The following is a 143,283-nucleotide window of genomic DNA, read 5'->3' on the forward strand; positions in this document are numbered from 1 at the left end:
TTTCTTCTTCTTGGACAGCTGTAAGGCTTCTCTCTGCTCCCACACAACAGCTTTTCCATTGAAGAGAAACTCAAATTCTTTTTGAAACCATACGTATGAATTAAGCACTTGGTTTGCCAAGCCTATAAAACTGAAATCTGCTATTTCTCTGCTCTTATTTTCTAAACTTATATTATAAACTCAGAGATTAATTGCAGACAATTTTGAGGAAAATATAAATAGAACCCAATTAGAGAGAATAGTTCAGTTTAATTAATTCTGATTTTACCGAAATATTAAGTAATTCATTCTTTAAAAAAAATAGTTAAGAATTAAGAATTAAATATGAACTTAAGTACATTCACACATTCAATTGGTAAACAAATATTCTGAATTAACGAATTGTGAAAAAGAGAGGAAAAGATAGATGATAATAAGCTTTTCTTATTACTTGTTTTTTGTGTGTAAAATACAAGCTCTGTACATGAATATTTAAAGACTAATTTCAATTAGCCGTTAGAACAGATTCCTAAAATATAATTGCATGATTCTTAGCCTATTTACATTCTAATTATAAGCTAATTACCAAACATGGATGCTAGACTTTATTTCTTTCTATTTACAGCCTAAGAAGAATATTCTATGGCTTTCATTCCTTATTTCTCAACACTCCCCTTCAAGTTGGGTTTGAATAAATTTATTAAACCCAAATTGTCGAGTATGTTCATATGGCTGGTCTTGTCGAGTGCCTTTGTAAAAATATCTGCCAATTGCTCTTTGCTTCTAACAAATGGAGTTTCTATTTCCCCAGACTGCACCTTTTCTCTGACAAAGTGACAATCTACCTCTATATGTTTTGTCATCTCGTGAAATACTGGATTGGATGCAATATGTCGCGCAGCTTGATTATCACAATACATTTGCATGGTTCCTGTATGTTCTATTTTCATGTCACCGAGTAATTGTTTGATCCAGATAAGCTCACTTGCAGTGGATGCCATCGCTCGATATTCTGCTTCTGCACTTGATCTAGCAACAACATTCTGCTTTTTACTTTTCCAAGTGACCAAGTTGCCACCTACAAATGTACAAAATCCTGTGGTTGATTTTCTATCGCAACTTCCTGCCCAATCTGCATCAGAAAAGCTAACCACATTGTTAGAATTATTTTTCTTCATCCAAATTCCTTGACCTGGAGTGGCTTTAAGATACCTTAGTATCCTATCAATTGCACTCAAGTGACTAGTTCGCGGAGCATGCATAAATTGGCTTATGACACTAACTGCAAAGGCAATATCAGGTCTGGTTACAGTAAGATAAATTAATTTGTCTACCATCCTTTGATATTGACCTATGTCAGATAATGGCTCACCATCTTCAACTCCCAATTTAATATTTGTCTCCATCGGAGTACTAGCTGGTTTAGCTCCCAATTTACCAGTCTCTTTTAACAGGTCAAGGACATATTTTCTTTGGGACAGAAATAATCCTTTCCTCGAATGGGCTATTTCTATTCCAAGAAAGTATGAAAGTTTTCCAAGGTCTTTAATGTCAAATTCCGTTTTTAAATATTGCTTAACTTTTTTAATTTCCTCATTATTATTTCCGGTTATGATAATGTCATCTACATAAACAAGAATAATAATAGTGGTGTTTTGTGAATGCTTAATGAACATAGATGAATCAGCAGTACCTTTTAAAAAATTAATCTTTAAAAGAGAAAGGCTTAACTTGGCATACCAGGCTCTTGGAGATTGCTTCAGACCGTATATCGCTCTTTTTAATTTACACACCTGTGATGTGTTAGACTCATTTTTATGACCGGGAGGAAGGGTCATGTAGACTTCTTCTTCCAAGTTTCCTTGAAGAAATGCGTTTTTTACATCCATTTGGAACAAATCCCATCCCAAGTTGGTTGCTACTGATAGCAAAATTCTCACAGTATTCATTTTTGCTACCGGTGCAAAAGTCTCTTGGTAGTCGATACCATAAGTTTGAGAAAATCCTTTAGCCACTAATCTAGCTTTGTACCTTTCAATAGTACCGTCACTATTGTACTTGATCTTGTATACCCATTTACAGCCAACAGGTCTTTTGCTCATTGGTAAATTAACAATATCCCATGTGCCATTTTTTTCTAAGGCTTCAAGTTCTTCTTCCATAGCCTTACGCCAAGTTGGGCTTTGGTTGGCTTCACTAAAGTTGGTCGGTTCCATTTGGTGTGTGACCGCACTCAAGTAAGCACGATATTCGGAAGATACCATATCATATGAAATGAAATCTTGAATTGGATACATTACCTGTTGAGATACATAATCCCTTAATTTTGCCGGAGGACGCGTTTGTCGAGTGGATTTTCTTGTCAAGATATTCTCTTCATGAGTTGGTTCTTCACTTCTCAAGGCAATTTCTTCTTGAGTGAGTTCTGCACTTGATTCATTTCTCACTTGTTCTCCCCCTGAAGGAATTGCACTTATTTCGCCGGCTAGCTCTCCATCCGTATGCCCAACCTGTTCTTGATTTGTCTCTTCAGGAAACATGAAATTTTGAGACAATATGATAGGTTGACCTTGTGCATTTCCTTGTTCACTTATTTGATAATATGGTTCATTTTCAAAAAATGACACATCTCGTGAAATATAAAGTTTATGATTTCTTGGGTCATAACATTTATATCCCTTTTTTTGGGATGAATATCCTAAAAATATGGTTTTAACAGCATTTTTATCAAATTTGTCATGTCTTTTTACGTGTACGAAACATGTACAACCAAAAACTCTAATGTGATCGAGGTCTATTTTTCTATTCTTAAGGATTTCTAAAGGACTCATGTTTTTAAGAATGACACTAGGTAATCTATTTATGAGATAAGCAGCAGTTAACACAGCATCAGACCAATAAAATTTAGGAACATTAGTTTGAAAAAGAAGAGATCTAGTGACTTCAAGTAAATGCCGATTTTTTCTTTCTGAAACTCCGTTTTGTTCGGGGGTATTAATACAAGTGGTCTGGTGTAAAATTCCTTTTTGTTTAAAAAATTCTATGAAATTTTTATTTACGAATTCTGTTCCGTTATCGGACCTAAAAATTTTAACTTTTGCATTATATTGATTTTCAATAAAATTATAAAAATCTTGAAATTTTGAAAAAACTTCATTTTTTCCAGTTAAGAGGTAAACCCAAGTAGTACGAGAAAAATCATCAATAAACGTGACAAAATATTTAAAATGATTATAAGAATCAACAGGGGCTGGACCCCAAACATCAGAATGAATTAAATCAAAACATTTTTCTGATTTATTTGAAGATAAAGGAAATGGTAATCTAGTTTGTTTCGAAAACTTACAAACATCACAATTTTTTGAATCTGAATTATAACAAAAAAGTTTACTCAAAATTTGATCAGATGGATGACCAAATCTCCAATGCAATAATTTATCACAGTCTACTGAATTTAACGACAAATGACATTTATTTGTGTTTTCATCGAGGTAATAAATACCATTTTGTAAACATCCTTCACCAATCTTCTTCCCTGATTCTCGATCCTGAAAGGTCACTTTTTTCGGTGAGAATATAACATTGCAATTTAATTCTTGGGTTATTTTACTTATTGACAATAAATTTGAATTAAACTCCGGCAAATATAAAATATTTTTTACATCTTTTGTAAAAAAATTTGTTGTACCAAAACCATGAATTTGAACTTTGTCTCCATTTGCAACAATTACATGTTGAGACTCTTTATTTGGTGTAATATTGGTTAATTTAGTTTTGTTCCACGTCATGTGGTCCGTCGCACCAGAATCAATTATCCATCTATTTGCATTTTGGCACATATTTGCAAACTTAAGACTACTAGTAAGAGAGGTTTTAGAGTGTACAAAACCTGGAGCCTGTTGCTGCTGCAACAGATTGTTAAGTTGAGATAGTAGGTGGTTCAGCTGCACATTCTGAGCCACAGAAGATCCAGAGGAGTCAGAATTGGCGATTGATTGAGTCGAAGCATCTCTGATCCCTTCACCTGTCTCCGCAACCTTAGTAAAACCCCCAAATTTCTTCTCTCTTTTTTCGCCACCCCATCTACCTCCTCTATCACTTTTTTCTTTAATCGGTCGGAGATGAGGATGGAGGAACCAACATCCGTCACGGCTGTGCCCTGTTTTCTTGCAGTGTTCGCACCGCTCGGTGCTCGAAGCTCCTTTCCATTTTGCCGTGTCATGGAACTTAGAGTTTGAGTTTGAATATTGTGCCTTAAAAGCATGGTTCTCTTGGTTCTCTGACTGCCGAGGGTTCATCAAGATCCGCCTAGATTGCTCTTGCTCAATTCTTGCCACTACATCATCAAAACTCGGCATCTCGACTGATGCCAAGACTTGAGACCTGATTGATTCATAGCTTGGATCAAGAGCTCCCAAGTACGTAAAAATTAAATCTTGCTCGGATCTCTTTTGGGTTTCAATTGGGTCTGTTGTTGGTGGGAGATATACATTAAGTTCTTCCCATTTTGACATGATTTCAGTCACCAATTCATTATTACTTTGAGTACTCTGTTTAATTTGGGCAAGCTCTTGTTTAAGGCTAAAAATATGAGCAAAGTTTTTTTGTTGACCGTACCTTCTTTTTGCTTTGTCCCAAATCTCCTTTGATGTGTTGGAGTACATGAGTACATTTGAAATTTGAGGTTCCATTGTGCTGAGAAGCCATGTCATGATCATTTGATCTGTGGTCTCCCATTCTTCCACCTTTGTATTATCTTCCGCTTTGGGTTTGTCTTTGGCTCCGGTGACGAACCCGAGCTTTCCTTTGCCACCTAGACCGATCGATACTGATCTAGACCAGGGGATGTAATTTCTGTTGCCATTGAGTATTATGGTTGTGAGTTTAGTGTGGTCTGATTGAGACATGGTGATTTCTTGCTTGATAAAATTTCTGGGTTTTTTTTTTCTGGTTGCAGTTCTTTGTTATCTGCAATTCTTTTGTTGATGCGAAATTTTTTGAGTCAGTATTTTTCCTGCTTTGATACCATGTGAAAAAGAGAGGAAAAGATAGATGATAATAAGCTTTTCTTATTACTTGTTTTTTGTGTGTAAAATACAAGCTCTGTACATGAATATTTAAAGACTAATTTCAATTAGCCGTTAGAACAGATTCCTAAAATATAATTGCATGATTCTTAGCCTATTTACATTCTAATTATAAGCTAATTACCAAACATGGATGCTAGACTTTATTTCTTTCTATTTACAGCCTAAGAAGAATATTCTATGGCTTTCATTCCTTATTTCTCAACACGAATTATTCATAAATTAAAATTCACATTCAAAAACAAAATTTAGAATGCATTAGCAATTGTATTTATAAGCAACCTAAAATAAGAGATTCTGGATTATACTACTAGTACTGTATAATATTTGAATTGTCCAACAACTTAAATACATGCAACAAATTTTTAATTACCATTAAATTTGAATTTGTCCTCCGCCATGTTCCCTCCTCAGACTTCCTTACTTCTGCCGCCATACCACAAATGCCCAAGTTGATAATTTTGGCTTGCATGTAAAATCTTCCAAGAAGAAAAGTTCAAGAGTATCAAAAACTAAAGATACCCATTTACATATTTCATTAAAGCATAGTGCTGTGATTCAAGAAGAGAAACGCCAAGTATGAGAATGGCGGGGGAAGAGCAAGAGATTAAGAAAGAAAATGTAAAGAACCATTGCTTCTCTCAAAAAGCTGCCACTACCGGCATTCACGGCGTTTTAGATTGACAAGTCCATGCGGCAATTGTTTGAACATCAGGTGGTTGTCGGCGACGGTTGTTCTGGAGATGCACCAGATTTGAAGAAGAAATTGTTGAAGGCAGCAATGAATTTATGTTTTTATATGTGAGATTGTTAAGATAAGATGAAAGATAAAATTAGATTAGAATTCCGTGGGAGGGCGAACTAAAAGTTTTATTATGCAGAAGTTGGTGGTTTTTATTATTCATGATCAGAAAAAGGAAAGAAGAAGAAGCAGCAGAGAAGAAGTAGAGGAAAAGATGAGGTGGCATGTTTATTTGGCATGAAAATAATGATGTGGACTGAATTCTTATATTTATTATTCTCACTGATAAAACGTGAAACGCACGCGTTAACAGAAGTTAACAGAAGGACATCGAATTGATAGATATCCAAAGTGAAGGGATTTAATGAAAGAGTTTTTTAGTATAGGGACTTTATGTGCAAAAAGTGTAAAGTGCAGGGACACGACTATGGATTAAGCCGAGATTATATTTTAAATTTCATGTTATGTAATATAAATTTATGGTTATATGGAATAAATTTTTGTTATTTCTGCATTTTTTTGTGTTTGGTTGTATTTCTGTGTTTTTTTATTCTGCAGTTCGATTTATTGATGATGGTTGATTGCTGAAATATTATAATATTACAGTGTTGTTGATTTTATGTTGATTTTGTATTGATAATCAGTTGGTATTTCCTTAATTTTAACATTGAAAAAATTTATTCTAAAAAAACATTAGCAAATTAGATAATTTTGTGCGTGAAATAAACTAAAAAAAATAAAATTTAAATGAGATTAGATAAGCATATGTTAGCATTATCATGTTGACATCATGTTGATTTCTTGTTGATATTTTATCGATTGTCACAATTTTTCAAAAATTTATATTTGATTTTATTCCTTATGTTGATTCGTTGTTGATTTTTTGTTGACATTATGTTGATATGAACTTTCTTTGATTTTCAATTTTACGTTGACATGTTGTTGATATACTGTTGATAACATATTGATTTTTCAACCATTGAAAGAAAAATAAAGTTAGTCTTAAATTGAAGTATTAATGAACTATTGATATGTTTTTGATAATATGTTGATTGTTTTTAACTTAAATCAATCAATGTTCTCATTTTACAGACATCTTGACTAAATTGGCATTAATTGTTGATTCGTTGTTGATTTATTGTTGACATTATGTTGATAAGTATTTCAACTTTTTTTGATTTCAATTTTATGTTGACATGTTGTTGATATACTGTTGATAACATGTTGATTTTTCAATCATTAAAAGAAAAGTAAAGTTAGTCTTAAATTGCTGTATTGATGAGCTGTTGACATGTTTTTGATAATATGTTGATTGTTTTTGGCCTAAATCAATCGATGTTCTCATTTTACAAACATCTTGACTAAATTAGCATTAATTGTTGATATCATGTTACATTATGTTGATAACTTGTTAATATGATAGTAGTAATTTTACTAAAGAACAACAAAGGTACAAAATGTTTAAAATAAATGAATCAGATAATGATATTAGCAGAGTAAGTAATCAAAACAATATGAAAAAAAACAACAATAATTCAAATGAAAAAATAAAATTAGTCTTATATATAAAAATAAAAATATACTAAACAGTTCACAAATTAAAGAAATCTATTTCAAAAAATATTTTTTCCTCAATTCTCTTTGCAGCTGCCCAGTTTCTTCAAAATCACTTGTATAATTATTTTGCGTTCCACCTCTCACACCTAACTAAATTTCGACAAATACGGTTATGATACAGTTTCATTTCATCCAACGAAGGTTTATTTCACAGACAATATTATCTTATTTGTCAATGTTGAAATAAAAAGAATCAGTAGATATCAACATAATATCAACATAAAGTCAACATAAAATCAACAACACTGTAACATTACAATAATTCAGCAATCAATCATCATCAACAAATCGTTCTGCAGAATAAAAAAAAACGCAGAAATACAACAAAACACAAAAAAATGCAGAAATAACAGAATTTTATTATATAAAATCACAAAATTATTCTATATAACATGAAATAAGTATTAGATTCTTTAAAGATACTCTTTTATACATGTTTAATGGTGAATAAACAGTAAAAGATAAATAAATTACAGATCTGAAAATAAAAAAAAAGAACAAAAAATTTCAGATCTAAAATTAAAAAGATAAAAAAAAGACGAAGCGGCGAGACAAAGGCGAAACGATGGAGGCGAAACGGCGGAGGCACAACAGCGGAGGCGGAACGGCAGAAGCGAAGGAGTAGAAATCGTGAATTTTTTTTTCACAACTCAAAAGAATAACAGAGAACTTACTGTTATATAAATAAGAACGGTTGAGATAATGATGAAATAGAGATGAAAATGAGAGAAGCAAGAGAAGTCGTGCAGTAATGGAGATAACGCACAGCAAAATCGTGGAGAAGAGAAGCGAAAATGGCGGAGAAGAATGAAAAAACCGCCAATTGAGAAGGAAAATAAAAAAACAGTAAAAAAAAAATAAATTCAAAAGAAAAGGTTAGGTTTCATAAGATTGATGGTGTAAAAAGTAAAGATATGGATTGAGCCGTATAAAAGTAAAATCTAGGCCAAATCCTGTATTTTATATAAAAAGCCCTTAAAAAAATGCAAAATGTAGCCCATTAAATTATTCGGTTAACTTGAATAAACCTATAACAATATAAAAAATAATTATTGAAAATAAAAAATAAAAATAATATTTGATAAATTGGTTAATCAAAATTTTAACGTTACCAAATGAAAAAAAGATTATAACCAACCAAATTAACCATACATTTTTAACATAATTAATTAAAATAGATCGGCTAATTCGGTAAGTTTGATTTAACCAATTAAGTGTGCACCTCTAATACTTACACCACAATATACCCAATTTAATTACGAATTTTTTCTGATTGCAATAGATGTCTTGAATGAGAATGAATGTCTTCAAATTAGCATAACAGATGAAGAAGAAAATGAGAAAATTAATGACATAGTTCATAGGACTTACTGCAAAGAACTAATAAATCAAATAGATGCACATCAAAACATCGTGGTGTCGGTTGTAAAAATAAGATTGTCGTTTTGCAAATTAAGGCTGCACATGAAAAACAAATTGAATGATATGAACAAGTCAGTTTGATGTTTCAGCCAGAAAAATTGTCGTTTTACAAATTATGTTTTTTTCTTTTCAATTTAACTTGGGAAGGTTTATCTAGTAGACAATTTAAGGCTTCTCATTGTTGCATTATTGATGTCAATTTGCATTTTTTTTCTTTATTTGACCAATTTTGAGTAATTTAAATGGAATGTTTCTTGGAATGATTTATTTATTTAGTTATGTATGAAGCTCAGGTCATAATCATCATCAACAATAATACAAATCGTTAATCGTACTTTCGCCCCAAAAATTATTAAAATTATTGAGACAAAGACCACTCAAAACATGTTTGACATTGAAGCAGACAAAGTATTTTTTTATTAACAAAATTTTCGAGCAATAGCTATTGCAGGAGTTTCCAACTATTTTTCCTTTGATCAAATGGTTAATTAACCATTTGATTCTCATTAAATAACCAGTTCAGTTCAGTGCTGAACTGGTTAATTCCTATGTACAAATAAAACTCATCAATTTTTTATAATATTGCATTGTCAAAATTTATTTATTTTTTATTTTGTTTTGATTCAAGTTGATTACTTGTTCTATTAATTTTGTATTTTAGATATTTTGAAGAAAAAAAAAATAATTCTATGGTTATCTTAATTAATATATTAAAAGAAGCTAAACACGGCAATAATTGTTATACAGTGGTAGATAGATTAATATTTTTAGAGACAAATTTGAATTTGACATTTGAAAAACTAATTAAAGAAATGTCTTCTGTACAAAGGCAAATGGCAATCATATTTGAAAAAAAAATGATATCCAAAAAGAAGAAAGTTGACAACTTGCCTTTGCTTTCTCTTAGATGACAATTATCTTGCTGTTATTTTATTTATTTATTTATTATAATAATGGTAAATGAAATGTTAGAATATCAACAATTAAAATAATTTCTATCGTTAGAAATAAAATATCATATAAATTTGGCATTATGCTGAAGCAGGTTTCATCTGGTTAGGGCACCATAATTTTTGTGAACATTGAAGATCCACAAAGCTTCCTTAATTACGTCTACGCGTTGTTTAACAATTACGTGTAATATTAAAATAGACTTGAAAAAATTCAAAATATAATATTCAAGCTTACAGCTTAAAAAACATTTTTTCTAGTTTACAAATCTATTCTATATATTTCTTATTCATTTAAAATGTATATTTATTATAAAGAATATCAGAGTGTGTATGAAAAATAAAAACTTAAATAATAATTTGTCTCCTCGACTTATAAGTAATGAATAATTTATACATAGATTGATTTTATGGGAAAATTAACCATGAAATTGATAATGATTGTTAATTAATCTCATTATGGCAAATTAATTTATAAATTGAGGAGACAAATTTTCAATTGAAAAAATAATTAGCTTATAAATAAAGGGGTGATAGGTGTAGATTTACACCTATTCCGCAAGTTTAATTATAGCATAGTATAGCGACTATGTATGTTTTTCAAGTCACATTATGCTCATTTTCATGTCGAAGTGTTTCAAATGTGAATCAAGAAAAAACGAAAAAAAAGCGGAGTTTGAAGCTGAAGCGGCCAAAGAAATGCATGTCTCAATCGACCGAGACAAACTGTATCTCGATCGAGATTTGGCCTGGGTCAAGAAGGAAACATTTTGCCTAAACTTATTTCGAAAGAAACAAACATGTTTTTGACAGAAACACCTTATTAATAAAGACTCGTAAATAGAAGTTGAAATGGTGTATGCGGATAAATTCTTAGTTTATTTTTATTGGTTGCTTCAATTAGACTTGTCATTTGATGTAAATGTCTTTGAACTATAAAAAAATCCCTTTCATTTCTATTTTAGGATTAGCACTCACTTTGAGAGATATTGTAGCCTCCATTATATTCCCAGATTTTATTCTTTTTACTCTTAGTTTAATAGTTTTTATTTTGGATTCAAGTTATTAATTATTAGTAAAAGATTACTATTTCTTTCATTAATTATTGTTCTCCATTATCTCTTTAATGTTTTGGATCTCCATTTATTATTACAAACTAACAATTCTCTACATTATATTACTCTTTATTCTTGCTTAGTTGTTGATGTCATGTTGGTTGTTAGCAGCTAAACCTCATTGATTTATTGGTTGCTAATGAATGCATGTTTAGCTGATTAATTAACTAGAGTTAGTGTATTGGTTAGAGCTAATTGTAATTGTTTTGTTTAATGTCTAGGTTGTAACCTTTGTTTGTAGTTTAGTTAATTAACGAGAGCTAGTCGATTAGACGGATCGTGACAATCACAAACCTAGGACCTAATCACGTTAGGACAGATTAAAAAATATGTGGTATTTAAATTTGCTCGTTAATTGCGTTTAATTGAATGTGAGAGCGACTTAGATTTCGACTAATCAAAGTGCGATTTTCTTAACCCTAAACTCGAAAGAGCGGACATTAAGATCTTAGGATAACTTGACCCGAACCGATTTCAATACAGAAATTTCGCTCACTTAGAATTCTTTCGGCATTTGTTAGTGACCCCTAAACCTTTTTCATCCTTATCGGAAATTTGTGTTTGTTAATCATTTGCTACTAGTGATTGTTTTAGTTTGCTAATTACTTATTTAATAGTTGAATTGCTTAATTGTTTAATTCTTAATCCGTAATTGATTAATCAAAATTCAAATATTTATTTGCTAATTTCAAAATTAATTTTCATTGTCATTAAATCCTTCTCATCTATGTGGGTTCGATACCAGACTTTAGTCCACTCTATTACGCGTTGCGATACTGCGGTAAATGACCAACAAGGAGGTAAATTATCAAAATAAATTGATTATAATCACCAAATTTATTATTCACAAAGTTAATTTATATGTTAATTGCGCATTGTTTATAAATTGAAAGGATAAATTACTACTTAAGTTTAAGTCGAAAAATAAATTCATTTAACTATCATGTACTTTCAACTATTAAAACAGAGTTACACAAATTTTTTAAGTGAAATGAAGTTCTATCATATTCAATTTCTGTAAACAAATTAATAAAATCAATTAAATATTAAAAATAAATAATATTAATTCTTTTGATATATTAAAATAAGAAAAACTATTAATTTTCAAATATTTATTAGAAAAAAATAAAAATTAATTTATGATTCTGAAATATTTTTAAAATAAGTAATATTAAATATATATTAGTATTTATTTATTTTAATAAATAATACTAATGTTTTCATGTGATTCTACTATATATAAGTCAATTGTTAGAAACAAGACCGACTTCAGTAGAAATGAGGCTTTAGACTATTTTTTCCTAGTATTTTTATAAAAATATCTATATTTTTGTTAAACCGTTTAAAAAATTACATTCGTTTTATTTATTTTTTTCAAAAAAATGCGCTCTTTTTAAATGTTGTTACGAATATATGGTTTTGGTAGATTACCGGTCGATTTTTAGTAAATCGTGGGTAGATTTTTGGTACATGTTTACAGAATTTTAATAGATTGTTTCTTTTTTGCAAAATTAATAATTAAACAGTATATTTCTGCCAAAGAATTATAAAACATACTTTTATAAAATAAAACGTATTCAATGTAATTTCTTTTCTTATATTAGAATGATAAATAGGGAGAGATTGGATCTTAAAACTTAGAAATTGGACTTCTTTCACTATAAATTCATTTTTATAGAGCCTTTTTTATGTCAATAGTTTTACATGACAATTTATGTCAAAAAAATCAAAACCCACTTGATAGTTAAATAAAGTTAATCCTACGTATTCCTTCATGAAAACAATAATACAAATTTTTTTGTAATATTAGACTCAAACCAGACTGATGATATTAAGGACATATAAATCTTAAGAGAACGAAAATGGAAAAAAAAGTGAGTTTATGCTGATTAGAGGTAGATTATTTATAATTAGAAAGAGGGGAACAATTGTTACCTAATAAAATCAAATTACTACAAACAAAACATATACTAATACTTACTATAATTTTAATTATAAAGACAGCTCAGCTGTATGTGTACTCTGTGCTTCATTACAAACTGAGTGCATTCACAGTCATACTGATCATATGTGTTCTTTTCTTTTTAAGTTTATTTCTATTACTATAACATATTTTAAATCTACTTTTTCTTTTATCTCTTTCTCTTTTATTTTTTTGTTCTTGCTTTTGATACCATAGGTTATCTATTTATAATGTTGATTTAGTTATAAAATATTTTTAATTAATATTCATTGTATTATGTAATCATACTTATGTTTAAAAGAATTAAATATCATAGTGGTCCATTGCCAAAGGTTATCAATCACGTCACTTTAATTTAAAGTCGATAGTAGTTAATTGAATTAAATGAAAATTAAACCATTATAACTTTAACCTATTTTACAAATATACTACTCTCTCTGTTCCAATAGAGTAGTCCATTTTACCTTTATCACACAGTTTAAGAAAAGCAATTATTGTTTATGAAATTTGTAAAATTTTCCTTATTTTTCTTGTCATACCCCTATTTAATATAAGGTCCACTTGCAATTTACTTTTAATTTATTCATCAGTGGATTTTAAATGAGGATAATATAAAAAAATTGAATGTAAAATTTAGTTACTTTTTAAAAATGGACAAAAGTTTTGGGACAAAAATATTTCTCAAAATGGACAACTCTATTAGGATAGAGGGAGTACAAATTCTAAAAATATCAAACACAAAATATAAAATTTCTACAATCTGAAATGTCAAACAACTTTTTGATAAAAAGCCTGAATAATATTACGGTATTCCAGCTATCTTTTTTTAATAAAAAAATTGAAGTCTTTTCGAAATAGGAGTAATGTTAAAATATCACCAACTTTACACGTTTTTTTAATTTAATCACGTTTTTTAAAACATATCATAAACATACACAACTTTCAGTTTTTCCAAATCCATACACAGTACTGAGCTGACACTCATTTATTGATATAATTTGTTGAGGTGGATGTCATTTTCAACCAATAAATGAGTGTCGCATCAACACCATTTATGGATTTGAAGAATAATGAAAGTTGGTGTAATATGACAAATTTTAAAAAACGTGATTAAATTGAAAAAACGTGTAAAATTGGTAAATTCTTATGACATTAACGCTTCGAAATATAAAATAATTAATAATTTATGTTTGACATTAAAATGTAAAAATCAAGCTATAATTATAAAATTAGTTAAAATTAATGGTATATTTTATATTTAACTTTAAATTTAGTATTACAAAAGATTTGTAGCTTTCTTTAGCAAATAGTGGAAATGATTGCGTTTGAAGACTCTTGTGCTGTGCAAGGCATTATTTAACTAAGACAAACCATATAAATCGGGCAAAAGTGTACGCTCCCTCTATTCTTTTAATACTTATCCATTTAATTAAAGTTATACTATATATCAAAAAAATGTCATTAATTTTAATTTTTTAAAATTATAAATATAAATACTATTATAAATATATTAATTAATAAATTTGTAAATTATTAGTCATTTATTTAAAAAAACTGAAAAATTAATAAAATAATAATTTTAAAAATCTAAATAGACAAGTAAATAGAGATAAATGAATGTCACTAAATGGACAAGAAAAAAAAAATACAGGGAGAATATAATTTTTTTAGTGATGAGAGAATTTTCGGCAAAATCCGACCATTTTTTTAGTGCTGAACTCAACTATCAAGGTAAATTTTCGGAGAGACTAGTTTCGATAGTACACCATTCGGATTTTCCACTTAATATAAGTATTAATAACTCATCCGCAAATGCTTATAACAAATCCCACTTTATAGATGTAAATTTCGAACCTATGACCATTCTTTATCTCAAATTTATTGTTCACTTTGAAACTAACTAATACAAAAATTTATTGTTCGCACTTGAAAAATACTAACACAATCCCTGAACTTGAAACCAACTAACACAATCCGTGAAGGGAAAATTAAGTATAAGTTAAAAAAATATTAAGATTATCTGGCAATGATGTTCATTATTCATACAGTGATATTCTTCGGTAAAGTAATTACTTATCTAAAAGATATAATTTTTGAGACTTCGAAAATTTAAAGAAAAAAAGTGAAATTTGATTTAATATATAGTTGAAAAGCATGCACGTACTTAAGTGCTCACAACAAAAAGAGATGGCATGGAATTTTATTTCTAAATGGTACTCCCGGCCAAATAATTTCTCTTTAATGATGATGATTTTCTTTTGATGCATATGTTAAGTGCAACATTAAAAAATTTAAGCATTAGAGAATAAATTACTGTAAATACAAAAAGGTCATGATTAAAATTTGAAAGAAATTTCAACAAGGATTTAGATTAAATTGAGAATGGATGAAATTCAATAATATAATATATACTAATAGCCCGCACGAGTTTGGTCTAGTGGTCTAAGTCTCAGCCATCTGGGCGCCAAAGGTTGTGGGTTCGAACCCCGGCTATGCCCTTTCTTAATATGGAGTGGTTGAGGTTGGGTTGCTAGCCATTATAACCCGGATTTACCAGGTATGTGGGCTTGCGGGCGGTCCACATCCCGGGGTTTGACAATGATATTGAGTTTCGGCTCAGTAGAGTGAGTCCTCGTCACCAAAAAAAAAAAAATATATACTAATATTTAATAATATAACTACATTTATATGATATGTTATATATATTAGTTTCGCATTACGTGCTATGCACGTGACTCGTAATGTAACTCGTCAATGAACATTAGTAAATTTATTATAATTATATCAATTTTTTATTTATAATTAATATTAAATTAGTTAAGAATTTTTGAAAAAGTAAACATAATATATTCGGTTACTAAATTTCTTTCCATACTGAATTTATTCTTCTTTTTGTTTTATAATAATCATAATTAAATAATTAATTTTATTTTATTAATAATATCTTTAAAAATAATAAGATAGAAATTTAAATAATATTATATTAATAATATTTTAATTTTGTAGTTCAATCAAACAAAAAGATAGGTATTCCTACTAATTAGGAAACAATTTAGTTATTTTTTACATACTAAAAATTAAATTGGAGATAATTTAGCTACCTATTCTAATTAGGACTTTAATTATAATAGTGATTAATCAAATAAACCTATTCTAATTAGGACTTTAATTACAATAATAATTAATTAAATAACTAATTAGTTAATGACTATAAAACCTTTATTTAGTAGTAAACTAAAAAGGATTATTCAGTAAATTTGCCTGTCCCCCCCCCAATCCGTGCTTTTATATATAGTATAGATATAGATAGATTTAGTAATACTATATAATTTTGTTCTTTAACCAAGGCTATATGAATTTTTATGGTTTTTTTTATGAGGTGTCAATTGATGTAGAGATGTGTATAAACTTTTTTAAGTGACACTTCAGTAATTTTTAAAGGCGTTAATAATTTTTTGGACGGAAAGAGTTTACAGGTCAGACACATAGAGTATTTGTTGTAAGGGAATTTTAAAGTCAGAGGCCGTATTTATATTAAGATTCAAAAGCAGTCACAAAACCTCAAGTTATGTGTGCCTGACATGTAGACCCTCCGTTTGTTTATTTGTTCATTTAATCAAAATTATATACATAAAAAAATGTTATTTTCTCTTAAATTTTCAATATAAATACTGATATAGTTTTACTAGTTAATAAATACTTTGCAAGACTAAATTATAAAAATATTTATTAGGAATGAATAAATTTGAAAGATTATAGTTAAAATATCTTGAAATTTAAATGGACCAATAATTATAGACAATTATATTTGGCTAAATGGACAAATAAAAAATACGGAAAAAGTTAAAAAAAAGATTAAATATTATTTTTGTGATTTTTAACAGGAAACATAAAATACATATACTTGTATAAAAATTTGTACTCTCTATCGCAACCTAATTGGATCAAACATATTGTTTAAGATAATTAATCAATAAACATAACATATTTTTTTTCTATTTTTTTACTATATTAAATATTTTATATTAGAAGACATATTAATTGAAAATGATGAAAGATTTTAAGAAATATGTAAGTAAAAATTATCGATTAAAATATAACATTTAAACATGTAATATTATTTTTATAAATTAGGATATAGGAAGTATAAAGATAATATATAAAAAAATCAAGATGCGTACAATAGCGGAACTAGAATGGAGTGAAATGAGACGGTTGTCTGAGAGATTATTAGGTAGACTCAGTCTACCACGTCATCCGTGGACTAATCTATCAGATTATGACACGTCATTAAAATAGTGACACTATCGTAATTTGTTTATTATTTTTTTATATTTTTATATAGTAATATTACGATAGTGCCATTATTTTAATGACGTGTTATAATGTGATAAGTTTAGTTCATAAATAACATAGTGGACTGAGTCTAGCTGATAATTTCTCGGGTTGTCCTACTATGATTTCAAAATGCTCTAATTACTGATGACAGTCGCATAATTATATTAAAGATGATTATATATTTCGGTGAAAAAACTTTATTCCACTTGAACAAATTTGTTTGATTAGACTACTAGGCTGTACATAATTTATATAAATATGAGAATACTTTTTATAGAATTAATTAGTTTTATAAGTTTTATCACTCTAGCTATATTCCAATAATCTAAACTCAATCCAACGTTTAAAGGTAAAGATAGTTTAAACTAAGCATAACGATGCCGCCATTGTAATCCATAAACGTAAGAAATTAGTTAATTAACTAAAAGAAAAAAATAGTAAATATTTTTTTATTTATCTGTAAATAAACAATTAATTAGATGCAAGTAAAGAGAAGAAACAAAAGAGGCGGCGGCAAGTGATGGTGGTAACCAAATCTTCATCAAATTGTGCTCTCATCTCTCTCTCTATATATATATTAATTCCTAAATCACAGCCAATATTATCTTCATCTCTTAATTTCACGCATCGTCACCTTTTTTCATTTCCAGGTTTTATTTCTCTTCTTCTTCTTTCACTTTATTATTTTTCTTTTTCTCATTTTCCTTTATTAAAATCAAGAATTTTATGTATCCTTCATCTCTTGTTCGTAGTCGAATTATGCGGTAGAAATCAATTAATTTATTTTATATTCATTTTAAAGAGAATAAAGTTTTAATTTTATTATCTGTGGAGTTTTAAATTCAGAAATTTAAAGTTCTAAGAAAGTATCGATTAGATCATTGAACAGTTTTCTGTCTGTTCAGTGTACATGTTATATATTCAGCTTTATTCTATTTGTTATTGTTCAAAACTTCAAATCAAATTCTATTATCTTTTTACTTTAATTATTCAAATATTACCGATGAGGCCTAACTTAAATAGAATAAACATTGGATAGTGTTATGCTACGTTGTAGATTCAATTTCTCTGACAAACGCTTTTCTTTTTTCAATTATCAAAAAGAGAAAATTATTTAAATACTATCACTATTTTAAATATATGGATTAATTTTTAAAATAAAAGTAAATTTAAACATTTAATTCTAATATTAGCTGTTTTTTTATTGAAAGCTGTAATATCTATCTATAAGATGGAGTAGTAGTAATTTAAAATAGAAGTAATTTGATTGCGACTCTGTACATGTTAATTTATAACTCATTAATGGTAGGTTTTTGTTTTGCTTACGTGGGTATATAAGCTGTTGCGGATAATGTCTAAGTAATAAAAGTAATTTTTTGTGGTTGCATGTGTTCTCATGCATAAATATTCAAAATAAAAAACAAGAATTGGAAAAAGAGAAATGGTTTATTTTCATTCCTATTCTCTTCATGTTCAACACGTATCCTATGTGGAGACTTGTAGAACCATTGATCGATCACTATATTTTTTTTGGCATTTTTTTAATATAATATCTTGTTCATTTTATTGTTATTACTACTACTATTATAATGTACACTTCTATCTAATATAGTAGGAGTATTTAATAATGAAAATGATATCAGTCAGCATTAACTATAGGGCTAAATGCTACTACTACTTTTACAAATTGGATCATTATTATTGAGTTGGCAGCAATAATAGTTTTTGGATTTTAATATAGATCCCGAGTAGGTGGGATTTAAGCTTTCTTTCTTGACTACTTGTTGTTTTAAATTATCTTTATAAATAAATATAATTTAATATTTATATAATTTTACTAAGCTATTCATATTATTACTAATATTTTTATATTTAGCTAGTTTTTTTAGTCACTATATTATTTATTGATAAGAATAAAGTATAAAAAAATAATAACATAAAATACTCTTTTAATATTTCAAAATGATAAATATTATGGTATGGAGTTTTTTTTAAAGCGATTAATATTATGAATTCTAGGAGTATAATAATATTATGTAAATATGTGAATTAATTTGGCAAAAAAAAAAACAAACATTTGTAGCAATCAGTACTACCACTCAATTTTAGTTTTAAACTCTATATTTTATTTTTCAATATTACGATCTTAAACTTTCGTTTTGATATTGAATAGGCTAATTCTGTTAAGGACATTACAGATTCAAATAGCATTTTACTAGTCAAGTTTGTTGGGGTTTTCATGCTAGATATGGGGGACATAAATATTAATGCCAAAACAGAATTCTGAATAAAAAGCTCACATGGTTTCCAAAGATCATATAAGGACATTACATTATATATTGACTCATTGAGTAATAATTTTTTACCATTAAATATCAACAAATGCATTTGTTCTAATTTAACTAAAGATTTCAAGTTTAAATTCTTATACGTTATAATTTAGGAGTATTTGGCAAAACAAATTTTAACGTTTCATTTTTATGGCGATTTAGTTTCAACGTTTAAAACATTGCAAAATAAATTTCAACTTTTTTTTTATTTTTGCAATTTGTAGCCCCAATTAGTTTATCAGCAGTTTTGTCTTTTTTTTTAAACTACAAAGTGCAAAAACACGAAATGTTTAAATTTTATTTGATTTTTTTTAAAAATGTTGGGATTTAATAATGCTAATACATATATCTTATATGGCTTACAAAAGTAGAAAAGGTTGGGATTTGTTTCGTAATATTTTCAACGTGAAATTAAATCGCTACAAAAATAAACGTTAGGATTTATTTTACAAATACTCCTATTACTTATAAGAGTAGATTAATAAAATTGAAAAACATCTTATATATAAAGAATAAAGAAAAACAAGTCCATCGTTTTGTCCATATTAATTACTATTATTTTTAGTCTGACTTGGATAAACTTAAAAAAGATAAATATAAATATTAATTAAAGACATCACTACATATTGACACTGTTTATTTTAAAGTGATAAATATTAAAAACCAAAAGATTTCTCAAAGACGATAAATGTTATGGATCGGAGGAAATAGCATGTATTGAATATGCAATAATGCAGCTTTGATTAAGAAAGACAAAGGAGAAGAGTTCCAAATTGTTACACTCTAATTCAATGCTGACAACTAATAGTACCTTCTTGGTTCTTTCCTCTCCCATAATTTATGGAGTTGTCATTTTTATTTTCTAAATTTCTTAAAACGAATAGTAACATTTTTAGAATTTAGTAGGACTTATAATCTGATTCTGTTTTGTCTTTGTCGATGCTCTTTCCAGGATTTTCCTCTCTTCTTTTAATTAAAGACATCACTACATATTGACACTGTTTCAAGTTTATAGCAACCAACAAGAAACTGATTTGCAACCAACAACAAATCAATTTGAAACCAACAAGAAACCAATTTGAAACAAACAAGAAAAAAAGAAAAGAAAAAGAAGATGGGGTTTTTGACACTGTTTGAAGTGGCAGTGATGCCAAATCTTCAAATTTTATTAATCAGTGGATTAGGAGCTTTCATGTCTACTGATTACTGTAATCTTCTTGGTCCTGATGCAAGAAAATCCTTGAACAAGGTTCCTTACTTTTATTTATTCTTCTACTTTTCTAATTATTGTAAAATTTTATGTGTAATTGAAACTTGAAAATTAATTCTGACAATGCAGATCGTTTTCATAATATTTATACCTTCTCTCATGTTTGCTAGTCTGGCCAAAACGGTGACACTTCAAGACATTATTTCATGGTACGTTTTGATTTTGCCATTTACTGCATTCAATTTAAACTTAAAGTTACGGCTTAATGTTTTCCATTTTTGTCCATTTCAACCAAATTTTTCAATCTTGTACATAAAATGTTTTGAAGTACAAATTTTATTGGTTTTTTTTAATTACTACTACTCTATGAGTTGAAGAAATATATTTAAATTCTCTTCAAGTGAACCCCACATTAATAGAGTATAGTGTTTTTTTTAAATTGATGGGGGAAATAATAATTCGAACCTAAATTCAGAGGATTATAGCAATTATCCATAAGTTATTTCAGTTATAAACAAATACATTCAATTAAATCAATTGATCACGCGAGCAAAGCCGGGATTATTAATTGATTTAATTGAATATACTTGACTTAATTAAATAAAGTATTTCAGACTATGGTATAATTTATAAAATTTAAAAGTTTAAGTTAGCATTGATAAATGGGGTAAATATTTAAAATTAGGTGTAAACATATAATGAATGGTGGTAGATAATTTTGTTCAGGTGGTTTATGCCTGTGAATGTAGGCTTAACCTTCTTAATTGGGGGCATTCTTGGATGGATTCTGGTTAAACTACTCAAACCTGAGCCTTATCTAGAAGGCCTTGTCATTGCTACATGTTCATCAGGTATTTATTAAATGGAGAGCAAAGCTTAGGGTACTTAATTTTGCGGTCACTGTAATTTGCATTTATTTCAAATTAGTAATCGAACTTTAATTCATTTCAATCTGATCATATTATGGATTTGTTTGAAATCAGGAAACTTAGGAAACCTTCTTCTAATAGTGGTGCCTGCAATCTGTAATGAGAAAGGCAGTCCATTCGGTGATCGTGAAACTTGCAAGTCCGTTGGACTCTCCTATGCTTCTTTCTCCATGGCGGTACGTAATGCAATGTTTCTTGATTCTTGAATTAGAATAGAACATTCTTGATTCTTGAATCGAAATACATAAATCATTATTGATTCTTGAATTGAAAATGCGATGCAGCTTGGTGGTTTCTACATCTGGACTTATACTTACCACTTAATACGAACTTCAGCTACCAAATTCAAAGCAGAACAAGAATATGCCTCAAAACCACCCAACAACGATTTAGAAGCTACACTTCAGACTTGCCTTCTAAAAGACGAAGATGTTGCAGTATTTCCGACATCAACCAAATCTGTCGATGATCAAGAAACTCTACCTGTAACAATCCTCTGCACAACTCTGCATGTTGAAAATAAAAATCAAGATCCATAAACAATAATATAAAAGATGTTTCTTTGTTTCAGATTATATCACATCTCAGCAACGGGAAAGAGGTATTATCATCATCGCCATGCAGTAAATTCATAGGAATTCTTGGTCAGTTTGTGAAGGAGCTCTTGTCACCTCCAACTATAGCTTCCGTAAGTTTCTTTATATTCTTTTATGGCCTAATGTCTTAAAAAACCCCGACCTTTTAGCCCCTTTTCAATCATACCCTGACGTTGCAAATTTGTCAATTTTACCCTATTTTTCATTTTTGTGTTTCAATTGTACCCTGAAAAATTAAATTAACGTCTTTTGCGTTTGGAAATTTGTTTAAAACATTCTACATGTCTCGCATATATTAATTGTATATTTTTAAAATTTATTTAAATTTAGTTAAATTAATTAAGAATTTAAATTAGTGTTAATTTTATTATGGTTTTTAGTTAGTTTTTAAAAATAAAGGACTTATTTGTACTTTTTTGAATAAAAAAGAATTTAATTCCATGTTTAGACTTAATTAATTGAATGATTTCATCATTTAAGTAAAAAAAAATAACAAAAATTAAAATATTAGGGTGCAATTGAAAACGGAAAATTCAAAAGTGGGTAAAATTGACAAATTTTCAACGTCGGGGTAGAATTGAAAAAAAGTTTAAAGGTGAGGGGTTTTTGAGTGATTAGGCCTTCTTTTATTGATCGGTAATAGGATATTTCATTCTAACATATACTTTGATCTTGTGTCAGATTCTGGGATTCATGTTTGGAGCAATTACATTCCTGAGAAACCTGATAATTGGGAGTGGTGCACCCTTCAGAGTGATTCAAGATTCAATCAAATTACTCGGGTAAATATTATCATTTTTATATCTCTTCAATTCCTCACTTTAAGTTCATTCACTACTGAAAAACTGTTAATTTTTTTCTCTGTAGAGATGGAACAATTCCTTGCATGACACTCATACTTGGAGGCAACCTCATTCAAGGTAACAAGCAATAATCTTATAAATGTTGGTGAACAAATACAAATAGAAAATGTAATAAAATGTTATTGCGTAACTAAACAGGCTTACGTTCGTCGAGAATAAAGGCATGGATAATCGTCGGGGTGGTTCTTGTTCGATTCGTGGTACTCCCTGCAATCGGTATTTGGCTTGTTAAAGCAGCAGCAACTCTCGGGTTCCTTCCTTCAGATCCTCTCTACCATTTTGTGCTGATGGTTCAATACACTCTGCCCCCTGCCATGACTATCGGTTAGTTTTCTCACATTTTAATTTTAAAGAATAAACTGACTGAGAGATGATATAATGATAATGATAATGATAATTGTAAATGTAGGTACCATGACCCAGCTGTTTGATGTGGGTCAAGAAGAGTGTTCGGTTCTCTTGCTGTGGACGTATTTGGTAGCAGCCGTAGCAGTAACTTTCTGGTCAACAATTTACATGAGCATTTTGTCCTAAACAATACACATTCACCTGAAATCCCTATTAATTCTTTGTATTTCATTTTTGGATTTGCACAGAATAGAAAATAGGTAGCTGGCTTATTATTGTTGTGGTAATCTTATTAGTATAAGTGAAGCTAATATCTTGAAAATATTAAAATTATAAGCACAAAATACTATTGTTAGAATTAATATTGTGTATTATTAGGCCTATTTATTTCTTCTTTTTTCTCCTGCTCCGAGTAGGGTGCGTTTTTTTTTTTGCCTCTTACTGTAAGTAGGATGCATTTATTATGGGTTAATCTACATAAATCCTGTAAAAGTGCTAGTGTTATGTTTTTAATTCATTATTTTAATTTTGGCAGAAATCCCCCAAAAAATAGAAAGTTTTTTTAAAAATCTCTCATAACCCAAAATAGACTAATGAATAATTTGACCATTATGACCGACAATAGATGTATTTGGCAAAACAGAAAACACTGAAAAAACACAATACACGTGATTTTTGCACAAAATTCTATCATCTTCAACCTCCAAACAATTCAGCAATTTGACAGTAAAAATTATTCTAATTAAATTTCGTAAACGGTTTGGTCCCTCAATTTTAATTTTATTACACGATTTGATACCTCACTTTTAAACGATATGATACCCCAGTTTTAGTTTTATTAAACGATTTAGTCCCTTAAAGTAACGAAAGGATATTTTAGTTAACGGAATTAAAACTGAGGGACTATTAAGTAGAGTTTTGAAATAAGACGGACCATATTATTAATTATGGTATACCCTAAAGAGCTCAACATAGTTTGCTATATAATTTAGGCTAATCCTCTGAAAAAACCCCCACCTTTTAGCCCCAATTCGTTTGCACCCTCACCTTGCAAAATCTTCAATTTTGCCCAAATTTCCACCTTTTGTCTTTCAATTGCACCTCGAAGTATTAAATTGACCTTTTTTCAATGGAAAAAAATACAAATCAATACTTTCACTTTTAACCCATATTCGAAATAGTCCTCAAATGTTAAAATTTCAACAATAAAACCATCTTCCCTAAAAAATATTTGAAAAATTATTAAATTCCACAACCACATTTATTCAACCTTACCGTTTTAGTTCCGTAAAATTAATTTTAAATTTTTTTAAAAAAAATTAATAAAAAAAATTAATAAAAATTGGATTGTTCTTCAAAGATGAACAACCCAGATCTGGGCTGTTTTGAACCAGATCTGGGCGTTCTTCTTTGAAGAACAACCCAGGGCTGTTCTTCAAGGAGAAGAACAGCTCTGGCTGTTCTTTAAAGAGAAGAACAGCCGCAGCTGTTCTTCAAAGAGAAGAACAGCAGCGGCTGTTCTTCTTCAAGAGAAGAACAGCAGCGGCTGTTCTTCTTCAAAGAAGAACAGCAGCGGCTGTTCTTCTCAAGGAAGAACAGCAGCGGCTGTTCTTCCTTGAGAAGAACAGCCACCGCCGGAAAAAAAATCCGGCGGTTGCTTGGGGCGTTTTTTTTTTAATTTTTAAAAATATTTTGATTCGGTTTAAAATTGGAAGATATAAATTTTTTTAATATTAAAAAATAATTAAATTAATTTTGCGGAGTAAAGGCGATGTGATATGGTTGGTTTTAAAATTAATTTTGTATTTAAAAAAGTAATTTTTAATAATATTTTTAATTGATTTATATTTAATTTGAAATTTATTAACTTTTGAAAATTTAGTGAAGATGGTTGTTTTGTTCGAATTTTAACATTATGGACTATTTTGAATATGGACTAAAATATAAAGTATTGACTTGAATTTTTTTTTGTGAAAAGAGGTCAATTTAGTACTTAAAGGGTGCAATTGAAAGACGAAAGGTGGAAATTTGGGCAAAATTGAAGATTTTACAAGGTGAGGGTGCAAACGAATTGGGGCTAAAAGGTGAGGGTTTTTTCAGAGGTTAAGCCTATAATTTATCAACTTCTGCCTTTTTTAAACAAATAGGAGAAAAATAAATTTTGATCAAATTTCTTTTGAAAAAATATATTAATATTTTAAAAATATTATAATATTATAAATTTTCTTCTTTTAATAATTAGGAGGAATTGAATCCACAATCTCACCAGTTACTAGTCAATGCTTATACCATTTGAAATACAACTCGTTGGTTATAAAAATATTTATAATTATATAGAATGTATTATATTTATTCTAATTTAGTTGTTCATTTTTTTAATTTTTTCCCATAAACACTTGCTAATTTTTAACTAATAGTTATCTTTAAAGTTAATTTTTTAATATTATTATTAGTTAAAATATTCTAACGAGCTAGTATTTATTGCTATTTGTTAAACTATATAAAAAATAAAAAGTAGTGACTATACTAAATAGAAGTATAATAGAAGCAAGGTTTTTTTATAGAAAAATCTCACTATATTAGTTATGTTGTTTTTAAAAGGCCTAATACCTTAAAAAAATCTAATCTTAGAATCCCTTTTCGATCCTACCTTGACGTTGAGAACTTGTCAATTTTATCCTATTTCGCATTTTATCGTTTCAATTACCCTAAAATATTAAATTGACGTCTTTATCATTTGAAAAAAAAAATCAAAAACGTTCTCCATGTATAGCATATATTAATTGTGCATGTTTAAAATTTATTTAGATTTAGTTAAATTAATCAAGAATTTAAATTAGTTTTAATTTGAATATGTTTTTTAGTTTGTTTTTTAAAATAAAGAAATTATTTGTACTTTTTTGAATGGAAATGAATTTTATTTTATTTTTAAACATGGTTAATTGAATGATTTCATCATTTAATTAAAAAAAATTGACAAAAATTAAAAACTTGAAATACATTTAAAACGATAAAATCCAAAATAAGGTAAAATTGACAAATTTTCAATATCAAGATGAGATCGAAAAGGGATTACAAGGTTGGATTTTTTTTAAGGCGTTAAGCCTTTTTAAAACTGTATGATAATAAGAGAATATTTATTTTTAATTTAAAATTTTATTTTTTTTATTTGTACCTATTTATTTGGTTATTAGTTTATTTATTTTAGTTAGAATATTGATTTTCTATTTTATTTATATACAATGATGACATGTTAAAATTTATTTTTTTTAAATTATTTAAAAGTTTATTTGACTAAATAGATAAAAGAACCGTATATATTAAAATAATCATTAATTGGCCCGCTTAAAAGTTTATATCTAGGTCCGTTACTGATTTAAAAGAGAAGTAAAATGGTTGAATTTAGGAAAATAAAAAAAATGGTTGAAAAGGCTATATAAATAATTGATTTTAAAAAAGGCTATATAAATAATTAAAAAAGTGAAGAAATTGGAAAAAAAATGAAGGAGAAAATAAATATTTATATTTTTTTAAAAATTTAGTAGTACGTATTTATAAAACGAAATCAAGTTAGAAACTATTTATGCAAAAAGTAGAGAGATTATATTTAAAATATTTTTTTTAAATATATTTACATCTTTTTCTGTCGATTTTTTGAAATTTTTCTTTTTATTCTTATGTAATATATAATATCGAAAATACCTTATTATATATTAAGACTTTATTTTATTTTAGGTCATTTGATTTTCATAGCGGTCACTTTTTTTTCTCTTCACACAAATTCTTTCGTTCTCTCTACCTTTTTTTCCTATTAAATTTCTTTCTTTCTCTCTCTATTAAACTTTTTTTTTCGATCGTCGCTTTCTTCCATCTCTCTGTCACGCGTCTTTCGATGAATTTTCCGTCGTGATTTTTTCGCCGTCGCATTTTTCATTGGATTTCTCGTCGTGATTTTTTCAATGATTTTCTCGTCGCCGCGTTTCTTTCGATGAATCTCCCGACGTCACTTTTAGATTTGTTTTTAAATTTTTTAGGCTTTTTATGATAATTTAAATTTTTTATAAATAGATTATTATAGATCTGTTATTTTTATGTATATAAAATTCTTTTATTGTTCATATAATTATTTTTCCCTTCTCTTATTTATAGACTTGTTCTTTTATTTTGATGCTACTGGTTTTATCAATAACGAATTATTTTATGGTGTATTTGCAGTGTTTTAATAGTATATCTATATTATAGTTTATTTTTGGTGTATATATAGTGTATTTCTGATGGATTTATGTTATAGTATAATTTTGATATTTTAATTTCTGATGTAATTTTGGTGTTTTTCTGGTTTATCTGTGGTGTTTTCATTAAAAATCACACTAAAACACCTAAATTACACTATTTAAGCTCCAAAATACCCAAATTACACCATTTAAACAATAAAAAACACCAAAATCCACCAAAATTATATCATTTAAACAACAAAAACATTATAATTATACCAAAATACAACATTTAAACAGTAAAAAACACTTAAAGTACACCATTCAAACAATAAAAGAATATTATAATGACACCATGAATGCACAATTTAAACGGTATAAAAACACCAAAAAAATAAAAAAAAACTATAAAAAGATTATAGATCATAAAATGTGAAAAGGATTTTTTGAAATTAAAAAACTAAAAAATATATTTTTAATAAAAAAGCTATTTTTGATAATATTTTAAGATAATGTAAACTTAAAAATAAAACAGAAAATCGTATAATGTAGGAAATCTCTTCAAAAATAAAACTAGTCCATAATTATGGAATTATTTTTTAAATTTACAAACAAAGTCTAATTTTTGCTATAATTTAATTATATTAACATTGTTTTTTATGAATACAGTTAGTAGTTAGTGGTCATACTTTTTAAATTTTTAAAATAGTTTTAAACAATTAACTCTATTGAAATTTAAATCTGAAATCTCAAAAATACACTTCAACTATTTGATTTATGCCTCACTGTAATTTTTTCATTTATCTGTATGTAAAAAACAAATTAGATGTAAATAGAGAGAAGAAAGAAAAGAGACGGCGGCAAGTGACGGTGTTAGGCTGGTAGCGTAATCAGCATCAAATATTGTTGTATATACAATTTAAGTAATTTAAGTTAATAAAAATGAAAACGAAAATATCTATATACAGAGTAGTAGTTTAAAAATATAAATAATTTTCTTGCCACTCTGTAAAGAATAATTATACAACGCAACGGTAGTGCCACGTCATTCGTGCAACAAACCAATGAGGCGTTAGGCACGTGCAAATGTTTAATGATAAAAGAATAAAAAATAAATAAAAATTCCCTATCGTAAATATTTATTGGCTTGTTGTAAAAATAACGTGACATATCCGTTGTGTGAGATAAACACTCGTATGTAAATGTTAACTTATATGGTATGTTTTTGACTTTTTGTTTTGTTTACGTGGGTATATAAGTTGTTATGGATATTCTCTCAATAAAAACATTTTTTTCTGGTTGCATGAGTTTCATGCGAAACTGGTTTATTCTTTATATATCATTTTATGTTCAACACGTATCCTATGTGGAGACTTGTATAATCCTTGATTTTACAATTTGATGGTGAAATCGAAATGAGCTAAAAGGTGATATATTTTTAAAATATTAAACTTATATATAAAATAAAATAAAAATATTTTATATATTAATATTGCTTTACGTGTTTCACATGTGTTACTTGTTAAATAATAATTATTGTACTTATTATGTGTTAATATAATTATATTTATATTTAATTAATAATTATTTAAGTACAAAATATCAAACAATAATTGAAATATGAGTCAATTAGAAACAATTGAAAATATAAATATAAAATAATAATTTATTATTTTAATTAAATATTTAAAATAATCTACTTTAGTTAACTGAAGATATCGTTCATGAATGAGTACCTGATTGAACATGTCGCACTATTCACTAGCACGTCTATCTCTATAGTCCATGCATATACATGTCACACTAGAAACTAGCCCGTCTATGCAACTCATTTTTTGGACTATGCCTGATTTAAATAAATTAGTGCTTAAGTTATTTCATGATTATAGAAGTCTTTAGGTTGAACTAATCGATAAGTTATTTTTTTTCTGTGTTAAATAATTTTATTTTAGATTATAACTACTAAATAAATTTATAAATTTGGTCAAATATCATAAGCCATGTGTATATCGCACATAATTAATAGCACATAAAATATATTACTATAATTTAATTAATTTAATTAATATAATAATTATAATAATTATAAATAAATATTATTAACGTTATGTTTAATTAATAATCATTTCTATAATTATAAATTGTATGTAAGTATAAAATATCAAATAATTATTAAAATATTAATTATTAGGAATCTTTTATCGTATTTATATAGAATATGAATAAAAATATCAAATAGTAATTAGAAATAGTTTATCTTTATTACAATTTTAGATGATTAAATAATAATTAAAATAATAATTATTAAATTTTTAAAGTAGTATATTTTAATTACTATTCTACACAATTAACTTAACATAGTATTATAAGTAGTTTATTTTATTTAGTATTCTAACTCTAATAATTATCTTAATAGTCTTTTAATTAATAATTATAATTATAAAGTAAAAAAGGACATTAAATAAATGTTCTCTCGTCCGTACTTTTATATATAGTATAGTGTAGATATAAATAGATAGATAGATAAAAAGTAAAGGAAAACACGTATGTCGTTCTGTTCATATTAATAACTATTTTAAATATGACTAGTCTTTTTAGTCTCATAAATTATTTATTAATAAAAACAAATTTGAAAAAAACAGCAATAAATTATTATAAAATGGTAAGTATTAGTATGAACCGAAATGCATCGTTACATTATATATTGACACTGAGTTTATAGCAACGAACAAGAAACCAATTTGCAACCAACAAGAAGAAGAAGATGGGGTTCTTGACACTGTTTGAAGTGGCAGTTATGCCAAATCTACAAATTCTGTTAATCAGTGGATTAGGAGCTTTCATGTCTACCGATTACTGTAATCTTCTTGGTCTTGATGCAAGAAAATCCTTGAACAAGGTTCCTAATTACTTTTATTTATTTTTTTAATTAATATAAATTTTTGTATCTAATTGATACTTGAAGATTATTAATTCTGACAATGCAGATCGTTTTCATAATATTTATACCTTCTCTCATGTTTTCTAGTCTGGCCAAAACGGTGACACTTCAAGACATTATTTCATGGTACGTTAAATGCCTTTTGATTTCGCCATTTACTGCATTGAACTTAAACTTAAACTTAAACTTATGGCTTAATGTTTTCCATTTTTGTCAATTTCAACCAAATTTTACAATTTTCTATATAACATGTTTTGAAGTGCAAATTTAATTGGGTTTTTTTTAATTATTTACTACTCCTACTACCCTATGAGTTGAAAAACTATGTTCTCCCTGAATTTTGAAAATCTATTATTTCCTTTAATATTTAAATTTTCTTCAAGTGAACCCCATATGAATAGAATATATTGATTTTTTAAAATTAAGGGAGGAAATAATAATTTGAACTTAAATTCAAAGGATTATAGTAATTATCTATATGTTATTTCAGTTATAAACAAGTACATTCAATTAAATCAATTGATCACGTAAGTGAAGTCGGGATTATTAATTGATTCAATTGGGAAAACTTGACTATAATTAAATAAAATATTTTAGAATATGGTATATATAATTTATAAATTTAAAAGTTTAAGTTAGCATTGATAAAAGGGGTAAATATTTAAAATAAGGTGTAAACATATAATGAATGGTGGTAGATAATTTTGTTCAGGTGGTTTATGCCTGTGAATATAGGTTTAACCTTCTTAATTGGGGGCATTCTTGGATGGATTCTTGTTAAACTACTCAAACCTAAGCCTTATCTGGAAGGCCTTGTCATTGCTACATGTTCATCAGGTATTTATTAAATGGAGAGGAAAGCTTGGGGTAATTAATTTTCCGGTCACTGTAATTTGCGTTTATTTCAAATTAGTCATCGAACTTTAATTCATTTCAATTTGATTATTAAATTATAATTTTAGTAATAGTGGATGGTTTTTAAGTGATTTTTAGCATATATGGTAGTCATTTTTTATTATTATTTATGCTAAATTGATGCCTTATATTCTATGCACACACGTTATCAACCAAAAATCAAATTGATATATTTTTCGACAATGACTAAAAGTTCTTCTTGTTGAAAAAGAATTATAATTTAGTCAGCAAAATTAAAGTAAGGTAACCAAAATAAAGACAAATAAAGACCAAATTAATTACCAACAAAGTTTTTTTTTTGATGACGAGTACACATTCCTCTAACCAAAATCTAAAATTACAGTCAACTCCGGTATGCGAACCGCCGCAAACCCATATATATCTGAAGCCAAGTCAACTCCAACCATTCCATTATTTTAGAAAGAGCGTAACCGGAGTTTGAGCCCGCGACCATAGCGCCTAGATGACTGAGGCTTAGATCACTAGACTAAACCCGTACGGAGCGGGTGTTTTTCATTAGTGAAAAGCTGATCATATTGTGGATTTGTTTAAAATCAGGAAACTTAGGAAATCTTCTTCTGATTGTGGTGCCTGCAATCTGTAATGAGAAAGGCAGTCCATTCGGTGATCGTGAAACTTGCAAATCCGTTGGACTCTCCTATGCTTCTTACTCCATGGCGGTAATTCTTGAATTAGAAACACACAAATCATTCTTGATTCTTGAATTCAAATGCATATGTAATTATAATATTGAATCTTGAATTGAAAATGTGATGCAGCTTGGCGGTTTCTACCTCTGGACTTATACTTACCACCTGATACGAACTTCAGCTGCCAAATTCAAAGCAGAGGAAGAAGAAGATGCCTCAAAACCACCCAACCGCGATTTAGAAACTTTCCTTCTAAAAGACGAAGTTGTTGCAGTATTTCCAACGTCAACCAAATCTGTAGAAACTCTACCTGTAACCGTCCTCAGCACAACCTGCATATATGCTGAAAATAGAAATCAAGATCCATAAACAATAATGTAAAACATGTTTCTTTGTTTCAGATTGTTTCCCAAGAGGAATCATCTTCATCATCATGGAATAAATTGATAGGAGTTCTTGGCCAGCTCGTGAAGGAGCTCTTGTCACCTCCAACTATAGCTTCAGTGAGTTTCTTTATATACAAGTATCCGTGAGATTAATACTCTGGTCTCGTGTCCATTTTTTCCAGCATTTTTAAAGTTCGTGTTGTAATTACAAAATATGCTAAAATTCATGATTTAATTTGCATTTAACATATAGTTAAATGAAATGCCTCTAACAAAAGTAGCCTCACTTTGATCTTGTGTCAGATTTTGGGATTCATGTTTGGAGCAATTACATTCCTGAGAAACCTAATAATTGGGAGTGATGCACCCTTGAGAGTGATCCAAGATTCAATCAAATTACTTGGGTATCATTTTTATATCTCTTCAATTGCTCCGTTTACGTTCACTCACTAATGGAATCTTTTTTCTATCCCGTAGAGATGGAACAATTCCTTGCATGACACTCATACTTGGAGGCAACCTCATTCAAGGTAATATTCCTGCGGAACAAATACAATTACAAAATTCAATCAATCTTATTGTGGAATTAAACAGGTTTACGATCGTCGAGAATAAAGGCATGGATCATTGTTGGGGTGGTTCTTGTTCGATTCGTGATGCTCCCTGCAATCGGTATTTGGCTTGTTAAAGCTGCAGCAACTCTTGGTTTCCTTCCTCCAGATCCTCTCTACCATTTTGTGCTGATGGTTCAATACACTCTGCCACCTGCCATGACTATTGGTGAGAAATTATTACTTTTCTCAAATTTCTAATTTTAAAGAATAAACTTATTGAATGAAGAACTAATGATATTTGAATTGTAGGTACCATGACCCAGCTGTTTGATGTGGGTCAAGAAGAGTGCTCAGTTCTCTCGCTGTGGACATATTTGGTAGCAGCCATAGCAGTAACTTTCTGGTCAACAATCTACATGTCCATTCTGTCCTGAACAATACACATGAACATCCCTATTAGCAGGGATCCAAAGATTCTAGTTCTTTGTATTTTATTTTTCGGGATCCTTTATTTTTAGTGGCTAAGCAAAGAATAGAAATTACAGGGTAGCTTGCTATCATGTTTTTTTTGTTGTAGTAATGATCCTGCATCGTCGTTCGGTTACACAGTGAGATGAAATTTTCTCCCAACTCTTGTTTATCTGATTAAAAAATTGTTAACATCCGAGAGCAACATTACATTACAAGCAGAAAAACATTACGCTAAACACTCAGAAAATACACAACAAAACAAAACTAATTTTAACCTGAAAAATAGATCATAAATAATTATGCAACAAAAATTTGACTCCCCCTAGCAATGGTTCAAACTGGCTGCCAACCGATTCAAAGGAGCGCAAGCTGGAGTTTTGGTCTATTGGGCTGCGGTTCGACAACCTCCAAGTGAATTCTTACTGATTGCAAAATACCATAAGAAAGGCTACCATCCATCTTGTTGATCTTCTGCTGCTGCTCATCCACAAACCATTCTCCACCCCCTTTCTCACCCCTAGGCATCAAGTATACCGGTCCTTCAATACCATACCTGTCGAATACAATATGTCAGTCCCGTGTACATTGCATATAAACATCTCCAATGCTTTTAACATGTATCTAAATTTTAATAAAATATCTCCATTCCATAAAGTGAATACAAATGAAACACATATATGTACATGTAAGTTTGAATGATATTAACATATACATACTTGGGCACAAACACTATAAAACCATTGGATCTTATCTTCACTATTCTGGCCTCTGTGTCTGTGGGTCTACAGGTACAAAGGGCAAAAGAAAAATAAATTTAGATAAACAAGTGAATTTGTGCAGTAAGAAGATATAGATCACCATATTTACCGTTTTCTGAAGTATATGAGAGTATGAAGCTCCACAGAGCCTCTACTTGCCATCTGGGCATTCCTATGCCGGTAATTTAAATCTGAAGAAAATTCCAACCACCAAAACCAAAATTTTAAATATATTATTAAACATAAGCATTTAAAATAGAAAATATCAAGATTTAGCAATTGCTGCAGCAAATACAGTTCTGAATAAATTATTGGCGAATTAATAAAATGGACAGTAAATTTAATATTATAAATATTAAAACAGTGCGGGTGAAATCAAAATACTGAATAAAGCACATGAACAATAGAAGTGAGAATCAATAGCTAAAGTAACTACGAAATCAGATATATATATTAACAGCAAGTCTGCAATAGTTCGTCGCTTACTGTCAGCAATGCTAGTTAGTTGGGGCCTGTCGCTAAATATTGAAGGAAGTTTATATATTCCTAAAGATGCAGCAAGCAACCTGTGGACAATGACATCTGCAAGCCAAGAAAGCTCCAAACTGAGATTTCCAGTATATCTTTACCGTGTGTTTCAACAATACAGAAACTTCTTACTAACCAGCATATCTCCTAATTGGTGAAGTAAAATGAGTATATAAAGGTGCTGCCAGACCATAATGATGAAACTCTGGGGGGCTGAGATCCCCACTACAAAAATAAACTGCCTGGACACAGTAAAAACACAGATTAGAAACTCTTCGTATTAAGTACTTTTGAAGCTTTTTAATCAAGTAAAATTACCTGTGACATGCATCTTGTTGCCATTATACGGATCAACTTGTTGAAGTACGGGTCATCACTCTGGCAACAATTAGATTTTGCATGAAAATAAAGTAAGAAGCCAAATGCACTATAGTAAATGAGACCACATAACAAACAATACAATATTCTCTTGGAAAACCTAAGTGATCCCTAAAAACATAAAAGCTGGACAAACGATCAAAATCTTAAACAAGACAAGACCCTATAGATGGGCAAAATTCAACAAGCATAATATACATCATGCAGAAGTCTTCCTTACTTCAGTAAATATTAACAAAACAAGTGCATCAATCAAGCCCTAATTGACAAAAAAAGGACCAAATGTTAAAGCCTTACCACAGCACTGTCAAGTGAATCAGCAAGCGCTTTTGACGATGAGACATCCAAGCTCAGACCAACAGAAGCAGCTGTTCGCAGCAGGGGTTCTAACATATCTTTAGTTGGAGAAGGATGACGTCTGCAGACAGAATTAACCTCAGGACTTCAGCTTTAGCAATTGAAACTAATCATGAACAGCGAATTTTCATATTTTATTAAATTTGGAGGGAGAAACTTCAAATGAAGAAACAGTTTGTTGCAGTCAAACAACTTTAGAACAAATAACGAATTTCTCCTATAATTATAAGGTGCTCCAAAGCTAAATAATGAATTACTATACAACAGAAAAAGAACAAGAGACCTTCCAGGATAGCACGACAAAAGCAGTATCTCAATCCTGAATACTGTACTTTTGGGAGACAAAATGTATCAGGAAAAGAGAAAATCCAATAATTATGCTATAGAAATAGGATTCATTCACACATGCACATGCACAACACAAGAATAACGAAAACCCCTTAATCTTCTCTAAGAATCAAACCTAAATCATATGTTTGGTACCATGATAAATGAATACAAAGAAAAACTATTTTAGCATAGCAATTCCAGAATGAACCAAAAAGCAATGGTGCAACTTTTTCTCCACCATGGCACCATACATCCAGAGAGAAACCAAATCGCACAGTTCTTCTCCAGCAGAATTGTCTCATAAAGAATTATTTGCGCTTTCTTCTCCAGCAATATTGGCTCATTAAGCATTATTTCTCACATTAACAGAACAAAACCTAACCAGCCAAGTAATAATTCAAACAGCCATTGTCTAGTGTAAATAATGCATCGACTAGGGCCAGTAAGAAGGTGAGTAATCCTTTGATTTCATAAAAAGACATTTCAAGCTTCTTGTTCATCATAGAAGGAGGAAGTAAAATCCAAAGAAAAAAGATATTGTAAAAAAATAATAATACATCGCTCAACCTTAATAGTGAACACCCTGAAAATTGTTTAAGGATTTGTTCAGCTACTGAAACATTAGCAGCGAGCATGAACTCTTCAACCATTTGATTTGCGTCCCGAATCTGATACATACCTAAAGAAAGAATTCATACATTACGCCTTCAATTTTACATGATAAAAGAGAGAAAATCTTAAAACATAAAACAAAAAAATTTCTCTACAAAGACGAAGAGAAAATGCAAAAGGGAATGGAAAATAAAGATAAAAAAAGTTCTCTGAAAGGTGATCCTTAGCATTCGGCCTTTCTAAACCCAAGAGTATGCTTATCAGGAAAACAATATAAAGGATTATATTTTCTTCAAAAGGAGCTTATTTGCAGAAAATCAGGTAGAAATGTACAGAAAAAGTACATTTTTACTACCATCATAGAATAAAACACTAACTTCTTATAGCACTGCAACAGACACAGAAGCCACAACAGCACACACAAAGTATTAATATCTATCATTTTCCTTCTCAAAAACCTTTGAAATGCTTTTCTTGCAAGAGATTATTAATAGTGTGTGTAGATGTATACACTTTTAATTGTAGCATTGCATAGCTAGCATCAGATAAATTGAACTCAAACTCAAAAGTTTTACCAAAGCAAGCCCGGAGAAAGCAAATGGAATGACAAGTACTTTGCTTCTTTGCGCTTAGATTTAATTAAGGAATTAAATTCAGAGATTCATGAGCAAATGCATCTGTCTCGAAAAAGAAAATCCTCAAACCAAAATGTTTCTCTGCCTGAGCATTGTACATTTTAATGCTTAGTTCAGTTGCACAAGGAAAATAGATACATTACAATTCATGATTAAGGCAATAGGAAGCTTCGATACTCTAAATATTTACTAATATACTGATCAAGTAAACAGCACAGATATATCCACAGAAGAAATAAAGTCAAATTTAAAACTTGTGGATTATCATATATTGACTTTGTTCAAATTAAGAGACGAGATATATTTCTATTTGGAAACATACCAATATCAAGAGGGTCGTGAGTCTCCGTGTCTATTTGAAACTTAACTTCAGCTGAAGCAAGAGTAAGAGCTCCTCTCTCAATTCTTCTCTGCCTCATTATCTGCATATTCATACAAAAGCAAGCTTATCAAAGCAATGCATACTGCATGATCTAAATTAGTTGCACTTTCATCAATGGAGAGAATAAATGGATCAAAAGCAACACCTTGGCCAAAGAATTCATATTTCTTAAATCCATCGTTACTGGATCCATCAATCGACTGAAAATAGCCAAATAATAATTAGAACCATTACCCAAGTTAAGAAAAGAGGGAGGAAAGAAGAAAAACAAACTTTCAAAAAGGAAATTTTAAAAAGTGCATATAATGCTGATGCAACAAACTCCACTAGCTTTATAGAATGTACAATAGGAAGAGAGGCATGACATGATTTCAAAAGTTTACTTAGATTGCAAAATTAAAAATTCAGCATTTTCTTTTTCACAAAACAAAATGAGGCATCAAAGGCTAACTACAGGCAGGTTTTTTACAAGTGTGAGGCTTGACCAAACCAGTAAAGGTTGACCATTAACTTCTTGCTTAACTTATCAAATTCAAACTTACAGTTCATAAACATTCTCCCTGGAGGCAGGGTTTAAATATGGATTCTATAACACCATATTTGATTTTCAAACCATTAGGCTGAATCGTAACTAATTCTACCACAGCTTATCCAGCAGTACCTCATCTAATGACATCCAATTAAAGTTTCATTCATCTCAAAATAAACTTCTCCGAGGCCCAATAAGCCATTCAACCATACTCCTAAAGCGCAAAGGGCCTCAAATAGCCCGAGGCGCTAGGCGCAAAAAAAGCGCACGCCCGAGTGAATCTAGGCGCATATACATAAAAAAGTTAAATACCTATTATAGATATATAAAAGCTTGCTCAGATGACATGATTCTTTGTCCATGACCTTGATTCTTATTTTAATGTGATAAAAAACAAGATCATCGATCAAGATAGAGGAGTCTTGAGCATAATAGTTTTTAAGTGCAATATTTTTATATTTGTAAGGCTTCTGTTTTCATTAATTGTTTTATTTATATTTGATTTTTTAAAAGCTCAAAGTCCAAAGCCCAAAACTTTAACAAATACAAAAAAATAGGGTTTCCAACAATGTCTCTTTCCTGGAAAAAGCGCACTTCATGCCTTAAGCGCACCCGAATCGCACCCAGGCGCACCACCCTCGCCTAGCGCTTTTCTAGCGCCTAGGCACGCCTGAGGCGCGCTTTCGATAACTATGCATTCAACTAGTCCAAATCACAGGCTCCAAATAAAACCTTTATAGATTTTTGACTAGGTGCTCTATTTCTGCTTATAACTGTAGTTACATCTTTCAATTTAAAGAAATTAAACATAAGGACATCTATTTCCGGATAAAGGAACCAAGTTATAGTATAACATTCCATACAATCAGCTATAATTGATGTGAATGTACCTATCGTCCATTCTTGCCTGAGCTTCAATGTAAGACAATGCTGCGCATGATTTGATGACACTTTTAGTGTATCTTGAGGAAATAATCTCTGCCTCAGGGGTCATTTCCTGCAATATGGCTTGATCATAAAAAAGAATCCATACTACACCTTTAGTTTATATTTACATGCGCCAGGATATGTAAGCATGCATGTGCAAGGATCTCACAGGTCACATGTCTATACTACATAGTAGAGCACAGAATAATACGAAAACAGAGACTTGTTCAGAAAATCCCTATTCTATGAGTGCTTGTGCATATGTTTTTTTTTTGTATGCACACAAGAGAAAGAGAGTGATTAAGTGGACCATAGTTGTTAAAGCGCTAGGCGCACCTAAAGCGCAAAGGGCCTCAAATAGCCCGAGGCGCTAGGCGCAAAAAAAGCGCACGCCCGAGTGAATCTAGGCGCATATACGTAAAAAAGTTAAATACCTATTATAGATATATAAAAGCTTGCTCAGATGACATGATTCTTTGTCCATGACCTTGATTCTTATTTTAATGTGATAAAAAACAAGATCATCGATCAAGATAGAGGAGTCTTGAGCATAATAGTTTTTAAGTGCAATATTTTTATATTTGTAAGGCTTCTGTTTTCATTAATTGTTTTATTTATATTTGATTTTTTAAAAGCTCAAAGTCCAAAGCCCAAAACTTTAACAAATACAAAAAAATAGGGTTTCCAACAATGTCTCTTGCCTGGAAAAAGCGCACTTCATGCCTTAAGCGCACCCAGGCGCACCACCCTCGCCTAGCGCTTTTCTAGCGCCTAGGCACGCCTGAGGCGCGCTTTTGATAACTATGAAGTGGACAAAGAAACCTAAGTAACAATTCTATAGTCAGCCAGCCAGTAGAATTTTTTGATTATGATTAACCTCAGTGGATAAAAGTTCAGGACCAAAACTCAGACTTCTTTCTACGTGCCAGAAAAATGCAAAAAGTGGAATGATGAAAAAGCATCATATTCATATAAAATATTTAAAAATATTCATTTGCACACTTTATCTTCCATTTAGTTACTCTTTCGTTAAGGAAATAAACAACTACTGCTCAATGGAATTGCTTCAGCAGATGCCTCAAAATGGTTGAAAATTGTTCCACATACCCAAATGACGGAAAACGCCAGCCTCTCAACATCAGCACGAAGAGAACATACATCTGCAAATTAAAACATTTAGCTAAATAATACTCAGTATCCAAAACAAAAATATCCCATCTGCTAAAAGATGGAGCTATGTATATAGATTGCCCAAATGAGAGGGGAAGGGAAAAGAACCTTCAGTTAGGGGTTTTGGAAGCATGTCAATACGACGCTCAACAAGATATACAGAGGTGCCTCTTTGGGTAGCCTCATCATCAAGTGGTGTGCCAGGGTGGACAAAGTTTGTTACATCAGCAATGTCTAATTAAATGTCACTTAAGGAAAAAAATCTCTTTGGCAATTATGACAAGTGAAAAGGCTGGCACTCTATTTAACTAATGGGTTAAGCCATCCAGCAAACATGACCTTATGCAATACGAACAGAAGATAGAATTGATAAAACGAGAACCCCACGCACATGGACACACTAGCTAGTTATATTGTTTATTTTTTAGACACGGTCACTCTGATCCCGTTTCAAGTGTCTAAAGCTGAATATAGTTGACATGTAGAGGATACGAACGCCAACTTCAAAATTTCCGTGTGGAAGTAATGTACAATGTAAGGCGTCATCAATATCCTTGCATCCTGCAAATTCCATGATCGTAACAGATGTCCAGTTTATTAACGTCACCTATGATGACTCCATAGTATGTAGGAGCAAAGAGAATAATTTATGACTGAATCGTGAACCTGGTGGGTCAACACTAAAGACACGCAAATGCCGCAAGTCTTCCCTGATAGGATTGGCCAAATCTTCGGCAGAAACTGACCATGGTAATGGGGGCAAGCACGCCAAAACTTGAGCAGAAAATGGTCTTGCATCTATGTCATTCTCTATCAAGACCACCTGTAGCATTAAGAAAGATAACGTGACTCAGGAACTGCAGTCACAACTTACAAGTCCTGTGGACAGTGGCAGTATAAGTACTAAATTCTCTATGTTCTCAAACATAAGCGGACGATCACTACGAACCTCGGTTTCAGTATCTCTATCACCAATATCTCCTATACTTCGTACATAATGACCAGAAGGATACCGTGATTGACGGTCCCAAGAATCAACAGCCACTATAATTCTTTTGTTAACAAGGTTTTGGAGCTGTCGTGTTTGAATTCGAATTTTAGGAAATCTTCGATCTTTGGAGACAAATAAAGCATAGACAAGGCCACCACTTCCAGCAGGCATCGGCATTGGCTCCAAAGATCCGCAATAGCTGCACATAATTACACGAAATCATCAAAAATATACATTACTTTTGCAAAACTTATACAGCAAAACAGATTATGAATGACTTTTCATATGTACAAAAGAAGACAAAACTCTACAAGACTGCAGCATATCAAATTATGAGTGGTTTTCTGTATGCATATAACTTATAAGAATATCAAACAACAATACACAGAAAATGGTGATCTAGAAGCACAACCTTTATGAGAACTCCATAAAGATAAAAGAACAATAGACTCAGCATAATTAACACAAGCAAAGAGCCACCACGATATCATCATCACAGGTCTTGATTAGTGAAGCAACTAAGGAACTACAGTCCTATCCAGTTGTAAGAAATAGTTGTTGGTTTTCCTTCCCAGTTTTCTTTTCTATGTTACACTTGAAAACTTGTCCAATTTCCAACTTATGATATCCCCATAGTTGTATGTTTTACTAAACATTTTTTCATGATGAAGTGAACACTGTTCAATTATTATTGACAAAGCATTCAAAAAGAAAAGAGATGCTATTTCACAACAAATTTATATATAGAAAAAAAATTATTTTAAGTTAGAATTATCAATGAAGTTACACAAACTCCCAGAATTTTACTTTACAGACGGAAAATCCAGCAAGCCTAACATTTTATTTTTGAAAAAAAAAAACTTACATGCATAAAAGAGGCTATGTTACAGCAGAGGTTCAATAAAATTAAGGACCTAAATGGAAAAAAAGGAAGAACTAGGGTGTGCGACTCTTGTGCTGAAGGGAAATGTAGACAATCATCAGAATTTAGAAACAGTTTGCTAATCAATTGTTAGCTACAGTAATTGATAGCAGATCTGCTTTTCCAATTATATTGAATCAGTCGTCTGAAAAACAAGCCCAGCATTCCACAGCACATTACTACTAAGTGTGATTTTTCCTAGCATAAACTAGCAATACATCACAAGTACGCTCAACAGCACTTACGAATGCCAATTACGCTTTATGATGCCAACAACACGTCCAGATGGACGAGTGGAAGTAGGATTTGTATCATTAGCAGAAATTGATACTGGATCTGCTGTTCTAGGAGCATCATCCGCACTGTTTGGAACTAGACGAACTTCTTCGTCATCATCATCTACAAAAGGAAAAAAAAACTTGTCAAAAGATAACAAAGATGACATGCAATGATAAATTTAGATACATCTAGTCGCAAGTCAAACAAAACTTAAGAATTTTTTGCATTTAAATCAAACTTTTGGGATAAATAATATGTTGCATTCAGAAGAGTAAGTTTCACAAACATAACCAGCTCCCATCAAGCCCAAACCCACAGCATATATGCTTATAAAGGAAAAAAAGAATGTTTTAGTTAAAATACCTTCATCAGCTATAGAGATAGATCCATCTTCACGCCATTTATCTTGAGGAAGAAGTTCTATTGCCACTATATCACCATCAAAAGCCCTATTCATACTTTCACGGCCATAAATGACAATTTCATCACCGATGCTCTCACTTCCGACATATGCTTCAAATGGATTATAACGATTAACACGAAGTTTTCCTTGATGATAAATTCTGCTGGTCAAACCAGCAGTGATCTCTGACATGGGTTTATGCTAAAATAGAACACAAAGTAAGCGATTTCATATCACCAATTCTATAAATGACATATGCATGTACATGTCAGGATACTACCTCTGGGTAAACGACCTTCCTTTTCGAAGGTCTTAAATCTTCAGCATCCTCCATGACTGAATCTTCAGAAGCAGGCTGTGCAAGCAGGTCAAGCAAAGCTGGCTGGCCTAGTGATTTAACATAAGATTCAACTGGAAAAAAAATGGAGAAGTGAGCTCTATGCAGCAAAGTTGTTCCATCAGATTATCACAATAATGATGAGTATTAGTAGAATCTTTCAGAAATCAAAAGTAGTCTACATACTTGTCTCGGCAAAAACACCCTCTTCAGTTGCCTTCCTCTTATTTTCCCTATCATTGGTGATAAGTAAAGCTTTTACGGCATCACCAAGATGAGTCTGATACCATTTGGTAGCAACCCTAATAGCTAAATCACACAATTATCACACATCAAGATTTGAAATTCAAGCATAAAAGCTCTGAAAGTATCACAGAGTAGATAACAGGAAATCATCATTATTGGACTAAAAACAACAAACCTCTATCATTTCGATCATTAGGGCTTTCTCCGGTCATGGTCTGAACATATGTATCCCTACATTGTATATGATGAATATATTATTTCTTAAGTTATTCTTGTATAACAATATAACAATAATAAAATCATGATACAGAAAAGAGTAATTAACTAACTAACCTGTGAAATTCATTGGAAAATACAAAGAATTTGCGAGCAGGATTGCTACAGAGGGCACGAATTCGATTATAAACAGAAGTATTCTTATTCTTAACCTCTTGTAAAACAATTGATAACACAACCACGTCATTAATAGCAGGATTTTCAAGCAAGTCAATCTGAAAGACAATAAAAAGTTCAAGTACTTAGCTAAAAAAAACAAATACATAACAATAATAATAATCAAATTGAAAATAAAAGTAAATAGAAAAAGAAAAGGACCTGATTAAGAACGACATTAGTGTCGAGAACAAGAATTGTTGAGGAAGTAATGTCGAAGCGAGCAGATGAAGTATCGCATATTTTACAAAATGAAGCTCCACAATAAATATCGTCTCGCAAATAAACTTCTCTCACAAGCTAATACCACACCAAAATTAATTAAACATTCTTCTTTTGAAGAAAAACAAAATTGAATAAATTAGGGTTTAATAGAAAGAAACCTTTTGAACTTTGCCGCCTCTTGTTTTTTTACTGAATGTTTTGCTGTGCAACATTTTGCCTCCTTTTCTGAGTGTTTCTGCGACTGTAAGTCTATATCAGTGGTTCATATAAACTATACTTTCGGTGGATATAAAATAAACTCACTTTGTACTACGGTGGCTGATGGAAGAGCTGCCGGCGGAGGCGGCGGAGGATTGTTATTGCCTTTTTGTTTAACTCACTGACAATCTAATCAAGGTTTAACTTTTCGGGACAGTGTTTGTGTTTTATTTCTGAGTTCTTTAATTCGCCTTTTTCTTTATTTCATCTTTTATTTTTATTTTTTTGTCAAAATGATTTAAATGATGATTTTTTTATTTGAGACATAAATAGTAACAAATTATCCGTACTGCCACGTTAAATTCTTCAGAATTGACAATTTATACATATATAAAGATAATTTTGCAAGTTAAGACAGTATTATTTTAGTATATTTTGTATTGTTTAAAATTTAACAATTTTGGATTTATATTTTTTATTACGATAAAAATATATTTCTATAGTAAAGAATAGATTATTTTTTAAAAATTATCATACTTTTTCAACCAAGCACAAGACTAAAAAATACATTGGACAAAAATCAAAAAAATATAATATTAAGATAATGTAGACAAAAAAAAAATTACTTCCTCCATCTTTTTGTCTATTTAACCAAATTATACATATTAAATTTAATAAATTTCAATTAAAATAATAAAAAACCATTAATTCGTCGGTTCATTCCATTATATGTAATTGACCTAGCCTACTACAACGTATTTATCAAATGCATGATTTATCAAAGGCTTTATAGTGTGTTGGATGTAAAAGAATTAACTAATCACGTATCTTAATTAAAATTTAAAAAACTATAATCGTAAATTGTTATTTATAGATTTTGATGGGGGAAAGGAAAATAATTCAACGAGGCAAAATAAGTCTAAAGCTTATCAGACGTAATAAAAAGTGTAGGAACTAAAGTGTTCTTAAGCTGAATTTCATACATTTCAGAGACATTTTTCCTATTGCCAAGTGAAAACATAAATTAAAAAAAGAACTCAATTTTTTTTGATATTTTAAACTATTTTGTTTTGAACTAAGAAAATTGGGAAGCTTCCTTTAAAACTTGGCTTGCTAAAAGAAACCCGATCCTAAAATTGCAGTTTCAGAGGAAGCTTCGAATCTCCAATTAATTCAACTCCTGAATTCCCTGTATTCAAAACCCTATTTTATGTTTGTCAATCAAATCAATAAAATGAAGCGCTAAATTATTATCAGCCAAAAAAATCAATCTTTTTCTGAATCCAATTTCAATTCTCTTCAAATGAAAATCCATTCACTTGGTGTTTTATTATGCTTGATATTATTATTACCACCATTAGTTATCGGCTCGGATCGATTCGGCTCCGACAGTACCCAACTGATTTCGGCTTCTACTTCGGCTTCTCAGTTGGTTGATTCCAGAGCTCCTTCTCGAGCCGGAGCCCGCTCTCTCAAATCACTCTCATCGTAATTATACTAATTTTATGTTTTTTTATTGTACCCAATTCATGAACTCTATTAGTTTTATCGAACTTTGTACTTCAGTCTGTTATGGCTTGTGGGAATTGTTTTTATGGCATGAGGGAATTTGTTTTTGAAAATTTTATGTTCTTTGTTCTGCAGAAATTTTGGCTAATTACTGTGTTTTGTAATCCAATTTCTCATATTGCTGACTTGTTTTTTCTATGTTTAATGTCGAAATGTAAGGCGTATGATTATTGTTATGACATATTATATTGTTGTGAACCTGCCTTAGTGGTAGCTTATCTTGTGAAATTGATCTTGCATTTTTGTGAATTGGTTTCTGAATTTTTGTTGTTCCTGTTTTATAATTTCTCCTGCTTTGGTTGTTTTAAAACTTTTATGAGCTTGTTTGAAGGTCTAAAGATGCGAGAATTCAGTACAATTGTATTTTATCACTCAATTGATCTTTGAGTCTGGAAATTACATAGGTTTAGGTATCAGTCTTTCAATTTAAACAACAGATATAAAAAGTGGTATGAAAGCATGGCACAGTTTTGCACTACTACAATTAAATTGAACTTTTGTGCTTCATTTGTTCTGAACAAGGTCTATGCTTACACGGATATCTATTATGTAAATGTATCTCTGCTTTATGCAGACCCTTGGAAGATTCTACTGAATTAGTTGCCCTCCTAAATGGGACTATTTATTTGGAAGACGCAAATTCTGGGAGAGTGTTCTGGTCATTTTCATCTGGAGCACCAATATACTCATCATATCAAGCTCCTTTTGATCAGGATAACGGCAATGAAAATGATTTTGGAGCAAGTACTGGATTCTTTGTAGACTACGGAGATGATTGGCAGCTGTATGTGCATGGAAAACACTCTAGTGGAATGGTATGAATGAGAAGATCATCAAAATATTGAACGTTTTTCTTATGATTGGCTATGTTTTTTTCTATTCTATAATTATCGCACAGTCGGGTTTCTGCTTCATTTTGACATTTATATGTTCCCTATGAATGCTTGGGTGCATCTTAACTGTTGATTCACTGTTGTGCTAATAGAAACTTTCAATGAATATCGAAGAATTCATCAAAATTACACCGCATGTATCAGAAGATGGAGCTGTCATACTTGGATCTAAGACAACTACTGTTTTTGTTGTTGAGGCTAAGACTGGAAAACTTGTACAAACTTATAACTCATTTGATTCTCCATCTACATTGAAACGAGATGAAGAAAGTTATGCATTGTTGAAGGAGAATAAAAAAAATGGGGATTTGATAATTTCCGAATCGGCAAGTGCTGCTCAACTCATGTATATCACAAGGAAAGATTATACATTGCAAACCTTTGGTCCAAATTCAGACAAAATATCATGGAATATGAAAGTGGCAATGATTGGGGCTGCTTCTATTTGTCGAGATGTTGAGAGTCGAAGTGATTATAATATGCCTTTGTCTTGTCAATCTAGATGGATGGTAGTTCGAAGGCAGCATAAGTCACAATCTGCTGATGAAAAACTTCCATTACCTGATTCAGATCCGGTGCTTCCATCACAGCCTAGAGTTGACAAATTGTTAGAGGACCAGCACGAGGGAAGGAGGCTTTCAGAGTTTGCTGCAGATCCTGTGCTTCCTTTGCAGCCCAAAGTTGATGAATTCCCAAATTCTCACACCACTGATAACAGTGAAGGAATCTTTGACCTGTCTACTGATTCTGGGGCAGTTGATGCAAGAGTGGCTTTTGATGATGGGTTAAACATCCTCATCAAGAGATCAACAGCATTTTCCTTCATGTTCTTTATTGTCGTCTTTCTGTTGGGATTTATTTTCTACCCCAATGATCAAGTGGGTAAAGATAAACTTTGTTCTGAGGGACTCTCTAGTGTTAGTAGTTCAAAAGCATCATCTTCCAAAAGAAAGAAAAACAGGAAATCCAGCAAGAAGAATGGCATTGTTGAGACGAAAGATGCAGTTGCGCTCTTGGAAAATGGGGATGGATATGCTCATAGTGATGGTGATGAAAAAATGTTGTTGGACCTCAATAAACATGTTGATAATAGCATTGATGGACATAGAATTGGTAAGTTGTTTGTATCAAATACCGAAATTGCAAAGGGAAGTAACGGTACCATTGTTCTTGAAGGAATATATGAAGGTCGACCAGTTGCTGTGAAACGCCTTGTTCAATCTCATCATGAGGCGGCTTTCAAAGAAATTCAGAATCTTATTGCATCAGACAGGCATCCAAATATAGTTCGATGGCATGGCGTGGAGTATGATAAAGATTTTGTCTATGTTTCCTTAGAGCGTTGCACATGCAGCTTAGATGATTTGATTCAGATATTTTCTGATTTCTCGCTAAACCAAGTTTACAGTGAGGACCAAGCTACTAGAGTCGCAATTGAATATAAAGTTCGGTTAGATAAGGTGAAGGGTATAATGCAGGATATAAATTTATGGAAGTCCAATGGTCGTCCATCACCTCTGATGTTAGTATTGATGAGGTAAAATAAATGTCTTCCTAACCGATTAGCACTTTATGCTAGTTCTAATGTGTGTTATTTTTTTGTTCCTCTTATCTTCTATTGGATCTTTCTTATTTTTCTGTTATCAGATATTGGCGGCATTTGGTCGTATAAGTAAAGATGATGTGTGTAATTTCTTGAAGTTGGATTAAATAAACTGATTAAACTGTGCATGTTGATCAACCTATTTGATTTATGGAAGTTAGTTTGCGTCTCTAGGCATGTGTTTTCTGTAAATGCTAATAATTTTCTTTGCTCAGTAGATTTCAATTGTTGTAAAAGCGAAGGCAATTCTTTATTGATTTTTATTTCAGTGATCATATTTATTGTTTAATCTTTGTAATGTTAAGAATGGTCATGTTGTATTTTGTGTTTGAATTTACATGTTTTTTTCATGGAAAAAGTGATTGTAGAGCCATAATATGCTATGGCTAATTACTGAGTGGCTCTTTGAAACTTATGTTGGAGACATCAAGTATAATTTGTTCTTTTATGTTTTCCGGACCTCTGTAACATTTGGAGTGTGTCAAGCATCTTCTTGATTTTATTTCTTGTTGAATCTGTAATACAGGAATATAGTATGTGGGCTTGTGCATCTGCATGAATTGGGTATAATTCACCGAGACTTGAAACCTCAAAATGTATTAATACTTAAGGATAGATTTTTATGTGCAAAGCTTTCTGATATGGGAATCAGCAAGCGCCTCCTTGGGGATATGTCTTCCTTGGGTTATCATGCTACTGGTAATCAACTCGTTAATTTATCAGTAATTAATTTCCTTAGTTTTTTTTGTTATTACATGATATATATTGTGGCCAGTGGATAGCAGCATAATGCTAACTGCCACTAAATAATTTTGTCCGGATATGTATTTGTTAATTTAATGTGCAGGTTGTGGCAGTTCTGGTTGGCAATCCCCTGAACAGCTTCTTCATGGACGTCAAACACGTGCAGTTGATTTATTTAGTTTAGGCTGTGTCCTCTTTTTCTGCATAACTGGTGGCCGGCATCCATTTGGGGAGCGTCTTGAACGGGATATCAATATTGTCAAAAACAAAAAGGACCTTTTTCTGATTGAGTATTTTCCAGAAGCTGAAGATCTTATATCCCGCCTACTAAACCATGACCCCAATTTGAGGTAAAACGCCTAGTATGTTTTCGGTTTTTCACTGTATCGGTGTTTGTAGCATTAACAAAATATTGCAGCTAGGCACTAGCTTGCAATTGGGAAAAAATATTATGCTGACTTATGGTTCTTTAGGCGTACTTGCTGGTAATGTTTTAGTTGTTGTTGTTAGGCCAAAATCACTGGATGTGCTGCACCACCCAATATTTTGGAATTCTGAGATGAGATTGTCGTTTCTTCGTGACACGAGTGACCGTGTGGAACTGGAAGATAGGGAGTCCAGTTCCGATCTCTTGAAAGCATTAGAGAATATTGCACCAACCGCACTTGGTGGTAAATGGGATGAAAGGATGGAACCTGCATTTATAGCTAATATTGGCCATTACAGGCGCTACAAGTATGACAGTGTTCGAGATTTGTTGCGAGTCTTGCGAAACAAGTTGAACCATTATCGAGAACTTCCTAAAGAAATTCAGGTTTGTTTCTTTTTCTTTGCTCAAGTTAACTCAAGTTTATGGAATTTCATGATGCAAGTTTATATCTGATTAGCTCCCAGCAGCACATTGGATTTGTAATTATCCTTTATAGTGTCTTCTTTTTTGGCAATTACTTCAATCTTAAGCTATATATGTATAGTTGACTTGTGTTTAATTTTGGTGCATTCTTTAGGAGCTTGTCGGACCAGTTCCGGAAGGATATGATAGCTATTATACGAGTCGATTTCCTAAGCTGTTGATTGAAGTGTATAAAGTTGTATCAAGATTCTGTAGGGAAGAGGATTGCTTTCACAAGTATTTCAATGGCATTGTTGTTTAAATACCTCACCCCTTCGTGTAAATATGTAAATAGAGTTGTAATCTGATAGTGTATCATACTCCATTTAATAATCAAACTAAATTGTTATTCGGAGATTAATTTCTATACTTCATTGGTACTGTAAATATCATTATTTAAAGATGAAAGGACATGCATTCTCTTGGAAGAACTGGAACCATCCGTTTGTCGTCTCTTGGAGTGATGCCTCGGTTCCTCTTCTTTTTCATCAGCAAATGAAAGAAATGTCTGAAGACGAGCAGAAGTTGTGACTCGAGCAGAAGACGATAGTTCCTCAGGATTATGCCTGCTAAACTGCCACGTCATCTTTAAAAAATATGCGAAAAGGGCAAGCAAGCAAGCTAACCCACATATCAGAAAGAGCCCCTGAAAGCTTCTCAGTTGAAGCTTGTCTACTTCTAACTTTGTACTCGTTGAACTGCAGGCACTTCGCGTAAGCCATTTGTCGTGAATCCTTTGGAGATCCCCATTTTCCGACAGTTTCAAAATTGCAGTCGACATGTCAATTGCTAACGGCGAGTCCCTTGGAAATGCCTGATAAATGAAGAAAAATGAATAAACAGGTTCTTGTTTGCCGAACATGGCCAATGGAACGAAACGGAAATTAGAAAGAGAGATGTTCTTACGAATCCCCATCCATTCTTGGTGAATTCTTGAGCTACAATGCTAAATTCACATCGCGTTGAGAGGAAGAGCTCCATATATGCACGCTCATCGATTACAGCAGCAACGCCACCTTTGCTGGGACCGTCTTTCAAGGCTTTAGCATACTCCTCAGGCATTAGAAGAGGAACGAGCCTCGATTCATCGATATTGAGTTCATTAATTAGATATTCCCTGGCAAATGAACCTTGCTGGTACCCTATGGGATCGTTACTTGCCTTTAAAGTTTCAATGCCTTTTATATGAGAATGAAGATGCTGCACTGTTAGGATAGACGTAAGGCTAGCCGTGTAGCTCGAGTTAATTATAAGCACGACGAACAGCCATATAAGCAAAACAACACGACCTAATGTGCTGACTGTATTTTCTCCTGCAAGAAATAAGAATCGGTTTCTAGTCAAGCCAGAGTTCCATACAGTTTATCAGTAAACTTCTTTCATCTGAACTTACTTTGGGCAAAGAATATTGTTGAAAAGCTAAACCTGCAAGAAGAAGAAAGTTCAAGTGATTAAGAAAAGACTAAATGTAAGAAGAAACTTGGAAAAATGACGTAAATATCAATTTGCCCCTTGAACTTGGATGTAAAGAATTAACACCAGATTTTTATCTCATAGTCCAAATTATATAATCAATCAATTCAAAATTTCAATACATTAGCTCCTTGTAGTTTTCTTCAAAGCTGATACATTTGGTCTAACTGATAAAAATGAAAAAGGTTAAGGGACTAATTTATAAAAAATAATAATTTTGGTGTTAGTTGACCATCGCATGCAATTTTAGGAGGTAAATTAAAACCAAAGTGTTAAAAATCAATCAAAAAAGTTCAGAATTTGTTGCTCACTCACCATAGAATAGTCATGAATTGTCTTCTAGGAGGACCTCTAAAATCATCATTCAACCTATGCTCCAGAATCCAAACAACTATTCCCACAATTATGAAAAAGCTACAAGTAACACCCCACATCTGGCGAGTAAATGGCCTCAGAAATGCCCAACCATCAGAATTCATCTTCTTTATCGGAGCTACTACAACTAGTCCCGACGCAATGTAGGGCTGCGTAAAGTCTATCATCCTTGTTCGATAAGTAGTTATCGCAATGTCGCCTACTGCTGCATCATACACCTAAATCGGAGACGAAAAAGAGCCAACAAATAAGTAAATAAATGCTGATGCACAGTTCCTTTATCCAAAAAGCTTTAAGTTTCTGTTAACAGTACTCACACCAGCTGTGATCATGTTAACAAGCTCAGTATCACTTGGATTTCTTATCCCATCTCCATATGCCATCAATTTATAAGGGACAGCATAAGGCAGCAAGTTGATAGCAGCAGTGAAAACATCAATGCAGTAACCAGAAAACATCTCAGTCCCTGGTACTTGAGAGATAAATTCACGAAAACTAACACGATTCGGGACTCCGATTCTCAAATGTCTTCCATTGTTCGGAAACACCCATCCGCGGGGTTGCTGTACTGATTGTCCTGGCCAAATGACAGGCAGCAGTTTCTGACTTGAAGTCGATCGGTTAGGAGGATTCGAGTAAAGGGCTTCAGGAGGCACAGTTGATAAACCAGAATAATTAGACCAGTAACCAATCTTTCTATACCCTGTACCAATCACGTTGATGATTTCATACGCCGGACGAATGCGGTTTCTATCAGGATTAAACATGACTTGACCCGTAACACCTGTCATGTTAACCTGAAATATGTTCTCAAGCAATAGTTTTCCTCCATCAAACATGCTCATCGCATCGAGACGCAAATCCCCTCTGCGAAATTCAGTTAACCTCGAATCAGTAGAAAAGGAAATGTTTCCACCTTGATCTAAAAAAGCATCAAGTGCATGAGCTAGTAGCCATACTGTGTCATATGCATACAGACCATAAGTGCTCAATCCAACTCCACTAGCCAAGTTGCTCCACCTAGAAACAAATTTTCTTTTGAGTTCCGACTCTGGTGTGTACATTCGCAACGTGAGAACTCCTTGAATGCTGTCAGTTGTTTCTGCAGGAAGAGGAGAATTAGTATCAAGAAGAGTGGATAGCCAGTTAGTTGCTATCCACACATATCCTGGACCCATCATTCCGAGATACTGAGCAACACGAAAAACCTCCGGAACCCAAGTAGCAAAAGCATGAACAACAAGAATCCTAGACTCAGTTAAAGAAACCTTGACTAGTGCATCAGTGATCTCATCTTTGGTTGCATGAGGACTCAAAGGTGCTTTATATGAGATTTTACACCGTTTCGCTGCAAGCTTATCGCCTAATGCAGCAACCCCATTTCTCCCATCATCATCATCTGCATAGATTGCTATAACTTCTCTCCATCCATAATATGCAACGATTTCGGCTACTGCTGCCATTTGAAAGAGGTCATTCTGGGTTGTCCTAATAAAGAATGGGAACTGAAGAGCAGACAAAGTTGGGTCTGTAGCTGAATATGACAGTAGAGGGACTTGAAGTTCACTTGCTACGAAGGATACAACATGAGCTGTAACTGAGGATTGAGGACCTATAATAGCCACAGTATCACCTTCCATAAATCTTAGAGCTGCAATCAACAATCAAATTGTAGGATGAACATTCATTGCCATATTGTGTGCATAATTGAAACTAAAGCAATTTGAATAATAAACAATGTTAAATATCATTTCACAGGCCCCTATAAACTTATTGAAGGCCTTAGAACCCACTGGAACTTACTGGGAATCAGAATACGAATTTAAATATCAAACAGTCAAGCTCAAGTTTAAGCTACTCGAGTCAATTGTCGAGTCATGTTCGAGCACCAAGATACTCGGCTCCACAAACTCCGAGCTTAATCGAGCTTTAGCTCTGTGTTTATAATAATGTTTCTATTTTTATACTAAACTTTTATTTTTTAAACATTTATACAAAGTCAAACTCAAGTCTTATTTATTCTATAGAGTTCAACTCGAGCTCCTAAAATGAAACTCGATCGAGTTCGGGTCAATCGAGCTTAAATTTGACATTATTTCGACTCGTAGATTACACTCCTAATATAAATAAAGAACAAGAAATTAGATTACCCTCTACAATGCCAAGAAAGCCACTGAAATTGGTGTCCTGCATTTTGATATCTAGCTGAGTTCCACCAAGAACAGAGGGATCAGAATTGACATCATTAACAGCAGCTCGTATTGCAATCCTGGCAACTTTTCCGACAGTTGAATTGAAAGACAGAATAGCTCCAATCTTCACACTTTTTGGTCTTGTAGTAATATTAGTACTAATCCCATATAAAGAAACTCCATTACTCAAAACCAGTAGAATCAGAATCCAAATTACATTCATGGCGTCTTTACCTTGTCAAATCACCATTTTTAAATAGCTTGCTCTCTGCCCAAAGAACATCTGAAGCATAAACTAGTAACCGTACAACTCATTAATCCAAGAGCAGCCATCAATAAGTTTGGCAAATTTTATTTAAAGATTGAAAGATCTTACAGTATATGCATTAGTTGAACTGAATCGATAAATTTTAAATGAAGTTACAACCCAGAAATAATGAATGATATAACTTATAAGCTCTAGTTACAGGCAGTGGCGTAGCCAGAATGTTAAATTAAGGGGGGCAAAATGTAGTATTTTTTTATATAATACACAAAATTACAATTTATTAAAATTATGGGGGGCAAAGTGTGCTATTTTTCTACATATAATCTAAAATCTAAAAAAAACTAGAGCTGGTAATTTAACTTTTTTCTTAAATTAAGAGGGGCAATTGCCCCTCTTGTGCACTGTGTGGCTCCGCCACTGGTTACAGGCTATGTGTGGATTGAGGATTGGGAAGGATTTGAGAACATTCAAATATTCAATCTCTGCTTGGAAAAACAATTCTTAATTAAAAAAAAACATGTGTATTGAATTATTAACTCATATAAAAGAAATTAAAATTATTATTTCTTGTTTTTTTAAATAATTTTTATTTATTAAAATTTAAAAAAAACTGATAATTTATTTCTATATACTTAAATTCATAAGTCATTTCTTTAAACTAAGAAAATGTCACCTGTACAAAAGTTGGTTTATGTGTATATATAAAATAATACGCCTAATGGTGAAAATGAAAAAAAGCCAAACCGAGTTGTTGCAATTTAAACCAACCTTTTAATTTTTATATAATAGTTAAATTGCATTTTTTGTTGTTGCAACAATAGCCAATTTGGTGGATAAATTTGTAAAAAATATTCAAATTTGGTTATTAATGCAATTAATAAATTTAAGTTGGCTATTATTATAAAAATTAAAACGTTTGGTTTAAATTACAACAAATCCTAAATGTTTGACTTCTCTCCAAAATACATTTAAATCAGTTGAAAAACACATATAGTTTAAGTCATTGTTTGAACTTAGACCTCGTGATGCATTTGGAAAAGTTTAGTCATTTTATTATGAATAATTATTTAACACAACGGTTACCACATCATACATACAACAAATTAGTAAAATGTTTGCAAAGTTAAAATATTTAATGATAAAACAATTTAATAATAACTGAATATTTTAATTTTACAAATATTTATTAGCTTGTTGTAAAAGTATGTAACTCGCTTAGGCCCTCATTTGCATAAATTCATTTTTTCTATTGGTTGGAAAAATTCACTTTGACATGTTTTTATATTAGTATTTGGACGATGATTTTAATTCGTTAAAAGCAACATCATGTTATTGTTGTGATTTATTTTATTTTGGAAAGCAATTGCATTTACATATGGCGATACTAAATATGTTTTAGGAACATGTGTGATATACCCGCGATTCGATTCTTTTCGATTTTTATTTTCTGATTTAATTAAGATTTATTGTATTTGGTTATTATTTCTATTTATTAATAAATCAAGAGTTAATGTCATAAATATTCACCAACTTTACACGTTTTCTCATTTTAATCACGCAGTTTAAATTTCTCATTTTCATGTACGAACTACCACTTTTTCTCAAATTCATGTATGGTGCTGAGGTGTCACGGCTCCATTGGTGTAATTCGCTGAGATGCAAGTCATTTTACACCAATGAATAAATGCCATCTCAACACCGTACATGAATTTGAGAAAAAATTGGCAGTTTGTGCATGAAAATGAAAAAATTTAAACTGCGTGATTAAAATGAAAAAATGTGTAAAGTTCGTAATTTTTTTTGACGTCAACCCAATAGATCAATATTTCTATTGTTTATCCTAACATAAAGCACAATGTAAAGAGCACTTCAAGCATCAACCCACACAAATATAACAACAAAAAGTCAAAAAAAATGTAAGAATGGATTTGAATATTATGAAATAATATGGCTTAAATGCACCAAAATTTATGAATTTTCGCGTGTTTTTGGTATTTAACATAATCTTTTAATTTTGGCAAAAAAAATACACGAACTTTCAAAATTTTGTAATTGGAGACACCGACACCATTTTGGATCTAAAACGACACCGTTTTGGTTAAAACGGCGCATTTTGGATGTAAAGTTGCACTATTTTTCGAAGGAAACACACTCTTAATTGTAAATTTTTGAAAGTTATGTGCTTTTTTGCCACAATTAAAATATTATGTTAAATACCAAAGTTGGTGATTTTTGGCGCATTTAAGCCAAATAATATCTTAATAATTTCTTTATTATAATAATATTTTCATTACTTATTTGAATATAGTGAAGGTCGAATATTGTATAAAAATATGATATATTATTATATTTATTCATCTAAATTTGATTAAATGGTACTTTTACATAATGACCTTTTACTAATCTATAGTTTATCTTATTAATTGCTCCCAAATAGGACAGGATGGAGAGAAATCCAATCCTCATTTACTTTATATTAGTAGAAAAAAAGGTGATACTGTAAAAATTAGAAAGTAATTAAGAAGTAAGATAAAAAATTTAAGCACAGATGAAAAAGAGCTTTCATAAAGATTTAAAAAATGAAAGTAATTAAGAAGTAAAGACATAAAAAGCTTTAATTAATATCTAACATGTAAGAAAGAAAACATAAGACTCACAAATAGCAGAAGGCTCCCGTCGCTGAGAAGAGCTAGCAACGTACAGCAATAAAATTAGGTTTTAATTTTATGCTTTTGGATTGTAGAGAAAGGAAATTACCAATGAATGAAGCAAACACTATATAACTGTTTTAACAAGAATTTCAGTTTTTAGAATAGTATTATTATGTAAGGCAATATATCGGCAAATAATCTGCCACAGCCTCTGACTTTTGGGATACCTTACAACAAACTCTCTAATATTTAAAAACGATCAGTAAATCTCCTGATCTTTGTGGCGGGGCTCGCTCCTGAGAACGAAAATACCTTTGGCATCGTCTTTTTAGTTAACTGACATTCTTAAAAAAAAAAAAAAAAAATTGGCGGCGCCATGTCATCAAACTATCCTAAAAAAGTTAAAACACCTAAAATACCTTTAAATTTAATTTAAAAAAAAAACCACCCAATCCAATCTAACCCAAACCAATTTGGCTACTCTCATGACTTAGGTCTGATGATCTACAACGATGTCCCGGAGAACATATACATGTTGCTAGCAGATGATAATGCTGGGGTTTTCTTCCCTCGCATGGTTAGAGGGTCTTAGTGATTTATTTGTTTCCGGCCTTGGTCATCTTCTTTCATAAAAATAAAAATTGAATCATGTATTTGATTTTTGGAAAGAGATAGAATGATTTTTTATTTTCGGTCAAATTAGTTGAACTTACAGGTTCTATTTTTTTTTTTTAAATGATGTTAAAAAAAATATAGAATAAATATGAGATGTTATTTATGATTTTTTAATTTAATTATATATAAAGTGCCTTAAATGAATTTAAACTATGGAATGTTATATTTGAACTTTCTACATTCAGATAAAATTCAATTTTATTGTTCAACTCAACCCACCTGAAACATGTACGGTGAAGAGATTTGTAAGTTTCGTTTTGTTGGTGACACCATACAATAGGATATGTTAGTGGCGGGTGTATTATGAAAAGCAAACTTTATGGTCAAGTGGTCCACTGCCACTCTCCTAGTACTAGTAAACCATCGGTATTATTAAGGTTATCATGCGCAATAAAAAGTGTTACACATGAAATAAAATGGAACATGAGATGCAAACATTAAGCAATGAATGGAGGAGAGGGAATCAAGGATCCATTCATCTTCCTTATTTGAATTCAGATTCATCTTCCTTATTTGAATTGAATTCATCTTCCTTATTTGAATTGACGTTGAAACGTGACCGACAACAATTTAATAGAAGTCTAGTGGTGGTATGTTGACCTTTAAAATGTTTAAATGAATCTTACGTGGACTATAACTGAATTTTCGAAAATTTTATATGATTACATTCGACCAGCTGAAAATAAATTCCTTTATCAATAAAAATCAATTTAGATTATCTTGAAATTCACCCGAAATGAATTTGATATCATTACAACAATATCTACCAACGTTGTCATAAAATTTACGTAAAATCCACCAAAATTTTAAAATTATATTAATACAATAATATAGTATCCACCTCCATCCATCGAAAGTCTACGTGTGATCCATCTAAATGTTAAATTAAAGAGAAAGTTATGAATTTACCTAAATTAAAATTATATTTGTAAATAATACCTCAGCGCGGAAAACATACAAAAAATACATCACCGTTTCAGCCTTTTCATTGTTTTACTCTTTATATCTTGAATATTTATTATTTTACTCTAATGGTAATAACACGCGCTCCCTCTTTCTTTCCCTTTCACTCCCTCTCTCTTTCTCTCCACACGTGCACGCATGATCAAAAACACAATTGCAAATTCCATAATGGTTCATTTACTGACAATGCAATAATTAAAATTAAATAAATTTATTTTGCTGACAATGCATCAAACTTATGGACCTTATGGTAATAAATCAATTAAACAAAAGAGTGATGCTATTTATATACACTGTTTTACTTTAGCAGTGTATATAAATATCAAAATTATCACTATAATTAAGAGTCATTCTATATAAAAAAATATTTTTATTATTTAATGTCAATTTCAATTTATAATTAATATATGTCAGTATAACTATAAAATTTTTTGTAAAAAATGATTTTTTTCATAATTTTATAATAATTTTACTATAGAAAAATATTTTACGTATTTTACCATACTATTATCACAACCTAATTATAATTAGACAATATTTTCATAATAGTATCAGAATATTATCATAATATTAACATACCCTTATCATAATATTACCATTAACTTTATTATAATATTTTCAAATTTGTTGCATAAGTTATTTTACGTAATTAAAAATATTTTCATAGCAATATCTTTATCATAATATTATCATAATAAAATTATGCAAAATTATTTTACGTACTTTATAATAAATTTATCGTAATATTAGTTTAATTTTATCATAATCTTATCATAATAATATCACTATCTTAACATAAACTTATCATAAACTTATCATAATATTATCATATATAACATTATCATAATATTATCATAATCTTATCATCCAAAATTATTTTACGTACTTTATCGTAATTTTATCATAACATTATAATAATATTATCATAACCTTATCAAAAAAATTGCATAAATTATTTTTCATCTCTAATCTTATATCATAGGCTTATCATAATATTATCATGACCTTATTATAATATTATCATAACCTTGTCATAACTTTTATCATGAACTTGTCATAATATTATCATAATTGTATCATAATATTATCATAATATTATTATGCAAATTTATTTTACGTTCTTTATTATAACTATATCATTATATTATCATAATATTATTACGCAAACTTGTTTTACGTTCTTAATTTATCATAACTATATCATTACATTATCATAATATTATCAAAATCTTATCATGATATTATCATAAATTTATCATGCTATTATCATAAACTTATCATTAGCTTATCATAATGTTATTATAATATTATCATAAGAGTTTAATTATAATTTTATGAACTTCTTATCACTTTTTCATAGTTATCAAAAGGTAATTAACCTACATCAAACATTTAAGTTAACTTCATCATACTATTGCTTAAATTTTTGAGATCGACATTGTTTAGAACAACAATAAATTAATTAATAATGTATAGATACAATATGCACGTGGGACATAATCACTAGAAATCACCTAAAAACGCATTAACACCCATAACATAGTGTCATTTTTTTGAGATTTAGTATCATATGCTAACATGTTAATGCAAAAATAGAGAGTCGCGATGAAATGTTGTTAATCTTAATCACAACAGCTAGTAGTTAATCACTTTACAATCATTCAACAAATTTACTAGCTTTACAATTCTAATAAATCAAAATAAAAAGCTTACATTTTTATATACAAAAACAACAAAAATAAGAAATAAAATAACTCTTTCATGGGAAAGAGACTTGACCTACTACTTTTATAATTACCGAATTAAGAGATAAGAAGATGCAGATGTGATAAAATACTAACTTGGAGAAAAATCAAAAGATTAACCTGCACATCAATACCCATTCACTTTTGGGTTGTTGAATTCAAATTCCATTCTCCATCAAAATTATATGAAATTAATTAGAAGCCACAAATCCACGTAACAAAACCTAAAGAATCTTACTGCCAACATAACTGAATCTACCACCGATCCGCCGCTTCTCGTTCGACTACTGCCGCTAAAGATCACCTCAATTGGACCGCTGAAGATCGCCTCCGCTGCCGGCAAAGATCCCTCCGCTACAGAAGTTCGCCTCTACCGCCGAAGATATCTCAATGCTTTTGACGATTGGCGAAAGTGGGTCGTCCTTTCCTTCCCAGTGAGGTCGTCGTTTCTTCCTCTTCGACATTAAAGCTAATGAAGAAAAAACAGAGAAGAGATAGGTGAAAGATAAACAGAGTAAAAGATATAACTTTACACTGACACATGGTATTTTTTTATTTAAAAAGGTAAAAGAATAAATAAAATACATGTTAGAGTAAAAACATAAAATATTAAAAAACGGAAAGTATTTTTATTAACTTTTTCAGCGTGAGGTAGACTTTACAAATATGCTAAAAATTGGAGTGTTTTTCCTAAATTTCTCTAAATTAAACATGACATTAATACAATAATATAAAATTCATGCACATTCACCCGAATTTTGAATTGTTGATATGACATGAATATAATAATACAAGATCTATCTAAAGTTTAAGATAACATGAATACAACAATGCACAATATATCTAGATCTGTCTAAAATTCACTTCAAATGCACCTATTTTGAAAATTGTTAATGTAAATACAATAACATAAAATATATTTAGTTCCAGGATAAGCCCACCCAAGACAAATATAAATTTATTATATTTGAAGTTGTCAATCTAAGGTAAATATAACAATATAAAGTCTATCTACATTCATTTAAAAATACGTTTGATCCACTTAAAAGTTAAATTCTCAATTGATATGAATACAACAATATAATACCAATCTAAATTCATCTAAAATTCATGTTAGATTCACTACTAATCATTACGAGCGGCAACAGGGCAGTTGGTAAAAAGTAAACTATAGTTTCTGACTTTCTCCGGTTTTCATATAATTTTTTTGGTAAAAAAGTCGTTATTTTGAAATTATTTTCATTTTTTAAATAAAAAATAAGATTAATCAATTTAACATTTTTATAGACTTTTTGTAAAAATTCAATTTTTATAAAAAAACCCCAATAATTTATCTTTTATGGAGTATTTATTATTAAAAATAAATAAATGATATAATAACAACTACTAACAAGTTACTACTAATCATCACATTACTCACTTGTGATCTACATAAAACCTTGGCAAAAAAAAAAATCTACATAAAACCAAACTAGTGATCTACATTAAATGTAACTAGTTTAATTAATAAATGGGCAAATATTTTTAATTTTTGTTTATTTCCCGGTAAAATAAAAGGCCGCGTGGCTGCTTTCCGATGCCTACAATGACGACCGGAAAAAATGGAAAGTCCAGTGAATTAAACACGTACTACTTCCAAACTTTCTGTTTCTTCTTTACGGCTCTCCCTTCCCTACTGCCATTCCATGGCTTTAACCTCTCACCCTTCTCTTTCCTTCACCTACATTCCGTTCCGTTTCAGTTCTTGATCGAATTTTTCTTTGATCTGCATTTTCTTGATTTCAAAACGTAACGTGTTCAAGAATTCAAGAAATTAATGGTAGCTTCTCTCTTTTTTGGTGTCATATGAATCTTGGATCTGACAGCTAGGATTTGCTGTCCATTGGGACCTGAGCATGCATTCTCGTTGATATCAATGGCTGTGTCCAGCTAAGGGAATTTATTGTATTAAATTGAGAAAAAAATGGATAAACTTGGATGATCAATGGCGCCTGGGACTGATGTTTCACCTCAGACTCAAGGATGGGGTGATGTTACTACTAAGGAAAGCTTACCTGTTATGGAAGATGACAACGATGACCAGAACACTGACAATTTGAGCCAATCAAAAACTGGCAAACCGCCGAGAAATCTCTCGTGTATGCGCCATTGTAGCAGCAGTGCAATTCTGTCTGATCCTGTAAGTTCATTCATTTCATTTCAATGATTGTTTGTCTGTAATTATGTCTGGAAATAGTAATCTCACTACTACATAGAATTGTATGATGACCAATTGAAGAATAGAAATTCTGATATTTTCATTTGGCCAGGAATTAGATCTTGGATTCATTTTGAAGTCGCCATCAACTGAGAATTCTGGATTTCTACCGATATTTCGCTCCGGAAGCTGCTCTGAGAAAGGACCAAAGCAGTTCATGGAGGATGAGTACATATGCGTCGACAATTTACCTCGACATCTTCCCAGTCTTGAAAATTGCCCTGCTCCTGCTGCGTTTTATGGGGTATAGTTTTGAGTAAAGTAGCTTTGCCATGTATGATATTATGCATTAGCCGTTTAAATGTGACAATTGTTCGTTTTGTGATGTGTTATGAGCTTAATCCGATTGTAATCTGTTGATTCTTATTTATTCGTTGGAATGGTATCTCTAGGTGTTTGATGGGCATGGCGGTAAAGATGCAGCGTCTTTTATCAAACATAACATTCTGAATTATATAGTTGAAGACTCCAAGTTTCCATCTGGTACTAAGAAGGCAATCAAGAGTGCATTTGTAAGGGCTGATCATGCGCTCGCTGATGCTAAATCTGTTGATAATTCTTCCGGCACTACTGCTTTGGCGGCCCTCGTCTTGGGGAAGTGAGCAACTGTTCGTTATTCATTTGTCATCTCTTTGTTAATATTGCTTGTGGAACTACTTTTTATTTCTTGATTCCTGGTTGTGACTAATGCTGCACTCGTAAAGTTTACATGTTTAGTTTAGCAGTTATTGCTACTCTTTTGCAATGATTTTGTCTTATCGGTATTCTTGTAGGACAATGTTGATAGCTAACGCCGGTGATTCTAGAGCTGTGTTGGGCAAGAGAGGAAGAGCAGTTGAGCTATCGAAAGACCACAAACCTAGCTGCAATTCCGAGAGACTAAGAATTGAGAGACTAGGAGGTGTGATATATGACGGCTACCTTAACGGCCAGCTATCTGTAGCTCGTGCACTTGGTGATTGGCACATTAAGGGCTCTAAAGGTTCGATTAGCCCATTAAGCGCTGAGCCAGAACTAGAGGAACTTAGCCTGACTGAAGACGACGAGTTTTTGATTATGGGTTGCGATGGTCTGTGGGATGTGATGAGCAGCCAATGCGCTGTTACAATCGTGAGGAAGGAACTCATGAACCATAACGATCCTGAAAAGTGCTCAAAAGCGCTTGTCAAGGAGGCACTCCAGCGTAACACATGCGACAACCTGACAGTCGTCGTGGTTTGCTTCTCTCCTGATCCACCTCCCAAGATTGAAATACCGAAATCCCATAGAAGGAGGAGTATATCAGCGGAAGGGCTGGACCGACTAAAAGGAGTGATGAATAATGTATGATGTTTACGAAGAATTGCGTACACTTTCCTCTACTTGATGCAGATGGAAAATGCTTTTCTTTTAACCTAAACTATATCCTGTATATTTGAGATGAGGGTGAAATTTTGAAGTGTTAATTAATTAGTAACTTAAATATGTCATTGTAGTGCTGAGTAAAGTTGCAGTCAGGATTGCTGCAAATAATGTGTGAATGTATTATGTAACATCACCACATCAATTTTGGAGGTAGACTTAGTTTTGTAGAGATGTTCTAAATGAAGTAAGTGTACTTGTAAGCTTCAAATAAAGATTATAAATTCTGCATCCCTGTCCTCACTATATATGCAATCCCACTGCAAGTGGTTTCTGATTTCTGTAATGGCATGTGCAAGTCATTTTCAGAAAAGTTGTTTGGTATAAATGAGTTTCATAAAATTCTATGCATTTTAGTTATAGATGAATAGTAGAGGTGTAAATCAACAAATCAACTTCCAAGTAAAACTAATCTACTTCTCTCTCTAAAAATTAGCTCCCTCTTCTCTCTAAAATCTTCTTCTCCATCTTCATACCTTGAAGCTTGAAGGGTGGGAATCGGAAATCACCTCCTCTCCTCCCATGAATAATAAATAATACATATTTTAATCATCATCTCAATAAAATCTCTTCGGTATGAAGATATCATTCCGGTAAGAATTTTTATCTTTTTTTGTAAGAATTTCTATATAGTTTGTAGGTTTTTGTGACTTATTTTCTTAGATCGTTCAAGACTTTTTAGCGATTGTTCAGGTTTTCAAGATATTCTCTTGTAGATCTAAGATTTGAAGGATTATCAATCTATCTTCTTATAATTCATTAACGAAGATGATCGGAAAAACAAACCTTCGTTCGGTCAAATTATATGCGGAATTTATGATAAGATTTTGTTGCTCCTTCGATTTACTTAACTTGTATCATAGGTTTGTTAATATTTTTTATATCTACAAATTGAAAGATTATAATTTAAATTTGTGATGTGACTTTTCTTATTTCAATTTGAATTTTATTTATGGGGCCTAAAAATCCTTGATCACAACAATTATGACAATTACACACACAAATTTATGGCAAAATCAAAAGAACAATATTGCCAATGTGGCCTAACTTGAATGGTTAAGGCGTCTCTAAGTGCATTGAGAGGTTGTTGATTCGAACCACGTCTCGGTAACTAACAACTCACATGAGACTCGAAAGAGTCGATTTCCACCTTTGACAAAAAAAAATATTAGTTGTGAAGTAATAATATGAAGATTAACTTTTGACAAAAAATAATACTTCCTCCGTTAGTTGTCCACTTTGAGAAATTTTTTTGTCCCAAAACTCTTGTCCACTTTCAAAAAATAATTAATTTTTACATTCAATATTTCTATATTACCCCTATTAAAAATCCACTAATTAGTAAATTAAAAGTAAATTGCAAGTGAACTCCATATTAAATAAGGGTATGACAAGAAAAGTAAGGTAAATTTTACAAAATTAGATAATAATTACTTTTCTTAAACTGTGTGATAAAGACAAAATGGACAATTCTATTGGGACAGACGGAGTATATAAAAATAATTGGGAAAAGGGTCATTTATGCCTCTATGGTTTGTCTTTAAGATCAAGTAAGCCCTCCACGTATAAAAAGGTTCAAATATGCCCCTAACGTCTAAAAAAATGAACAATCAGGCCCCTGATTTGGACAACCAGGCCCCTAACGTTTCATTTATGCGTCAAAATTAGGGGCCTCGTTGTCAACATTTTACGACGTTAGGGGCATATTTGAACCTTTCCGGACGTTAAGAGCTTAATTGATTCTAAAGCCAAACCATAGGGGCATAAGTGATCCTTTTATCTAAAAATAATTGACTCTCTCTCGCCTAGCGTCGCAGCCTAAAACGACATACAAAATCCCATTCTTTCTTCCTCTTCTAAAACCCCATCTTTATACGACAGTTCGTTTACTTTCAAACCCCCAATCAAAACTAAACCCTCGGAACATTAGGGATTCAAAACAAAATCATTTCTTCCATTGAACCTCCGATGGCATCCCTCAAGGAGATCTTAACACGGCGACCAGTTTCGGCGACAATCCGTCTCACCGTCCCAGCCGGAGGCGCGAGGCCGGCACCACCAGTGGGACCCGCACTAGGTCAATACCGTCTGAATCTAATGGCATTCTGCAAAGACTTCAATGCTAGAACTCAAAAATACAAACCGGATACTCCCATGGCCGTTACGATAACAGCGTTTAAGGACAATACTTTTGAATTCACAGTTAAATCGCCGTCAGTGACGTGGTACTTAAAAAAAGCGGCGGGAATTCAATTGGGTAGTACCCGACCCGGACACATCGTGGCGTCGACGGTTACATTGAAGCATTTGTATGAGATAGCGAAGGTGAAACAGTCGGATCCGTATTGTCAGTATATGTCGTTGGAGTCGATTTGTAAGTCTATTATTGGTACTGCTAATACTATGGGTATTAAGGTTGTTAAGGATTTGGATTAGTCCAAATTATAATTTCATAATAATAAAAGACAATTTTTAGGGGGTTTTTGGAGGATGTTATTAGGATTTTTGGTTCAATGTTGTATTTTTATATTTTTGATGGTATTATGTGCTTGTTTTTTCATAATGTTAAAGTAAAGGTAAGACCAAGAGAGCTGGTTTATGCATATTTGAAGTCTTTGAAAATCTTATTTGCTGATGAAAGATTGCATTTTGGTGTTCTGGGACTTGAATTGTCAATTTTGGGTTTCCATTAAAAATATGTTTAGTATTATTTTGCTCTGCTGTTGGATATGAAGAATCTCTTGAGCATTATAGTTGTCGAAAATATTGTGTCTAGGTGTTGTAAATTGGATCAAGTTTAGTGTAGTTAATGGAAATTTGCTATGCTTTTTGTTAAAATCAAATGCTTATTGTGAAATGAATCGGTGGTGCTTTTAATGAAGTTGTTGCTGACAATGTTTGTAGGAATTTAGGGTTCTGGCTTTAGGTTCATCAACAGTGCTTATGCTTCTGTTGGACATAGCTGCACTGGTTTCATGACTTTGATCATGCCTATAAAATACCTTTGTTTGGATAAGACCTTATTTAAGCTTGGAATTTATGGTCTTTAGAAAGGTCATTGTTGAATTTTCTATTGAAGCGGCTGTTTGTTTAATTTCTAGTGCTTCTCTTATGGTGCATTAATTCTCTTGGTTCTTTAGCTGTGAACTATGTTGAATTGAAACTTCTCAATTTGGGCATTTTGTCAATTCGGGATTTTGTTTTTCATAATGGTGCCATGTGTTTAGTATTATTTTGCTCTGCTTTTTGATCTGAAGAATTTCCTGAGAATTTTTAGTGTTGTAAATTTGGAACAAGTTAAGTGCATTTAATGGCAATTTACTATGCTTTTTGTTAAAATCGAACTCTTTACGTTACATGACTTGGTGATGATCTAATGAAGCTTTCTGCAAAGTTGTTGTATGAGGCTTTCTATGAGTTGTTGCTGATGATGTTTGTAGGAATTTCAGGTTTTAGGTTTAGGTTTATTAACTATGCTTATGCTGTTGGCCGTAGCAGCGTAGCTTCACTGGTTTCAGGACTTTGATCCGTGCCTATAAAATACCCTTATTTTGAAAAGACCTCAGTTTAGCTTGAAATTTATGGTCTATTTGAAAGTATATTGTTGAATTTTACTTAGAAGAAGCTGTTTTTTTATTTTTAGTGCTTCTCTGATGGTGCATAAATCCTCTTGGGTCTTTAGTTGTGAAAAGAACTTCTCAATTTGGTCGTTTTGTTTCCATTTCCGAGAATACTTCAAAAATTTCAAAACTCTATATTTGTAACATATTCTTACAAAAAGTATAAATGTTTCCTGTTTCGGTGCATTCCATTTCAGCGTTTACATTTGCGTGCTACAAAGGTTGCAGATTGTAGTGACATTTTGACTAGACGCTTGCCAATTCGACTCTTGCAAAACTGGGTCACTCTCGTCTAGTTTATTTTGATTTTTGGCATAGTGTACTGTATTGGCTACCTTGGCTGGAGTGAGCTTCTGTTGGAAGTACTTGTTTTTATTAAACTATGGGGAATTACCTTTAGTCCATAATTTCACTCAAAACCATATGAAAATGCAAACTTTTAACTTAAACCATTGATTTTGTTTTTCTTTTCATCAATGTTTCGGACCAGTTGTATTTGAGCTGAGTCCGAGTCCAAATATTATCAAGTTTGAGCTCGACTTGTTTTTAAAAAATTTAAACTCAGCTTGATCTCGACCGAGCTGAATTTTCGGATATCAAAAAACTCGAGTTAATTAGAATAATTGAAATGGAGTTCCATTTGCCAAGAACACGCTAGCTAAGCTAGGCATGTCATTTATGGTATTATGTTTTTGCGTATATGGTGACTGCTTTTGCATGAACCTCAAATTATTAATGAATGGTTTTATTTGTTTTGCATATATTTCAATTCAGGAACTCGTATCTAGGTTCATCAATTAATTTGTATAGGCCATTACACACTTTAAAATTGCGAATTACTGATAATTTTGATTTTAATGCAAGCGAACCCAGAAAAAAGACAGTAACTTGCTGCTTTAATCAATGCCCAAATCCTTTCCTCTTTCAAAACTCAAAACAATTTGTCCTAAATTACTTGACATCTTCCAGTTCAGACAATACTCATCATCATCCCTATATGTTCCATCTCATGAGCACATTGCCCATCTTATTCTAGACCAAAACTCAGCACCCAAAGCTCTCCAAACCTTCACATGGGCTTCAAACCTCCCCAATTTCACTCACTCCCAATCCACCTACCAAGCTTTAATCCAAAAGCTGTCATCTTTCCGTCGTTTCGACATAGTATACCAAGTGCTCGACGAAATGCCTCACTCAATCGGCTCTCCTCCAGACGAACCCATTTTCCTAACCATCATTCGTGGCCTGGGTCGAGCTCGAATGATCCCTGATGTCATTAAAGTTCTTGACCTGATTGCCAAGTTTGGCAAGACCCCATCTTTGAAAATATTTAATTCAATTCTTGATGTTCTTGTTAAGGTAGATATTGATCTTGCTAGAGAGTTTTATAGAAAGAAAATGATGAAGAGTGGTGCTCAAGGTGATGATTATACTTTTGGGATTTTAATGAAAGGTCTTTGCTCTACTAATAGAATTGGAGATGGTTTTAAGCTACTGCAGGTTATGAAATGTGGAGGTATGAAGCCTAATGCTGTTGTTTATAATACTCTTCTTCATGCATTATGCAAGAATGGAAAAATTGGTAGAGCAAGGAGCTTGATGGATGAGATAGAGCAACCTAATGATGTTACCTTCAATGTTTTGATATCTGGGTACTGTAAAGAAGACAATTTAGTTCAAGCGCTAGTAATGCTAGAGAAGAGTTTCAGTGCAGGGTTTGTGCCTGATATCGTTGCGGTGACAAAGGTGGTAGAAATTCTTTGCAATGCAGGCCGTACGATGGAGGCTGTTGAGATTCTGGAGAGAATAGAGAGCAAGGGTGGTGTAGTTGATGTTGTGGCTTATAACACATTGTTAAAGGGATTTTGCAGGTTAGGGAAAACGAAAGTTGCGGTTCGTTTCTTGAATGAGATGGAAAGAAAGGGATGCCTTCCTAATGTGGATACTTACAATACTTTGATATCAGGTTTTTGTGATTCTGGGATGTTTGTTTCGGCCCTCGACATGTTTAATGATATGAAATCAGATGGGATAAGGTGGACCTTCGATACTTATGATACACTGATCAAGGGTTTGTTTTCAGGAGGGAGAATTGAAGAGGGCTTTAAGATCCTAGAACTGATGGAGGAATCTAAAGGAGGTTCAAATGGTCGTATCAGTCCGTATAACAGCGTGTTATATGGTCTGTATAAGAAAAATATGTGGGATGAGGCACTTGAGTTTCTAATGAAAATGGAGAACTTATTTCCAAGAGCCGTTAATAGGAGCTTAAGCATATTAAGCTTCTGTGAGAAGGGTGATATTGAGAACGCAAAGGCGGTTTTCGACCAGATGACTAATGAAGGCGGAATTCCAAGTGTTATCGTTTATGATTGCTTAATTCACGGATTTTGCCAAAAGGGCAGTCTTCTCGAAGCATTCGAACTGACGAATGAGATGATCGGGCGCGGTTATTTTCCTGTTGCATTGCTGTTTAATTCTCTTATTAATGGATTGTGTTGGCAGGGAAAAGGTGAGAGTGCACTGAAGGTGCTTGATGAGATGGTTGAGCAAGGTTGCATACCGGATGGAGAAAGTTACAGTGTTGTAATTGATACTCTTTGTAAGAAAGGAAATCTGCAGAAGTCAGTGAGAGTTCTCCATCAAATGATAGAGAAAGGTATAATTCCTGATTCTATGACTTGGAACTCATTGCTTATCTGTCTAACTGTTTGGTCAGAATTCAAGAACGTGTTCCATGTAAATAAGTTACTGGAATTATTGACTAATGGCGATTGATAATAATGACCTGAGAATTATCAGCATACTGATTCTTCCAGTTTTTTCTATAATACAACGTGTCATAAAATTAATAGATGATATTAATTCTATGCGATAAATTAGGTTCATGCAACTATTTTTCTCAAAGAAAAGTGATTAGGTGGCTTTTTTTCTTCCTTTGATTATTGGTTTCTTTTGACAAAATTAGTGAATGAGTCTAAACATGTGGAGGGTGATGGAGATACTAACATTTTATTATTATTTATAAGACAAATGATTATTCAAAGCAGAAAATATTAGTTTTAAAAGCAGGTGTCGACCACATATTATTTGTGTATATTTTACTTGTTTGATAACTACAAAGACAGATCAGCCTATCTTTATCTATTTATGTGCTCATTTTTTTTTCAAAAGTAGAATATATTGATAAGGTAAAGTAAAGTACAAGAGACAGATTTAAAACAGATGTTGGATGGTACAATGCTGAACTGCTTGTGCCAATTAGTGTGCCTCTTTGTTAAGCTGATTTTTCATACGTTGAATATGAAATTATTGAAAACGAGCTTGAAGATGCGGTATATCCTAAAAATACTTCGTGCCTCACCGATTTAAGAATACTTAAAAGAAATAAACCGATCTATCTGAAGAGCGTTTGTTTGTAAGAATATGTTATGCCGTTGTTTTGATAATGTCCATATTAGTGGCTCTCGGATTGCCAAAAATTAGAAATGCCTAGATTTCTAATTTGTTTAAAACAGTACGAAAACGACCTGGGACTGACTCTGTTGGTGTTTATGTGCTCCTTGTTTATTAGTTTATAGTAATTCAATTTGAATTTGTGCTTCTTATTTGGTTAATTCATCTAAATATTTGAGACTTTGGTGTCACAAATGATTCTAGTACATCAACATATTGTCTCGTTGCTGACAAATGATTCTAATACATCAGCATAATTTTTTTCTTTTAAGAGTAATTACTTAAAAAAACATAATACTACCAATAAGCTATAGCTTAATTGGTGTAAGCTTTATACATAAACAGAGTCATTTATACCCTGATCTAGGAAAAAGTTCATTTGTACCCTTTTTTTGATTTTTCGTTTTCAATTGTACCCCAAAATTTTATTTTTTGGCAATTTAATTAATTAAATGATGAAAACATTAAAAATAATTAAATAGAAGGGTTATATCATCTTTTTTTTATTTGAAAAAATACAAATAAGTTAAAAAAAATGAACGATTATTTTAAGCTTTTTCTAAATAAAAAAAGTTCAATTTAGTGTTTTAGGGTAGAGTTGAAAATGAAAAATCAAAAAAAGGGTACAAATGAACTTTTTCCTAGGTCATGGTATAAACGAAAAAATATTATAAGGTGGGGTTTTTTTAAGTAATTAAGCCTAAATTAAATTTGAAGCAATTACTCCTGTAAAAAAATATAAAATTATCTAATATAAAACATAATACTACCAATAAGCTATAGCTTAATTGGTGTAAGCTTTATACAGCAATCTATTAGACCGTGAGTTCAATTTCTCTCATAAACGCTCCTCTCTTTCTAATTATGAAAAAAAAAAATATAAAACGTAATACCTAAATATAATTACGTGCAACACTATTTAGATATCCTGTAAGATAATGATATTTTAAATATATAAAGAGCACAATGAATTAAACATACATATTCTTTAAAAAAATGATATTTAAATGATATTTTCTATAAAATGATAGTTTAAAAAACTAAAATAAAAAATAATAAAAATGATAATTTAATTACTATTATTGTCTTTACATTTATGTAAGATAAATTGTGCGTTTGGGTTTGGTTGGAGTCTGTAGGAAAACAATATAACTGAAACTCCTTAAATGTTGTTGGGTTAATCTTATCAAAACTGACCAAAAAAAATCTAATCATTTATAGCTGCTTCTTCATTCTGCTCTTCTGGCCAACCTCCCTTATTCTAAACGTCTCTCATTTCTCTTGCTCACTTATGACACGTTTCATACTTCTCTTTTTTGTTTTTATCTTGTTGAAACTATAATTTAACAGCACAAAATAAAACTCATTTTGTCCATTTCTGTTACTCTATCATCTCATTTTCTTCAATGTGAATTATCATTATGATGTCAATTTACATTTGTCTTGTTGCTGCCATTTTTTATTAAAATCCCCTCACCATTTTTTCTCCTTATTTAAATATCATCAACCCAAAATCTGCCATTTTCTTTCAATCTAATTCACTTCAAAAACCTGGCTATCTTTCCAAAAATTCAATCTTTCCTACTGATTCTAAAAATACTCTATTGTGAATTCTGTTTCTTGATCTGAAACAGAGAATAAACAATCATGGGGTTTGATAAAGAAGCCGGTTCATCATCTCATGTGCTTCAAGTACCATCTTTTCCAAGAGAAGACACGCCACTTATAGGCAAAAAGCCTCCTCTTTCTTCACAATTCAAGACCTTTGCTAATGTTTTTATTGCCATAGTCGGAGCCGGGGTTCTGGGGCTGCCTTATACTTTCAAGAAAACAGGTTGGGTTATGGGTTGTCTCATGCTTTTTTCTGTGGCTTTCCTTACTTATTACTGTATGATGTTGCTGGTTCACACTCGCAGAAAGCTTGAATCTTTTCAGGGGTTTTCGAAGATTGCTTCTTTTGGTGATCTGGGGTTTATTGTTTGTGGTCCTGTGGGTCGTTTTGCTGTTGATATTCTAATTGTTCTTGCACAGGCTGGTTTTTGTGTGAGTTATCTTATCTTTATAGCTAATACTTTAGCCTATGTTTTTGATCAACAATCTAATGAGAGAATTATGGGGTTTTTAAGTCCTAAAGCTTTGTATATATGGGGTTGTTTTCCTTTCCAATTAGGGCTAAATTCAATTCCAACTTTAACTCATTTGGCTCCTCTAAGTATTTTTGCTGATGTTGTTGATCTTGGAGCTATGGGGGTGGTTATGGTAGAAGATGTGATTGCCTTTCTGAAATATAAGCCAGATTTGCAGGCTTTTGGTGGGTTCTCTGTGTTTTTTTATGGTATAGGGGTGGCTGTTTATGCCTTTGAAGGGATAGGTATGGTTTTACCATTAGAAACTGAGACAAAAAACAAGGAAAAGTTTGGGAAATTGTTGGGGTTATGTATGGCATTCATTTCTTTATTATATGGAGGATTTGGGGTATTGGGTTACTTTGCATTTGGTGATGACACTAAAGATATAATCACCACCAACTTAGGGCAAGGATTAGTGAGTAATTTAGTTCAGTTTGGTTTGTGTGTGAATCTTTTCTTCACATTTCCACTGATGATGAACCCGGTTTATGAAGTCGTAGAGCGGAGATTTTGCGATTCGAGGTACTGTGTATGGTTAAGATGGGTGGTGGTTCTGGCAGTAAGCTTAGTGGCTCTATTAGTACCAAATTTTGCAGATTTTTTGTCTCTGGTGGGGAGTAGTGTTTGCTGCACTCTGGGATTTGTGCTGCCTGCTCTGTTTCATTTTAAGGTGTTTAAGGATGAAATGAGTTGGAAAGTTTTGAGCTTTGATTGTGTGATTTTAGTTTTTGGTTTGGTGGTTGCAATCAGTGGAACTTGGTCTTCTCTGGGGGAGATTTTTGCTTCTAAATCTTAGGCTCGTTTAGATTCTTTTGTGTTGCATCTCTCTATGTCATTGCTATTCCTCTTTTAACTGGATTAGTAAAGATGTACAAATTTATTTATGAGACTAAATACTTTTGTGTTTCTTTCTATGTCATTGATATTCCCTTTTTACCTGGATTGGTAAAGATGTACAAATTTATTTATTTATGAGACTAAATAGAAAATAATGTTGATGTATTATTTTTTTTGTTGGTAAACACTTGTAGTTATGTACAAGAAGAAACTACTTGCTAGTTTTCTTCTTTTAAAATTTTTACTCTTGCTGCTAGGGGGTGTGCATTCAGTTGTGCATTCGGTTGAAACCGAATCTGTAACGGCGCCCAAATTAACTCTTAGACCTAATCTACTGACCCGACATGATTGATCTAAGTTAATTTGGTAGTCGAATTTTAGTGTTATAAGCCACACCAACCGTCCTCATATTTTCAACGTGGGGTGTTACATTCACTCCCTCTAATTTGTGACGTCCTCGTCGTGACTAGCCTCAAGTCCGGTCCCAGATTGCATCTAAGTGTTGTAGTTCATCAACCTCTCTCTTTTCCTCCATGCCCGTCACACCACAAAACATACGAGTTGGCTCTAATACCAAAGTTAATTCGGTAGTTCTCGCATTACAAGTCATTCAAATCACCTCACACATTAGATGGGGATGTTACATGTTACAGAATCAAAACAAATCAAAATTTCTCCTTTTTTAAAAATCAAATCAAAATTTAAAAGAATTGTAATTTGTCAAGCTGAATTAGTCGGAATGGTTTGTTTTTTTGGTTCAATTCTGTTATTTTAATTCATTTTATGTTGGAACCTAACTAAAAAAATTTATGCTCAAACCAATCTGAATCAAAAAAATGGAGTTTAATTTATAATATCAAACTTAACTGAACCAGACCGGAATCAAATTTGTTGGTTCGACTTGGTTTTTTGGTTTATTTTGACTGCAGCAGGAGTTGTACATATGCTGTTTTTCTTTGATCAAAAAAACAATAATCAGTAGGGTGTGCGGTTGGGTTTGGTTGAGCAAATTTTAAAACGATCATTTTATAGAGAAATTCTTAGGTAGACTCGGTCTACCACGTCATCCGTAGACTAACCTATCACATTATGACACGTCATTAAAATGATGGCAATCTTGTAAATTTATTATTCTAAATAATATTTTTTCGGTTGTTTTTTTTGTCGAAGTTTTCAGTTGATTTGATAAACTAATTAAAATCAAAAACCAAACTTCCTATGTATTCGCATCCAGTTCGGGAAAAAAAATCATTCAATTGATTTCCCCTCAAAATCCCGTGCTGAAGAGTGAAAGTTTGAGTCCTCTTCAAGGCATAGTATTGAGAATAATATTCATTGAATGAGCAATTCAATAAGAGATTTTAGTTCGAATCGGTATATCCTTTTGAAATAATCAGAAAATACACACATATATAGCAATAAAACAGGTGATTTATATGCATGCAACAAAATACAAAAATGAAAGTCAGGCTGCCATATCAAGACAAGACTGTCTCAAAAAGGTAATTCAACTGAACCTGAATATATAGCATCAGATGAGTGTATTAAGAATATATGTTTGAGGAAAAAATTACATACAATCATTCTCTCCATATCAAGAAAATGTCAAAAAACAAAGGAGTTCTCCATTTTACACAGCAAAAAATATCTGCAAAATCAAACCAAAAACGATTCATCAACCCCACACATAATGAAGAACAAGGCCACCGCACCTAGCGTCAGGCTACTAAAAAGCTTTCCAATTATCAGAACTTTTTGGAGTTTCGCTCCCAGCTGATGTCCTAAACGGGCCAGTAGAACCAAACGGATCCGTTTCATCAAATGACAAAGAAGCATGACTGTTATCATGGTCATTAGGGCCACGTACTGAATCGGACGTTGCAAATGAATTTTCGGAGAATCCACTGTCATTAGCATTAAATGAATCGAATCTTGACATGAACCCGTGACTGTTATCGCTCTCCCTAAATGAATCAAATCTTGATGGGAGACCTTGACTGTGATCAGTGTCTCTAAACGAATCAAACCGAGAGAATCCATGACTCTGTTCGGAGTCTCTGAACGAATCAAATCGAGAGAATCCTTGACTCTGATCAGTGTCTCTGAACGAATCAAACCGTGAGAATCCTTGACCCGGATCAGAGTCTCGGAAAGAATCAAACCTTGAGAATCCTTGATTTTGATCAGAGTCTCTGGATTCACTAAATGAATCAAACCTTGACGGGAAACCATAACCTTGCTCAGAGTCCCTAGTGCTGCGCATGGAATCAAATCTTCCGAGAGAATTCTGTGTTGTCTGAAATGATCCACTGTCCGGCAAATTGAACGAATCAAACCTAGAGAAGCTGTCAAAGTTGTAGTCCTCTGATCCTTCGCTGAACCGTCTCGGAGAGTTCCCAAAATTATAGGCAGGGGTGCCGGGAACTGAATCCGCAAACCCAAAAGAGCTATTCTTCCCCTGAGCATATGCTGGGGTGCTTGGAACAGAATCTGCAAACACGCCTCTTCCCTGGTTATATGCAGGGGTGCCTGGAACAGAATCTGCAAACAAGCCTCTTCCCTGGTTATATACAGGAGTACTTGGAACAGAATCTGCAAACAAGCTTCTGCCCGCAGGAGTGCTCGGAACAGAATCGGCAAATAAAGATGTGCCCTTCCCTTGGTGCAAGTTATCCGCACGTGAGGGGCCTGTTCTTATGGGATTTATACTAAAATCACCCATGCCAAATAAAGAACTTCCACCCAGCCTATCATGATCCAACTCCTACAAAAGAAAGTATAGGTAATCCATTCAGTGTTATGCATAGAAAGGCAAGGCCAAAAAGAGGAAAAGTAAAATCAAGAGATTAATAAAGCAATCAAAACCAAACCAAGGCCTCATAGTAAGGAAAATAAAACTTAAACCTCTTTTCCATTGATGACCATTCCCCAAAATTCAAATTAAAGCTCATAACTTGAAGAACAGGTGCTTTTGTGTGTGAAAAGATATTAAATCAGAATTCTTAATGAAAGATCACAATCAGAGAGAGAGATTAAAATTTCCTAGACTAATACCGAATTCTTAAATTTTAAAATTGCAACCAGTTTCGTGTTAATCTGAAACTGCAAGGGAAAAGAACAATTTCACATACCTTGCCACTAACAGAATCAGCTCCCCAATTAGATTCAGTATCGTACTGTTGGTCAAATGTACCCCATGCTGGTAAATCGCCAATTCTGTCCCCAGAATTCGCTGATTCATTGCCACCCATGTCACTGCATAATTATGTGGCTGGTAAGTTCAAACATCCAAATGAAGCACTAAAAGCAGGGAGGGGCAAGTAATATCCCCACTATATCATTTTGGCGTTGATCCTTGGATTGAGAAGCCGAAGAGGAAAATAAGATCAAGTGCAAAACCACATATAAACACTAACCTTTTGATTTCTTTGGCATGGGGTGAACCATCAGCACCACTTCCTGCTCTGGATGGAGAATCTCGAAAATCACGCGATTGGCTCTCCATTGCAATCCTTCCAGCAGGACTCTCAGGAGGACTTCTTGCCACACCGTTCTCACTTCTGTTGCGAGGTGATTCTTTCTCATGAATTGGCTCTGAGGAACCTGAAATTGTATCTGATTTTTCCGGAGTCTTTGAGGGGGAAGAACCTGAATCCTCGTTCGTAGAAATTGCTTTTTGGACAGAGGGTTTTGGTTTTGGAGGGGCTACTACATTTTGCACATCCAGAGTGAGCTCTTTGACAAATACAAAACCTAGACATAGTGGGAAAAAACGATTTTCAATATTAGAACGCAGCTCAAAGGTATCATGAGAAGAGTGTACTGCAAGCCAAGACAGTAAACAAATTCAATTCTTCACGGGCATAAGTAGTTCCAATTATAGAATTTATGTACAAGGAATTTAGAAGATAACTAAAATCAGCTAAGCCAGCATCCAATAGGACAATAGTAACATACCTTCATCTTCAAGTTTATCCCAGTCTTCGTCCCAATCAGCTGTTCCTTCTTGTATTCCAGGCTGCCAGCCTAACGTCACAAAAGGTAAAGTAAGCAATGCGGTAAGAAAGGAAAACATAAGGAACCGCATTCTTATCTCTTGCAATTTAAAAAGGCGCAATTGCTCATGTATCTTACAAAGAATAAAAACTAAAGCATTAAACAAAATAATGTCAAGCACTTCTTCAGCAATCAAAAATTGAGCATGACTATCACCCTGCTTTTTGACAATCTCAAAAATAAAAATATTAAAGTTGAGTTTTTCTGAATGTTTGCAATAAATTTATGATACATTACCACATAAGATCTTAGCAATAAATTGTGCCAGCCATATTTAGATTCCTCAATTTATGATAGATTCCTCAATTTCATAATAAATCAAGGGGATAATCACATGAATTAATCAGTAATTGAGAAATCAAGAAAATACGAGCAACGATATGGAAAATCTTTATCCAGTGAATTTACAACATATTATGGTCTTTTCATTCTATATTACCAATAAATGAAATCATAAGCTAATTTTTGATTCAGCCAATTGGCAAATGTTTCAGATTCAAAAATTAACTAAAAACAGGTATTAATTCCACAACTCATTTGTTCATACCAAAACAAAAGGCCACATGCATTAATGACTATTTTAAAAGGCAAAAATCATTATCAGCATATACTTCACTCTAAATCACCTAAATTCTTATTTTGTACATGCTAGTTTTTTTGCATTGTTTCAGTCACGCCTATAGACTTGGTCCATCATCTGGGCTCTCAGTAGAAGTTGCCACTTCTATGCAGCTTCAGCCTTAGAGCCTTTAGCATGATACCAGGGCCAATGTATGAGAAATCCATCTCTCCCGGGTTAAGTTGCCCCAACAGAGGCAACAGTTACCAAGAATTTTACAGTAGGATAACGAGTTTGACTATTTACAAGAATTTCTTAGTAGTAATTAATAAAGAGGGCCAAATGAGTTAAAAAAATTGCCAGAATTTCTCTTGTATCAAAGATAAAGTCATGAGATTGATTTAAGAATTTTTTGAAAAGTGATCAGATATATTATAAAAGTATGTGAATGACAAGGAACCAATTCAAAGAGAAATAGCTTGATGTCAGTATGAAAGGTTTGTTTTTATTCAAAGTGTAAATGATGTGAATCAAAGGTGATGACAAATTGACAACATTGTATTTCACTGACCAAATCAAATGGCGCATTTTGCCACCGATATAATACTGTTTTAGCAGAGCCAAACCCTGATCTCACCTTTTTCCAAAATATAAAATTGAAAAGAAAAAAAACAGAGGACAAAGCAAAATATGCGAAACAGCAACATAAACACTACAAAATTCTTCAGATAGGACATAAAATAAATAGGATAGTACTAAATTAAACTACTAATAAGATCATGGAAATACCAAAAGGAAGCTCAACTAGAGAGATCGGCTTGGCACGCAACCCATATTGTTTACACCGTTCATTCACATTTTTTACTAATTCCTCAAGACTTGACTGTATACGCTCAGCACGCTCCTGAAAAGGCCAGAAAAACAGGATTGCAAACAAATTCAATTTTTTCTATACAAATCATCATTATTATTTACCTTCAGAACCCCATCATCAGTCCCTCCTTCTTCCATCTTAACAATCGTCCGATATAAATCCATTTTTCTCTCCTGTAGGTCAAGTACTATTTAGTTAATTGTAATAAAACTACTTTCTTTGCCAGATGCAGAAACAAAATCTTATGTAGAAGCCATTGAGAGGAAAAATAAAGAGAGGAAAACACAAGTCAGGGAAAATGCCAAGCAAAATTCATAAATACCTGAAAATCACGAAATGTAGCCTCTTCAATAGTTAATTTAGAAGCCACATCCCCAGTCTGCTTATATTTCTCCTCATACTTTTTACCTAACGCCTCCACCTGGTATTCCAGTTGCACATGTTAATTTCCAAAGTACGAAACTTTAAAATGGGAAAAATATCCATTTACATGAGACAGAAGTACCTCACGTTTATCAGCAATCACCCTTTCAGATACCTCATTAAGTCGATTGTCACATCGGCTTTTATAGAATATCTAACACCAAGTAACAATAAACAATCAAACAAAAAGATATTTAATCATACTCAAATAAAAAAACTAATTTCACCTTCCAATCAACCACTTTAAAAGATAACACAAATTTTGAAAGCCTACATGCATGATTAACCAATAAAATCTGAAGCTGTCGGTGAGTAAATTCAATCTCTTTCCAAATTTAGCACAACCTTATAATACTGTAACAACATTGGTCCAATTAGTCAGTGAGAACAGAAATGTATACATATTACTACAGCCTGCGTGATTCCCCTAAAGGCGAAACAACATGGTTTCTATTTCTTTTGCAATGATGATAATGCGAAATAATATTTTCACCTCTCATACAAATATAGTTTAAGTTTTATTAACTACTAAAAGTATAATTGAAATAAACATTCTTTGCAAGAAAATCCACAAAGGAAATAAAGAAATTTATTTCTTGCCACTTGAGAAAGCTACAGAGGCTTTATATCTACAATTTGGTTCTCCCTCAATGAAATGGCTATAACTATTATAATTTATAAATGTTTTAAAGAAAGTGAAAAAGATTTAGCGGATGGGAGAAAGAAATGTAAACAATAGTTTTATGTTTCATTTGGCCCAGATTAGATTTGGCAAGAATAAAAAATCCAGCACATGCATTTTTATCCTAACACTTGGAAACAGTTTTTGCATAGCAATAACGGAAATCTAAAAAGATCTAAACAGTAAATCATGACGGGAGAAGAAAAATCAGAAGTAAGCGACAGCGTACTTACAAGTTCCTGCATTTTAACACGATAGAACTCGATTTTCTGTCTAGAATCTGCTATTTCCTTCTCCAACTCCTCAACCTTCAAGCAAAACATGGGGAAAAGGTCAAAACAAAGAAATAACAGGTAATCTATCCATTAAATTTGAAACGGAAAAATTGCACCATTGAAAGGTATAATTTACTCCACTTCAATGTTTTAGCAAAACAATAGTAATCAAAATCCCACAGCTAAATGAAACTTAGGAAACAAAACCGAGGCAAAAACAAGAGATAAATAACAGGTGCACAAAAAGAATGGGAAGTGCCTTTTTATCAGCCTGGGCTGCCTCTTCAAACTTGGATTTCAGAGAATCCTGCTCTTCTTGACTGAGTTGATCAACAAGATGCTTTTCCAGCACAGGAACTTTGGGCTTTTGCTGATTGGGCTGTCTTTCATCCGCATGAGATGGTGGCCTTGGTGGCCTCGCTGCAGCAGCAGGTGTTTGCCGTGGACCAGGCACAGCTTGCAGTTGCCGCGGAGCTGGCACAGCCGGTGGCCTCAAAACTATAAAATATTGAAATCACTTTATGAAAGGTAAAACCACAACATAAAAAGGGATGAAAATAATGTTGAAAGATAATAACAAGACAATGTAAACAATACCAGATGCTGATCCCCAAGCTCCACTTCCATGTGAAGCTGTGGGGTGGCCGGTGGTAGACAACAAAGCATCAATGGCCATAACAGAGTTTGGAAGTGTGGCAGGAAGAGCGCGTGTTCCTCTGGAATGCTCCATCAAATAAAGAGCAATACAGAACTCCCTCAAAGACAGCATGCTGTCATTGTCTTGATCAGATAAGTCCCACACCTGCTTTAAGACCTCTGAAACACCAAGAACAGTAATCCATGAGCATCACTCTAATATGAGAATGAAACAGATGCCTTCAAAGAAATTTTCAATTGCTAAAAACATAAACCTGCATTTAAAAGAAATCTCACAGGTCTGGGGATAAACTGACAAAATAATCAAAAAATAAATCACAGATTCATATGCGCAAGAGAAACTAAGAAATAGATGCAGCTTTGCCACATTAAGTGGTCCAAATAATTTCTAGGAAACAGCATAAATGAATTTATTGCAATCCATTCATACAGAGAGTTTTTCCTTGCAAACACTGCAAATAAATTTATAATTTCGTCCAAATAATGCATTAGCAAATTGCTACACACTATCCAAATACTATCGAAAGGAAATAATCTATCATAAGTACACTGATAACAAGCTGCAACATTTTAAATTTACCCAAAAATATACTCATAAAGGCTGCAGAGTGCATAATCTTAGAACAATTTGTTTACCATCAATGGGTCCATCTTAAGACTACACAGTTAAACTTCTGGAAAAAGGAAAAGTGCTGTTTTCTACCTCTTGGCAACCTCCAACTCAAGAACAGGTTGCGTGCCTGTTCACCAGAAATTTTTCCGTCTCTATCTGTGTCCACTTCCACAAATACTTTTATATATCTCTGAATATCAGAGTGAGTCATTTTTGGCCATGGAGGTTGTGATTGATTGGAAGCTGAATTTCCTGTTCCAACAGAATATCCAGGACCAGGAGTAACAGAAGAAGTTCGAGCTGCAGGTTGGCCACCCGCAGATAGCTGAGAAAATGCACTCTGCAATGTGTCAAGGGGCTTTGGATTAACTGGAGACTGGGACCCAACAGAAGATGTAACCATTGCTGAAGACACAGGTAAGACATTGGCGGACAGTGCACCTGATGAGGAATTTTGTGTTGGTTGAGCAGGAGATACAGCAAATACATCTCCAAAAAATGAATCAGAGGCAAATCCATTCCCTGAAACTTTAGAATCTTTTGTTGCTAATTGGTTGGAGGGAGCACCAGCCTCTTGAACATTTGGAGTAGAAGAAGATGTTTGTCCAGTTATCACCTGTGGTCTAGGCTGTGCAGATCGCGTCACACCAGATGCCATTAGTCCAAATCCATCACGAGTTACATGTGTACTAACTCCGGCGGTTTGATTTTGGGTATTCGTAATACTCATGTTTCCACCAGTTGGGACATTTGGAATTGGAGGGCGGGGAGCAGTCATGTTACTGCCCCTAGCCATACCCTGGCTTGCAGGAATTTGTTGTGGATTTGGCAAAGAGTTAACAGGCATACCATGGGGTGGCCTCATAAACTGGTTTTGCTGAGTTGGGAAATACTGCTGGTTTGTACTTGCATTACCAGGCACCTGTGGTGGTCTTATGCCAACATTTTGAGGCACCATTGACGTGGAGCCAGCAATCTGAGCAGGAGCAGGCATTGCTGGTCTAGGAGCAGGTGTGGCAGCAAGGTTTATCTGAGGAGCAGGTATGCTGGCTGAAGCATTACTATACAATGCTGCCTTAACCATTTCCGGAGTCAGATCTCGCTTACTTTGAGCCACAGTAATAAGCTTAAGAGCATTATAGAACTCTTGTCTACTCAGAAAGCCAGCTTTTCTCTGATCAGCATACGTCCACACCTTAATAGAACAACAATGGAATCATACACGCAGTGAGTTTCAAAGCATCATCATTCACTCCAAAAACTAATGCACGGTTTTCAAACCCAAAAACAACACAAATCTTTCTATGTTTGAACAAAACTAACAAGTCATCCATCAAAATCTTTGACTTGCATATCCCTATAAGTAATGCAACATCAGAAACGGAATAATAACCCGGATAAGGATAGCAACTATCTATAGATGTATACATGATAGAGAAATCAAAGGCACTAACTACAAAAGTATTACATAACTAAATGCACAAACGCAGCATCGTAGCTATAACTCCTATAGTTAAATTCATAGTAGATTGCATAAAGCCCTCCAATTCAAGACCAACATATTAAAAAACAAACCTAAGAACATGTTGGGCATCTCAAGGAAAACGAATCCAACCCCGAAACATTTCATTTCTAACTGCAATTAACTGTATATATTCAATAATGAACCTCATAATTGTATGCTTATACAGACTGGTCAATGATTACTTCAATTATGAGAACTAGTTTGGTCAATTAAAATCTGGACCTAAGAAAAACAGAGAGATTTGTTGAAGAAGATGAGTGTTAGTACCTGCGCAAGGACTTGTTTGGGCAAACCAGAGCCTTGAAAAAAAGCGACAGCTTCAGCTCCACTGATCTGACCATCTCCATCTAAATCTGCTCTTTTGAAATATGCATCGAATAGATCCGTTATTGTCTTTATATTATTATTATTCGCCATTTTTTTTCCTTTTCAAGTGTGTTTGATGAATCAAGTTACAATCTGAATTGAAATTTCAAAATCCAGCCCTAAATTGCTGGTTCACGAATCGGTGTTTGTCTCTGCCTCTGGCCTAACTTAATGTTGAAGATCTTACACATTGGATTGCCCAAACATAATAATGGGACACAACTGAGAGAGACAAAGGATACAGAGAGAAAGGAAGACCAAAAAAAAAAAAAAAAAGCGAGAAATTCCTCTTTCTCAGTAGGAATTTTATGATGAATATCTATACGACGCCGTTTCGGTAAGAACAATGGTAACAGGTGCTTGGTGTTTATTTACAGGAGAAATTCTTAGGTAGACTCAGTCCACCACGTCATCCGTGGACTAAGCCTATCACATAATGACAATGATGGCAATCTTGTAATATTATTATTCAAATGTGTAAATAAGTAATAAACGAATTTACAAGTTTGCCATCATTTAAATGACGTGTCATTTTATGATAGATTTAGTCCACAGATAACGTGCTGGACTAAATCTATCTAAGAATCTCTCTTATTTACAGTACTTGGTTACGATGGCTCACTCCTACTGAGCCAAAGATCGATATCATTGTCCCGGGATATGAACCGCCTGCAACAACATATTTAGTAATTCAGAGTTATAATGATCAACAGCTCAACCTCAATAATTTCATATTAAAAAGTCAAAATTCGAATCCGTAATTTTTAACGTCCAAATGGCTGAAACTTAAACCATTAGATCAAATTTATGTAAGTTTTACAGTGTTTTATTATTAAAACCTTTTTGTTACTCGTCTTATTATTAGTGGACTCCGAGCCAGCTTAGCGGTCTTAAACTATCCACCTACATAGCACACCACTAAGAATGTCTCAAGGGTTCTAGAGACCAGGAGAGAAGTATGGTGGGAGCCCTAATGTCACAACCCAAATTATTGAGCCGCAACCGGCACTATGGAACGAGAGTGGTAGCTCCGGAACCCGTAGCAAGCCTTAAATCACTAAAAAAAAATTGCAAATAATATAACAAATAGCAGAACACGGCAGAAGCAAATATATAACATATATAAACATTTACACTAACTATTCTGCCAACCTCGCGGTCTCTAGTTACCGTACCCTGTACGAACTAGCCTCGCGGTACTATATACATCAGTTAGTGTCTCAAAACATCTCACCGGCATCTGGGGCCGTGGATCATATACATAACACGTAGCCTATCAAAAACATATAAAACAATGACAGCGGTTAATATATACAATCAAAATGAACTGCTGTCTAGGCTACTATTCTATCGACACAGGACCACTACTGCAGCGTTCACAGAAGTCAGAAACTATACATACAAAGCTGACTTATAGACTTCAAAATTGGCCTCTAGCTAGGTCCACAAACTAAGCACCTGAAAGACATCAAAGGTGAGGGGTCAGTATTTTGGAAAATACTGAGTGAGTTTGCATTTACTAACAGTATTAACATAGAAAATATAGGATCGCATCTCAAGAAAGTAGTAACATAAAACATATAAACATGTATTTGATCCGTACGAAACTAATATCCTAGCATGTGACACATCTCTCGAATAATTATATATCATTCAATCCAATCGTAAATTTCAAGTTGTGAGTCCAACTCACTGCTGGGCCCAGCCCACTAGATACGGGGACTTCCAGACTACACCGTAGCCAAGTTTACTCTCGTATCAAATTCATATCATATCATACATATCCAATCATTTCTCAGATGCAAACACACTAGACTGACTCAGTACTGGTGATCACACAGCCTATTGACACCCAATAGGTAACTAGTTTCTTCGGGTCGCATACTAGTTCTAGTATATAAAAATTAATAAAGCATATAACAATTCAATCAATTATATATAATGCGATGCGTGTAAACAGTATATATATCTATATAAAATAACTTTAATATATAATACGTGAAAGTAAAATACAACTCACAGTGACCGCTATCCACTCTACAACAAGATCGATGTGGTAATATGCTCGTACTATTACACTTCTAGTGCCCTCACTGCTCGGTCGTACGTCTGACACATATTAAGTAACGTTTGATAGTCAGACGTAAATCATGTGTTTATACGTATAATACTTTCATAATTTAAGTATTGGTTTCATTCTTAGTATTATTCTCGTATTCATAAATTCTTAGTCGTATCCACGACTTATTGAATACTATTCCTTGTTTTCGAAAATTACATAATTCCCTTAACGTTTTTCATTATCGTTACTCGCGTAAAACGTCGAGCTAAGTCTCACTTTTTGACTTATCGAGGTCTTTTATTGAATTTTAGGGTTTAATATTCAAAATTATCGAAATTCAGGTCAAACTAGGTCAAAAGTCCGTTTCGGTCCCCCGAACCTACTGTGCGGGCGCATAGTGTGACTATGCGCTCGCATAGTCTGTCCATGCGGGCGCATAGCCTTGCTTGGCTATGCGGGCGCACAGAAATCAATAGAGCTTTCGATTACGAGGAGATCGACGCGAAAATCGCTTGAATCGGACTTCGAACGAAGAAACCGTAAAGAAACGAAGTTGATCGATGGAAATTGAAGCTTCTGGATCTCTCACCCTCTGATGCCTTCCTTCATTCAAATGGTAATCCCTTATATTGAATGGCTAAAAGTCTATTTTGGTCCTTCCTTTCTTTTCTTGTTACAATTTATCTTTCAAACTTTTCTTTCCTACGATTTAGTCCATAACTAAATCGATAAACTCTTTTATTACGACTTCTACATATTATTTATATCCTATAAATAATACAAAGCCCGATATTAACACTTTTCCTGTCAAAATCCAATATTTCTATTTTCGACACAAAGTGGCTAAATTACCACTTTAGTCCTTATACCTTACTTTGGATTTTTCTTGACATTTTTCCTTTTTAATTCCAATTCTAACTTTAGAATTGAAATATAATCTTAATTTTCATAATTAATTTCCTGAAACCGACCTATTTGAAATTCTTTTTTCTCAATTTTTATCAAAATCTTTCCGATTTCGCCACTCCGGTGAATCTAAACTGGACACGTGGTCCAATTAGATAATTAAATATTTTGGGGTATTACACCTAAGCAATGGCGTGCACAGTTCGAAAAAATTTGAAAATTGTAAAATTTTCAAAACCGTATTAAAAGTCGGGAATCTTTAAAATAAAATTTTCAAAATTATTTCATAAATCAATTTGTTTCAATTCGGAGATTTTATTTTTCGATATAATTTGGTATGATTTCGGTACGTATATTTTATTATCTATAATACGATCTCAAACACATGTTGTCATATTATTTTAATTCGTCAAACTATTTTTTTAGTTTTTATACCTACAAATTCATTTCACTGTTATTGATTTTATAAAATAAAATATTACAAATAAATATTTTTAAAAAATAAATAATAAAATAAAAACTTGGGAAAAAATCACAACCAAGATATGAACTTACACAGTTACGTACTTTTTGAGAAAATTACATATTACACGATTTTTATATTTATATTTTTGTAAAAATATCTTTTTAAATTTGTCATTTGCAAGCGTGTGCCTTTTTACCTTCTATTTTGCATAAATAGTGATTGATGGTTTGCTTTGACAAACATAGATTAAATAATAACTAACAAATCCGAATTATTAATTTCTTATAATTGTTTACAATTTTCTCTTAATTCAACAGAGTATATAGTAATCTATATCTATACTATATATAAAAGCACGGATGGTGGGGGGACAGGCAAATTTACTAAATCATCCTTTCAAATTTATTTTAATAATTTGTTTTATGGTCATTACTTTTTCCTATTTAAATTAGTAATTAACAAAAAAAAAATAATGTTACGATAAGGAAATTGTAAATTGATTTTAATTCATTATATTTTCTACTTTATTTCCTACAACCGTGGCAAATTTTACTCAGTAATAACTTAAGGTAGCAAGTTTTACGCAGTGATGACTTAAGGTTATAGTCTTTTAATAAGGTATTATCACTTTATGTTGATTACTCTTTTTATTATAACCAAACCTAGATGACATACTTTTCGATTTTTAATTTTGATTTAAAATTCCATTTGCTAATTCTTTTTGAACCCTTTGATCTTTTTGGAATTTGAATGTGTAATAATATTTTTTAAATAAAAATTCATTACTGTAATTAAAACTAAATTGCGATTGAAATAAAAAAATAATGTATTTGAGCTGAATAAAAAGAGAATATATTTGACTTGATTAAAAAAAGTGGTAATTAACAATTATCTTAAATAGTGTTTAAATGAAAATAAAATTGCCACGGATAATGGATGAATATATTTCACTTACTTAAAGAAACAGTAATTGACAATACCTTAAATAGCGTTTAAATGGAAATAAATTAAATTATATAATAAAAAAATTTATTAAAATCAAGATAACTTTAGAAATTTTTCTAAATTTTATTTAAAATCTAAGTAAAAGTATGATAAAATTAGATGATATATTAATTAATTACAATTCAGTAGAAGATATATTTAATATGACAAAAATCCTAAATAATTTAATATTAACTATAATTTTAAAATATATATATATATAAAATTAAGACGAATTAATTTTTAAAATATTACACTTACTGCTATTTTAATTATTAGTACAATTAGTCAATATAATTAATAGTCTTAATTTAATTCATAAATATATTTTCCAATTTAGCAGAACTTCTAACTAATTTTATATTAATTATATATAATATACATCAATTTATTTATAATATATTTAATTAATATAATAAAATCTCAATAAATATTATTAATGTCAACTAAATTCAAAGTTAAAATATTGAAATATTATATTTATTTTTAATTAAATTACTAACTAATTTGATACCAATTACAAATTATAATAAATAAATAAATTGACGAGTCATATTACGAGCCACGTGCATAGCACGTTATGCGAAACTAGTAATTGTAAAAGAAAGAAAGTCATTTCTTTGGTAATGGTGTAATTTTATAAAATTTCACTAACTTTACATGTTTGTTTTATTTTAATCACGCCGTTTAAAAATCGTCATTTTTATACAGCAACAATTAATTTTTCTCAAATTCATACACTGTTTAAAAAATCGGCAAAAAATGCTGACGTGTCACTATCGAATTCGTTATGGCACGTCACTGTCCGTTTGTCAATTCATCAATTTTCACCAGATTATGGAACGGTGTATGATTTGAGAAATTGACAGTTCGTGTATGAAAATGACGATTTTTAAACATCGTGATTAAAATGAGAAAACATGTAAAGTTGGTGAATTTTTATAACATTAACTCTTTCATTTATATGTAAATGAATATTTTTTAGGGTTAATTACATATAAAATCACAACCTTTACACGAATTTTCAAAAATAACACGACCTTTAAAAGGTGTCAATTCAGGGCATCACTTTTCATTTCTTTTCAAAAACAACATGGGCACATTTTTTGATAAAATTTTGCTGACTTGGACACCCGATGAGAGTGCCACGTGTCACGCCACGTCAGCAAAAATGCCACTAAAAACGTGCCCGTGTTATTTTAAAAAAAAAATGAAAGGTGGTGCCCTGAATTGCCACGTTTTAAAGATCGTGTTATTTTTGCAATTTCGTGTAAAGGTGGTGATTTTATATGTAATTAACCCTATTTTTTTATGTATATAGATTAAATATTTTTAGCATATGTTTTTTATAAATATAAATTAATTTCCTAAAAGTTATTAATAAAAATATAAGATGAATGTAATAAGATCTAGAACCGTGCCAATTAAATTTGCGGTATGGAGATTTACTTAAGATCTAAAACCGTATCAATTAAATTTCCGGTTCGGTTTGGTTCGAGAAAAGTCAATGGTCAACATATTTTTTTTAGTTATATGTCTGTTCTTTTTTTAAGAACAAAACATCGAAGTCTATTCTTTAAGGAAGAACAATACCCAATGTGGGCTTGTTCTTCGAGGAAAAACAAACATCGATGGCGGCGACTTTTTAATGGATCTCGGTGGAGGGCGGCAGGTTCGTAAAACGGATGAGTATCTTGGTGGGGTCGAGTTTTTTATTTATTTAATTTATTAATATTTAAAAAATTAATTAATTATTTATTTGAACATTTATAAAAATTAAGGATTTATTTGTATTTTTAAGTGATTAAGTTTTTTCTTTACTATCATCCACCTTCTAAGCTTCTTCCTTTTTGTTGTCGGTTTCTTTCTTGTTCATGTGAGTATTGTTTATGAAGTCCCTTCACTAGAAAATAAAAAAAAAAAGGTGAAAGAAAATGTGATTGTTACCCAGAAGAATTTGCTCAAAGGCCCTTCATGGTATTAGAGCAAATTTATTTCAAATTCTTAATTTTTCAATTGTCTTTATGGACCGAGAATGTATAGTCTCGTTTGCATTCGAGAGAAAGTGTTAAGATAATTTGATGTTGGTAAAATAAATCGAATATAAAATGTTTATAAATTTGAACTAAAACAAATACAAAAGGTTATAAATTTGATTACAACCACCTATTAATCACTATAAATTATTGAAATATGGTTAAACTTAAATACCCTCAAATGCATAAAGATTATTACATTTTTGCTAATTTATAATGAAATATTCCTACATATTAATTAATAATATTTTTTTTTTGTATTTATGATCTAATTATATTTGAATATTGTTATAAGAGATTTATACATAACAATTTTTTTTAACAAATACTTATTTTTATATACTGTGTAACATTGTAATTATAATTTTTTTATGAATTGATATAATAATCGGTTCAACCAATTAAATCAAATGAACTTCCGGATAGATTCTATCTTTTGAAAGGTGTAATTGTCAATAAATAAATATAAGATAAATTAATAATGAATTATGACCATAAATAAAAAGAAATAGAAAAGAATAGTTTCCATGAAAAGGATAGGATTAAAAAAAAAGGAATAAAATTTGAAATTGAGAAACAACAAACAATTAATAAAAATACTAATAAACTATATTTCAAATAATATAAATGTCAAGCAGCAAATTGTTAGATCATATGCCATATTTAGTTCATCAAATAGAATGACATAAAATAGAATAGATATTCTATAAAAAATAAATAGCTATTTTTTATTTTTTAAGGAAAATTATTTAAGTAGATTTAGTTCACAACGTCATTGAAACTATCACATAATGACACGTCACTAAAATAATGACAATTTTTGTAAATTCATTTATTATTTATTTACATTTTTAAATAGTGATATTACAAAATTATCAACATTTTAATAATGTGTCATTATGTGATAGACTTAGTACATGAATAACATGATAGAGTAAGTCTATCTAAGAATTTGTTCTTTTTAAAAAGAGTAGTTATTCCACAAAATTATAGAATAGCAATTTCATGAAGTTACTAACTATTAAATACGGAATAGCTATTTTTTTCCGGACCTATTACATTAATTAAACATAGCCGTAAATTTAAATCCTTCTACAAACGCACCTTCACTCACTAAAAAATAAAAATTAACAGGCAGGTGACCAAGGCCAATCGAAACCAAAAACCAAAGCCAAAGAAGGGGAAAAGTGAACTTAGTGCTAAGCTTCACCCATCCCCATTTTGATTAGTCTGCTCCACCTAATGCATCTACCATATACACTTCTCAATCCACCAACAAATACAATAACAAATTCAATATATGATCTTTTGATGGGGTGCATAAAATTTGAATTTTTTAAAACAAATTGATAATATTAACTCGGTTTGATTTAATATTATGAAAAATTTACCTTGTTGGTTTGATATAGAAAATCGTATGTTGTTGTATTCATATTAGATCAACAATTCAATAGTTAGGTGCAAATGATATAAATTCTATGCGGATCTATAAATTTTTATATTATTATATTATATCAGATAAACAATTTAAAATTTAGGTGGATTTTATATGAATTTTAGACAGGTTTAGATATATATTGTATTGTTGTATTCAGTTAAATATAACAATATAAAAATTACCAAATTTCATATAAAATCCATGTAATATCTATCTAAAGTGGCAAACATTCAACGAATTGTAAAATTAGATTATTGTCGGATCGTCGTTGGCTGGCCGAATTCCGAAGACCATCCTCTAGATTGTTCATCCTATTTCTCCTTGAAAGTTGGTAGAAGTTTAAATAAAAATTTAAAACAGACTAAAATTATTACAACTCAAAATGTTAAAATATAATAGAACAAATTTAAAATTTAGGTAGATTAAACTTGTCAATAGCATACACCAAACTTCTTAAATTAAAATTTAAAAATTGTAATTTTAAATTACTATAATATGTATTATATGTGTTATATGCATATATTTAAATTTAAAATAATAAAAACTAATTCAGTAAATATTTAATCCGAGTGCAACATGTTTAACCCGTTATATTATCGCTTTATAAATAGGTCGACCTTTCTACATATCGAAATTATATAAATTCAATCCGAATCCGCTTAATTCCGTGCCCAAATTGGCCGGCCCTACCAATGAAAATAAATAAAAAGAAAGGACAAAATGGTAAAGTTGCAATGCTCCTTTAAAAGGAAAAGTGAAAAAGAGAAAAAAGTGGAGAAACAAGACACAGAGCACAAAGGGAAGGCCACATATTTTTACAGTCTTCCCCTTCTTCTTCTCTCCTTCTCTTTTCTCTTTTTTACATTTTCACAATCGCAACGAATCATCATCTTCCTTTTTCATTTTCTTCATTTTCCTTTTTTAAAATCAATTAATAAAACAGTTAATACAATCATCAGATCACAAATTTATTCAGCCAGTGTCGGTGATCCAATCTATTCAATTTCCTGTTTATTATTATATTATTATAAAGGTAACGAAACGATGTCGTGTTCGTCGTCGTCGGGATCGGAGTCGGAAGACGATGAGGGAATAGACTCATACAGGAAAGGAGGATATCACGCTGTTAGAGTTGGCGATCAGTTTAACGGTGGTCGTTATATTGCTCAACGGAAGCTCGGGTGGGGCCAGTTTTCTACCGTTTGGCTCGCTCACGATACTCATTCATCCGTACGTGTTTTTTATATTTGATCTGCTGTTTGCTGTTTCATTGGATCATGATCATGATCAGGATCATATTCATTTTTAGTTAATCATTGCTTTACTTTCTTTTCTTTTTTGGTAGATTTCGTTTTAATTAAGCACTGCCTTTAATTTTTTTGTCTGTTATGCATAATCACCATATAAATTGTCGTTTTATCCAATTCATATTTGTGGATCGTATGTTAAATTATACTAATTACTGCTGTTGTTGTTATTCGATGAGATCAATGCTTGAGTGTAGCTGTTATTTTTGACGTTTTAAATAATTTTTAGTTATTTATAAACTATATATAATAATTATTAAAAGAAGATCATCAATCTTATTTATGTAGCTCGATTGGTACTGTAGTTGTATCCTGATCTTCTACTGAGATATGAGGTCTCAACAGACCGAGGAAAATTTACCGAAAAAAGTATTGTAATTGCACTTGTAATGTTAGAGAGCCATAAATGAGATTAGTTACATTATTGAAATAGTGTGTGTGTGTGTTATAAGTTGGTATTTATTTAGACCATCTTGTTAAAAGTTATTGTTTCAATTAATTAAGGTAGGCATATCTGTATCATAAATTTAAGAGTTCAATTCCTACCCTGTTTGCTCTTTTATGATTTATTGTCAAATTTAGTAATGTTAATTGGACTAATGTAGTAAAATTTCACATGTACAAATTATAAAGGAACAGACATAAAATGAATTGAACATTAATGATTTTAGGCTTTTTTTGGTTAGTTGATCATGTGCAAGAATGTAACTAGTTGCAAAATCATGTCAACTTTGGCATGATTTTGTTTCTTTTAAAACTTTCATGGACCCTTTTAACATGAGCCTTCATTTAATAAAGTTGAATTCTGGCATTTCTAGACTTCCCAAAAATGGGTATGTGTGTAGAAAAGACTTAATTCTATTGCTTGAGTTGACATTTGTAAAGCTTGTTGTCTTGCAATTCTAAATCTCTTCTGTTGCTTTGTTACTTCTTCGTTTTCAGAGTTTTGTTGCGCTTAAGATCCAGAAAAGCGCGGCACAATTTGCTCAAGCTGCCCTTCATGAGATTGAACTCCTTTCAGCTATAGCCAAGGGTGATCCCTCTAACTCTAAGTATGTCGTACGTTTGATTGACCATTTCAAGCACACAGGACCAAATGGGCAGCATTACTGTATGGTCCTTGAATTTCTTGGTGATAGCTTACTCAGGTTAATCAGGCATAGTCGTTACAAGGGTATTCCGTTGAATAAAGTTAGAGAAATAAGCAAATGCATTTTGATAGGTCTGGATTATTTGCATAGAGAACTCGGTTTGATCCACAGTGACTTAAAACCTGAAAACATTCTTCTTTTTTCCACCATTGATCCTGCCAAAGATCCAATTAGGTCTGGGCTTAAACCAATATTTGAGAGGCCTGAAGGTAATGTTAATGGTAGTACTACAATGAACCTCATCGAGAGGAAGTTGAAAAGGAGAGCAAAACGAGCTGTCGCTAAGATATCAGAAAGAAGAACTTCTATGGGAGGAGCAGCGGCAAAGCAGGGGAAATGTTTGAATGGGATTGATGTGAGGTGCAAGTTGGTTGATTTTGGAAATGCATGTTGGGCTGATAAGCAGTTTGCAGAAGAAATTCAAACGAGGCAGTATAGAGCTCCTGAAGTTGTTCTACAGTCTGGCTATTCCTACTCTGTTGATATGTGGTCATTTGCTTGTACTGCTTTTGAGCTTGCTACTGGCGACATGATGTTTACTCCCAAAGAGGGACAAGGATTTAGTGAAGATGAGGTAGGATCCATACTCTAGCATTTTCAGAATCATAGTTAACCTATAATCTTCTTATGTGAAAATGCAGTTCATATATATATGTGATATGTTTGAGGGATAGAAAATAGCAAACAGGCTAATACTTTGTTGCTTGACTGTGGGGAAGAAAATGATTGAATATAAAACTGTTACTATATAGACATCATTGCAGGAAAAATGGCATCTGCTTGATGTGTGTGTTTCTTTTATCATTCACTCCATCTTTACAGCAAATGAATTTTTCTATTCTCTTATAAACTGCAACAGGCATAGCTTTCTGGATGGGAAACATCAAAATAAGATTTGATTTATGGCAAGATAACTCTTAGCAGATTTATTTTGCTATTTTTCCTTGGATCAGTAAAATGAAGGAGACAGTTTGGTATTGGAATTTTGGCTTATATAGGGAGAGTATAATGTTTGGATAAACCTTCTTTTATTGTCAACTTGCCATAAGGCCAATTTTGATTTCTGCCATTGATCAATGGTGATATTTGCCTCTTTTAAGCTTGCATTGCTGTATCCTGTTGTTTATTGCCTGAGCTTGATTAAGTGGTAATAGTATATTTTCAGCTTGTTTACTTGAGATGGTAATTGAAGTGTCTTTTGGTTACAGGATCATCTTGCTCTAATGATGGAACTCCTCGGAAAGATGCCTCGAAAGGTACCTCATAATTTTGTTATGCCTTCCAGCTAATGGTTCATCTACTTGCTAACTTAATTCTTGCATGAGCAGATAGCCATTGGTGGAGCTAATTCAAAAGATTTCTTCGATAGATACGGGGATCTAAAAAGAATCCGGAGACTAAAGTTTTGGCCTCTTGATCGCTTGTTGGTCGATAAATACAAATTTCCCGAGAATGATGCTAAGGAGTTTGCAGAATTTCTCAGCCCCATTCTCGATTTTACACCAGAGCAGCGGCCCTCAGCTCAGCAATGCTTGCAACACCCTTGGCTCAACCTGAGAAGCTCTGCTCAGACCGAGAAGGAAAATGAAGCTGATGTGGGAAAGTTACAAGTTGGGGTGAGCAAACTTCAGCTTACGGTGGGTATGAGATGAAGGGTTCTGCGGTGCTTTTGCACCATTTTCAAGTCCCTCCCTCCCTCCACTTATAGTTATATGGTTATTGATTGTGATTTTTTTGGTTTGTTACAATTAAAACTACATAATTTTTTTATTATTGATTAACTAAAATGTAAATTAGTAATTGAACGAGGGAAAAATTAATTAACTGTGTTAACAGGATCTGGGTGGCTGATGCCCTAACCAGAACAGTTCACTTGTTTTCCATATGTAATTCATATTGACATTTGTATTAGTGAAAATTGTGTCCCGCACGGGCCACACCGTTGAAGGAAATTACACTTTTACGCTAGTTATATGGTTGGATTGATTTTTCTACTGAGCTGCAGCTAGAGTTAGGAATTGTAGGATTGTAGCTTTTTGAAAATTTGATTCTCTGTTTAGTACACTTCTCAGAATATTTTGAACTAAACAATCTTTGATCTGTTATTGTTTTTTTTTTTAATCTTCAGTTCTCACTATGATTTCACATTTTTTGCATGCCTAAACTGTTTATTTTCGACTTATTGCATGCCAAAACTTTAAACTACTATAAAAATTTGATAAATTATTAAGACAAATTGTGAAGGTTATTGTTTGGAGTGAAATTCGGTTATTCGGTTAGTTGAATACTAGACCAAAACCTGAAATATTATTTCCATCTAATTATAATTCAATATAATATGATTCGATCACAGTTCGTGTATGAAAAATTAAAGTAATTTGGTTTCGATTAATTTGGTTCGTTGTGAAGACTTAATTTAAAATAATTATCCAAAAGTAAAGCAAATTAGGCTTAATGCATACTGCATAATTTGATCTATGAATTTTTGTTCCTTTTCACTCATTCAACTTTTAATCCCTTTGAAACAGAAAATGAGGCATAAGCACACCGATGTGTTAAATTTTTACAACAAAAATAAATATATATATGTCTGATGGGTAAACAAATGCAAATTCAGGGGGTTAAATTATACATTATCTCAGTATACGTTGACTTAAAACTTAAAAGATGCTATAAATTATAACTTCACATGCTAGAAGGCAAAATGTTAGAAAGATTAAAATAAAAGATGAAGGGTTAGCTGGATGTGGAAATACAAATTTAAAAGTCAAATGATGCATTGAGCTAACAAATCGATTAATCAAGCCATCCTTAACTGTACACATGTCACTCATTCCTTAAAAACTAAAGACGCGTGTGGTCTTATAAGAGTGTCAATGTAATGAGCTATTCGTAAGTTACTCGAAATTGATTCAGAATCTTCAAAAAATTTAAAATAGAGCTCTAGATCGGATATTATTTGAGCTCGAACTCGAAAATTCTGGCCCTTTCAAGCTCGAATATGATGTCGAGTCTGGATAACACTTTCGGGTACGGACTTTCCGTAACTCGGACCCGGCTCTCGGCCCATTTGCATATCTTGCCGGCTCTCGGCCCATTTACATATCTTGCCCTTACTTGGTCCCGGCTCTCCGTCCATGTAGACCTTATTAACGCCCATATTCCACTGGGCTTTTTATATAAAATACAGGATTTGGCCTAGACTTTATTTTTATACGGCCCAATCCATATCTTTACTTTTCACACCATCAATTTTATGAAACCTAACCTTTTTTTTGGATTTCTTTCTTTTTTACCGTTTTCTTATTTTCCTTCTCAATTGGCGGTTTCTTCATTCTTCTCCGCCATTTTCGCTTCTCTTCTCCACGATTTTGCTGTGCGTTATCTCCATTACTGCACGACTCCTCTTGCTTCTCTCATTTTCATCTCTATTTCATCATTATCTCAACCGTTCTTACTTATATAACTGTTCGCCTGGAAATATTCCGGACTCGAATCTTTGAATTTATAATCGGGATCGGTTTGAGGTTTGATACTTTAACGAACCTATGCAGATATTCACAGGGCTTGTTTGGTTAAAAACACTTAACCACGTGATTGTTGAGAAAAAAACCCAACTTGTAATAGAGTGGACCTAAGTCCGAGTTATCGATCCCACAAGGAGTGAATTCAAGAGTGATTAGCGATGAGAATGAACTTAGTTGCGATTCAATTCGTTTAGCAAGAGAATAAGTATTTTTTTTTCTTAATTAACCAATCAACCAACTACTAAAAACTAATGCTAATTTAGGAATTAACAAATTACTAATTTAAAGAAACGAGTAAACACTATAATGATTAACGAAATTCAAGTGATAAAGAGGTTTGGGAGCTAATAATCCTCTTAGGTCATGCAATCAAGGGTATTGGGTTTAAGGGTCTAAACGAGGGCCGAGCGTTCTAAGATCGCAACTCCCGCTCTCTCGAGCCTCTAAGAGCTACAAAACCACGACTAATCGAGCTTAACCTACTCTCGTAGCACTAAACGCAATTAGAGGCAATTAACAAATAAATCACAACTCATAGGCCACCTAATTACTAACCCACTCTCATGGTGTTACTAATTAAGTCTCTAATTAATCAAATCCAACTAATAAACCCTCTCTCAAGGTGAGAATTAATTTAAGAACAATACTTAGGTAGCTAATCTAAGCAAGCTTTAGGTTCCTTAATTAGAGTAATCAACACAACCCCAAAACCCTAACCCCATCATACACATCTAAGATTCAAATTAACCCCCAAACATGGGGTTTAGCCAACCATGGTGAAGATAACAGAAATTACTAATTTATCAACAAACATTAAACATCTATTGCTATTCATAATGAGTAAAAGATGATTACCTTAAGTAGAGCTTGTGTGTAAATAATAGTATTCACTAGATAATGAAGCTTGAAATAATAATAAGACTTGTAGAAGAAGAAAAATCATAAAGGAAACCAAAATCTGGAAATTACTTCATAAGAACAATAAGAACAATTGTAGATCTACAAAAGGAAATAAAAAGTACTATATTTGGATTCAAAATAAAAGTGTAGTGTGTTTTTCCCTAAAAACATAAAAGGCCTTATATAGCCAAGCCAAAAGAGGCTAAATGACAAATCCACTAGTACAAAGGTTTGACCAAAAGGGGAAAATGGGCCCACTAGCACACGGATCCAAAAAGATTTTCTTCTCCAGGTTTTCTTCATGTCTCGATCGAGAAGCCTTTGTGAGGATGCTTCTCGATCGAGACCCTATTTTTAGGTAGCTCTCGGCTTCTTTTGGAGACCTTGGTCTCGATCGAGAAGCTTAGAACAGGGGCCTTCTCGATCGAGACCTGCATAAAGAGTGGCTTCTCGATTTGAAAGCCTTTGTCTCGATAGAGACCTTTGGTAAACCTTGGGTCTCTTTCAATCTTGCGTCCTAGCTTCCGTCTTCTAGATTTCTTTGATACTTCGCCCTTTATTGATCAAAAACCTTCATAATCGCTCCGATTACCTGAAATTGCACGCACACGTAATAAGGCATACAATTGCTTTAAAAACGCATATAAAACGTTCGAAGCGATGCTAAAAAGACTCGAACCGATAGGAGTATTCCACTCCTATCAAACCTCCTCACACTAAACTCTTGCTTGTCCTCAAGTAAGAAGAATTTCTCACTTAACAACTATGGAACAAAATCTTAGCAACAACTATACTCCCAATTTATGAACACGCAAATGCAACATCTAGTGTCAACAACTCACGAATCATGCAAACAAATGAGGAATGCAATAGCCAAGACATGAGGAATATGGCACTTTGAACAATTCAAAAAGTTTAATAAATCTTTCAATTGGCACTTACGAGAGCACTATCATTTAAGGGACATGCGATATGTTGGTCAACTTAAAACATGAGCACCATGTCAATCACCCAAGAGCATTAAACACGAGCACAATTATTTCTCACATGATTTCTCTCTTTCGCACAAGTGTTTAAGGTAAGAAAATGCAACACACAATCACGGAATTCCCATAGGTTTGCTCATAGTCCTAGACTCCACTACTAGCTCGGTAATTGATAATTATCATATGGACTTGTAAGGGTTGTAACGTGGCCAAGGTTCGGGTACGGTTTAAGTTGATATGTAGGCTAAAAACTTGACTTGAAACTAGGTGATACTCTATCATCGGCCTTAGGTTAGCTTGGAATTTTAGCACATTTGAACTCTTATTGTCCTCTAATACCCTTATTTCTTTTCTCTTCTTGCTTTTCTATCCTCTTTTTTTTTTTTTTTTTTTTTTTTTTTATATAAACTTAATTTATTCTTTCTTTGTTTTGTTTTCTCTTTTCTTCTTAGGCATAGACTTTCGGCTTTTAAACTCAAGTTCAATCTATCTTGTTTCGTCAAGCTTCTATATTAACCTCCTCACACTAGTTTTCCAAGTCAAGTTTTGGGTGTTTTTAAGCGGAAATGGAGAATAGGATTGCTTAGGTGACAATGGTGATATCAACAAAAACAAAGTTTTAGGCTCAAGCTTGTGTTTCTAGAGGTACAATGGTAGGCTTTTAAAGTGGGCTCTAAAACAATGGTTACTCCTAATGCCATAATCATCTAATCATCAATTACTCAACATTGCAATTTTGAATGGACACCGAGCAAATTCTAGGAATTCTCGGCAAAAAGACACTCACAATAATCTATTAGGCTCAAAAGTGCTCACATACAAAGTGGTGTTGTGCTCAAATGCTTAAATCAAATGAGTTCATGCCAATGTATGTTCATATTCAAAGCGACACAACAATATTCCAATCAAGGTCACACATCATGAATCCGCATCAAGTGTCTCGGTCATGCCTAAAGATCCTACAATTGTAAAACTTGCCCTAATGCCAACTCAACATGTCTAATTCTATTGCATTTCATTAAGCAAGCATGAACCGCAAATTGTTTAATTAGATAAAAACATTTAAACCTTCATAAACCGGGAGATAATACTTGCTTTGACGAATTTTCTAAATTTGCACGGATTCTCATTCCATAATCGAGATTTCAAACAAGAGGTCACGGAGGTGACTCACAAACTAAAACAACTATCACAAACTAAAACAAACTAGACTCACAAGACTCGACATAAAGCGATAAAAGCAATAAAATAAAACACACTAAAACGAGATACAATCTTTGCTAACCCTCCTCACACTATTTCAAGCTTAGCCCCTAAGCAAGAAATAAAATAAAAACAAGCAAAATTGTATGAGTGGAGTTAGAAGGATGCAAATCTCGATTTAGTCGAACTCCGGAGGCTCGGGAGAAGGAGAAGGGGTATCAATCCAAATGTCGCCCGTGCCGTTCACATAGTCACGGAAATCGCGCCCATGGCGGTTCACTTTCGCCTTCAACCGCTCTTGATAATACTCCATCTTGCGCCACATTTTCCTTTGATCCTCCATAAACTGAGTTTGCGTCGCCATGAATTGGCGTTGTTCTTCATAGAACCCCATTGGTGGACCGTGACCCATTTGCACATCCGCCGGAACCTCTTCGCCTTGGTTGCTTGATTCGACCGGTTCTTTCCCCGCTCTTCTCGATCTCGGAGGCGGTTGTGGTGGCTCCGGTGGTGCCTCTCCCGGATATTCTGCTTCTTCCCCAAATTCCGCTTTGTAAGCCGCCACAACTCCATGCTCCTTAATCCATTTCTTTCGTTGATAGTAAGGCAACATGTTATCTTCCTTTGCATAACCGGCTTTCTCCATGTGATCGTGATCGAGCTTCCTAGCCGGAATCGGAGTGAAGTTCGCAAAGGCTTCTTCGGAAACACCCAACATTAAAGCAATCCGAGTTACCAACCAACCAAAACCAAGTTTGGTATCATCATTCGGCACATCCCTCAAATTCATGATCAACCGACACGCCATATTCAACTTGTAGGCCTCCACTTCCGGATGCATAATCGCATTCATCATAAGAACTTCGGTTTCTCCTATCTTGTTGTACTCATGCCTTCCGCCAAAAGTGTGCCCCACCCATTTCAAAATAATCACAAGGATAGAATCCTTCACATCAACCATTTTGGCCGTTTTGGCCTTGTAGCCCTCCATTCCCGACGCTTCCAACCAAACGTCTCCATAGCTAAATTCCTTTGGATTGTCTTTGAGTCCCGTAGTTGGCAACCCAAACTCCGCTTGTAGCATCTCCATTGTCAACACATACTCCACACCTAGGAGCCGAAAATGGAGTGTCAAATTGTCATCACCTTGAGCTCGAAGCGTGGTGAAAAATTCCCATGTTAACTCTTCGTATCCGGTGGTTGTGCATTGCGACAATTTATACAATCCAAGAATTTCAAAATATTGTTTAACCCGAGGGCGTATCCCTAGCACGAGCATGGAATGCCAATCAAAGATGAACGGAATGGCAAAGACCCGCTCCTTGATTTTCTTGAATCGCTCTCCTTCCTCCACCGAACGGATTTGGAATGGAGAATCGTATTGTCTTGTGAGGGCCGCCGGAGTGGTAGTACCGACAACTCTTGACCCGGAGGCGGTTGTCTTCTTCCTTGAACGGATTGGTTGATGGCGTGGTGGTGGTGGTGGTGGTTCAAGTTCCTTGGTGGGGAGACTAGCGGAGCTCTTTTTCGACGTTCCGGTTTTTCCCATGTTGATTTGTTGCACAAAGGGTGTTTGAATTTGTGTTTACTTTGATTTTTGGTGGTGGTTTGAGTGGTGTTCTTGTGGTAGCCGAATTTTTCAAGGGATGAATAATGGTGGATATGGTTTTTGGTAAAAGGGGAAAGCTTTTTAAAGAAGAAGAAGAGGTGGGTGTGTATTTATGGCAAAGTCATTTGTTTGAAATGGATGTGTGGGATTTTGACAACTCATCAATCCATGTACTTTGTGCTTCTTGTGAATGGCCGAGATCATGCCACCTCAGCAATCCATGTGCTTCTCTTTTGTGTCTCTTGGAAATTGCATACTTTGACTGAAGTCAAAAGGGCTTCTCGATCGAGACCTACCTGGGAAAGGAGTCTCGATCGAGACCCTATTTTAGGCATGCTCTCGGCTTCTCAAAGGGAGTAAGGTCTCGATCGAGAAGCCTAATCCCTTGAGCTTCTCGATCGAGACCAGGGCAAAATCTGTGCCATGGTTTCTCAATTCAATCCTACACACCACAACGAAAAACAAATACCCCGGCATTATCTTGAATATAAAACGATAACTGACGAAGAAACTAACAAAAACAAAACTAAATTTAAATTAAACAAGGGAAATGAATAAACACAAATAAAACTAACCTCTCGGGAATGCCTCCCGAGTGCGCTTTTTAAGGTCGAAAGCTTGACCGTCAAACAATGAACTCAAGTAGGAGTAGTGAAAGATATCTCATCTTCCACTCGGTTCGTTAAGGGCCCGAGATACGGCTTACACCGGTGCCCGTTAACTTTGAAGGTCTCGCCTTTAGAGTTCTCCAATTCGACCGCTCCATGACTCGCCACATGCTTGATTTTGAATGGACCACTCCATCGGGATTTGAGCTTACCCGGAAACAACCGCAAACGAGAGTTATAGAGAAGGACAAATGAACCAACCTCGAGCACCTTGGGGGCAATATGGGCGTCATGCCATTGCTTCGTTTTTTCCTTGTAAAGCTTGGCATTTTCATATGCCATGAATCGGAATTCATCCAACTCATTCAATTGAAGCAATCTCTTTTCCCCCGCCTTCTTGAAGTCAAAGTTTAACTTCTTAATAGCCCAATACGCTCTATGCTCGAGCTCTAGAGGAAGATGACACGCCTTCCCATAAACAATACGGAATGGTGACATACCGAGTGGAGTCTTGTAGGCCGTCCGATATGCCCACAATGCGTCATCCAACTTCAAGGACCAATCTTTCCGAGATCCATTCACCGTCTTCTCGAGAATTCTTTTCAACTCACGGTTCGAAACCTCAACTTGGCCACTCGTTTGGGGGTGATAAGGTGTGGCGACCCGGTGATGCACATTATACTTCCTCATAAGAGCTTGAAATTGCCGATTGCAAAAATGCGAACCACCGTCACTAATAACCACTCTAGGAGTCCCAAACCGATTCACTAGCCGCTTAAGAAAACTCAACACCACTTTAGCATCATTAGTGGGCAAAGCCTCCGCTTCTACCCATTTCGAAACATAATCCACACATACCAAAATGTATTGGTTTTTGAAGGAAACCGGAAAAGGCCCCATGAAATCTATACCCCATACATCAAATATTTCCACTTCTTGAACCGAAGTCAAAGGCATCTCATCTCTCTTCGAGATGTTGCCTACACGTTGGCACCGATCACAATGGTCAACAAACTCCTTGGCATCACGAAACAAAGTTGGCCAAAAGAACCCGCTCTCAAGCACTCTAGCGGCGGTTCTTGCCGAACCATAATGTCCGGTCTCATGACATGAACTCAAAATGGGCATCATTTCTCCCAAAGCCACACATCGTCTCAACATCCCATCCCCACAAATTTTAAACAAGTAGGGTTCATTCCATAAATACCTCTTAACATCGGATAAAAACTTCTTCCGTTGATGCGATGTCAAGTCCGGAGGCATGACTTCCGATGAGAGATAATTGGCGAGATCGGCATACCACGGCGTTTCTACTTCCCGAATCATCATAAGTGTTTCATCCGGAAACCGCTCATTAATCTCCATACCGATAGGAATCGGCTCCGGGTTTTCAAATCTTGATAAGTGGTCCGCTACCACATTCTCCGTGCCCTTTTTATCCCGGATTTCTATGTCAAACTCTTGCATCAAAAGTATCCAGCGAATAAGTCTTGGCTTGGCGTCTTGCTTAGTAAAAAGATATCTCAACGCGGCATGGTCGGTGTAAATGATGGACTTTGATCCGAGCAAGTATTGCCGAAATTTATCCAAGGCAAACACTACCGCTAACATCTCTTTTTCGGTAGTAGTGTAGTTGAGTTGTGCCCCCGCCATCGTCCGGCTAGCGTAGTAAATCACATGCACCCGCTTGTCCTTTCTTTGCCCCAACACGCAACCCAATGCTTGGTCACTAGCATCACACATTAGCTCAAAAGGCAAACTCCAATCCGGAGATGAAATAATGGGAGCGGTCACAAGTGCCGATTTTAGCTTCTCAAAAGCATCTTGACAATCCTTTGTGAAGTCAAACGACGCATCTTTTACTAGCAAACTTGTCAATGGTCGAGCAATCGACGAGAAATCTTTAATGAAGCGCCGGTAAAAACCCGCGTGGCCCAAAAATGCCCGAACTCCTTTGACCGTAGTCGGAGCGACTAATTTTTCAATAACCGCTGTTTTTGCCCTATCCACTTCAATTCCCGCCTCCGATATCCTATGCCCGAGTACAATGCCTTCATCCACCATGAAGTGGCACTTTTCCCAATTCAGCACTAAATTTGTCTCCACACATCGTGCTAAAACCCGCCTTAGATTCGCTAAACAACCATCGAACGAATCGCCAAACACGGAGAAGTCATCCATGAACACCTCCATAATATCTTCAATCATATCGTTGAAGATTGAGGTCATACACCTTTGAAATGTGGCGGGTGCGTTGCATAGTCCGAAGGGCATTCGCCGGTATGCAAAGGTACCGTAGGGGCATGTGAAGGTCGTCTTCTCTTGATCTTCCGGAAGGATTAAGATTTGATTGTAACCGGAGTACCCATCAAGGAAACAATAAAACTTGTGTCCCGCTACCCTTTCCAACATTTGATCAATAAATGGTAGCGGAAAATGATCTTTTCGGGTTACCTCATTGAGCTTTCGATAATCGATGCATACACGCCAACCGGTTACCGTCCGTGTGGAGATTTGCTCTCCTTTTTCACCTTCCACCATCGTCATACCGCCCTTTTTAGGAACACATTGAATGGGACTAACCCACTCACTATCCGAAATTGGGTAGATTATTCCGGCGTCGAGGAGCTTGACGATCTCTTTGTGCACTACCTCCTTCATATTCGGGTTCAATCTTCGTTGCCTTTGAGCCGACTTCTTTGACTCGTCTTCGAGATTAATCTTATGCATCACAATTTGAGGACTTATTCCTCGAATGTCGGAGATTTGCCAACCCATTGCTAACATGTGCTCTTTCACCACTTGCACAACCTTCCTTTCTTGATCCTTAGAGAGCTTGTTCGAGATGATTATCGGCAAGGTCTCGTTCTCCCCAATAAAAGTATACCGGAGGTGCGGCGGTAGCGGCTTCATTTCAACTTTCGGGGGCAATTCCGAGGAAGGTGGAGTCACACCATTCTTTTTGTTCAAATTTTCCGGCTTAGGTTCCTCTTCCTCGGTGTATTCATCATCCACAACCCCGGAATGAAACGTGACACTAGCAACACTTGGAAGTTCTGCTTTCATAATCTCAGAGGAGGTCTTGATCGAGACACAGGGGTCTCTATCGAGACCAGGCATAATTTTGCCTTGTCTCGATAGAGAAGTCTCAGTCTCGATCGAGACCAGTGGTCCTCTGAGATACTGAGAGCAGCTCTTTTTTGGGTCTTGATCGAGAAGCATAGATGGTGGGGCTTCTCGATCGAGACCTGCCTCTGAATAGCCAAAATCATCGAATTTCCTTGAAATTCCCCGGTTTAATGAATCCATATTTTCCTTCAACTGATCCTCCACAATTTCATCAACCAAATCAATCCTCATGCAATCTTCCTCCTCGATGGCATTCCGCATCACTCTCTTCATATCAAACTCCACACGTTCCTCATCAATTCTTAAGGTGAGCTTGCCGGCATGAACATCGATGAGAGCACGCCCGGTGTTCATGAAAGGGCGACCAAGGATCATAGGGCACTCTTTATCTACCGCATAGTCTAGGATCACAAAATCCACCGGAAAGATGAATTTGTCCACTTTGACGAGTACATCTTCCACTATCCCATACGGCTTCTTGAGAGAGTGATCGGCAAGTTGCAATACCATCGAGGTGCGTTTTACCGGTTGATCACCAAACAAGGACCTAAAAAGAAACAATGGCATCAAATTAATACTTGCCCCAAGATCACACAAACAATTTATAGCATTCATATTTCCTATGGTACAAGGTATAGAAAAACTCCCTGGATCCTTAAGCTTTGTTGGTAGGTTGCTTTGGATTATAGAACTACAATTTTCCGTGAGCGGTATTGTTCCACCTTGCTCCCAACTACGCTTGTTCATAATTATGTCTTTCAAGAATTTTGCATATTGGGGCATCTCCCTTAGTGCGTCCGCCAAGCTTAGATTAATTTGCAACTTCTTGAAAATCTCAAGGAACTTATGAAACTTTTCGTTCCCTTGAGATTTCCTTAACCGGCTTGGAAACGGAACCGGTGGTACAAACGGTGGCGGCGGCGGTGGCCTCACATAAGGCTCTTCCACCTCGATAACCACCTCCTCACATTCCTTTGGCAACTCTTGACTTGAACTTGCTATGTCAATCACAACTTGAGGCTCATCCTCCTCAACAACTTGTCTCTTTCCATTGGCTTTCTCAAGGTTTCTCCCGCTTCGGAGCTCTACCGCCTTAACATGCTCTCTAGGATTGTTCTCCGTAGTAGACGGCAATCCCCCTTGTTGTCTTCCTTGAAGCGAAATCGCCATTTGGGAAATTTGAGTTTCCAAATGATGAATGGTAGAAGCTTGATTCTTCTCCCTTTGCTCCATTTTCTCTAGCTTCTCTAGCACCTTGGAAAGCACATTTCCCTCATCCATATTCTTTTGTGGTTGGAATCCCGGAGGGTGTTGAGGTCTACCACCATAGTTGTTTCCTTGCCCTTGATGGTTAGGATAAGGGCCTTGATAAGGACCTTGTTGTTGGGGCCTATTTCCTCCTTGGAAACTAGGACCCGCTTGTTGATTTGCTTGCACATTGCCTTGGCCCTCTTGATTCCTCCATCCGAAGTTTGGATGATTCCTCCATCCGGGGTTGTAGGTGTTAGAGTAAGGGTCATTAGCTTGCCTTTGTCCTCCGATGTAGTTGACTTGCTCACTCAAGGCTTGACCCGTAACTAGGCATTCTCCTCCCGAATGGCCAAAATCACCACAAAATTCACAACCTACTTGAACATAAGCCACCGGAGCGTTTCTTTGCATAGGAGCGACTTGTTTCTTGAGAGCATCCACTTGAGCTTGAAGCGAAGCATTTGCGGCTTTTATGGACTCCATCTCCCTCACTTGATCAAGAGTCATGAGTGACTTTTGAGTAGGTGGCGCTCTTCTTTCCATAGGTCCCCACGTACTACTAACCACGGCCAATTTCTCCACCAATTCAAGGGCTTCCTCATAGGTCTTTTGCATAAGTGAACCCCCCGAAGCCGCATCGATAGTAGCTCGGGTAGTGACATTTGTCCCATCATAGAAGATTTGTATAACATGCTCTCTATTGAGCCGATGATGGGGTACACTTCGTTGTAAATCCTTGAACCGCTCCCATGCCTCATGAAGTGACTCTCCTTCAAATTGGACAAACTCAAGTATGTCTTTAGTCAACTTTGTAGTCTTGCCATGAGGGAAATATTTGTTAAGGAAGGCTTGAGCCAACTCCCTCCAATTGTGAATGGACTCATTAGGTAGAGAATGCAACCAAATGCTAGCCTTGTCCCTCAAAGAAAAAGGAAACATCCTAAGCTTAATTTGGTCCGCCGTTATCCCATGAAGCTTGAATGTGTTTAGAACACCCAAAAACTTGGCGATATGCTCATTAGGATCCTCATGACTCAACCCAAAGAAGGCACAACGATTTTCCAAAAGTTGAATGGTACTCGGCTTGATCTCAAAAGTTGCCGCTTGAACCGGCATTGCGAAGCATCCAAAAGTTGCATTGTCCACATCCGGCAAGAAAAACTCACCCAAAGTTTGTCTTTGTTGGTTTGGCACTTGTACGTGCGCTTGGGGTCGATCAACTCTTGGGTGGTCTTGTTGCCTTGGTCGGTTCACATTCCCTAATGGAGGAGCGGGTGGATATTGTTGTTCCCCTCCATCCATTAGAGGATTGAACCTCCCCTCTTCATCATAATTGTTTCCCTCGTTATTCATAACTTCGGGTATACGGGCTCTTCTTCTTACACCTCTTTCGTAGTTACCGAGGTTATCTTGGAACGGTTCTAGTGGTAAATTTGCTCGTCGCGTATTGTGCATACACAAAAATCAAATTCCCTACACAACAACAACAAGAAAACCGAGTGTAAACCACGAAAGATAATTAATAACAATAAACCAAAAACAGAAAATAACGCTAACTCGACCGAACAATAACTAATTTCAATCAATCAATAAACACTCGTCACTCCCCGGCAACGGCGCCAAAAACTTGTTGAGAAAAAAACCCAACTTGTAATAGAGTGGACCTAAGTCCGAGTTATCGATCCCACAAGGAGTGAATTCAAGAGTGATTAGCGATGAGAATGAACTTAGTTGCGATTCAATTCGTTTAGCAAGAGAATAAGTATTTTTTTTTCTTAATTAACCAATCAACCAACTACTAAAAACTAATGCTAATTTAGGAATTAACAAATTACTAATTTAAAGAAACGAGTAAACACTATAATGATTAACGAAATTCAAGTGATAAAGAGGTTTGGGAGCTAATAATCCTCTTAGGTCATGCAATCAAGGGTATTGGGTTTAAGGGTCTAAACGAGGGCCGAGCGTTCTAAGATCGCAACTCCCGCTCTCTCGAGCCTCTAAGAGCTACAAAACCACGACTAATCGAGCTTAACCTACTCTCGTAGCACTAAACGCAATTAGAGGCAATTAACAAATAAATCACAACTCATAGGCCACCTAATTACTAACCCACTCTCATGGTGTTACTAATTAAGTCTCTAATTAATCAAATCCAACTAATAAACCCTCTCTCAAGGTGAGAATTAATTTAAGAACAATACTTAGGTAGCTAATCTAAGCAAGCTTTAGGTTCCTTAATTAGAGTAATCAACACAACCCCAAAACCCTAACCCCATCATACACATCTAAGATTCAAATTAACCCCCAAACATGGGGTTTAGCCAACCATGGTGAAGATAACAGAAATTACTAATTTATCAACAAACATTAAACATCTATTGCTATTCATAATGAGTAAAAGATGATTACCTTAAGTAGAGCTTGTGTGTAAATAATAGTATTCACTAGATAATGAAGCTTGAAATAATAATAAGACTTGTAGAAGAAGAAAAATCATAAAGGAAACCAAAATCTGGAAATTACTTCATAAGAACAATAAGAACAATTGTAGATCTACAAAAGGAAATAAAAAGTACTATATTTGGATTCAAAATAAAAGTGTAGTGTGTTTTTCCCTAAAAACATAAAAGGCCTTATATAGCCAAGCCAAAAGAGGCTAAATGACAAATCCACTAGTACAAAGGTTTGACCAAAAGGGGAAAATGGGCCCACTAGCACACGGATCCAAAAAGATTTTCTTCTCCAGGTTTTCTTCATGTCTCGATCGAGAAGCCTTTGTGAGGATGCTTCTCGATCGAGACCCTATTTTTAGGTAGCTCTCGGCTTCTTTTGGAGACCTTGGTCTCGATCGAGAAGCTTAGAACAGGGGCCTTCTCGATCGAGACCTGCATAAAGAGTGGCTTCTCGATTTGAAAGCCTTTGTCTCGATAGAGACCTTTGGTAAACCTTGGGTCTCTTTCAATCTTGCGTCCTAGCTTCCGTCTTCTAGATTTCTTTGATACTTCGCCCTTTATTGATCAAAAACCTTCATAATCGCTCCGATTACCTGAAATTGCACGCACACGTAATAAGGCATACAATTGCTTTAAAAACGCATATAAAACGTTCGAAGCGATGCTAAAAAGACTCGAACCGATAGGAGTATTCCACTCCTATCAGTGATCTAAAAGATAATAATCTGGGAGTCACGGACTCAGGCGAGATTAATACCGAAAACTACTCCTAAATTAAAACAATCCGGAGATTGCGGGATAAAAAGCACTGGGCTTGGTTTTTGATTGATTGATTTGTTGATACAAAAATAATAAAGTTCTGAGCTATTTATAGCTCCTCATACTTAAGACTCCTAATTCAACTAGGACTAAGACTCTGAAAGATAAAATACTCCTATTGAGCTACAAACTCCTAATAAAATAGAAAAGCAGTAATTAAAAGACTTTTTCGTTTGGGCCTGACCCCTTCGTAAGCCCACTTGAAACTCCTGACTCAGCACCCTTTTGGGCCGGTGTAAACAATGCCCCCAACAAGCCTGAAATGTTTATCTTTTGGGCTTGTTCTCCCTTCTCAGCGCTTCCAAGCCCACTACCGAGGCCCAAGTCATTCGAAAAAACTTAAAGGGGTGCGCATCTATTGACCTTTCGGTACCCCCTTTAAGCCACGTCATCTCCAGCTGTTCTCCATGATGCCACGTTTTGGCCCCACGACCTTTCGGCTTCCTCTGATTTTGTCATTTAACAAAAATACCATTTCATTTCATCACTCACCTACTCTCTCTACATTTATCAAGCTTTCTCTCTCCCCAGCAACCTCGAGTAATTCACCAAGTCTCTTCTGGTAAGTTTTCGCCCTAGCTTCTAACCGTTCGCCTAACTGAGGGCTCTCTTTTTTCTTCAGTTATCATGGCTGCTCCTAATGATGCTATCGCCGCTCAAGTGACCGATAAGATGAACGAAATTCACGCTGCTGCTCCAAATACCGATCTTCAGGTAATAGTAAAAACCAACGACGACAAAGAATGTGTCGGTCCAATCATTGTCTCGCCCAGTCATCTCTGCGACATAGCAACTCCATTTCATGAAGAAGTCCCACCACGCTTTTCATTACCTCATCAGTCCTCCGTTTGGGTCAACACAATGTTCAGAAACTGGCCGACCGAACACAAAGGGTACCAAGATTGGGTAAATAGATTGAAACCCCATTTCGGCCAATTATGGAAGGACGTCGGCATCTATGACATGATTAGTCTCTGCAAGGCGAGCAGGCCTATCGCCAAACACTACATCATGGGCTCCTCACTTTTCTGGTCTACTGCCGTCCACTGCTTCTGCTTCAAATTCGGCATGATGACAATTACTCTGCTTGATATGGCGGTCATGCTAAATATCCCCATCACTGGCGAACGCGTTTCGCCCAACCTGGACGCCGAAGTCCCCCAGTTCAAACTAACGAAGGCTCAGAGAAGCTATGGTCCCTTCGTCAAGCTTTTTATGGGCGAAGAACATTACAAACCGGATACCCGAGAACACATCGCCTTCTTGGCATTCTTCATAGCAAAATTCGTCCTTTGCACCTCTTCCTTCAGAGTTACCACAGATTGTTTCACCTTAGCTTCCGCCCTTGCTGAGGGCCGAAAATGCAATCTTGGAGAATTCATGCTCGCCCATCTATACAGGAGTTTGAATGAAATCGCCCCTCATGGAGACAAACGGATCTTTCAATGCCCAAGTGGTCCATTATGGGTGTTACAACTATGGCTGGCTCTTTATTTCCCGGAACTCTTTGAAGTTGGTCCACAGATAAAAGCCGAACTATGCGGTTACCAATTGATTGCTGCCGGTACTCGCCTCCCCCATGTACTAGACGTACTGGAAGTTTTCACCAACTCAGTCAGAACTGCCGAATTGTTCTGCCCCATTCTGTCTCTTCAATATCCCCCTACTTGGTTGTATCTCCCTTGGGATAGCGCCGATTCTGAAGAAGCAATGGCCGATCCTCGTGTAAAACTCGGCGGTCAAAACTGGGGTAGCGCCTTAAAATCACGAAACCTAATCGCCGGGCTGGAATACAACCGCAGTAGCATTGAAGCATACTGCCCAAATTATGTCGCCCATCAATTCGGCTATAGTCAAGGGATTCCCTGTCCTTTATTGATCTCCGTCAATAATCGCGGGACCTATAAACCTTCTTTAGAAAATTACCCAGACCTCCAATTTATCTGCCGCCTAAACCGAGCCTATCTTCCCCCCATTTCCGAAATCTCTCGCCCTTCTTTATCAATGATTCGGACCCTTGAGTATGAAAGCTGGTGGGCTTCAGTCGTAGAGTCTTATTTCGACCTCTCCCCCAAAGAAATCCTCAGTCTTCATAATTTTTCATTGCCTCCTTTATCACGAAACCCTACTCATGCCGATCTATTTCTTTTGCAGGCACCAAAACGTCCGAAATATGAAGGTAATCTCTTTCATCTTTTCGAAATAGCTAGATTCGAACGTTTCTATAAGTTCAAATATGACCCTTTAGATCGCCCTGGTATGAACCTTAGGATGCAAAAACATAGACGAATGGCTAGGGCAAAATATGATGAAAAAATGAAGAAAGTGTAGGAAGAACATTACGAACAAAAATACTCTTATGAATTTTATCTTGCTCATATTCGCCCTAAATTTAAATATAAGAGCCCACCAGTACCCAAAGTTAATATGTCCACCGTTGATCAAATAAAACTTCCCAAGAAAAAATTAAAAAAGCGAAAACCTGAAATAACAAGTGAAGGCGTAACATATACCGGCATCAGATGCCCTTCTGATGTCGAGGCGATAGCCGAACTTGTCCGAATTGGCTATAATAGGATACCAGGTAACTTGCTTATTTTTTCATTTATTCTTATTAAATTCGCCCTCTAATTTTGTTGCTTTTCTCAGTTGGCGTTCCTAAGTGGGGTAAGGGAGATGTATTCGACACCGACGGCGAGGAGCGTTCTGAACCTAAGAGGGCGAAACAAAAACGTCCTGCCAAGAGACCCTCCAAGAAGGAGCCTAAAACGAAGAGGGCGAAACAGGACATATCGGGGTCCCGGATGTTCGACCCTGCACCTGTTGAAGCCCCACTTACCAGACCTTCAAGCGCGCAATCTTCTTCTCGGGGTGATACTGAAACGGCCGAGGAGCTTACTGGAGACGAGGGCCGAACCGTGGAGCCGGTGGTTTCTCAGAAGTCCAATTCCACGGTGACACCTACCGTGTCCCAGATGCTGGCGTTTTCGCCCATGCCGACGCTGCTGTCTCCATTGAGCTCGTCTCTTGCCAATCTGCCGGCGAAGCTCGCTTCCAAGACTAAGGTACCTCATATTTGCTTCACTTTGCTTCAATAGTAAAGTTATCAGCTGATCTTTTATTGTGGTCAAACCTGGCAGATCCCTGATGACACCGCTGGCTGCGACGACGTTGCGGCGAAGGCTGCTGCTTTTCTGGATTCTGACAGCGATATGGATGATTCGCCCGTCCAAGAGACTGAAGCGCCAAGAGAAGCCAAAGGCTCTGAAAGCTGGGGCGATCATTTAGATGTTGTTTCTACTTTGAAGTCCCAAGGCGTCTCCCTCTTTAAGTCGCCTAAAGATGTTGAACGCCTACAAAAATCGGCGACTGCTTTGGCCGACGCTCCTCCAGAAGTCTTAAGTGAGAAGGCCCGTAGTGCTATGGTCAAGCTGTCGGCCTCGCTCCCCGCTTTCAAGGCCATTTATGACGAATCAACGGCGATACAATCCGAGCATGACAAACTCTTCGCCCAAGAGAATGCTGTCAAGGAGAAACTGGATGGGCTAAAGTTAAATGTAAAATCGGCTGTGTCGACTCTCACGTCTCGCCGGAATCATGCCAAAGAGCTCCAGGAGAAGATCGCTGCGATGAAGTCTGAGTTGGAGGCGGAAGAACAATCCATCGGCGATCTTGAAGTGGCGATGGACAAGGACTTGCTTGAGGGTATCGCTGTCAAGAAAGATCGAAACGCCCTGAAGCAGAGCCTTGTGAAGATGAAGTCAAAGGTGGCAGACGCTCGCTCTCAATTCAGCACTCTCCGTAGTGAGATGGGCGATATGTTTAGTCATTTTTAGCACTTTAAGTTCAGAACAATTTTTACAATTTTGTATGTTAATTCTGAATATTAAAACCCTTGGGTCGGCCTGGGGCCGTATATGGTTTTTTGCAATTTTAATGCTCATTCAGCCATCGAGCCGAAAGTTTCATTTTCACATTTGCGCCTTGTTTGATTATTATTATATTATCGGCTCATAGTTAATCCGATACGAAATAATATTATTAAGCTAAAAAATAATTACAAGGTGTTGAGAAAAACGGAGAACCCGTTGAAAAAACTCAACTGATGTGAAACGCCGAAAATAGCAAATGGTACTACCAACTGATCGGCGTTTTCCTATATTCGCCGCATATTCTGTAAACTGATATCTCATGGTGCTCGGCGGGAAATTACAAACAGCACTACTCTTCGCCGGCTCCAAATAATCGACGGTCTACGCCCTCCCAACAGCTCGGGACGTACTTTTTCAGGAACTGACCGTTGATCGCCCTATCGTGTTCTTCCCCATCAATATCTGCCAACAAGTAAGCACCGCCTGTTAACTTGTTGACCACGATAAAGGGGCCTTCCCAGTTCGGGCTCCATTTGCCAAGCCGAGTGTCTTTGTGGCCGATAGGCAAGACTGCTTTCCATACTATGTCGCCCACGGAAAAAGCTTTCCGTTTTACCCGTTTGTTGTAAGCTCTCTCGACCCGTCTTTTCTGGGCTTCTAAGTGGTCTAACGCCGTCAAACGTTCTTCGTCAAGGTCCAGAGAATCTATCACCATCTTGTCAAAGTAATCTTCTTTGGACAATTCGCTTTGGTATCTGCGGCGAGTAGACATGACGGTCAGCTCCATTGGCAACATCGCATCGTAACCATAGACCAGCCTAAAAGGCGAGGTCCCAGTAGCCGACTTCTGACTGGTTCTATTCGCCCAAACAGCTTCTGATAAAAACACATGCCATTGCCTTGGGTTTTCTTCAATCATCTTTTGAACTATGAGCTTGATGGCTTTGTTCGTGGCTTCGGCCTGTCCATTGGCCTGGGCGTAGTACGGTGTTGAGTGTAACATCTTTATCTTCATTTGGGAAGCCCACCAACTTATATCGCTCCCCGTGAACATCGTCCCTTGATCTGTGGTTATAGACTCGGGCAAGCCGTGTCGGTGGACGATGTATTCTTTGAAGAACTTGACTACCGCTTCTTGTGTCGGCGACTTCAAAGGTTTAGCCTCGACCCACTTGGTGAAGTAACAAGTGGCGATAATCACAAAAGTATGACCGTCAGACGAGCCGGGGTATACTTTCCCTATCAGGTCGACCGCCCATCCTCTGAATGGCCAAGGCTTGATAATGGAGTGCAGGTCTTCGGCCGGGACGTGTTGTATTGGGCCGAATTTCTGACAGGCTTCGCATCCTTTGGCATATCTTATGCAGTCTTGTTCCATTTTCGGCCAATAAAAGCCGTATTTATGGATGAGCCACCTCATTCTGGGGCCCGCCTGGTGGGCGCCTGCTATACCTTCGTGTACTTCGGCCATAGCAAGCATCGCCTCTTTCGGACCGATGCATCTGAAGAGTAACCCTTCAAAGCCCTTCTTATATAACTCGCCGGCTAAGACCGCGTAATTAAGGGCTAAAGTCCTCAACCTCCTATTTGTGGCGTCTGGTTTTTCGAACCACTTCAGGAGCTCGTCCCTCCAATCTTGGGTGACGTCCAGCTGGTAAACCGAGAACTGTCTTTCGTCGATCGTGATGCCCCCGGTGTGGAGGTTCGGTGTTTCCCTCTCTATGGCATCGAATTCTCGGTTTACCTTGTAACCGCTACCGTGCTGAGCTAGGTCGTTTGCAACGCCGTTATCGGCCCTCTCCGTGTATTCTATTCTCGTGTCTTGGAATCCTTCGATCAGGTGTTTCGCCTTGTTGCAATACCTCACCAATAGCTCGGACTCGCATTTAAATTCTCCTGTCACTTGTTTAATGACTAGCAAAGAATCTCCTTTTACACTGATCGCCCGTGCCCCTAGCTCGGCCAAAATCTCAAAACCGAATATGAGGGCCTCATATTCTGCTTGATTGTTGGTGCATTCGAACTGGAGTCTGAATGATAGCTGGTAGGATGCCCCCAAGGGTGTGACGATGTGTACTCCCGCGCCTGCCCCCTGGCTTGTCCTGGATCCGTCGAACCACATTTCCCACACGGCGATGTCGAAGGACGTGATGTCTACTTGACCAGGTGTCTCTTCCTTGAGGGTAATACCAGGGTGATCGGCCAAGAAGTCTGCCAATACTTGTCCTTTTACTGCTCTTTGAGGAACGTACACCAATGTGAATTCGGACATTGCAATCGCCCATTTTCCAATCCGATTCCTCAGGTATGGCTTTGATAAGATATACTTAATGATGTCGGTCTGGGATAATACATACACTACGACCGGCAACATATAGTATCGCAGCTTGCAGCATGTGAAGTACAGGCATAGACACATTTTTTCTATGTCGGTATAGCGAATCTCTGTGTCCGTCAATCCTCGGCTTAAGTAGTAGACTGCTCTCTCGACCCCATCGTCCTCTTGGGCGAGCATACATCCTAGGGATTCGTGTGCAGCCGATAGGTATAGCAACAACGGCTTATTCGGCTTTGGAGGGGTCATTACCGGAGGTTTCGCCAAGTATCCTTTCAAATCGTCAAACACCCTTTGTTGCTCGTCCGTCCATATCCACTCATCGGTCTCTCTTCCCCTCAGCAAAACACTCCAGCTGCGAAGTCGGCCTGCTGTGTTTGCTATGAATCTTCTTAAAAAATTGATTTGACCGATGAGCCTCTGGAGCTGCTTCTTGGTTTTGGGTGGTTCAGCATTGATAATCGCCTTGGCTTTGTTCTTATCTATTTCTACTCCCCGCTGGTGAACCAAGAAACCCAAGAAGTTTCCAGCCGAAACGCCGAACGCGCATTTCAGAGGATTCATTTTTAACCCATTACGTCGTATACGCTCGAAACCTTTCCGGAGATCGGCCAAATGAACCTCGCCGGTGTTTGATTTGATTACGACGTCGTCGATGTAGACCTCAAGGCATTCAAGGCCTCTGAACATCTTGTTCATCGCCCTCTGATATGTTGCCCCTGCGTTTTTCAAGCCAAAGGGCATCACAACCCACTCGTACGCCCCGATCGGCCCGGGGCATCTAAAAGCCGTTTTGGAGATGTCCTCTTTGCTGATTGGAACTTGGTTGTACCCAGAGTGAGCGTCGAGGAAACTGAGTATTGTGTGTCCGGCTGCCCTGTCAATCAGCATATCGGCGACGGGCATTGGGTATTCGTCCTTGGGCGTGGCCAGGTTTAGGTTCCGAAAATCAACGCATACTCGTAGCTTCCCGTTTTTCTTCATTACTGGTACGATGTTAGAGAGCCATTCGGTGTATTGGGCTTCCCGAATAAACTTGGCATCTTCCAGCCGCTTAATCTCATCTTGTATGAGAGTATCCACTTCCCTGGACATTCGCCGGGGAGGTTGCCGAAATGGCCGAAATCCGCTCTTTAATGGAAGCTTATGTTCGGCGATATCAGGATCAAGGCCCGGCATTTCTTCGTACGACCAGGCAAAACAATCGCGGAACTCAATGAGTAAGGCGATCAGTTGCTCTCTGAATCCTTCGTCCAGTCCTGCGTTGATGTATATGGGTTTGGGCGATTCATCTGTCCCCAGATTGATTTCGAGGAGATCGTCCTGTACTTGGGCGGGATCATCTTCTAACTTCCCGGTTGCCAATCGTATGTCCCCGATCCGCAGCGATCCTGTTGGGTCCTGCTCCTGGTCCTCATAGATGCATTCGGCCGAATCAATATCATACAGCGAGGTTAACTGTCTAATCTTCTCCCTCAATTCTTTATGTCGTGCTATCATTTTGAATCTTTGAGGATGGTGGATCGGCCTTTGCCCCCGAGGGTCACTGATACCGGCCGATCCGAGTTAACAAGCAAGCGAGGAACGCTCGTTTCTCCTTTCGAACTAAGGGATTGTATGTTGCGCACCTCTTCATCGTACAAACGTGCTTCGAGTACGTTATGGTCCTCGCCGAAGGGGTTGGGGTCACCCTGTACAACTTCGGCTTCGCCGTCATCTCGCCATATGAAGAGCATCTGATGCATAGTTGAGGGTATACACATGTTGGAGTGTATCCAATCGCGGCCGAGCAAAATGTTGTAATTGCTCCGGGCGTTGACCACGAAAAACCCTTCTTCGGTTTCTACTCGCCCTACCTTAATTCTGAGGGTAATGTACCCCTCAGCCGGCGTCTCGCCCCCCGCGAAGTTAGTCATGTAAACGTCGGTCGGGTCAAGCTGATCCCGCGTTATGCCCAATTTTTTGAGCATTTTCGCCGGTAGTATGTTGACGCCAGCCCCGTTATCGATGAGGACTCTGTTAATCGACACCCCGTTTAGATCGGCCTTGATGTATAGCGGCCGAATATGTCTGGTCATCCTTGTTGGAGGTTTACTGAGGGATACTACCGCGGTATTATCGGCGCTATCTCCTTCTGGTACGATTACATCGCCTTCCAACGTTGCCTTCTGTCCTGGTTTACTTTTGTATGAGTTGGGAAGCGTAACCACTTTCACTCCGTATTCGTCCCTTACCACCGGGACCCAGGCTTTCAACATGCCTTTCTTGTGCGAAACGACGACCTCGCGGTCTCTGGGCAATCTTGCTTTAAGCTGGCCATCGTGGTGCGATACCAGTACGTCCTTGTAGGACGATCGGCCGCTGGAATCTTCATCATCCTTGTGAACTACTGCCGCAGAAGATACATCGGCCGCTTGTTTTTCGATCTTCGGCATCCATACCTTCCTTACCTTGGCATTTCGCCTATCAGGTGATTTGGTGTCCGCGTCGGCCCGGTTCCTTGCCCCCAGTCTCTCGATTATTGGCCTACTCCTGTGCTGCTCTCTGGGAGCCGAATCTGCCCCGTGATTCGCCCGCGACTCTTGTCGCAGCCTTTGCATTCGCCTCTTCTGGGTTTTCGTCATACGAGGGGTCTCCTCCGTTGGCCGAAATATCCTCTTGAATACATTAGTGGCAGGCCTCCGTTGTGGCTCATGCCTCTGCCACTGTTCTGTGGGCGATCTCGGTTTAAAGGTCTTGGGATGCTTCCTCGTGTTATCGCTTCCCTTGACTTTAAAACACGTACTGCATGATGGGCACGTCATATCTGCCGTAGGCGAGTTATATCGCTTCCTCTTCTGTTGTTGAGGTTGCCTTTTTTCTCCTCGCCACTTAGAACCGTCGGTCTCTACTCTCGGCTTGGGTCTTCTTGGATTCCACTTGCTCCGTATCTGCCCTTGCTCTAGGTAGCTATCAAAGTGAGGCCGAACTGTGTTAATAGACACGTATTTGGCATCGGCCTCTTTCTTTGTTGGGAACAAGAGTTTCCCTTCGTTAATCGCCTTCTGAACCACGTTTCTGAAGTTTACGCAGTTGTTCGTGCTGTGCCTCCAGGAATTATGGTACTTGCAATAATCCTTACCGACTAGCTCTTCCGACGGTGGAATCGTATGACCTTCGCTTAGGGCGATCTGCCCATCCTTCAACAGGGCATCGAATATGTCGTCGGCCTTAGTCAAGTCGAATGAGTACTCTTTTTGTACCACCGCGGTCTTATTCCTTTTAACAAAGCCAGGCTTTCGCAAGGCCGAACATTCCAGGGGTTTCGTTCCCAAAAATTCGGCCATGTTGACTTCATCATCGGAACCACTATCCTCACTATCGGACACCAAGGCCACGTCAAGCTGGTCTTTGTAATAGGTCCCTTTAGATGCGCCTCTCCTCTGTTCTTTCTCCTGGAGGAGTCTTTCGTAGCTCGTCACCCTGTTCGTTAGCTCGAACAAGTCACGAAACCTGTGGCCCTCGAAGTGTTCTCTCATGGCGAAGCTCATCCCTCTTACCACCATAGGTACGCAATCGGCCTCTGACATTTTGGTGGAGCACCTAGTCCTGAGATTTCTAAATCGGCCGATATACTTCTCTGCCGACTCACTCGGTAGTTGTGAGATTCGGGCGAGGTCAGCTAGGGTGACATCAGGTGGTGCTCTGTAGAACTCTTCATGGAAGAGGATTTCGAGATCCTTCCATGTGTCCACCGAATTGGGCGACAATCTAGAGTACCACGTGAACGCCATTTTCGTCAAAGAGCTGGCGAAAAGCCGGAGCTTCCAGAAATCGTGAGCGGCTGCTTCGCCGCATTGGGCTGAAAACCGGGCGACATGTTCAACCGTCGATTGGCCCTTTTCCTCGCCCGAAAACAAACTGAACTCTGGCACTTTATACCCCCTTGGGAAAGGATATAACTTGTCGATCCAGTCTGGATACGGTTTCATGTACGATGGGCGAGGCATAGGTCGAAGATCCACCCCGAGCCTTTCTAGCATGTCCACGAGTTGCCCTTGATTGTATATACTTGGATCGCCTCCCTCGGAGTACGCTCGTTCGCCCGTGTTGGGCTCCTGGGTGTTGGCTCCAGTAGCTTCCCCTTGTGGTCTAGCCTCGCCTTGTGGGTTGGACGAGCTTGCTCCCGGATGATCGGCCCTTCCTGAGAACTCGGCCTCGTTCCTTGTTAAAAGCTTAACGGAACCATATGTATACCCCATCTTGTTGGGTTGTTGTTCGGCCCTTCTGTGCCCTTGATCGGCCGCGGATTGCCCAGAGAATAATCGCCCTAGGTTTTCCATTGCCTTGTTGAGGCCATCTAAGTTCCCTTGGATCTGCCTCTGGACCGACGTTTGGTCGGCCATGATGTTCCTCATCACTTCGGACATCTGATGCATAGCACCGTCGAACATTTGCTTGTTCTCTTGTGCTATTTCGCCCCTCATGGCCGAGAAGTCGGCCTGTGATAAAGAAGGGCGAGAGGGAGGAAGCTGGCGTGAGTAGTCGATCATGTCATCGGTCGCGTCGTCGACCTTGTCCTTAGGTAGGCTCCCCTCGGCGTCCGTTGTATTCGGCGCCTTGCTTGATTGGTTCACCTGTTTGTCCTTGGCCATGGTTTCTGATCTATCCGAATCTGATTCGTCTACTATGTCACCTTCCTTCCGTTGTTGTCGGCGTATAGACCGAGCGTGCCTGGAATCGTCTTTAAAGTCCGTTTTTGTGCTAACCATAAACTGTTCCCCAGTGGAGTCGCCAAAAGATGTTCGCCTGGAAATATTCCGGACTCGAATCTTTGAATTTATAATCGGGATCGGTTTGAGGTTTGATACTTTAACGAACCTATGCAGATATTCACAGGGCTTGTTTGGTTAAAAACACTTAACCACGTGATCTAAAAGATAATAATCTGGGAGTCACGGACTCAGGCGAGATTAATACCGAAAACTACTCCTAAATTAAAACAATCCGGAGATTGCGGGATAAAAAGCACTGGGCTTGGTTTTTGATTGATTGATTTGTTGATACAAAAATAATAAAGTTCTGAGCTATTTATAGCTCCTCATACTTAAGACTCCTAATTCAACTAGGACTAAGACTCTGAAAGATAAAATACTCCTATTGAGCTACAAACTCCTAATAAAATAGAAAAGCAGTAATTAAAAGACTTTTTCGTTTGGGCCTGACCCCTTCGTAAGCCCACTTGAAACTCCTGACTCAGCACCCTTTTGGGCCGGTGTAAACAATAACAGTAAATTTTTTTGAGTTGTGAAAAGAAAATTCACGATTTCTACTCCTTCGCTTCCGCCGTTCCGCCTCCGCTGTTGCGCCTCCGCCGTTTCGCCTCCATCGTTCCGCCTTTGTCTCGCCGCGCCATCTTTTTTTTTATCTTTTTAATTTTAGATTTGAAATTTTTTATTCTTTTTTTTTATTTTCAGATCTGTAATTTGTTTATCTTTTACTGTTGATTCACCATTAAACATGTATAAGAGTATCTTTAAAGAATCTAATACTTATTTCATGTTATATAGAATAATTTTGTGATTTTATATAATAAAATTCTGTTATTTCTGCATTTTTTTGTGTTTTGTTGTATTTCTGCGTTTTTTTATTCTGCAGAACGATTTGTTGATGATGATTGTTTGCTGAATTATTGTAATGTTACAGTGTTGTTGATTTTATGTTGACTTTATGTTGATATCTACTGATTCTTTTTATTTTAACATTGACAAATAAGATAATATTGTCTGTGAAATAAACTTTTGTTGGATGAAATGAAACTGTATCATAACCGTCTTTGTCGAAATTTAGTTAGGTATGAGAGGTGGAATGTAAAACAATTATACAAGTGATTTTGAAGAAACTGTGCAGCTGCAAAGAGAATTGAGGAAAAAAAATATTTTGAAATAGATTTCTTTAATTTGTGAACTGTTGTGCTAGTGTATATTCAATATTTTTTATTTTTATATGTAAGAATAATTTTATTTTTTCATTTGAATTATTGTTGTTGTTTTTTCATATTATTTTGATTACTTACTCTGCTAACATCTTTATCTGATTCATTTATTTTAAACATTTTGTACCTTTATTGTTCTTTAGTAGAATTACTACTATCATATTAACAAGTTATCAACATAATGTCAACATGATATCAACAATTAATGCTAATATAGTCAAGATGTTTGTAAAATGAGAACATTGATTGATTTAAGTCAAAAACAATCAACATATTATCAAAAATATGTCAACAACTCATCAATACAGTAATTTAAGACTAACTTTGCTTTTCTTTTAATGATTGAAAAATCAACATGTTATCAACAGTATATCAACAACATGTCAACATAAAATTGAAAATCAAAAAAAGTTAAAATATTTATCAACATAATGTCAACAATAAATCAACAAAGAATCAACAATTAATGCTAATTTAGTCAAGATGTTTGTAAAATGAGAATATTGATTGATTTAAGTCAAAAACAATCAACATATTATCAAAAACATATCAATAATTAATACATCAATTTAAGACTAACTTTATTTTTCTTTCAATGATTGGAAAATCAACATGTTATCAACAGTATATCAACAATATATCAACTTAAAATTGAAAATCAAAAAAAAGTTGAAATACATATCAAAATAATGTCGACAATAAATCAACAACGAATCAACATAAGGAATAAAATAAAACATAACTTTTTGAAAAATTATGACAATCGATAAAATATCAACAAGAAATCAACAACATATCAACATGATAATGCTAACATATAATTATCTAGTCTCTATTAAATTTTATTTTATTTAGTTTATTTTGCGGATAAAGTTATCTAATTTGACAAAAAAAATTAATTTTTTTTCCGATGTTAAAATCAAGGAATACCAACTGATTATCAACACAAAATCAACAACAAATCAAAAACACTGTAACATTATAATAATTCAGTAATCAACCATCATCAAAAAAACGAGCTGCAGAATAAATAAACACAGAAATACAACCAAACACAAAAACAAAATGAAGAAATAACAAAAAATTATTTGATATAATCATAAATTTATTTTACATAACATGAAATCAGCATTATATCCTTTAAATATAATCTGTATACATGTTTAATCGTGAAAAAACAGTAAAAAATTGTAGATCTGAAAATAAAAAAGAAGAAGAAGAATAATGAATAAATTGTAAATCTGAAATCAAATAGATGACGACGACGAGTAGAGGGGATGATATTGTTGGCGAAGATGACGAAGAAGACGATGATGAGAACGACGACGGAGGAGCGGAGGAACAGAGGACGACGCAGCGAAAGACGGTTAAAAATAGGTGACCTGAGAGTGAAAGAAAGAAACATGAGTGAAGAGAGAGAAAATTGAGTTGAGAGGAAGAGAGAATTGAATAATGAGGAGAGAGAAAAAAAGTGAAATTATGATGTCTATACTGTTAGGGTTGAATATATACAATCCGTATAAAAGTAAGAATTGTGTCCGCACATGGTAGTTTAGATAGCTGAAAATATGACCCGTATAAAAGTAAAGATTTAGCCAATGTTGGTTAATTGTGTAAAAAGCCCTATTCCACTTGCTTCCGCAACTTAAGATTAAGAACACGTCACTCACGGCACAAGTTAGCACACTCAAATTCAGTTTATCAGGTATGTATAAATTAACTTGACCCTTCTAAACCCCCGCCCATTTTAGCTTCTCCAAGGTTCTGAAACTAAAAAAAACAAAAATTAAAAACCCTAACATTTGTTGAAAAATTCAAATTGATCGATAAAGCTTACACAGTGATGGAGAGAATTATCAAACCCTTGCCGGAGTCCGTGCGCAATTCAATGCGCTCTGGAACAATAGTGTTTGATTTGACACGTGTGGTTGAGGAGCTGGTTTTTAATAGCTTGGATGCTGGTGCTACTAAGGTAAATTTATCTCGAGCACAATTTTTCTTTGATATACATTTGTAAGTCACATTTATATTGATTTATTGAGAAATGAGATGTTTTTTTAACGCATTGCAGGTTTTGGTGTATGTAGGTGTTGGGACATGCTATGTTAAAGTTGTAGATGATGGTCAGCAGTAGTAATTTTATTCAATTTCTGTACTCGAAGATATTACGGATGTTTTAATATATGAGTTATGTGATTTACAGGATGCGGTATTGCTCGAGATGGACTGGTTTTGCTGGGAAAAAGATACGGTACATTTATATTGTTTCATTTCATTAATTGTTGTTAATTCTGTACCTTCAATTGATAGGCAATTGCAAATTTATGTTTGTATATTGGAATGCTAGTTTTCTTAGGATTTATTTTCTTGTACAATGTTGCGTGAAGTGTATGATGTCCTCCAAAATGCATCTTTTTTATAGTTAGAATTGACCCATATTGGGTCAGAACCATCATGTATTTTTGTTCCTTGATCATTGATCAAGAATAATATTTATGATTGATCTACTTACTAGGCTTTGTTCCAATATTGTGATATGATGGCTTTTGATAGGTTGTCTCTCAAGTAAATGTAATCATGTATTCACTTTAGAGGGTAAATATCAAACGGAAATAGTTAGTGTAAGAAACATGGATGCATAATCTCTGGGTGCAATTTGTATGATCTTTATCTAAGTAGACACTGTAGTGATTATGCTGAGGTGTCCGTAATGTGTGAATTAGTGACATCAAAGCTTCATCAATTGGCTGATATGGATAATGCTAATGTGAGCTTTGGCTTCCGGGGAGAAGCATTGGCATCTATTTCTGATGTCTCCTTGTTAGAAATTATAACAAAAGCTCGAGGCTCGCCAAATGGATATCGTGAAGTTTTGAAGGTCTTTGTGGTTCATCAATTTTCCAATATATCTATCTTTTTTCTTTTGTAGGAATATAGGAAGAATTATGATGTTTCTGCTCTATATATCAAACTAATTTTTTTCCCTTCTGGTCAGGGCTCAAAATGTTTGTATCTTGGAGTAAATGATGACAGGAAAGATGTGGGCACTACAGGTAATATTTTATTTTACTCGGTATTATTTTCAGCACTCATGGATTACTTGCCTGCATATTCATCTCCTTAAGATTAATTGTTTGGAACCTCTCTTGTTTGACATCTTTGCATGTATCCTGGCAGTTATTGTTCGTGATCTATTTTACAACCAACCTGTTAGGAGAAAGTGTATGCAATCAAGGTCTGTTTTGATCCCTTTCTTGTTTTGCACTTTTAAGTGATGATTGACTTTAAAGTTACGCTTCTTGTCCTCACTTTGCGTTTTATGATTTGGAAGCCTTAAGAAAGTATTGGACTCTGTCAAAAAGTGTGTACTTCGAATTGCGTTTGTGAATTCAAAGGTTTCCTTCAAAGTTAGTGACATTGAGAGGTGTGTTTTTCTGGCCACATTAGCATTTTGGAGCTTTATGGATGTTATTTCTTTCTTTACATCATCTGTTCTCCTGATGTAGTGACGAGGAGCTTCTTTATACACGTCCTTCTTCTACATTGTCACTATTAATGAGTGGCTTTGGCATTGAGGATTCCAGCTTACTTCATAAATTAGACATCAGATCTGGCTCATTAAAGCTTTCTGGACATATATCCGGTCCTTGCGATAGTTCAACAGTCAAGGTGCAACTGACACCATAATAATGACCGATATTTTCATTTTATCCTTCAAATCGCCTTATGGCCTCTCATTGCAGATTCTTTTCTTTTGCAGGCTTTCCAATATGTTTGTATCCTTTTGTCTACTTTATCACCACTACCTCTGTATGCTTTTTGTTGTTGGAGACAGTTAAGTAACATTGTGATCTTGTTTAATCCTTGACAACTACAGATATCAACTCACGGTTTGTATGCAAAGGTCAAATACATAAATTGCTTAATCACTTGGCCACTAAGTTTGAGCATCTTGATCCTTTGAAAGATAATAGCATGCCTCAAAGAGGAAAGAAATGGAGGACTCAAGCTTGTCCGGCATACATTCTAAATCTTAGTTGCCCTTTGGCTCTCTATGACTTAGCCTTTGAACCATCAAAGACACATGTTGAATTCAAGGTATTTTCAAGCCTTATCAGATTGCTATGTAGGATTAACCATATGAGCTTCTAAATTTTTTAACAGTGAATGCAGAATTCATGATATGAAATCTTAGATCAATTACTTATGTTCCATTTTTTTGGAGTGCATTCTGGATTATGCAAAGAATGATTTCAGCATTATTGTCTTGTGGAACAGCATGCATTTACACCTCTTTCTCTCAATCACACACACACTTTTTATCCCTTACTTTCTTGAGCACGAAGCAGTTTCTGTAGAACTTTTACATAGAATTTAACTTTACATTCTTCTGTAGGTACATAAGATATCTTTGTATGTGCACTAATACAGAAGAAGTGTTTTTATGTAGTATAATTGTGTGAGATAGTAAATTTCCTGGATTACCCAATAACGCTGTGCAAATTGCATTCAGACTTTTTGTATTTTGTATCCTTTTTAACCTGCTTTGCATGGCAAATTAGTTGCAATTGGTTCCTATGCAGTTCGGATAATATTTTACTGCAGATGAGATGTTCAAATGCTCTTTAAAGTTAATTTATTGATTTGTAGTATGGAAATACTTTAAGTTCATTTGTACTGCTAAGAATGTTCTCTAATAGGTTCATGTTTTGACTTGTACCTGGATGTCGGTGTTGTAACTAAATCTATTATTGAACATAACACAGTTATTGTCTATGAAACCTGCGACTTCTGTTTAGACTGATTTTCAACCATTTTTCCCAGGATTGGATTCCTATACTTGATTTTATTGAGAATTCCATTCAACAACTTTGGACAGGAAATATGACTTATGGTATGCTCTCTGATGTGTTGCTTCATGACTTGTATTCATATTTTTGTTTTCTGATTTTGTTTTTTACCTTGAACATGTTTCTAGGGAAGTTGCTGGGTGATGAAACTAGTTTATGCAGGCCAGATGAAATTTGGGAAGAAGGTTATTATATCAACTTTCATACTTTTTGTGCTGTTAAGATAACTATAATCCCTTGATATCTTACTGCTGTTTATCTCTTGTGCTTTATGTTGATTACATATACATAATACAGGTCTATTCCTTGTCCGTTCCTGAAGGAATTTCTAATTGCTAAATTTGCTTCATGTAGATATGATACATAATCATGAGTTTAAAATTAAAAGGCACGAGACTGAAAGAAACAAGTCCTCTCATCACCTTTCTTCTCCCCAATTTAAGATGTTAACTGAAAAGGTCGATCATAGTTACTATGAGAAGAGCGACATTATTCCGTTTCAAGAGTTTTCTACGAAAACTTTGGAGTTCAAAGAACCAGAACTTGATACTGAGTTTTCCCATCACAAACTCTATTCTATGCAGTCACTGGATTGCGCCATTTCCAAGAATCTCTTCACATCTTATGACAACTATTTCTCTGAAGATAAAGCCACTGGTATACAGAGATCCAGTAATCATGTAGATGGCCATATCTTGGGCTTAGAATGGAAAAATGACTCCACTAAGCTTAGATCTCTTGAAATAGATGATTCTTTAGAGAGCGCCTTTCCAAAGTTTCATCCTAGCTTTGGTAATGAATTAGAGGTGAACAAGAACAACGAGAAACCTTTTTTGCAAAGTTGCTCCTCCCGAAAAAACCTGCCACTTGATGGGTTTTTGTTTTCAAAGGAGGAAGATCCTGAATCAATAGTTGATGGGTTCAAGACCAAAAGAAGGCGCATTTGCAGGGATGAAAGTGTTGACATCCTAAAGGTTGATGCCAAAAACTACAGATTGAATATGCTTCCTATTCTGAAGCAGCAGGAGGAATCACATTTACAGAAGTTTTCTGCATGTAGCATTGGAATCGACTTGCCCTCAGATTTTTATAATTTATCTGAAGCTTCAGAAAAGTCTTCTTCTCCTCCTGGAAAGCTATGTGCTGCTGAGAAAGGTCTTGGATCTGATTTTCTGGTACATATTAATAATTCTTGCTCAGGCTGCAAGTCCTTGAATTCAGAATGGCGTTTACCATCTTCTGATACCTTTTTTCCAGCCTTGTCTTGGGATGATTATTTCCCAGATGACGACACACATGAAGGAAGTGGCAATCTGGGTAAAAATACAAATTATAGGCATTTTGCCGATAATCAAGGAAGTAATTGCGGCTTTAGTTACAACTTGAGGTCAAAATGCTCTGGCCAAGATAATTTCTGCTCCCGCCATACAAGTACTTCCTTTGATTTTAAGGAGTACGCTGGTACTAGCACTGCAATGGATCTTAGTGACTGTCCTGTCATTGGTAGAGATATTTGCAAGTTCCTCCAAGAACCCAATGTACATGATGAATTATCTCTAAAACATTCAAATATATCACTTCCAAAGACTGAATGGTTATACCCAAATTTCCATTCTAGAGGTCACGAAAGCGATGATAAGTATGAAAGTAAAGAAAACCATTCTAAATTTCAAGCTAGGGAACATAGTAGTTTCCCTAAAAAACCTTCCGGAAGAAGTCAATCAGCTCCACCATTTTACAGACACAAGAGAAGATTTGTTTCCTTAAGTCATCATTCTATGTGGAAAGAGGGAAATGCTCATGAAGACCTTATTTCTCCAGGTACTCCTAGTAATTTTTCATTTTTATATCTCGATACACCGATTTGAGTAAACTAATGTCCCTGTACTCTCTGAAGAAACCAATGATGTGAAGCATTTAAATTCTCAACCAAATTTCAAAGAGGATTTAATGTTGACCACCAGGTACATACACTCTCTTGCTTGATGTCCCAGCATATAACTACATCTTTTTTGACTCTTGATTTTACATATATTACGAAGAACAGAAAAGGCACTGAAATGGACACAAAAGAGATTACAGAAGGTGAAATCTTAAAGCACTCTCAAATTCCTGGGTTTGATACAGCTGAAGGTAATCCACTTTTTTCGAGAAAGAGTCGGTGTTGTTGGCTAAAGGGCTTAGGATGAGGTGAAAATACATTGAATTTTTAAGGAAGAGGTTGGTATAATGTAACAATGAGATCAAATAAAAGTATAGGGCTTTAGCTATTGTCTTTCTGATATGTAGAATTAGATACAACCTTATAAACTGTGACTATTCATATATTCTCATACAGAACGCGGATTGTCCTCTTCCATTATTCAATGATTTATACATCAGAGACTGAATTTTATAACAACAAGCATTAAATGTGCAGTATTTAATCAATATGCATCATGTACATGTACAATCATTGATGAACTGGTACATGTATTTTTTTATCTGTTGCTCAATTTCATGCATGCTTGTATTTCTGTGTCCATTAAGCATACTTGCATTTTGTGCATTTGCCTGGGTGTTTATATGCATGTGGATAAGTATTAAATCATTTGAATCTAACTTTTTTTTTCGTAGGCCTCAATTCAAAGGAAATCCATGGATCTGCAGATTATGGGAGCAAATGGCGAGAAGGATGTCAACAAATTACAGTTGAGTCTTTTTGCAAGTTTTGAAGTTTTCCCCCTGATGTTTTTCTTAATTGTGTAGGTCCATTTTGGGTCAATAATATTATTATGTATTTCTTTTTAATGCAGAATAATGATGCATCAAACACAATTGATAACCAGCACAATATACTAGACATCTATTCAGGATTTTTGTATCTTGCTGGTAATTCCTTAGTACCAGAATCCTTACATAAGAATTGCCTCGAGGATGCCAAAGTTCTTCAACAGGTGGACAAGAAATTCATACCAATTGTGGCCAGTCGCACACTTGCTATTATAGACCAGGTGAATTACTCTTAAATTCTGAGTCTCGGACTATTTCTTATTTCTCTCTCCTTTTTTTCCCTCTTTTATTTTGAAAATGTTTTTCTTCAACAAGGATGGTTGCCCTTTTTTTACTTGCAATTCTTCTTTCTAAACGCACTAGTTATTCATGTTTATGCAACTTCACATGCATGGACACATTCAACAATCACAAAGAAAGTTGTATCAGGTAATTGGCAGTACTGATGAGTTTGGTGGTTCTATTTTACAGCATGCTGCTGATGAAAGAATACGGTTGGAAGAACTTCGCGACAAGGTAAAGCAGACAATTATTTCAGTACTGATCTTCATTTATTTTAAGGATGACACCTTATGGAAAATCATAATGCCTAGGTATTATCTGGGGAGGCAAGGACAGTTTCCTACTTGGATGATGAAAAAGAGCTGGTATGCTTCTTTTTTCTCCATCCTCTGCGATTCGGCTATGCTTTTGTGTTACCAGGAGTTTAGTCATGTTTGAAATTACTATGAATGATAACTACAGGTCCTTCCAGAGATAGGGCATCAGCTTCTTCAAAATTATGGTGCACAAATAAGAGACTGGGGATGGATATGCAACATCCAGGCTCGTTCTGGTAGCTTTAAGAAGTAATTTCGATGTCTCTAAAGCATTTTATTCTAATTTGTAAACAGATGCGTCCTCCAATTACATGTGCAACTATAGGACTCTTCCTATGGTTGAATACTAAATATAAACTGGGATATGATAGTGCAAATTTCATGTCTCTTTACGTGTAAGTGTAATTCTAACAAATTATGCCCTCTGTTTCTACAGGAATTTGAATATTCTCCATCAGCAACCTACTGTGGTCACTCTTCTTGCGGTGAAATATGGATTGCTTTCTGTTTAAACTTTATCAATTTGATTGTTTATTGGGTTTTGACATATTGGAAGACCTGAATAATGATTCTATTATTTATTGGACTTTGAAATGTTTGATTTCACTCATTTGAGGTTACAGTCCTGTCACTTCCTGGCCATTGTAGCACTACTATAATTATTTGTATTGAATGACATGCAGGTACCATGCATTTTAGGTGTCAATTTATCTGAAGAAGACCTACTAGAATTTCTTCAGCAGGTAATTTCGACTTGGAAACTCTCCTTCTTCTCTCTTCCTTTTGAAATAAATCCAATGTATTTTGCAACTCATTTTTCATGTTGGAATATGTAGCTTGCAGATACAGATGGCTCTTCTGCAATGCCACAATCTGTTCTTCGTGTCCTAAATTTTAAAGCATGCAGGGGTAATTGCTCCATCTTACTGGAAAGTTCTTTCGCTTTTCTGTATTGTTACAATTTATGTATAAAATCTCCTAAATTTAGAGCAAGTTTGATGCCATATGACGCAACCTTTTTGATATTGTTTTGTTAATTAGGTGCAATCATGTTTGGAGATTCTTTGCTACCATCAGAATGTGCACTCATCGTTGAGGAACTAAAGCAGACTTCACTTTGTTTTCAGGTAAAAATTTAGAGGCATTTTATAGTAAGTTTGAGACTAAAATAATTGTGCTTGTGACTGGATTTGTATAAAAGAATGTATAACAACTGAAATTACAAACTAGGGGTGAGTATTGGTCGGTTCGGTATGACTCATCTCAAATCGATCAATATTTAATGCCTAAAATTTTGGTACTGGACGTTGATGTGAAATACCAAAAACTGACAGGGCAACCGGAGTTGTCCACATAGCATCCACGTCAGCTGACATGTAATAAACATTTGCAAAAAGATGCACGACCTTAAAACAATTTTATCCATTAATCACGACTTTTTTTAGTTGTGGCAATTTCATATTTTTATTAAAAAGGGAGTGCCCAAAAAATTTATAATAATATTTACAAAGAAGGAATTTGATAGTATTCAATTATATACAATAAAGTTTGGTTGGTTCGGTTGACTTTTCAAAAGTTATGACTGAAATCAAATTAATTTTTTTTTGAAAATTTGGTTCGGTTCATTCGGTTTGATTGGGTCGGCCAATTTGGTTTTGACCGATAACTGTACGCCCTCGCGGCAAACAAATAATATCCTTTTCTATATGCAGTGTGCTCATGGGCGACCAACTATTGTACCACTAGTCAACCTGGAGGAACTTCATAAGCAGATAGCTAAACTTGCAGTTATAAATCGTTCAAGTGAGGTGTGGCGTGGATTGCGACGACACGAGCTTAGTTTTGAACGTGCAGCACAGCGGTTAAGCTCTGCTAGAAGTTAGTATTGATGAGAAAGCAGCTGCCTTTGGAGAATCATTGGTTGCTGCTACAATTTTGTTAACCGGTGTTTAGCTCGGTCGCAGCAATAATCAATACACGTTACACGCTAACGGGTAGATCACACAATGGTGTGTGCTTAGGACGATATTATATTTGTACAAAAAGGATTTACATTTACTGGCAAATTCCACATTTGTCGCTGCAATGAAATCTCATTTGCTGTTTTTTTTTTTTTCAAAAGAAGACTGTTTTTGCAGTTGCAACATCATCTTCAAATGCTGATGATTTTGTTGCTTCTGTTGACAGCAACTTGTATTAGTTTAGAATGGGAGTGTGCAAAAGTAATCTAACTGAATCATTAAATTCTTCGGTTTTATTTGAATTGTAATTTTTTTATTTTTGGTTCAATTCAGTTTGAATACAAAATGAACCGACTGGTTCAGTTTAAAATATTTATTAATTCAATTCAGTTTGATTTAAAAAAATTCAGGTCGATTCTGTTTGATTTAAAAAAATTCAGGTCGATTCGGTTTGAATAAAAGCAAACCCTGGCTTAGAAGTACATTTGAAGACCATTTTTTACTACACAAATATATAGGTGATATTATAGTATTGATAAATCTATTAAACACAACTCAGATGATAAAAGATTTTACAGCAGTTCAAGTGTGTTCATTACACAAAAATCATCACCAAAATTATATAACCAACTCTGCTACATTTGACATGGTCTACCCAGTCATAGAGCGGGACACATTCTGTCGTAGAACGCCATCTATCTTGGGAAGCCATGGCTCCTAATCAGGATATACTTACATCAAACAATTAACATCACCAAAATGAAAACCGGGATCGAATGGGACGACATCATGCTATGCCATAGTCCTCTGCATCATCATAAAGAGTATAGCTTCCTGGCGCTCCATCTCCTGCATCAACCAATTTGTAAGAAACACTAAAATGGAGAATGGCAAAATAATATCTTTTACAAGAAAAGATTATAAATACAGAGCTCCAGAGTTTCAAATGTTTTCGTGCAGTCTAGACCAGACATCATGAATCTTACCATGACAACAAAAATCAAGAACATTTGAAAAGGGAGAAGATTCACATGTATTTTTTCAAATGATTTTTAGGATTGTGGATAGACAGAACAACTCTTTTGATAGTCACTAACCATTCTCGAAGAACGTTGCACTGCACAGCAACCAGATCCGATATGGATTGTAAACAATAGACGCCCCACCTAAGGTTGAGCTACACAAGACATGCCATCTATGATTCTAGTGGACATTTTTCATATCCTATAAGAATAAAACACTATTACATTAAATCCTCCTAAGGTGCCCGATTCAGCTAGTACGCACCAACAAAACATAGATATCTACAAGTTTACATTTTATTTGTTCATGGTACCTATATGATGTCTAACATGGTTATGCCGGAGTTCATTGTGTTGAAGAAAGTATAAACTTCATAACTTATTTCTTAACAATTTTGACTATCTCTATGATCTCTATGCTGGTTAAGAAATGCAAAGCTTATAGATTTTATGACTGGCCGGTGAATTTAATGTAATCTACATACTTTGATTTGGTAAGACACCCAAGAAATGCAGTTCAGAGCTTATCTCAGGGCTCTGAAAGCATAAATCTTCAGCTCGTGGATGGTTTTGTTGGGAGCAAAATCTTTCTGGTTGTGTTGACTTCTCATTCAGGGAATCAACTTCGGTTTCCACTTCCGATTCAGCATTGTTAGATGAGGAAACCAGTTGTTTTCTTTTTGATCGAGCACGCCTATTCTGAAACCAATTATACACATTTGTTTCAGAGATTTGTCCATGCTGACCGAGCTCAGATGTTATATCTTTAATTTTTTGCTTGGTTGGAGTTCCATTTCCTTGTTCAAAGATGCGTTCTAGAATTTGAAGTTGCACAGGAGTTGGAGTCCACCGCTGTCTTGCTGTAATTTTATGTCCACCTGCAGCCATTAATGGATCACAGTACAGATTACCCAGCCGGCCACCTGCAATAATATATGAGTCTTTGTAATCAGTTATTGCACAGAAATTTCTCGATTACAAGGTTCGGCCATTTTGTTGCTTACGAAAACGCTTCTGAAATTCAAAATTTTGTAAAATATATTCTTTTTCCGTTTTCCATTTCAGCATTTTTGTTTCCGTGCTACGTAAATGATCACTTGCTAAATACTCCCATCTTCTTAGACATAATTCAACTAAAGAATAGAAATTTGGATAATGCAGCTCATCTACCCTCATAAATAATAAGATCAAATCACACAAAACATATATACAAATCAGAATGGCGTACCATTTGGAGGTGACTCAGTTCTAGCTAAGCTCTAAAAAAAAAAAAAAACAAGCAGACTTCATACACATCATCCAAAATCTAAGACTGAGAATCAGAATCCAATACTTACCAATTATAAACAAAAATATATACAATTTCAGAAATAAAACAGCAGAACACAGAAAAGTAAAGCTGAATCAAACCCTAAAACAGACAATACCCTAAAGTAGAAAATGACAAAAAGTACAGCAGAAAGCAATTGCAGATTCAACCCATGAAAAAATCATTAAAATAAACAAAAAACCTCAAATTCCCACATCAGACAAAACAAAAACACTCGAAGAAAAAACAGAGATGACCTGCAAGATCCTGGTGAGCAGAGAGAGTCTTATGCATCTCAACAAGCTGCTCACAAATGGCAGCATAAACAGCAATCTGCTTCCTCAGAGTTTCAAGTTGCTCATCTGTCATAACTTTGACATACAACATTCCCCCATTTCCATTACAATTAACAGTACTAGCAGCAGCATTAGTGTTCATAATGTTACCGTTTTGGTTATGATTTTCTTGATTACTGTTATCCCACTCCATCATTTTTTCTTTCTTTTTCAAGAACTCAAAACATTTCGTTTACATTACAGAAACCATTTCTTGGGTTGTCTCTCTCTAAGTCTCACAGACAAACGGACAAAGAATTAGAGAGAGGGAGAATAGTAAAGAAAAAGAAAGAAAGAAAGTCAGTAATGAACAGTGAAGAATGAATGATGACAAATGATATAAAGAAAAAGAAAAAGACGCAATTTTGGTCTTTGGTTCGGTAGTGTAATCATTATCATTCTTACCTATTTCAACTTTATTACTAACTAAATATTTAATGTTGAATAAATTATTACAACCAGCACCTTACTTTTAATTCTGCCAACAATTTAACCCCTCTGTCTATTTTTAGTATTAGTCAATTAAATTAAAAGCATAAATTAAAAAAAAAAAAAACTAATTTTAAAGAAATAATTTAGTCCCTCACTTTTATTTTAGTGAACATACCACGTGTTGACTGTCTGTTGACCTCCATTGCTCGGATTTTTTAGGTGACTAATCATCAAACTCTGCCGATATATTTTTGATGTTTTCCGGATGATTTTGGTGTTTTTCTAAATAAAAATATTATTTCTATAAATAAAGTAAATAAAAAATAAAAAATATTTAAACGGTCAAATATGAAATGTCATTTGAAATAGTTTATTTTTGTAAATAAAATTTAAAAATGTAGATGATGTACTTTTCTCAATTTTATAATTAAACTGTAAAAAAATAAAAATACTAAATAATTACAAATAAAAATGAGAAACTATTAAAAAATAAAAATAAAAAAAATAAAATCATGAATCACATTACTGAATTTCAATGATAAATTTATAAAAATCTGACATAACATTAATCGACCATTTTTTGATCATGAACCAATAGAGTTAACAGTATAAATAATGATAAATATTAGGATAATTTTTTTAACGTTAAAATGTAATATTTTTTTCTTAATACTTTGATGGATTCAAATATGAATTCATAAATATTGATAGTAAGAGAAAATTACTATGATATTTCTCATATTTGATATAATTTTCAGTTTAGTCCCTTTTATTTAAAAATTGAACTATATAGCCTTTCACTATATGGTCTCCCACTTTTGTTTTTCCCACAATTTCACCCCTTATTTTTGTTTTTATCAACGATTTCGTCCTGCAGGTTTGATAATTAATTTACCCATAAATTTCTTGATTTCGTTGACTAAAACTAAAAATAGATGGAGAGACTAAAATATTGATGGAAGCAAAAGTGAAGGGCCACATAATTTAGTTTTAAATAGAAAGGATTAAAGTGTGAATTATATTAAATATGAGAAGTTTTATAGTAATTTTCTCTAATAGTAATGAAATATTAAATCAATTTAATAAAATATTAAAATATATCACATTTTATAAAATAATATTTATAGAATATACAAACTTTTTTAATAAAACTTTTTTTCTGCTGACCATAAATTAGCGAACCGATAATTGTGTGAAGATGAGAACATTAAATCCCACCCACCGTATATTATGGCATAGTTTGTGTTCTGGTTAGGTCAAAGTTTTTCTTTTCTTTATTTTCATTAGAGATAACATAATAAGTGACTAATAAATTAGTCAATAGTACTCCTTTAGTTATTAATATTACTGTTAAAATGATATAAATAATTAATTTTTGTTTCGATGAAAAAATAATTAATTTTTGTTTCGATGAAAATGTTTAACTTTTTCATGTTAATTTTGATTTAAAAATAAATAAATTTAATGTGTTTAAATTTTAAACTCATCATCCTGTTATACACATCTCCTTTGTTTTTTTTTTTCAAATAATAAAACTTTAGTCGTCGATTTTTTTCAATTTAATTTTCTGATTGCTGTTAATAATTTATTTTCATATGTTGGCGATAGCCCTTGTATAAAAAAATTGTTTTATCTTATAAAATATAATAAGTAGTCGAATTTATTTTTATCTTTTTTTTTGGTTGGTTAAAATTCATTGACAAAAAAACGTATAAAGTCTAATTTTATATGTGAATCAAAAATCAAAATATAAATCAAGATTTCTTAACAATAAACATTATCTAATGGCTATATCAATTTTATTTTGTTGAATGTAATTTTTTTATTAATATTTAATTTGTCCTTTTTTAAAGGGTTTGTTTGTTCCTTTTATATGAAGGGGTCATTAGTCTTCTATTGAAAATTTGATCTTCATCATGTGAGAATTTTATTTCTATTTTGTAAGAGAATTTGCAAAAAATGCTTTAGACAATTGTTTAAGCATCTTATTATATATATATATATATATATATATATATATCAGATTATTAAATATCTTTTTTAAATTCTTATATTTATATTTTCTCCATAATGGAGATATCATTTGTATTAAAAAAATCATTATCCTATTAGATACGGTGAGTATAATATATAAATAATATCGATCTTTTTCTTATTTATATCATGCATTTTTCATTTACAATAAAAGTTTAATGACTATCTCACACTAAAAATAGATAAAATGAGATACAAAATTGTCAAAAAATTAAATAAAATATTAGTAGTCTATTTTGCTATTTCCATATGTTCCAAAATAATAGACATGTTTATCTTTTTATTTATTTTGTTCGAATATTATCTTTATTTAAATAATTAAAACTTTCATTCACGTTAGATAAATTACTTGAAAAGCTCTTTTTTATTAAATAAAACCTGACAAAAAATACATTCGCTGAATTTTTTGTTGATTATGATGACTATAAATCATCAGTATATAATTATTAGTTCAATTTTATATTTTAATCATTATAAAATATTTGTATTTTTTTTTATAAAATCTCACTTGATAATAATTAAAATAGAATTAAAAAATTACAACATTATATTAATAACCATATGTTTTTTATTATATGTGTTTCCAGCCGCTAGAGTTCGGTTGAAAAAATTTCTGGTCGGCGGCAGTCAATGGTGATCAACAGCACAATCGACGCTTGGTATGCTCAGCGTTGACGGGTACACTGTTGCCTTTATTAACCTTTTCACATATGAGTATTTTTAAGTGTTTTAGGTTTATTTTAAGTGTTTTTTTTATTATTTTTGGTGTTTTTATATATGCTTTTGATTTTTTTTGACTGTTATGTATGAGTATTTTTAAGTATTTATTAGGTGTATGTATGTGTTTTTTTTAGATTTAATGTCGGTTTAATTTTGGTTTACCGTATGACTGAAAATAAATCAAAATTAAATCCAAAAAAATCTGGTTTCATTTTAGTTTAATATTTTTGTTTTTTCAGTTGTGTATTTTATAAATATTCATGTTTTTCAGTACCTTAAATTTTTTTAAAAATTCTTATCTAATATTTTTAGGTAAAAAGTACAAAAACCCTTCAAATTATTTAAAAAGTTTATATAAGCTCCTTAAATTTGTATGTCCACTTAAGCGCTTGATGTTTTCAAATTGTTAAGGAAAGTCCTCTAATTTTTTTAAAAGAGCATTTTAACCGTTTTAATATATTTTTGGACACTTAACCCTTAAGTTTTTGGTAAATATTTTAAATATTAAAATTATTTCTTAACCTTATTTTCGATATGGTTATGAAAAATATGTCAGCAGGTAGCAAGTGTTTCTAATAGTGTTGGACAAAAGGTGTTATTTGTTATATTTTGAAAATAAAAAGAATTCGATTGTTCCAAAAGTAATTTAAAAGCTAATCTGTATTTTTATAAAAACTACGAGAATTTTGTTTGTATCTTTTGCTAAATAACGTTTTTGAATAATGTTTTAAAAATTCCATATTAATTACTATCTACTATTATTTTAAAATGAGAAGGGTATCAAATAACAAAAACATCTAGAATTGAAATTTTCTCAAATTCATTTTAAACTTGAGGGGATCATGTTCACAATTTAAATCTTTTATTATAAACCAAACGATGTATATCAAAAAAAAAATTAATCAAATTAATTTAAATCATTCATTTTAGAGTTAATTACAAATGCATACATGAACTTTATCCTAATTTGCAATTACAACGTAAACTTTGAAACTTGGCAATGTCAGCAACCAACTTTTATTTTTTGGCAAATTGGTACACTGACCAATCACGCAACGACGCATGGAGCTATATTACAATGTCCACGTGTTTCGTGTTTGGTGTATCGATTTGCCAAAAGTATAAAATTGGTTACTAACATTTTCAAGTTTCAAAGTTTATGTTGTAATTGCAAATTAGGGTAAAGTTCGTGTATGAATTTGCAATTAACCCTTCATTTTATAATGAACGGTTTAAATCGTGAACATAACCCCCTCAAGTTCAAATGAACTTGAATCCAAACATTTATCAACAATATGAAAACTTAGAATTACCTATAAAAGCCTAATGCCGTAAAAAAACAGCCTCTTTTAATCATATTTTGACGTTAAAAACTGGTCAATTTTACCCTATTTTACATTTTCTCGTTTTAATTATCCCAATTATTCAATTTCTAACAATATTTTTACTCAAAAAATAAAATCATTCAATTAACAAAGTCTAAAGATAAAATTATATATATTTTCATTTAAAAAAGTACAAATAAGTTTTTTATTTTTAAAAACTAACTAAAAACCATAATTAAATTAAAATTAATTTAAATTTTTAATTAATTTAACTAAATGTAAATATATATAATTAATATATTCTACAGATGGAGAATTTTTTTCAAATAAAAAAACGTCAATTTAATATTTTAGGATATAATTGAAATGTAAAAATGCAAAATAAGTTAAAATTTATGATTTTTCAACGTATGGGTAAGATTAAAAATGAGCTAAAAGATTATATTTTTAAGACATTAGCCCCTTTAAGTTTGTGTAGTTGGGTAATTAAGTGCGAGCGAATTCTGAAATCAAATGTCAATATGAACCTAACTTATATAACTAAGATATCTCTAAGGGGCCGTTTGCTTAGTCAAAAAAAGGGGGGAATGGAAATTCCCATTATTTATGTTTATTTTGTCAAATTACACTAGATAATGGAAATGTGATTACCCCTTCCATGGAAATCACCTATTCCCCCCTTACTTTATGGATGAACTTTTGAGAATGAGAATCAAACTTTAACAAAATATGTTAATGATAAATAATAAAGATATAAATATTAAAAAAATTATTTTAAAATTTTAAAAAATATACATTAAATAAAAAAATATTTTTAATATATTTTTTAAAATAATTTATTTTAAAAAAATAATTTTTATATAAAAAAATATTTTTAATAAATGATAGATAATATTTTTATTAAATTTTATCCATTTCTATTCCCACTCCTACACTTTAAACCAAATAAAAAAATGAAAATAATCATTCTCATTTCTATTTTTTTTCATTTCCATTTCCATTCCGATTCCCATTTCCAACCTTAAACCAAACGGTCCCTAAGTGTATTAAAAAATTATAGTTTCGAACCACGCCTTCTTAACTAACAACTAACAATAGAAATTTTAAACAATTAGTTATTATTTTTGAGAAAAAAAAATTCTCAAATTAAACCATACCAATGACTCTTGTGATTGTTGGCACCAAAACCAAAAAACATTAAACAAAGAGACATTCTTACACTGAATTCTGATTGTTGTAAGAATAGTAGAAGTAGCAGCAGATTGTGCTTTTAAAAGCTGACACTGACAATTATGGGTCATGTGGATTTTCATCGCCTTCCACTTGTGTCTCCCTTCATTTAATTGTCGGCATCTAACGCAACTTATGCAATTTTTACTTTGAAAATACCTTATTTGAAAAAATATTAGTACTACTTAAAATTGTATATATTAAAAAAATGGAGTTTTTTAAATTATAAAAATAAATACTCTTATAAATAAATATTTTTATAAATTGAGTCATAAAATCATTTATTAAAAAAGGAATAATTTTACAAGATAATACCTAATGTTATATTGAATTTTTAAAAAGACAACTATTGATACAAAAATATACTTGTCTAAAATGACAACTAAAGAAAATGTAGGGAGTATAACATTGCCGCATTGCGTTTATATAATAAATTTATGATGCATTAGTCATGAAAAAATTAATAAAAAATTATTAAATAATAATTAAAATATTTATTATCGTAAATTTTTCATTGCCTTATTATAAATATAACATGACACAATCAATTTATAAAATAAACACTTTTATTGAAAAATTATTGCACGTGTTGACTCTGATCTTTGACTCGGCTCAATGTTAGAACCGAGAAAAAAATTGACCCCTAAACTATAAACATTGACCAATTAATGATATTTTATAAAATAGTTATTATACTCGCGAGATATATAAATGAGAGCTAATAATCATCCATTGACCTTTTTGACCTATTACAGTAAACCTTTTGAGTTTAAAAAACTATCAGTGAACCCACTGAATTATTTGGTGGCACTTACTATGGTCATTCCGTCCAAAAAATTTGTTAAATCATAATGAACTGCCATTCTTAATAAAAAATTGGCGGTATCACATCAACTGCCACGCTATCAAGATATCTTAAATTCTAAAACACCCAAAATTACCTCTAAAACTATTAAAATTAATAAAAAAATTATGCAAATCAAAATTCAATCACACTCAATCCAACGAAACCACTAACCCAATCTCTAACCGTCACCTACCGCCGCCGGTCCAACATTGCCACTATCAGTTTTTCTTGCCCATTCACCTTCGAACCGGTCGTCTTTTCAGATGAGAAGACAAATCGATCATCTTCTCAGATGGTCAGAGGAGGAGCAGTGCGAGTCCTCCTCAGACGAGGACCAAAGGAGGAGCGAGGGTGGCAGACGGTTGGTTGAGTGGAGGTAGTGGGTGAGACAATGCGAGTGATTAGTTTAGATTTAGTGTACTTGAATTGGGTTGGGATTAATTTTATTTTTTTTAATTAAATTTAAGAGTGTTTTGGGTAATTTTAGTTTTTGGTGACATGGCAGCTGATATGTTATTGCCATTTTTTAAAATGACAACTCATCACTTTTGGCCGACTTAACAGATTTTTTAGGCGGAATGGCCATGGTGAGCGCCATCATATATAATTCAAGAGGATTTTATTCGAAGAGTTTAGTGTAAAATGGCTTAATTACTTAAAAAAACCCCACTTTGTAATATTTTTTCGTTTATACCATGACCTAGGAAAAAGTTCATTTGTATTCTTTTTTTGATTTTTTGTTTTCAACTCTACCCTAAATCACTAAATTGAATTTTTTATATCTAGAAAAAGCTTA

At 34.0% G+C, this 143,283-nt stretch overlaps 13 protein-coding genes across 20 annotated transcripts; 9 read left to right on the top strand and 4 right to left on the bottom strand.

Annotated features, from left to right (window-relative positions):
• The first annotated feature begins 17,769 nt into the window (after positions 1–17,769).
• Positions 17,770–23,872, top strand: LOC126679442 (protein PIN-LIKES 7-like). The gene is made up of 11 exons (XM_050374470.2): positions 17,770–17,863; positions 20,496–20,792; positions 20,883–20,962; positions 21,480–21,604; positions 21,737–21,858; positions 21,967–22,167; positions 22,254–22,370; positions 22,960–23,060; positions 23,146–23,198; positions 23,280–23,465; positions 23,551–23,872. The coding sequence occupies exons 2-11, from the start codon at positions 20,658–20,660 to the stop codon at positions 23,673–23,675; spliced, it is 1,245 nt and encodes a 414-aa protein (XP_050230427.1). The 5' UTR covers positions 17,770–17,863; positions 20,496–20,657; the 3' UTR covers positions 23,676–23,872.
• A 564-nt stretch (positions 23,873–24,436) lies between these two features.
• Positions 24,437–33,725, top strand: LOC130014670 (protein PIN-LIKES 7-like). Its single transcript, XM_056105525.1, has 12 exons — positions 24,437–24,463; positions 24,906–25,154; positions 30,426–30,602; positions 30,691–30,770; positions 31,357–31,481; positions 32,118–32,239; positions 32,339–32,521; positions 32,611–32,712; positions 32,899–32,999; positions 33,073–33,125; positions 33,190–33,375; positions 33,459–33,725. Exons 1-12 carry the CDS (start codon positions 24,437–24,439, stop codon positions 33,581–33,583), a joined length of 1,530 nt encoding a protein of 509 aa, XP_055961500.1. The 3' UTR covers positions 33,584–33,725.
• Positions 32,982–44,499, bottom strand: LOC126679436 (exosome complex exonuclease RRP44 homolog A). Of its 3 annotated transcripts, XR_007640862.2 has the most exons (26): positions 44,220–44,499; positions 43,999–44,136; positions 43,738–43,895; positions 43,580–43,635; positions 43,345–43,467; positions 43,102–43,232; positions 42,782–43,022; positions 42,385–42,538; positions 41,176–41,416; positions 40,893–41,049; positions 40,719–40,787; positions 40,335–40,460; positions 40,164–40,216; positions 39,020–39,126; positions 37,746–37,800; positions 37,541–37,640; positions 36,539–36,650; positions 35,582–35,702; positions 35,225–35,284; positions 35,043–35,148; positions 34,865–34,960; positions 34,488–34,569; positions 34,337–34,402; positions 33,896–34,173; positions 33,463–33,579; positions 32,982–33,360 (listed from the first exon to the last, which is right to left on the bottom strand). XR_007640862.2 is itself a non-coding variant. In XM_050374463.2 (25 exons), exons 2-25 carry the CDS (start codon positions 44,271–44,273, stop codon positions 33,975–33,977), a joined length of 2,805 nt encoding a protein of 934 aa, XP_050230420.1. In that variant the 5' UTR covers positions 44,274–44,302; positions 44,365–44,499; the 3' UTR covers positions 33,759–33,974. The 3 variants fall into 3 exon arrangements, 1 of the variants encoding a protein (XP_050230420.1); XR_007640865.2 differs by lacking the exons at positions 32,982–33,360; positions 33,463–33,579 and adding an exon at positions 33,759–33,790; XM_050374463.2 differs by lacking the exons at positions 32,982–33,360; positions 33,463–33,579 and having other exon boundaries at positions 33,759–34,173; positions 44,220–44,302; positions 44,365–44,499.
• An 823-nt stretch (positions 44,500–45,322) lies between these two features.
• Positions 45,323–50,321, top strand: LOC126679439 (serine/threonine-protein kinase/endoribonuclease IRE1a). Its single transcript, XM_050374466.2, has 7 exons — positions 45,323–45,747; positions 46,403–46,643; positions 46,814–48,258; positions 48,851–49,023; positions 49,172–49,418; positions 49,579–49,882; positions 50,076–50,321. The coding sequence occupies exons 1-7, from the start codon at positions 45,563–45,565 to the stop codon at positions 50,220–50,222; spliced, it is 2,742 nt and encodes a 913-aa protein (XP_050230423.1). The 5' UTR covers positions 45,323–45,562; the 3' UTR covers positions 50,223–50,321.
• LOC126679438 (glutamate receptor 3.6-like) lies at positions 50,266–57,056 on the bottom strand. Of its 2 annotated transcripts, XM_050374465.1 has the most exons (7): positions 56,926–57,056; positions 53,959–54,295; positions 52,126–53,459; positions 51,749–52,026; positions 51,354–51,385; positions 50,867–51,273; positions 50,266–50,774 (listed from the first exon to the last, which is right to left on the bottom strand). In XM_050374465.1, the coding sequence occupies exons 2-7, from the start codon at positions 54,221–54,223 to the stop codon at positions 50,325–50,327; spliced, it is 2,766 nt and encodes a 921-aa protein (XP_050230422.1). In that variant the 5' UTR covers positions 54,224–54,295; positions 56,926–57,056; the 3' UTR covers positions 50,266–50,324. The 2 variants fall into 2 exon arrangements, with proteins under 2 accessions (XP_050230422.1, XP_050230421.1); XM_050374464.2 differs by lacking the exon at positions 56,926–57,056 and having other exon boundaries at positions 53,959–54,473.
• Positions 57,057–61,843: 4,787 nt separating this feature from the next.
• On the top strand, positions 61,844–64,191 carry LOC126679444 (probable protein phosphatase 2C 47). The gene is made up of 4 exons (XM_050374478.2): positions 61,844–62,481; positions 62,612–62,803; positions 62,952–63,157; positions 63,333–64,191. Exons 1-4 carry the CDS (start codon positions 62,287–62,289, stop codon positions 63,886–63,888), a joined length of 1,149 nt encoding a protein of 382 aa, XP_050230435.1. The 5' UTR covers positions 61,844–62,286; the 3' UTR covers positions 63,889–64,191.
• Positions 64,192–65,853: 1,662 nt separating this feature from the next.
• Positions 65,854–66,565, top strand: LOC126679445 (54S ribosomal protein L19, mitochondrial). Its single transcript, XM_050374479.2, has one exon. It carries the CDS (start codon positions 65,929–65,931, stop codon positions 66,394–66,396), a length of 468 nt encoding a protein of 155 aa, XP_050230436.1. The 5' UTR covers positions 65,854–65,928; the 3' UTR covers positions 66,397–66,565.
• Positions 66,566–68,199: 1,634 nt separating this feature from the next.
• Positions 68,200–70,439, top strand: LOC126679440 (pentatricopeptide repeat-containing protein At2g17525, mitochondrial). The gene has a single exon (XM_050374468.2). The coding sequence runs from the start codon at positions 68,484–68,486 to the stop codon at positions 70,356–70,358; it is 1,875 nt and encodes a 624-aa protein (XP_050230425.1). The 5' UTR covers positions 68,200–68,483; the 3' UTR covers positions 70,359–70,439.
• Positions 70,440–72,458: 2,019 nt separating this feature from the next.
• On the top strand, positions 72,459–74,170 carry LOC126679441 (amino acid transporter AVT3B). The gene has a single exon (XM_050374469.2). The coding sequence runs from the start codon at positions 72,684–72,686 to the stop codon at positions 73,959–73,961; it is 1,278 nt and encodes a 425-aa protein (XP_050230426.1). The 5' UTR covers positions 72,459–72,683; the 3' UTR covers positions 73,962–74,170.
• Positions 74,171–75,492: 1,322 nt separating this feature from the next.
• On the bottom strand, positions 75,493–84,305 carry LOC126679435 (uncharacterized). Its single transcript, XM_050374462.1, has 13 exons — positions 83,934–84,305; positions 82,232–83,336; positions 81,469–81,687; positions 81,131–81,369; positions 80,830–80,904; positions 79,997–80,068; positions 79,814–79,912; positions 79,593–79,664; positions 79,407–79,521; positions 77,960–78,028; positions 77,419–77,755; positions 77,134–77,257; positions 75,493–76,766 (listed from the first exon to the last, which is right to left on the bottom strand). Exons 1-13 carry the CDS (start codon positions 84,081–84,083, stop codon positions 75,729–75,731), a joined length of 3,714 nt encoding a protein of 1,237 aa, XP_050230419.1. The 5' UTR covers positions 84,084–84,305; the 3' UTR covers positions 75,493–75,728.
• An 8,387-nt stretch (positions 84,306–92,692) lies between these two features.
• LOC126677868 (uncharacterized) lies at positions 92,693–96,350 on the top strand. Its single transcript, XM_050372682.2, has 4 exons — positions 92,693–93,154; positions 94,174–94,956; positions 95,591–95,638; positions 95,711–96,350. Exons 1-4 carry the CDS (start codon positions 92,969–92,971, stop codon positions 96,032–96,034), a joined length of 1,341 nt encoding a protein of 446 aa, XP_050228639.1. The 5' UTR covers positions 92,693–92,968; the 3' UTR covers positions 96,035–96,350.
• A 28,389-nt stretch (positions 96,351–124,739) lies between these two features.
• On the top strand, positions 124,740–133,382 carry LOC126677741 (DNA mismatch repair protein MLH3). Of its 4 annotated transcripts, none has more exons than XM_050372506.2 (25): positions 124,740–125,023; positions 125,123–125,174; positions 125,255–125,302; positions 125,775–125,929; positions 126,047–126,104; positions 126,229–126,286; positions 126,383–126,475; positions 126,558–126,720; positions 126,812–126,827; positions 126,929–127,149; positions 127,876–127,945; positions 128,030–128,086; positions 128,256–129,722; positions 129,799–129,865; positions 129,949–130,034; positions 130,518–130,591; positions 130,697–130,894; positions 131,145–131,189; positions 131,267–131,320; positions 131,418–131,521; positions 131,709–131,757; positions 131,956–132,015; positions 132,109–132,181; positions 132,314–132,399; positions 132,985–133,382. In XM_050372506.2, the coding sequence occupies exons 1-25, from the start codon at positions 124,895–124,897 to the stop codon at positions 133,153–133,155; spliced, it is 3,654 nt and encodes a 1,217-aa protein (XP_050228463.1). In that variant the 5' UTR covers positions 124,740–124,894; the 3' UTR covers positions 133,156–133,382. The 4 variants fall into 4 exon arrangements, with proteins under 4 accessions (XP_050228463.1, XP_050228464.1, XP_050228467.1 ...); XM_050372507.2 differs by having other exon boundaries at positions 124,933–125,023; positions 125,139–125,174; XM_050372510.2 differs by lacking the exon at positions 125,775–125,929 and having other exon boundaries at positions 124,933–125,023; positions 125,139–125,174.
• A 383-nt stretch (positions 133,383–133,765) lies between these two features.
• LOC126679056 (WUSCHEL-related homeobox 13) lies at positions 133,766–136,214 on the bottom strand. 2 transcript variants are annotated; one of them, XM_050373993.2, is made up of 3 exons: positions 135,822–136,214; positions 134,741–135,178; positions 133,766–134,079 (listed from the first exon to the last, which is right to left on the bottom strand). In XM_050373993.2, exons 1-3 carry the CDS (start codon positions 136,054–136,056, stop codon positions 134,021–134,023), a joined length of 732 nt encoding a protein of 243 aa, XP_050229950.1. In that variant the 5' UTR covers positions 136,057–136,214; the 3' UTR covers positions 133,766–134,020. The 2 variants fall into 2 exon arrangements, with proteins under 2 accessions (XP_050229950.1, XP_050229949.1); XM_050373992.2 differs by having other exon boundaries at positions 133,766–134,082; positions 135,822–136,211.
• Positions 136,215–143,283: the final 7,069 nt, after the last annotated feature.

This window comes from Mercurialis annua, linkage group LG4, assembly GCF_937616625.2.
Source record: "Mercurialis annua linkage group LG4, ddMerAnnu1.2, whole genome shotgun sequence".
In the NCBI taxonomy this organism is placed as follows: domain Eukaryota; kingdom Viridiplantae; phylum Streptophyta; class Magnoliopsida; order Malpighiales; family Euphorbiaceae; genus Mercurialis; species Mercurialis annua.

Bases quoted from the DNA above. Each gene is read 5' to 3' on its own strand.
- LOC126679442 (XM_050374470.2), top strand. From the start codon at position 20,658: ATGGGGTTTTTGACACTGTTTGAAGTGGCAGTGATGCCAAATCTTCAA. The intron at 22,371-22,959 runs GTAAGTTTCTTT...ATCTTGTGTCAG, and splicing joins CACCTCCAACTATAGCTTCC to ATTCTGGGATTCATGTTTGG. The intron at 23,466-23,550 runs GTTAGTTTTCTC...TTGTAAATGTAG, and splicing joins GCCCCCTGCCATGACTATCG to GTACCATGACCCAGCTGTTT.
- LOC130014670 (XM_056105525.1), top strand. From the start codon at position 24,437: ATGGTATACCCTAAAGAGCTCAACATA. The intron at 32,240-32,338 runs GTAATTCTTGAA...AATGTGATGCAG, and splicing joins ATGCTTCTTACTCCATGGCG to CTTGGCGGTTTCTACCTCTG. The intron at 32,522-32,610 runs GTAACCGTCCTC...TCTTTGTTTCAG, and splicing joins AATCTGTAGAAACTCTACCT to ATTGTTTCCCAAGAGGAATC.
- LOC126679436 (XM_050374463.2), bottom strand. From the start codon at position 44,273: ATGTTGCACAGCAAAACATTCAGTAAAAAAACAAGAGGCGGCAAAGTT. The intron at 42,539-42,781 runs GTATTTTAACTA...TTCCTTTTGTAG, and splicing joins TATCTCTATAGCTGATGAAG to ATGATGATGACGAAGAAGTT. The intron at 34,174-34,336 runs GTATGTATATGT...TGTATTCGACAG, and splicing joins TTTATAGTGTTTGTGCCCAA to GTATGGTATTGAAGGACCGG.
- LOC126679439 (XM_050374466.2), top strand. From the start codon at position 45,563: ATGAAAATCCATTCACTTGGTGTTTTATTATGCTTGATATTATTATTA. The intron at 48,259-48,850 runs GTAAAATAAATG...TCTGTAATACAG, and splicing joins CTGATGTTAGTATTGATGAG to GAATATAGTATGTGGGCTTG. The intron at 49,419-49,578 runs GTAAAACGCCTA...TGTTGTTGTTAG, and splicing joins AACCATGACCCCAATTTGAG to GCCAAAATCACTGGATGTGC.
- LOC126679438 (XM_050374465.1), bottom strand. From the start codon at position 54,223: ATGAATGTAATTTGGATTCTGATTCTACTGGTTTTGAGTAATGGAGTT. The intron at 52,027-52,125 runs GTGAGTACTGTT...TCTCCGATTTAG, and splicing joins TTAACATGATCACAGCTGGT to GTGTATGATGCAGCAGTAGG. The intron at 51,386-51,748 runs GTGAGTGAGCAA...TTCTTCTTGCAG, and splicing joins CAATTCATGACTATTCTATG to GTTTAGCTTTTCAACAATAT.
- LOC126679444 (XM_050374478.2), top strand. From the start codon at position 62,287: ATGGCGCCTGGGACTGATGTTTCACCTCAGACTCAAGGATGGGGTGAT. The intron at 62,482-62,611 runs GTAAGTTCATTC...TCATTTGGCCAG, and splicing joins GTGCAATTCTGTCTGATCCT to GAATTAGATCTTGGATTCAT. The intron at 62,804-62,951 runs GTATAGTTTTGA...TGGTATCTCTAG, and splicing joins CTCCTGCTGCGTTTTATGGG to GTGTTTGATGGGCATGGCGG.
- LOC126679445 (XM_050374479.2), top strand. From the start codon at position 65,929: ATGGCATCCCTCAAGGAGATCTTAACACGGCGACCAGTTTCGGCGACA.
- LOC126679440 (XM_050374468.2), top strand. From the start codon at position 68,484: ATGCCCAAATCCTTTCCTCTTTCAAAACTCAAAACAATTTGTCCTAAA.
- LOC126679441 (XM_050374469.2), top strand. From the start codon at position 72,684: ATGGGGTTTGATAAAGAAGCCGGTTCATCATCTCATGTGCTTCAAGTA.
- LOC126679435 (XM_050374462.1), bottom strand. From the start codon at position 84,083: ATGGCGAATAATAATAATATAAAGACAATAACGGATCTATTCGATGCA. The intron at 83,337-83,933 runs GTACTAACACTC...TGTTCTATTAAG, and splicing joins CCAAACAAGTCCTTGCGCAG to GTGTGGACGTATGCTGATCA. The intron at 79,665-79,813 runs GTATTTATGAAT...CTTGACCTACAG, and splicing joins CTACATTTCGTGATTTTCAG to GAGAGAAAAATGGATTTATA.
- LOC126677868 (XM_050372682.2), top strand. From the start codon at position 92,969: ATGTCGTGTTCGTCGTCGTCGGGATCGGAGTCGGAAGACGATGAGGGA. The intron at 93,155-94,173 runs GTACGTGTTTTT...CTTCGTTTTCAG, and splicing joins CTCACGATACTCATTCATCC to AGTTTTGTTGCGCTTAAGAT. The intron at 95,639-95,710 runs GTACCTCATAAT...TTGCATGAGCAG, and splicing joins TCGGAAAGATGCCTCGAAAG to ATAGCCATTGGTGGAGCTAA.
- LOC126677741 (XM_050372506.2), top strand. From the start codon at position 124,895: ATGGAGAGAATTATCAAACCCTTGCCGGAGTCCGTGCGCAATTCAATG. The intron at 129,866-129,948 runs GTACATACACTC...TACGAAGAACAG, and splicing joins GATTTAATGTTGACCACCAG to AAAAGGCACTGAAATGGACA. The intron at 131,321-131,417 runs GTATGCTTCTTT...TGATAACTACAG, and splicing joins TGGATGATGAAAAAGAGCTG to GTCCTTCCAGAGATAGGGCA.
- LOC126679056 (XM_050373992.2), bottom strand. From the start codon at position 136,056: ATGATGGAGTGGGATAACAGTAATCAAGAAAATCATAACCAAAACGGT. The intron at 135,179-135,821 runs GTCATCTCTGTT...ATATTATTGCAG, and splicing joins TGCTCACCAGGATCTTGCAG to GTGGCCGGCTGGGTAATCTG. The intron at 134,083-134,740 runs GTATGTAGATTA...TGGTTGATGCAG, and splicing joins GGGTGTCTTACCAAATCAAA to GAGATGGAGCGCCAGGAAGC.